At 47.3% G+C, this 111,677-nt stretch overlaps 1 protein-coding gene across 2 annotated transcripts; it reads left to right on the top strand.

Annotated features, from left to right (window-relative positions):
- The first annotated feature begins 48,850 nt into the window (after positions 1–48,850).
- PLEKHA2 (pleckstrin homology domain containing A2) lies at positions 48,851–110,098 on the top strand. 2 transcript variants are annotated; one of them, XM_068971319.1, is made up of 12 exons: positions 48,851–49,020; positions 62,388–62,551; positions 81,292–81,348; positions 88,157–88,205; positions 89,567–89,664; positions 96,742–96,882; positions 97,410–97,556; positions 97,888–97,956; positions 98,346–98,416; positions 102,476–102,539; positions 108,835–108,912; positions 109,350–110,098. In XM_068971319.1, the coding sequence occupies exons 2-12, from the start codon at positions 62,411–62,413 to the stop codon at positions 109,710–109,712; spliced, it is 1,278 nt and encodes a 425-aa protein (XP_068827420.1). In that variant the 5' UTR covers positions 48,851–49,020; positions 62,388–62,410; the 3' UTR covers positions 109,713–110,098. The 2 variants fall into 2 exon arrangements, with proteins under 2 accessions (XP_068827420.1, XP_068827418.1); XM_068971317.1 differs by lacking the exon at positions 48,851–49,020 and adding an exon at positions 49,301–49,377.
- Positions 110,099–111,677: the final 1,579 nt, after the last annotated feature.

Here is a 111,677-nt window from a genome sequence, read left to right as displayed (position 1 = left end):
ACACAGCATTGTAAAAAATTTTTTTTAATATATTTAAACTTTTAAAAAATTGTCTATGAAAAACTTATAGCTATTATTATGCTTAGTGGTAAAATATGGAATAGGAATAGGGTACAGATGTTCATTTTTATCATTTCTATTTATCCCTGAAAAGCAATGAGGCAAGAAAAATAAAAGATAGCTGAGAGGGTTCTAAAGAAGGACACAGGAAGCTAACAGGCAAGCATATGAAGAAGAAAATCCTCTGAACCTAAAACTGCTCTAAAAAATAAAGTATGTTAAAAAATAAATAAAAGCATAAGTCTCTTTTCCTTCCCCAAACCCCTCCTCCCCCTCTCTGGCAGTGGAGGGAGAGTTACTTGGGTTCAGAAGCCCCACTTCTGTTTTGCGATCACTGCTTTAAACCCACACCTGAAACCTCCTCTGTTATAGGGCCTTTCTTGGTGTCTCAGATGGTAAGGAATCTGCCTGCAATGCAGGAGACCTGGATTCAGTCCCTGGGTGGGGAAGATCTCCTGGAGAAGGGAATGGCTACCCACTTCTAGTATTCTTGCCTGGAGAGTCCCATGGACAGACGGGCCTGGTCTATAGTCCACGGGGTCGCTAAGACTCAAACACAACTTAGCAACTAAGCACACACTTCCTCTGTTATAGGCAAAAATTCTCCTCGATTGTACTTAACTCTCTTCTTACAGTTCAGTTCCAAATGATGAACATTTGTAGCTGCAGCCGCTGAGATCTGAGGTAAGTCTTCACAAGATGGGGGTGATTTTCTATGACCACATAAGCCATCCCTCACCCTGGTAACCACAAGCTGTTAATCCACGTGTCTGGGGTGAATGACTACGTCCCGAGGGGCCCATATATTTGCTAAAGGGTGATAAAGTTTGAAGTTGAATCTGAGCGTTTGAACTGAAGACATATGTGTAAGAAAAAAGCAGGAAGGTTCACCCCAATGTCAAGCGGGTGAGAATCAGAGAGTTCCAGAGGTTTTGGGAAAATAATTGGTCGGTTGGAATATTTGTTGAAATTGCTGCTGCTGCTAAGTCACTTCAGTCGTGTCTGACTCTGTGTGACCCCATGGACGGCCGCCCACCAGGCTCCCCTCTCCCTGGGATTCTCCAGGCAAGAATACTGGAGTGGGTTGCCATTTCCTTCTCCAATGCGTGAAAGTGAAAAGTGAAAGTGAAGTCGCTCAGAAGCTCAGTCGTGTCTGACTCTTTGCCACCCCATGGACTGCAGCCTACCAGGCTCCTATACCCATGGGATTTTCCAGGCAATAACTGCAGGCTTCCCTAACGGTTTTAAATTTATTTTGCAATAATTGCAGATGTACAGAAAAGTGGCAAGCCGAGGCTGCCTGCCTTTTTACAAGAATGATTGTACTCGTGTGGTGAGCTGCACAAATGGGCAAGGATGGACCACGAGCTCGTCGCCCCATCTTAGACACAAACATCACTGCAATTGTTGCTGGGTGGTAGTATCTTGGGTAATCTCTTTCCCAGTAAGATGCAGTACCTTAAATTAAAAAAAAATTTTTTTTTTAAAAATTATTTATGGCTGTGCTGGGTCTTCCTTGTCGCTCAGGGGCTTTCTCTCGTTGTGGCCATCGGGGGCCTCCAGCTGTGGTCCTCGGGCTTCTCATTGCAGTGGCTTCCCTTGGGAGTGGAGGGTCTAGGGCATGGGCCTCAGAAGTTGAGGCCACGGGCTTAGTGGCCCCGAGGCATGTGGGATCTTCCGAGAGCAGGGATCAGACCCATGTCCCCCTCATTTGCAAGCAGACACTCAACCACTAGACCATCAGAGAACTCCTACCTTAAATTTTTAAGTCGTTATGTGATAATTCATCTTAGATGAAAGAAAGGCCCCCTTTGTTCCCTGTCTGCATCTTCTATGCTAAGACCCAGAGTCAAGTGGAAAAAGAGAGCTTGGCTGAAGGCCTGGCCTGATCATGGGGCTTTGGACAGTCACTGTCTGGATCTCCTTCCTCACCGAGAAAATACCAGGAGTTGAGACTTGGTCTATGACTCTATGTTCTTTTTAAAACTGTAGAAGTGTTTAGGCATTCTATCATTTTAAACGTGTCTTTACAGAGGAAGGCAAATATCATATGTTATCACTTATCTGTGGAACCTACAAAAAATGATATGAATTCACTTATTTACAAAGCAGAAAGAGACTCACTGACAAATGCATGGTTACCAAAGGGGAAAAGGAGGAGGGATAAGTTAGGAGTTTGGGATTAACACACATATACTACTGTATAGCAAATAGATAAATAAGGGCCTACTTATTTAGTTCCCTGAATAGCCCAGGGAACTATATTCAATATCTTGTAATCACCTATAATGGAAAAGAATCTGAAAAAGAAAATGTTGTTGTTGTTGTTCAGTTGCTAAGTTATGAGACCCCAAGGACTGCAGCATGCCAGGCTTCCCTGTCCATCACTATCTCCTGGAGTTTGCTCAAACTCTTGTCCATTGAGTCAGTGATCTGATCTAATCATCTCCACCTCCACCACCCCTTTCTCCTTTTGCCTTCAATCTTTCCCAGCATCAGGGTCTTTTCTAATGAGTTGGGTCTTCCCATCAGGTGGCCAAAGTATTGGAGCTTCAACTTCAGCATCAGTCTTTCTAATGAACATTCAGGGTTGATTTCCTCTAGGACTGACTGGTTTGATCCCCTTGCAGTCCAAGGGACCCTCAAGAGTCTTCTCCAGCATCACAAATTGAAAGCATTAATTCTTCAGCACCCAGCCTTCTTTATAGTCTAACTCTCACATCCGTACATGACTACTGGAAAAACCATGGCTTTAAATAGAAACACATACAGACACATATATATAACTGAATTGCTTAGCTGTACACCTGAAACATTGCAAATCAACACTTCAATTTTTAATATTTTTAAATTTATTTTTTAATAAACACTTTTAAATTTAATTACCTTAAAAATAAATGTGTCTTTAAAGCTTGAGCTCTTTTCCAGTTTCTGTCCTGGTTTCCTTCATATTCCAGAGAGTTTCTCTGGACACAGCTGTTCTAATTGATCTGGTCATAGGTCTGGCTTAAGAAATATTGCTTTTTATGGGATTCCTGTTTGGAACCTCACCCTCCACAATAACCTTTGCCTGAGCCCTAAATGAAATTGGAGGCACAAAAAATGAAATGGAATTACAGTGGCTCAGACGGTAAAGAATCTGCCTGAGATGTGGGAGACTGAGTTTGATGCCTGGGTCGGGAAGATCCCCTGGAGAAGGACATAGCAACCCACTCCAGTATTCTTGCCTGGAGAATCCCACAGAGAGAGGAGTCTGGCGGGCTACAGCCCATGGGATCACGAAGAGTCGGACACGACTGAGCAACTAACACAACACAAAGCAAAAATACGGCTGTACCTTTGTGGTGGTGACTTCAGTGACAGTGTTCAGGGGCTGTGATCTTCAGGGAGGCTGGAGGCAAATGCTCCTGTTGGTCCAGGAGATGACACGGGGGAGGGGGTCGGAGAGGGAGGGGGCGAGAGGCACGGTCACCCGGAGGTGAAGCCTGCAGCCTCCGGAGCTCCCGCCGGAGCCTCTTGTCTCATAGGTGGATCACACTCATGGGCCTCTGTGTGTTTGGTCACTAAGATGCCAGTTTCCTAATTCTAGAAAATTCCCAATTCAGGTCTCTGAACCTGACCAGTGTCGATAGAATAAGTCCCACAGGTTTTCTAGCTTGTCTGGAGAAGGGATCCTGTAATGTGATTCAGGTCTCATTTTCTGACCAGCCTAGACTCTTCAGAATTATTTATAATTCCATTTTGTTCTGAAAAGGTTTCGAGGCAGCCGACAGGCAGGCTGTAAAAGCATCAGTGTCACTGAAGGTTTCAGTGAAGCGTGATGATGACAGAGACTTGGCTGACGCGCGTGGGACCACTCCTTCCCACCCACCCGCGGGCCAGGCCCTGGCCACGCTTGCATCCTCCTGTCAAACTACAGGGTGAATCTTTCTGAAACGATTCAGTAAGTTACTTCCCTAAAATGTCTCCCTTTTGCCTTTGTCCACGTGTTGCCTAATCCCACAAATATCTGAACATCTATTCCACTGGAAGGACTGGATGACAGGCTATAGGAAGAAGACAAAATTCTTGGCTTTGTAGGACCCAGCATCTAAGTCGGGGCTCAGCAAACCGTGGCCGATGGCCAACTCCGGCCTACTGCCTGTTTTTATACAGCCCTCAAGCTAAGAGTGGCTTTTACATGTTTAAATGGGTGGAAAAAAATCAGAAGATGAATAATATTTCATGTTGTGTAAAATTATATTAAATTCAAATTTCAGCATCCGTAACGTTTTACTGTAACAGCCGCCCCCATTCATTTATGTAACATCTGTGTGGCTTCCCCACCCGCACAGCAGAGTTAAGTCATTGGACAGAGACCGTGTGACCAGCAAAGTCTACGTTACTGTCTGGTCCATTATGAAAAAAATTTGCCAACCTCTGTTACACTATTCAACTAATCTGTTGGCTGTCTACCAGGTTCTTTCTTGGCTTTTGTTTTTATTGTTCTTTGGGCTACAGTTCCTATCCCAAAGGACCTTACATTGCAGAGGGAGATGGACATTAACAATTGTATCACAGGGTACTGAGCACTGTGGTCTAGATAATTACAACAATCAGTAATTCGTGGTGCTTCCCATGTGGCAAGCGCTACTAAGGATCATGTATGCATTAACCCACTTCATCTTCACAATAACCCTGTGAAGTATGAAAAGGATTTTTATAAAAGTCCTCCAAGAGGTGGCTTTGTTTTTATTTTGTTTTTTAATTAAAAAAAAAAAAATGATGGTTTGGATGTGCCCGGTCTTAGTCGTGGCATGTGGGATCTAGTTCCCTGACCAGGGATCGAGCCCAGGCCCCCTGCACTGGGAGTGCAGAGTCTTGGCCACTGGACCACCAGAGATGTCCCCCTGTCATTTTTTAACAGGTTAAAAACCAGTGCATTTTAGTAACATTTATTAAGTACATACATGTCTTCCCAGGTGGCACAGTGGTAAAGAGTTTGCATGTCAGTGCAGGAGACAGAGAGATTTGGGTTCGATTCCTGTGTCAGGACCATCCCCTGGAGTAGGAAATGGCAACCTGCTTCAGTATTCTTGCCTGAAAAATTCCACGGACAGAGGAGCCTGGCAGGCTACAGTCCACGGGGTCAAAAAAAGTTGGACGTGACTGAGTTACTGAGTGCACACACACATACAACTACATATACAGTCTAAATAAAGCTTTTTGAAATCCACTGTGTGATCCTCAATCAAAATACAGATAACAAGGATTCAAAAACCTTCTTGTTCTTCTGATATAAGGATCCGAGAACTGTGATTTCTATAGTTTCCAGAACCGAAGCTAATCATTTAGTAAACATGGACATAAACTAGTTTTATGATCTATACTTTTCTTGGCTAACCATGACTGTCATATGGATATATAAAATGAACGCATTTCAAAGATTTTATTGAACTCATTAATTAATGAGGGAAACAGTAAAATGTCACAAAAGGCTCAAAGGAGAACTTAAAGAGCCTAGACATAGAAAGAGAATAAAGAATTCTGCACTAAACTTAGGAATAGGTGCAAAGCAGGTGTAAGCACAAGGCAATAGTCAGTTGCATGACACAGACACGTTTCTATGGAAGGGGATCACTTTCATTAGTATCAGTTTTCAACAGGCTTTACAGAGTTGAAAGGAACTGGAGGGTGAACGGTGGAGATAACAGAGCTGGAGAGTGGATCGGAGCACTTGCGAACCTGTTTTTACCTGCTTACTCTTTCACAGTCTTGTTCTGACAGAACTCGGTATGACAGGGTATTTGCCTGGTGGTCCAGTAGCTGAGACTCCATTTTCCCAATGCAGAGGGCCCAGATTCGACCCCTCGTCAGCGCAGTAGACCCTCACGTGCCTCAACTAAAGCCCCCACACGCCTCAACAAAGACTGAAGACCCAGCACGGGCAAATTAACAAAGGTTTTTTTTAAAAGTCAGTACTACCATGTGTCCTTAACAATATATTTTTTATAGATTGAAGATGCCCTTGAGGACATCCATACATCTCCAGACTTGATGGATTATGATCATCTTTGTTTCCTAGATGAGGAATCTAAAGAAAGGCGTCCTGCCCCAGGATCCACGCCAGCCTGTGGCAGAGTCAGGGGTGGAACCCAGATGGGCTGGTGCAACATGTGAGCGCCACACCTGTGGAGAGCGATGCTGGTCTACACTGCCTGCTCCCTTGGACAGATCACCTGGGATTTGCACAGCCCCCACCCAGAGCACTTCCTTCTCTCCCACTGGAGGGATGACTTGATGCCTGACTTAGTTGTCACCTAAGTTGTCATCGACGCTGGTCGATGCTTTGAGCAGGATGGACTTCAGTCTCCAATCCCTGGGTAATAGAAAATCCAGTGTCCTCGCCAGACCACCAAGAACTCTACAGCAGTTTCCCTTCTTATGGTGAGCTTGGAGCTATCTTTCTTCCTCCAGGGAATCCTTTACTTTATTTTAATTGAAGTCCAGTTGATTTACAATGCTGTGTTAATTACTGCTGTATAGCAAAGTGATTCAGTTATTCGTACATATGCATTCTTTTTTTATATTCTTTTTGGTTGTGGTTTATCATAGAATATTGCATATAGTTTCCTGTGCTGTACAGTAGGACCTCACTGATTATCTGTTTTATATATAACAGCTTATATCTGCTAACCCCAACTTCCCACTCCATCCCTCCACCTTCCCCCTGCTCCTTGGCAACCACCAGTCCCTCCTCCAGTGAATTCTTAATCTTTAAATCTAATGACTGTTTCTATGTCTCTATCTTTGCATTGACTCAAATATGTACCTTAGCATCTTTTTTTGGAGGGGGTCCCACACTTCACTGCATGTGGAATCTTAATTCCCCAACCAGGGACTGAACCCATGAACCCTGCATTGGAAACATGGAGTCTTAACCACTGGATCACCAGGGAAGTCCTCTTTAAAATATTTTTAAAGCAATCATCAGCAAAGTAGTAATAGTGATACAATAATAATGACATAGAAATCCTGCGGATGTAGAACAGGTTCACATCACAGGAATGAAATGTCGTGGTCTGTGTGTGGGTTGGAAAAGAATTTCCAGACATGAGACAGAATGAGAGGGAATTAAACTTTATTAGAGTGGGAGACAGCAGGCCAGCTCAAGAGAGAACCAACGTTGAACAGGGGTCCTTAGTCCACTTTTATACCCAGGGTACAAAGAGTGGGATAGGGGTCTTGCAGGTCATTTGATGATTGGATGAGGCTGGGGGGAAGAGTAAGGCAAATACCTTCTCCCTATGGGGTAGAAGGGGAGACAGGTTATACTGCTCAGGAGGACCTGAAATCCAACAACATGGGGGAGGGAAGGATGGTAAGGGTCTGGTTTTTCCGTTCCTGCACTCCAACACCCTCCTTGGTTTTATCTGCTCTTTAGTTCTTGGGTCACCACATTAAATACGAATGTTAGACGTGCCTGCTACCTACTGAGTGCTTACATGCTAGATATACTCATGCATTTATATACACAGTAAACCCCTCCATAGGAGATACACAGAATCCAAAATTTTAAGTCCCTCAAATGCAGGATTTGGATACAGGATGCAGGAATACAAAAGCAATGCTGTAACAAATTCAATAAAGAGTTTTAAAATGGTCCCATCAAAAAAATCTTTTAAGAAATGGCTTAAATAGTAAATGTTATGTCACATATCTCATACCACAATTTATAAAAAAGAACCTTACCCCAAGCCTGGTTGAGAATGGGAGTTGGGCAGAGGATGAAGCCAAGTACCATTCTCTTACATCTAAATACATTAACCAATGAAATGACTGGGGTGAGCTTGTCCCACCCATTGGCCATGGTTCCCAAGGTCAAGTTGTGTCCTCTGATTTCATCTGATGACTGGGTACCATCCATTCACCCTGGCTTACCTGTGGATGGGGTCAATCACCCATCCTGGGGTTAGCTCATTCTCCAGGATGGAAGCAGCAACTTCAGGAACTTTCTAGTTAGATGGTACCAGGGAGACGGGCAGGGAGAACACAGGAGATGAAAGTGTCCTTCTGTCTTCTGAGATTGTATCAAACCTTCCCCCTGAGAAAATAAGAACCTGAGCCCAGCCCAGTGTGGAAGTACTCAACACTAGTGAACTGCCCACTTTAAAATGGTTACAATAAGGACTTCCCAGGTGGTCCAGTAGTTAAGACTTTGCCTTCCAAGGAAGGGGTGTGAATGCCTGGTTGAGGAGCTAAAATCCCACATGCCTTGTGGCCTAAAAACCAAAACACAAAACAGAAGCAAAGCTGTAACAAATTCAATAAAGATTTTTAAAATAGTCCCATCAAAATAATCTTTTTTAAAAAATGGTTAAAATAGTGAAACCTATGTTACATATATTTTACCACAATTAAAAAGAAAGAATCTTGGCCCAATCCTGGTTGAGCATGGGAGTTGGGTAGAGGATGGAACCCAAGTACCAATTCTCTTACATCTAAAGTTGCTTTATCACTAAACACATCACTGTGAGTTTCATAAACAATAGGCTCAGTGATCGAACTCTGGAGTCCCTACTTACAGCCATTTGCACAGACCACACACCACCATTCCACCTCTTGCTCTACCTATTTCCAACAACAAAAACAAACGAAACCACCCCATTCCTTCCTCTTTATTACGCACAATGATTCGATAATTCCTCCATTGATCTGTCTTTTCAGGGTCTGTCCCATCTTTTAAAACCTAAATGTCTCTTCAGAGTATTTTCCCAAGCAAAAACAATTCCCTCCTTCAGAGGGATTCCTGCAAAGGACTTTCAAAAAAAAAAATCTCTATATTGAAAGATGACCGCAAATATAATCTATATTTTCAAAACACTTTCAAAGTTTAGTGTTCTTAGTATTCGTTAGGAAGCAATTACTTGGAAAAGGTCAGTTTTCATTCCAATCCCAAAGAAAGGCAATGCCAAAGAATACTCAAACTACTGCACTGTTTCATGCAAAGATGGGCACAAGAAAGGCCAGAAATGGTATGGACATAACAGAAGCACAAGACATTAAGAAGAGGCGGCAAGAATACACAGAAGAACTGTACAAAAAAGATCTTCTCGACCCAGATAATCACAATGGTGTGATCACTCACTTAGAGCCAGACATCCTGGAATGCAAAGTCAAGTGGGCCCTAGGAAGCATCACTACAACAGACTGGTTCCAAATAGAAAAAGGAGTGTGTCAAGGCTGTATATTGTCACCTTGCTTATTTAACTTACATGCAGAGTACGTCATGAGAAACGCTGGGCTGGATAAAGTACCAGCTGTAATCAAGATTGCCAGAACAAATACCAATAACCTCAGATATGCAGATGAGACCACCCTTAGGGCAGAAAGTGAAGAGGAACTAAAGAGCCTCTTGATAAAAGTGAAAGAGGAGAGTGATAAAGTTGGCTTATACCTCAACATTCAGAAAACTAAGATCATGGCATCTGGTCCCATCCCTTCATGGCAAATAGATGGGGAAACAGTGGAAACTGTGGCAGACTTTATTTTTGGGGGCTCCAAAACCCCTGCAGACGGTGTTTGCAGCCATGAAGTTAAAAGACACTTGCTCCTTGGAAGAAAAGCTATGACCAACCTAGAAAGCATATTAAAAAGCAGAGACATTACTTTGCCAACAAAGGTCCATCTAGTCAAGGCTATGGTTTTTCCAGTAGTCACGTACAGATGTGAAAGTTGGACCAAAAAGAAAGCTGAGCGCCGAAGAATTGATGCTTTTGAACTGTAGTGTTGGAGAAGACTCTTGAGAGTCCCTTGGACTGCAAGGAGATCCAACCAGTCCATCCTAAAGGAGATCAGTCCTGGGTGTTCATTGGAGGGACTGATGTTGAAGCTGAAGCTCCAATACTTTGGCCACTTGATCCGAAGAACTGACTCATTGGAAAAGACCTTGATGCTGGAAAAGATTGAAGGCAGGAGGAGACAGGAATGACAGAGGATGAGATGGCTGGATGGCATCACCGACTCGATGGATGTGAGTTTGAGTGAACTCCAGGAGTTGGTGATGGACAGGGAAGCCTGGTGTACTGCAGTCCATGGGGTCGCAAAGAGTCAGACATGACTGAGCGACTGAACTGAACTGAACTGAACTGACTTAGAATATCATGCCCCCACCTCCCATTCCTGCTCCAGAAGTACTGTTTTAATTTTCTAATTCAGCACATGTGTTAAATTATAATCATTCTTGAGGTTCAGGAGTATTGTTTACAAATTGTCTCCTCACACCCTGACCTCCTGACAAATGCTAGTTGCTGCTAAGTCGCTTCAGTTGTGTCCGACTCTGAGCCATCTCATGGACTGCAGCCTACCAGGCTCCTCCATGCATGGGATTTTCCAGGCAAGAGTACTGGAGTGGGGTGCCATTGCCTTCTCCAGTTGGATGCAGTCAACTAAAGAGACTTGTCTCCTGAGCCCCCTTCCTGGAGCTTGGTATCACAGAGCAGCTCTGGAATTGCCAGCGTTTCTCCTCTGTCCTCTGTACTGGCTTCTGACTTCTGGTGGGAAAATGTTGGCCAAGTTGTGATTTGATAGAGAACAAAACCCAGGAGGAACCGTGATTCAGCCTTCACTGCCCCAAACTTAGAATGGATGCTTTATTTCCTAAACCTTCAAAGTTAACTGGTTAACCTTCTCGCTCCTTTTGTTTGCAAAAGTGAGACCCGAAGGGGCCACTGCTGCTATTGAATGTCAAAGGACCACCTCAGTTAACTCCTCAAATTAGTACCTCTGGTTTTAATGGCTCAGAAAAGATCCAAGCTCAGAAAAGCAAGGAAGAAAACTGACCTGGTGAGTCTGGATTCACTGGACTTCAAAATCCACAGTCTTGCAAAGAGAGTGCTGAATTCGGAACCGGACTGAACAACTTAAGATGCCAGTGTAACGTTGGAAGAAAATGACCAAGCAAAAATTCCCCGTCATAGAATTTATTGATCAAAGACATCTCACTTTCTGCTGATCAGAAGACATCATTGCCAGAGGGCAGAGCGCTTGGCGATGACCCAGTCCCTTTTCCGTTTTGCAGATGTGTGATCTGGACAACCAGGGGACTTGTCCAAGGCGTGTGGTGACTCTGTGACTGTGACAGGCTGTTGGCAATGATTGGTATTCTTTCCACTCACCAGCTTACCTAATGTATAGACGAAAAAGGAGAGATGATGTCTCTGAGTTTTGAAGAGAAGTTGCTTGGGTTTGTTGGTTGTTTGTTTAATTGAAATAATAGTTGATTTACAATACTGTGTTATTTTAGGAGAAGTGGCTTGCTATTTTATAATTATATATTGTAGTCTGTGTGAATGGCACCTCTGGAGTTGTGACCAGTCCCTGAGAGGTAGATGGGGCTTCCCTGCTGGTCCAGTGGCTGAAACTCTGCCCAGGGCTGGATGCTTGGGTTTGAGCCCTAGTCAGGGAACTAGATCCCAAATGCCACAACTATAAAGACCCTGAATGGTGCGAAGAAAATAGAAGATTCCACATGCCTTGAATGGGATTCTGTACAGCTTTATACACACACACACACACACACACACACACATATACGCACATATGTATATATATATATATATATATATATACACACACACACATAAATATACACACACACATATGTGTGTGTGTGTGTGACTCAGTCATGTCCGACTCTTTGAGACCCCATGGACTGTAGCCCACCAGGCTCCTCCGTCCATGGGATTTTCCAGGCAAGAATACTGGAGTGGGTTACCATGCCCTCCTCCAGGGGAATCTTCCCAACCCAGGGATCAAACTCAGGTCTTCTGCATTCCAGGCAGACTTTTTACTGTCTGAGCCACTAGGGAAGCCTTCATATTCGTGTATATATATATATATATATATATATATATATATATATATATATATGTAAACTGAGAGGCATCACCGACTCCTTGGACATGAATTTGAGCAAACTGCTGGAGTTGGTGATGGACAGGGAGGCGGGGCATGCTGCAGTCCACGGGGTCAGTTCAGGACTGACCTGAACTGAAACTGAGGGGTAGAGTCTATATAGGGAAAATTTCACCAAATTAGGCCAAACTGTCAACGGTGATGTTGGAAAACAAGACTGGAGGAGATGTTGCCCTTGTGGGCCTGTTTTGAAGAGCAATGGTGTTGGTGACTGAAGAACAGGTTGCGATTTGCCTGCTTTTCTGGTTGTGACTGCCAGCCTCCAGGCAGTCTCATAATTAGAAAGCTGCTCCCTGGTTGCATGGTCCTGGGGGTGGTCCTCCCTCTCACACTAAGCCTGTGCTGTAGGTCCCAAGGCCCCTTCTGAGGGCAGCTCTGGCCTCTGCAGACCAAATCTGCGTGAACAATGATGCTCCCCCTCCTTCCTGACCTGGGCTGGCATCACTGCTCCTAGTGGGTACAGCTTTGGCTGCGGCCCAGGAGAGATAACCCTGAGACATGGAAATTCCAGAAAGTGGGGGAAATATTCTCACCAATGGTAGAATTAGTCTGAGTTTGAGAAATGGGGAAGTGGGTGCGTGAGAGAGAGTTGAGCTGCGGGTAGCAAAGGGAACAGAGAGGAATCAGTCTGACTGGCCGCTTGAAAGAAGCTCCAAATGTGAAAATAATTTGCCGCGGAATGTTTACACAAAAACTAATCTAAAGAAGAAACAACTTACACACCAGAATCAAAATGTCACTTGTTCCCAGAGGGAATGAGCTCAGAAGTTAAAAGGAGTGGGGGAGCCTCTCCAACTATTACATGTATTTTTTTAAGGCTCCTCTGGGTTTACATTGGTTCCAGGAAGAACAGAGGCCTCCCGTCTCCTGGGAGGTATCTCTGTAGATGTGGAAAGGAGGCCTGAAAAGCTCTGTGTTCAGAACAGGGTGGCTGGTGCTGAAGGCAGAGAGGTCAGCCGGAGACATCCTGTCGATGGTGGTTTCAGCAGATAAATTCAGCCAGATTTTTGAGATCAAACATTTGGAGCTTGAGAAACTTCCTCCGGGGCTTCTTTTGTTTATCATACTTTCCTGGCCATTGGAGTTCGCAGAGAGTGATATCAGAGAGAGAACTTGCCAAGTAGATCCAAGTTTGCAAAGGCACAGTCTTAGGAATGGAGAAGAGCCATGGGGTCAGTGTGAAGGGGTCAGTGTGAAAGGGTCTCCCAGAAAGCAGAGTGGGCATTCTTCATAGGTGTGGCCTGAGCAGGGACAGAAGTTGAAAATACAGCTGCACCAATGCAGGCAGCTAGCTGGGCACCAGAAGAGAGAGGGGAACCAGGCCTCCTGGTCTTGTTCTTTTTTCTTTTATTATTATTGTATTATTATTTTATTATTATTTGGCTGCACTGGGTCTTTACTGCAGCTCAGGGGTTTCTCCAGTTGTGGCCTGCAGGCTTAGTTGTGTGTGAGACCTGAGTTCCCAGACCAGGAATTGAACCTGTGTCCCCTGCTTTGGGGGCTTCCCAGGTGGCGCTAGTGGTAAAGAACCCACCCGCCAATGCAGGAGACGTAAGAGATGTGGGTTCGATCCCTGGGTGGGGAAGATCCCCTGGAGGAGGGCATGGTAACTCACTCCAGTCTTCTTGCCTGGAGAATCCCATGGACAGAGGAGCCTGGTGGGCTACAGTCCACGGGGTCACGAAGAGTTGGACACGCCTGAGCAACAGAGCACAACACAGAGAACCCGAGCTTTGGAAGGCAGATTCTTAACCAGGGACCAGCAAGGAAGTCCCTGGTCTAGCTCTATTTTATAAGCTTCATCCTATGGCCTAGAAGTCAGCCCTAGAAGTATAAAGTTCAGTTCCATCACACAGTTGTGTCCAACTCTTTGTGACCCCATGGGTTGCAAGCATAAAAGTAGCTCCCAGAATGAAGTTGCTTCGTGTACTAACTGCAGAAAGAAACACCTGATGTCCCCAGACACTGCACAGAATCCAGACCTGGAAGCAACTTGTCACCATCTAAGGTCATCACATCAAAAGGGGATCAGGAAGATGCTGTTGCCCAGCCTGAGAGAAAAGGAGCCTGACACTGGGAGGTGTGAGCTAAGGGCCTGGGGAGGCCTTCTTACCGGTGCAGTAATTTCAGGAGGCTCCGACTTCCCCTTCTGCAAAACCTCTGACTTCCTCCCCCTCTAAGGCCAGGGCCTAAAGCTTTATTTGTTTGCTTCTGAACCCCCACCCCACTCGTCGCTGTGCTTTAGGTAAGCAAGTGAAAGTCTCTCAGTCGTGTCTGAATGTGTGTGACCCCATGGACTGTAGCCCACCAGGCTACTTTGTCCATGGAATTCTCCAGGCAAGAATCCTGGAGGCCATAGCCATTCTCTTCTCCAGGGGATCTTCCCGACCCAGGGATCGAACCCGGGTCTCCTGCATTGCAGGCAGATGCTTTGCTGTCTGAGCCACAATGGCTGGAGGAATTAATTTTACTGCAGGGGACTTAAAAGGAACACTGATAAGTCCTCCCATCTTCCTCTCTCTGGGTCTCCCCTCATCTTTACCTGCAAATGCACTTTCCTCCCCGACTTCCCCCTTGTTTGGTTGACGTTTTTCCCCTCCACTGTTTTGTATCAAAAAGTCTCCCAGGTAATTACTGAAGTCTGTGTGTGATCTGCCCTGAGGCCGCAGCAACTTCCATTCACTCAACAAACCTTCACCAAGGGGCTTCTGTGATTCAGGCGGTGTGCTAAGTGTTAGGGACTCAAAGGCCAGTCCTGGGGACTTATTTGGTGGCCAAGTGGTTAACACTTCACCTTCCAGTGCTGGGGGCATCTGTTTGATCCCTGGTCAGCGAGATAAGATCCCACATGCCTCACAGCCAAAAAACTGACACCTAAAACAGAAGCAATATGGTAACACTTTCAATAAAGACTTTAAAAATGACACACATCAAAAAAACAAACAAACAATCCAGTCTTGGTCCCTCCATAGCCAGGCGGGGTGAGTCAGAGAGTAAAGTATTAAGGACATCTTGTAACAAAGGACCCATGCCCAGGGGAGGGGGCTACACAGGAGGCTAGCTTTGTTGGAAATCTAGCAGGGGACAGCCCAGCAGGTAGGATGCTGGAGAGAGGGGACCAGAAATTTCACTCTGGGGAAGGATGGGGCTCGCAGATGTAAGCTTTTATAGAGAGAATGGATAAGCAACAAGGTCCTACAGTGAAGCACGGGGAACTATATTCAATATTCTATATTACGCCATAATGGAAAAAATATGATGGCTGTATCGCTGAATCAGTTTGCTGTACAGCAGTAATTATCACCACATTGTAAATCAACTGTACTTCAATTTAAAAAAATAATAATAAAAGAAAGTTCACTCTGAACCCAGCTAGTGCAGAGGAATGAGGTGAAAGAGATCATTTCTGGGGACAATGTCTGGCAATCAGGCATGTCCAAGTTGAAGGAGCAGGCAAGGGTCAAACTGTGAAGAGCTGGCCCACCAAGCTGCAGTTTGGGCTTTATGCTGGAAGAAATGGGGAGCTATCGAAGGTTTTTCTTTTACTTTTTGTTTTTCATTAATTTTTACTGGAGTGTATTTGCTTTATAGTGCTGTGTTAGTTTCTACCGTACAGCAAAGGGAATCAGCCATACGTATACACATATCTCTTTTTTGGATTTCCTTCCCGTTTAGGGCTTTCCTTGTGGCTGAGTTGGGAAAGAATCAGCCTGCAATGTGGGAGACCTGGGTTTGATCCCTGGGTTGGGAAGATCCCCTGGAAAAAGGAAAGGCTACCCACTCCAGTATCCTTGCCTGGAGAATTCCAGGGACTGTATAGTCTGTGGGGTCACAAAGAGTCGGACACGACTGAGCAACTGTCACTGGGTCACTGCAGAGCATGGAGTCGAGTCCTTGTGCTATACAGTAGGTTCTCATTAGCTATCTATTTTATGCATAGTAATGTATATACGTCAATTCCAATCTCCCAGTTCATTCACACATACCCCCGCTTCCTCCTTGGTACTCATGTTTGTTCTCTATGTCTGTGTCACTATTTCTGCTAGATGGACCTAGAGACTGTTACACAGACTGAAGTAAGTCAGAAAGAAAAACAAGTATCATACATTAACACATGTATGTGGAATCTAAACAAATGTTGTCAGTGATCTTATTTGCAAACCATTGAAGGTTTTTAAGCAGGAGACAGAGGCAATCGGATTTCTGATTTGGAGAATCACATTGGCTGGAGTGAGGAAAATTGGTTCGTGGAGAGGTGAAAGTGAAGTTGCTCAGTCATATCCGACTCTTTGTGAGCCCATGGACTGCAGCCTACCAGGCTCCTCCGTCCACAGGATTTTCCAGGCAAGAGCACTGGAGTGGGTTGCCATTCCTTCTCCAGGAGATCTTCCCAACCCAGGGATTGAGCCCCGGTCTCCCACATTGTAGGCAGACATTTTACTGTCTGAGCCACCAGGGAAGTCCCAGGTGGAGAGGTGAGCCTGCAGGCAAAGCAGATTGGGATCCCTGTGTGGTTTCTCGGCCACCTTTGTCCCACTTTGGCAAGTTCTAAGTTCTCAAGAAACTGACCCTTGTGCAGAGATGGGCAGTGATTCCCGGTGAAGCATTCTACAGAGGTCTCTCCCCACATGTAGCTGTGGACAATTTCCTTGGATTTTTTCTTCAGTCCTCAAGTTTCAGGAAAGAGAATCTGAGACATTCCTAACACACCCTTATGACAGTGGTTCTCAAAGTGTGGTCCCCAGACCAGCAGCAGTCACTATGAGAACCCTAGAAAAGCACATTTTTAAGCCTCACCCCATACCTATTCATCAGAAACACAAGCACCCCCTGGGCTAAAGCTTGAGGACCATTGCCCTGTGGTCTCACACAGGAGACGGGCTCCAAGGGAAAACTGAACACCAGCCTCAGACGATTCTCTTTTGGTTGTTGCTGTTTAAGACAGAGAGATAGAGAGAGAGAGAGAGCATCTGCTAAGCAGGATGAAAGTCCACGTGGCAGACATGGAGCTATAATAATCATCATTTATTTAATACAAACCTAGTAAATGATTTTGAAAGCCGACTATGTGCACAGTACTCACTGGGCAGAGGGAAGATAAAGATTTAAAAAGACAGAAGGAAGACTTCGCTGGTGGTCCAGTGGTTAAGACTCTGAGCTGCCAATGTGGTTGGGGGGAGGGGAGCATGGGTTTCATCCCTGGTCAGGGAACTGGGATCCTGTACGCTGTGCGGTGAGGTCAAAAATAAATAAATAAGTAAAAAAAAAAAAAAAAGGGCTTCCCTGGTGGCTCAGAGGTTAAAGCGTCTGCCTGCAATGCGGGAGACCTGGGTTCGATCCCTGGGTCGGAAAGTTCCCCTGGAGAAGGGAATGGCAACCCACTCCAGTATTCTTGCCTGGAGAATCTCAAGGACAGAGGAGCCTGGTGGGGTACAGTTCACGGGGTCGCAAAGAGTCGGACACAACTGAGCGACTTCACTCACTCACTAAATAAAAAATAAAAATTAAAAAAGATAAGTAAAAATGCACAGGGTTCCTGCCTTCCAGAGTATCCAGCTATCATCATCAACATCATCATCTACTAAAAACCTTTTTTAAAGCTAATGACGGTCACTTGTAATCCACACATGAGACCTCACAGGATTCACGCTGTGCCCTAAGGTTGCTGCCATCGGGTGGTTTACTGTGGAGCTGGTGCGGAACTTGAACACAGGAAGCTGTCTCGGTCACCCGAGGCACTGGATAATCACTTGCTAAACTGTGATGAGGCTACAACAAGCCTCATCTACTTGAGTCCTCCTCCAGCCTTGGTCACGTGGCCTCCGTTCTCACTCCTTCCCCAAAGTCCTGGGTTGTTGGTTTTTTTTCCTCTCTTTTTTTCTTAATCTAAATAATGACAATTTCATTCTCCACCACCTGCAAAGTCAGGCCTCCTTCCATCTTTCTTCCCTCTTCTAACAGCAGTTTTCTCATCGACTTTTCCAAGACCCCAAAGGAATTGTCAGGTCAAGCAGACCCCTGATGCTACCAGAGTTTCCCAGGAACTTGACTCACACTCTCCGAAGCCCTTGATCCCCGAGTCCCCAGGCAGGAGCACTGGCTGCTCCTTTGGGGCTGTGAGTGTGCAAGTTGTAATAATGCTCAGTGTTCAGCCAGCCCTGGGAGCTCAGGCCTCTTGAGTCTGCCCCACAGAGGTGGCAGGAGCAGTCCTTTGGTGCCCCAACCCTGAGAACTCTGGCCTTCGCCCTGGGATCTCTGGTTCTGCCCAGCACTGTTATCTATCTCCCGGCGTGGTTATTGAGGATAAGGCAACCTGCTGCCCTAACAGCCAACTTTAGGAAGGAGAGGAAAAGCCCAGTTCTATAAATAAATGGGCTGCTCCAGGATGAGGCGCTATCCACCCCTCTCCCATCCCCTCACCCTTGTGACTGGCCCGTTGCGGCAGCCTCATGCCAGGGATTAGTGTGATCACAAGATCACGGTAGATAGCTGGGTCCATAAATACTACTGGAGAGCGTTAGTCATTGAACAGGAGCCAGGAGGGGAAAGACCAAGGCGGGAGGGAGAGCTGGACGCCCGCTGGAGCCAGCTTAGAAATCAACTATAAAAAGAGCAAAAAAAAAAAAAAAGACACAGAGAGAGAGAGAAGCCTGGCTTTCCTCCAGAATGTGAAAATCCACGTACTCATTTTTTTAGGGGTTTAGCCTGAACCTCAGAACACGGTTCTGTCCCGTGAAGTTGGAAAAAGAAACTCAAGAGCTGATGCCGCTGGAAATTTCAGAATCTCTGGTAATAGCATCAAAATTGAGGAAAAGTTCAAAGAAACAATTTTTGGCACCTTTGCCAGGAGAGAATCTCAGAGAAGCAGGAAGAAACAGCAGGGCTCCTGGGCTGATACAGCTGGGGAAGAGATTACCACGCAGTCTCCTCGGATAAGCAAGGGCCACAGAACAAGCTGGTCACTGCCGGAGGGGCTGCTCTGTGGGTTCTGGGGACCCTTGGGATCCTGGGGTCCTCGCCCCCTTTAGGGTTCATGCTCTGGGAGGTACAGGCAGATAGAAATGGTGGAGAAATGTAATCAAGAGATGAAAAGCTCCATGTGGCAGCAAGTTGCCTAAGAGCATGTTATCTAAATAAAGGAAGCCATGCGGCACTGGAGACAGCGCCGTGGAACTGATATTCTGCATTTTCACCAGGCGAGGGGAGGGCAGAGGGTGCATCAGCTGCACTGTCACCAGTGGAGACAGCTTCCCGAGCAGCTTGGATGACTCATCTGGCACACACATGCTCAAAAAATGTTAAATATGGAAGGGGGGTGGGGAGATGTCTGCTAACAAAGGCTAGATTTGGGGCACATAATTTTGGGGTCCGCCATGTCTGTCTTCAATGACTGAGTCGTTTGGCCACTTTGAGATGAAGGTGACTTGGGGTGCCTTACCTAAAGACAGACCACCACGAAGCTTTCACGGTCAGAAGGCAAAGGCCCGAGTTACTTCGGGTGATGTGGTTAATTCAAGCAGCTAATCAAAAAACAAATTAGCTAACCGGGACATGGAAACACATTATGAATATCAAATGCTATTCATAGCTTTGTTTTCCTTTGGAAACCAAGCTCCAGAGTGAATTTGTGTTTACAGCTGATGTTCAGAGGAAAGGTCTGGAACATGGCCTGCCCTTCCCACACCTCCCTTGGAATCTGTGTTGGAGAAGGGGCATTGCGTTGGGTGCACAACAGATCTGATGCACAGTGCCAGCTCCGGTCCACAGAGAAGAGCCAGGGAATTCAATTTCTCCTTTGCCTTTAAGGACACAGGTTCTACTTCTGCAGAAAAATAGACGTCACAGAGAGACTGTGACCAAGCAACTGGGAATACAGGAAACTGTCTTAAGAGGTTCAGAGGTTAAAAGCTAGCCAACAATAGCTGTAAAACAGGGGTTCTCAACTTCTGGGATGCAATGGTTGATGATCTGAGGTGGAGCTGATGTAATAATAGAAATAATAATAGAAATACAGCATACATGTAATGCACTTGAATCATCCTGAAACCATCCCCTTTCCTCCTGGTCCATAGAAAAACTGTCTTCCATGAAACCGGTTTGTGGTGCCAAAAACGTTGGGGACCGATGTCATAAAGGATTTTGTGTGCCCTTGGAGCTAGGTGAACGTGGACTCTATTTGGTGATATTTAATCAACATGAAATGTCTTGCTGTGGTCTAAACATATTAGGCAAGTGGCAGATATTTAGAGTGTGTTTGTCATGGGCAATGAACTGCACGGGCCCCTGCTCTGAAAACACTGTGTCATGTATCACGTAGATGGATGAGTCAAGAAATAAATGTACAGAAAGCTAAGAAAGAATGAACTGAACTTTTGTACCATTAAATGAGTACACGGACTTGAACTTCACGAGGAGCGACACATGGCTTGCTGCTTGATTCCAAGTGAAGTCACCACACTTAGGATTTATGGAAGGAATGAGCCATCATAATTTGTAGTTTGATTTAAAGTTTTCAAGTCTTTCTTCGGGAGTCGGTAATGGTTACATCTCATCTGAGCTCTGGCCAGCCACCCTCTGCTCAGCCTGGCTCCGTGTGTGTCGGTGCAGACAATGATGTGTTCTTGGCAAAGCCTCTGGGTGAATCGCTGCAGCTGCAGCTGTTTGGGGAGCGGGAAGATTTACGACCGTTGGTCTTCCCCACGAGGAGCATATTTGCCTTTAGAGCATATTATGCCTTTAGCATATTTTCCCATCAAGACTTTTTTTCTTTCAGTGAGAACTCATAGAAAAGTTATTCGTGGACCACGGTTCTCCTGACCCCGGTCAGCTGAGCCCACGAACGGCACGGATCCCGTGTCCCGTGTCTGTTTCCCAGGACTCAACCACTTGGCTGCCTCCAAGCTCCTCCAGGTCGGGTTTTCCTCCCGTCCTTCTGAGATGCAGCTGCCGGAAAGGCAGGGGACATTTGGGATGCATTTCTCAGTACTCTGGCAAGCACTTCGAATAAATGGCGGAGAAACCGTGGGGAGCCCGCAGCAGAGCCGCTTTCTGACTGTCCTTTGGTTCATCCTCATTCAGGGTCCAGCCCATGATAAGCAGATATGAGCTGGCAGATTTCTAATTTTTCTCTATTTTAAATACACAATGGTTTTAAAACTTGCTGTATGTTAGTTTGCTCAAGTGGCCATAGCCAAGTACCATAGACTGTCTTAACCAACAGGAATTTTTTAAAACATTGACTTATTTATCTGGCCGTGCTGAGTCTTTAGCTGTGGCAGGAGGGATCTTTTTCAGTTGTGGCGTGAGAACCTTCAACTATGACATATGGGATCTAGTTCCCTGACCAAGGATCAAACCTGAGCCCCATGCAATGGGAGTGCAGAGTCTCCGCCACTAGACGACCAGGGAAGTCTCGGAAATTTATGTTCTCACAGTGCTGGAGGCTGGAGCTCCGGGGTTCCGGCGTGGGCAGGACTGGGCTCTCCTGAGGGCTCACTCCTCGCCTTGCAAACGAGCCCCTCCTTGCTGTGTCCTCGCGCGCATTTCCCTATCTGCCTGTGTATCCTAATCTCCTTTTCATACAAGGACATCGATCATACTGGATTAAGGCCCAGGCTAAGGGCTTCATTGTAACCTAGATCTTTAAAGAGCCCACGCCCAAACACAGCCACCTTCTGAGGGTATTAGAACTTCAGTGTGGGGGTTTGCGGGATGGGCGTCAGGGGACACAATGCAGCTTAGAGCACATTGGGTATAATTTTTTCTCACCTGCATTTTAGATTATTGCCTCTGGACTGATTCCTAGAGCACAGATCCCTAGGCAAAAAAAGTAAAAAAAAAATTAAATTGAATAAAGCTTTTGAAAATGGCTTTCCCAAAAGAATGTAACAATCAGTACTGTCACAGTCTACTTTAAAAAATATTTTTATAAAAAGTGGATGAATCAATGAAGAATTCTGTTCAGTTGTGTCTAGTAGAAACTCATCTCCAGTGACTTGACAGGGGTTTGTTCTGGGATTTACAGGGCAGTGTGGAAGCTGTTTAGAATTTGTGCAATGGCTTCAAGGCAGCACTGAGGGGGCTGGCTCGTCTGAGTTTCTGCCTGCTGCCTTCCCCATCTTCACCACGTGGCTTTCAGGCCTTTGCCCTGAGCCCTCTGCCTCTCCTCCCTGGATCTCCCCTGGCTGCTGCCTCACTGGCTTCAGACTTTTATTCCAATGTCATCTTCTCAACGACACATTTGGGTGTACATACACACTTCACTTCCTCTTTGTTTCCAAGTCTTTCTTCCATGTTTCATTTTTGCTTCTTAGCGTTTATTGTTATTTAGTGTGGTGGTGGGTTAGTTGCTAAGCCAAGTTCAACTCTTGCAACCCCATGAACTGTAGCCTGCCAGGCTCCTCTGTCCATGGGGATTCTCCAGGCAAGAATACTGGAGTGGGTTGCCATGCCCTCCTCCAGGGGATCTTCCCCACCCAGGAAGTGAACCCATGTCTCCTGTATTGCAGGCAGATTCTTCACTGACTGAGCTATGAGGGAATCCCCCATTATTTATTACGTATATTTTAATTTTTTTATTGTTTGTTTTCTCGTTCTTCTTCTAGGAAGTAAATGTCATAAAGACACATTTGTTCATTATGGTTTGCGTGTGCATGCATGTGCACACACACACACACACACACACACACACACAAACTCTTCCACTTTCAGGAAGGACTAAGCCCACACTGGTCTTTCTTTCTTTCCTTCTTTCCTCCCTTCATCCCTCTCTTCTTTCAGCTTGCTGAAGGTCACACAAAACATTAGTGACTAACCAGAAGAGTATGAACCCCAGTTTCCTCAATTTTTTGCCCTTGCCACCCTTCTTAAATAAGAATGTCCTCAACCATGAAGAAGTAGCCTAACAGGTTTATATTAATAGATATCGACTGCCCGTTGAATTTAGATTTCACAAAGCTTTTGAAACAAAGCATGGACTAAGGCCGTATTTTAAACTCAGTAGTATAGTATCTCCAATTACCGACATTTCTCAGCAGGTTCGATCGAGATGCTAAAGTATGTGTTTGTTCTGCCATAAATTCCTGATGAATGCTGAGTGCCCCTTTCCAAAAATCCTTATCAAGTAGAGAACACTGCATATAATATGTTAACATGTGTGTAAAACAAGAGGCTAAAAATGTATTAGGATGTTCTTACCAATGCACAAAATATCCCTGGAAAGACACATGAGTATCCGTCAACGATAATTGTGGGGAGGGGGCAATGGGTGGCTGGGGGCACAGGTGGGAGAGGTGACCTGTGTGAATGGTGATGTCACCATGAGACCCAAGGATACCTTTAAGTCGGTTACAAAAAGATAAAACAAACAAAAGACCCAAACTGTTCAGTCACTGGGTTGTCCCAGGCTTGGCTGGCTCACTGTGTTAGACGCGAAGCTACTGGGTCCCCAGGGTATGTGGCCCCCCAACAAGCATCTCCTACACTCCCCCTTGTACACTCGCTCCAGCAATAAGGGCCTGCAGCTGTTCCTTGAACAAGCGGATCTCGGGGCCACAGGGGCCTCTGACCTGCGTTCCCTTTGCCTGCAGCCCTCCTGCCCTGTCCTTTCGTGACTCCCTCCTTCACCTCTGTCGGGTCTCCCCTCCACCTTCCCTCTCCACCTCGGATCCCCGTTTCCCCCCACTCCTCCCATTCCGCTTACTCCGTCTTCCCCACACTTCTGTCACTTACTCGTAGGTTTCCTTGCTCCATGAGCTCCACGAGCCAGGGATTGTTTTCCTGAGCACCTAGAACAGGGCCTGGCCCAAAGGCGGCACTCCAGACAGCATACATATTTTCTGAATGCATTAACAAGTTCACGAATGAATCCTGTCGAGGAGCTTAATGCAAGGTAGTATTAAAAGCTGCCTAGTTCAGGAGGGGCAAGTAGGTTTCATTCATGGACTGGCTCTGGTTTCAGCTGCTTAGAAAGCTGTATTGAGACTCAGAGACTTTGACTTAGGCCATGAAAATGCTGCGGTCAGTTAACTAACGAGTGTCAACCATGGACCCAAGAGGGAAAAAAGAGCTCGTGTGTCCCATAACAGCAATCTGGTTGGCTTGGCCAATAGACGTGGCCAGATCAAGAGCATTGAGAGTGAAATTCATTTTGAATAATGACCTTGAAAAACTTAACTTTGTATGTCTAACAGCAAGAGAATTCACTTGTTTCATGTTCCACACGTTTGCCTGCCTGGCTGCTTCACTGCTAAGAGGTTCCCCGTTCAATAGTCTAAATCGAATGTTCCAAAAATCTTAAACATTAATTTATTTTTAAGCAAAATTTATTTGATTGGCTCCAAAATTGGTAGCAATTGCTTTTCAATTCATGGATTTCTGCCAGTTCTAGGAACTCAACTAGAGATTAAATTTTTCAGTTATCCAATAAATGGGAAAATCTGGATTTTTTTAAAAAGCCGATTAGATTTTGAGCATTATATGAGACTTTTGGTTACAAGTAGCAGAAACAACCCAATATAGCTTAAGGAAAAGGAAGGATTTGACGAGTGCCCTCTAGAATTTCACATGGGGTTTTTACTTCCCCAGGATTGAGGGGCCCAGCTGTTCAGTAGCCCCTACAACACTTAATATTTTGTTTTTTTCTAACCTGGGGGCTTCATTTTTCTCAGAGCAACTTTCTTTACCAGCCATTGATAATCAATCTCACATCCAACTTTGACACACACAAGAGGACCTGGATTTTTAAATTCAGCTCTAGACTTTGGCTCAGATGGTAAAGAATCTGCCTGAAATGTGGGAGACCCATGTTCGATCCCTGAGTCTGGAACACCCCCTGGAGAAGGGAATGGCTACCCACTCCAGTATTCTTCCCTGGAGAATTCCATGGAAAGAGGAGCCTGGCGGACTACAGTCCACGGGGTCCCAAAGAGTCGGACATGACCTGGTGACTAACACTAGACTCTCTTGGCCTTAGCACCGTCTTCTGAGAAACCTCCATGCCATGAGAGCCAAGTGGAGAAAGAAGCAAATACACAAGCTGAAGTGCAAAAGAAGAAAGACAAGGCAGAGGTCCAAGTGAACTTGTATGCCCATGGCAGCCGCAGGAGCAGAAACAGGGAAGCCTTGTTTCTAGGGACGCTGGGACCAATTTATGGACGACATGCCTACTGTCTAGAACTTGTCTCAATAGGTCTGGAACATCTGGGGCCATTCCGATGGGCTCGAACACCTTTGAGAGACCCACCTTGCTTGTATCAAAATGGTCTCCTTTGGGCCTTTGCCCTGGACCTGTGACCATCTGGACTAGTTCTGGTCTCAGCTGTGACTGAGTGTAACACGTGTACGAGAAATCATCTGTTGCTGTCGTAGCTGAAGAAAAAAAAATGAATTCAGCTCTGATTTGAAACATCCCAAATAAGTTGATGAATGGGCCAGACATGGGTCACAGACTCATCTATGGACCAATCAACTGAGCCACGTAGGTGGGACATGAGTTTGAGCGAAGTCCAGGAGATGGAGAGGGACAGAGGAGCCTGGCATGCTGCAGTCCAGTCCGTGGGGTCACAGAGTCGCACACGACGGAGCGGCTGAATAGCGCCCAAGGTGGGATAGGGGGACGGGTTCAAATTAAAGCAGGGATCCATCGGTGCCTGAGGAAGAACACGGAGACTCCTTCCCAGGAAGCAGAGAAGCTGGGGCTGGAGAAAGGGCATTCTTCAGGAGATCCAAGGTGTGGGGAGGGGAGGGGGGCTTCCTCAAACCTGAGACGTGTGGCCAAGTACACTGGGTGAGTAGACACTGGGGCCAGCTTTCCAGCTCTGCCTCCCTTCCCACTGCAAGCCCTCCCAGCCCTCACCCCAAACGCTCACTGGCTCTTGGCCCCACACAGTTAGCAGCGGTCCTCTTCCGAATCAGCAACGCTGACGGAAACGGTATTGTTACTGTTTTCTGAGGTGACCGAGCTCAGCACAGGCCGCTCTTGCCAAAGTCACCTGAAGCGATGTGGGTGGAGCTGCTTTTTTCCTCATGAATTATTCCACCTGCAGTTGACTCACGCTTTATTTTACTTCCCTTTTCACATCTGTTGCCCGGCTCGGCCCTCTGCCACCTGGTATGACTATTTTTCCCCTCTTCCTTCCATATTGAACAACCCCATCCTTTCCCCACTGTGGGGGCACAGTGCCCCAGCAGCCCTGGCAATGTGTCTGCTTCCTCATAAACAGTCAAGACGTGTGCAGTCTTAACATGAGAAGGGCCTGTAGCAATCAGCCGATCCAATGATTTATCTTCTCCAGGGAGAAAAATGAAGCTAAACTAATATATCGGAATTTCTGAAGGTTGCTCAGGACAGCAGGGGCACAGGATAGCTGAGGTCTTGCTTTCTAGTACCTAGCACAGTGATGTTGCCGGGAACTGGATGAAATGACCAGCCAAAAATAGAAACAGAAGGTGGTACAGGGAACCACTCAAGCAGTTCCTCGGGTCCTGTGACTAAAATCCCCCGCCGCCATCATGCTTTTCTTATTCTCTTTTAAAATGAACCTTTCCCCCTTTATGGACACATGCACCAAGACTCTCACCAAGGCAGGACGGGCAAATAGTAATCAAGCCACTGTCATGATCGGTGGGGAATGGGGAAAAAAAAAAAAATCAAACCAAAATTCTCAACCAAGCAAACAAAACACACATCAGTGATGGTCCCTAACCATGGACTTCCCTGGTGGCTCAGACGGTAAAGTGTCTGCCTCCACTACGGGAGACCTGGGTTCAATCCCTGGGTGGGGAAGATCCTCTGGAGAAGGAAATGGCAACCCACTCCGGTACTCTTGCCTGGAAAATCCCACGGACTGAGGAGCCTGGTAGGCTACAGTCCATGGGGTCGCAAAGAGTCAGACATGACTGAGCGACTTCACTAACCATGAGGAAGTTTTCAACCAGTTTGGGGAGAAAGGGCAAAAAATATTTGATCGGGTTTGGAGATCGGGATGTGATGTCATCAAACACATATGGAGACCAGGTTCCCAATACTGCCCTAGCTCTGCCTCTTATCTTTATCTCATGCAAAATAAAATGGAATAAAAACTTCCTCCAACCTCCATAAAAATGCCCCCAAACCTCTCCAGTTTACTCTCAGTTCAGTTCAGTCCAGTCGCTCAGTCGTGTCTGACTCTTTGCAACCCCATTAATTGCAGCACGCCAGGCCTCCCTGTCCATCACCAACTCCCGGAGTTTACTCAAATTCACGTCCATCGAGTCGGTGATGCCATCCAGCCATCTCATCCTCTGTCGTGGCCAAAGTATTGGAGTTTAAGCCTCAGCATCAGTCCTTCCAAAGAACACCCAGGACTGATCTCCTTTAGAATGGACTGGTTGGATCTCCTTGCAGTCCAACGGACTCTCAAGAGTCTTCTCCAACACCACAGTTCAAAAGCATCAATTCTTCAGTGCTCAGCTTTCTTCACAGTCCAACTCTCACATCCATACATGACCACTGGAAAAACCATAGCCTTGACTAGACGGAACTTTGTTGGCAAAGTAAGGCCTCTGCTTTTCAATATGCTATCTAGGTTGGTCATAAATTTCCTTCCAAGGAGTAAGTGTCTTTTAAATTTCATGGCTGCAGTCACCATCTGCAGTGATTTTGTGGCCCCCAAAAATAAAGTCTGACACTGTTTCCCCATCTATTTCCCATGAAGTGATGGGACCAGTTTACCCTAGAGGTTAAATAAACCTAATTATTATGGGAAAGGGATAAATTCCATGTCCTGGGAGCTCAGAGGATGAGAAGAGTATTTGGGGAGACTCCTCTCCAGGGCTCTGATTAACACCCCTCTTCTGACACCTTCAGCTCATCTGACGTACGAGAAACTGAAATTCTGTAACGGGGACGGGAAGAAGAGGACCTGAACTCAGATTGTCTGGTTTGTCAAGTTTCAAGCAATCATATGGAAGCCACAGAAGCGCTCAGTTTTTAAAACATGAAATAGCGCTACAAGGCTCATCACCAAAAACAGCCCCTTGCTTCAGCTGTCATCCTTATCTGGGAGGCAGTCACTTCCAACTCAGCTCTATCCGATGCTGTTCACTTTCCTAGAATTATATGTCATGCTTATGCAGCTAGTTCTTGATTTTTCCTTCTATGGCTATCTTACTCCAGAATGTGAGGTTCTAGCTTCCTTATTACTCTCCCTTCCAGTTACGTAACAATTTTTATCAAATCAACATTCTGTGTTTACGTCAGTAATGTAATAATGTGATGTTTACATTGACAATGCAAACATTGTTCAGAGAAGTGCCACATAGCACGTGATGATTACTCTTTTCCTTTCCATATAACTTTTTGTTTTTCCTGGAATTAATAATTGCCTCTTTGTTGTCGTTACTATTGTTTAATTGGTTTTCTATGTGTCTTTAATTCATCTTCTAACTGTAAATTATAAAATTATAACTTAAGCATTATAAAATTCTTAATATTATAAATACATAATTCTGTAACTAACAAGAACTATAAAATTCTTCCTAATACAGTCAAACATATCAGGCTCTTATTTTTTCCTTTGAATGTCTCTGAGATTCAGCAATCTTGGATTTCTCTGTCCTCCAGAAAGCAGATACAGACTGCTTTCCCCCTGGGTTTGCTACACAACTATGATTTGGAAAGTTTCCGTCATCTTCATTGCGGGAATCTTTCCACCTCTCTCCTGTCTTCGGCCTATTTTTCAGGGATCTTGGTTTGTCTCTTCCTTTGGTAGGGAGGAGTACATCTTCCAGGAGCTTTTTGAGAATAAGGGAATGGCAAGTGAATTTTTTGAGACAACAAATGCCTGAAAAATATCTTTATTCTGTTTTCATAATTGGTCTACACTATGGTTGGGTATAGAAGTCTAGGTTATAAATCGTTTTCTCCTTTCAGTGCCTTTGGAAGGCCTTGATCCCTTTGTCCTGCTGTTCAGAAGTCTGAAGCCATTCTGACTCCTCGACTTCTCCGAGTGTGATATACTTCTTTCTGGAAGTTTTGGGTCTTCTCTTGACCCCTGAATTTCTGAAGCCTCCCAGTGATGTGAGATGTGTCTTTGTGTGGGTTTGCTTTCACTCTTTGTGCTGGGCACTCATTGGCCATTTTTAAAAAAGTATTTATTTTAATTGGAGGATAATTACAGTACTGGGGTGGTTTTTGCCATACATCCACATAAGTCAGCCATAGGCACTCATGTGTCCGCTTTCCTCTGGGACCCCTCCCACCTCCCTCTCCACCCCATCCCTCCAATTGACATACTTCGGTTCCGGGACTCTATCTTCATTTAATTTCTCTGTTTTCTCTTTTCATAACTCTCGTTTAGCAGATATTGAGTCTCCTGAATTTATATCCTTTTTTTTTTTCATCTTTCTTACTTTCCAACTTTTTGTCTATTTCGCTTTTGGTAGATTCCCTCAACTTTACCTTTCAACCCTCCGAAAGAATTTCTTTCTCTATCATATTTGTAACCTCCGTGACTTCTTTCTTGTTTTCTGTACGCTCTCTCTCTCATTAAAAGGCATCCTGATATTTTTAGAAAATTACTATCGTTTTGAGAATGATATCTTTTTTTTTACCTCAGTGTTATATTAATAGTATTTTTTTCTCTCCCTGCATTGCCTTTGTTTCTTCAAAGTGCTCCCTTTCCCCCTCCGTTTGTTTTAGTCTACCTTTTACGTTGAAGGATTCCCCCAAATGTTCAATGCTTTTTTTTTTTTTTTTTTGGTGGCACTGTGTAACTTCTGGGATCGTAGTTTTCCAATCAGTGACAGCCTGGAGTCCTAACCACTGGACCTCCGGGGAGTTCCCTATTTGATGGTCCTCATTTTTTTATTCAGCTGCAGCATGCAGGATCTTTTAGTTGTGACACGTGAACCCCTAGCTGCGGGGTCTAGTTCCCTGGCCAGGGATTGAACATGGCCGCCTGCATTAGGGTGGCAGAGCCTTAGCCACTGGACCACCAGGGAGTTCCCTTCTCTACGGTCCTTGATGGTTGTTGACAGTTACCCATGAGGCACTAAAATCTACTTGAAACTGTTGAGCATAACTGTGGATTTGAAGACAGGTGGGCTGTGTCAAAGCCATTGAACCGGAGACAAATGCTTGATTTTGTAGCATTTTTCTCTTGAGCTGGACCGTTTCCCAGTGAGATTACTCCTCCACATTCTTGCTAGGGGTTAGGGGTGGAAATTGTGGAAATTTAAGCTTTCTTCAGCATTTTTTTCCAGCCAAATATAGATGGAGGCCGGGGCAAGTGGTGGCACTCTGTTCAGTACATGGGCTTTCGGTAACCACCCCTGGCTGTCATTCCACTCTCATTTCTGTCCTTGGTGGAGCCTAGATCCTAAGCCCCAAGGCTTCCGTGTTCACTCTTCTTCCTCCTCACGCAAGCTTTCAACCCATCTTCCTGTTTCCAGCCCCACCCTAACCACACCTCCTCCACCACCCAGTTCAGACGCTCCTGCTCCTTGAATTCTTGAGCCTGTCTGGGGCTTGGAGATGCTGAACTGCTGGTTTCTTGGTGCTTCCAGTCTTCACAGGTCTAAGTTTTTCTGATATAGTAGGTTAGTTTCCACTGATAATAGCTTTTGTGTTTTTTAAAAGGTTTAACATTTTTTGTTGGTTGTTGCTGTTTTCACATTCTTTGTCCTTGAGGATGTATGTTCCCTTCCTCCTTTGCTATCATTTTAGTGTAGGCTTAAGAGAGAGCAGAGATAAAATTACGTGTCCAGTAGACCATGCTTAACTGGGATTTCCATGTGCCTGTTTGAAAATCCACTGTTCCAGCTTTCTTTCCCTCCCTCCCTCCCGTCCTTTTTCTTTCTTCCTCATTCCTTCCCCTCTCTCTCTCTCTTAGAATGCTGTTCCTCCCTCTTTGAATGTGTTCGGAAGGCTGATGTCCTCTGCTCTTTAAAATATAATACTTTGAATATAAACAGCACCTTGGACTCTGGCTTTAATTGGGACACATCATGGTTCTGCAGTGGATTTAGAAATACCAGCAACCCACAGTCTGCGTTTCTGAATCTCTTGCCTCCTTGTGCTTGCTGAGAAAACTCTTCGGTATTTTTAGGAAGTGGAGTACTGGCATTTCATCCACTACAGGTCTGACAACCTTCGTTCAGAGTTTAAGTTTCAGAATGGTGGTCCAGAGAGCATAGGGAGAGAGGGCAAACAGGGCCAGGTGAGGATGGGACTGGGTATTAATTAGTTGATGAATTAATTTAAAAATATATATTGTCTACTATATTCCAGGCACTGTCATAGGTAGAGTGAGTATGTGCATGCTCAGTCATTCAGTCGTGTCTGACTCTGTTTGACCCCATGGACTGTAGCCCACCAGGCTCCTCTGTCCATGGGATTCTCCAGGCAAGAATACTGGAGTGGGTTGCCATTTCCTACTCCAGGGGATCTTCCCCACCCAGGGACTGAACCTTCATCTCCTGCATTGGCAGGCAGATTCTTTACCACTGAGCCACTTGGAAAGCCTGTCACAGATAGAGGAAATGAGTAAGACATTCAGAGTCCAGTGAGGGAAGACAAACAGCTAAGAAAACGCAACATAAGTGTAAATGTCCCTTATGCTCAACGAAATTAATTTAGCATCTACTGTACGTCTGGCACTGTACTACCATACTTACATTTTATTTATTCCTTACAGTAACACTGTGTGTGGGGCATTATCATTACCTATTTTGATATAAGGAAGCTGTCAAAATAGAGGAATATACAAGTTTGCCCTCCGTCTCTTCCTCCTTTCTTTCTTCCTTATTTTTTTCCCTTTTGTTTCTTTCCTCCTTTCCCAATTTCCCCCCTTCCTCCTTCTCTCTCATCTCTCTCTAGGGGAGAGGTGAGCCATCTCTCCTCCTTGGCCAGGCACCCAAGTGCCCACCATCCTGGGCTCAGCACCTACAGTCTCAGAGTCCACTGAGCCCGTGCTTTCTGCAGAACCGAAAGCAGGGGCTCTGGTTGGTGCCTGAAACTGGCTCTTCATCCCTGCACATCACCCCTCTCATCTCCTCCCTCCCAACTCCGAATCCGGGAAGAGCATCTTAGGTTGGACCAGAGAAAGAAAAGAACATCGCGCAGGTAACTAGCAGTGTATCTGAGTGCTGTCTTCAGCTTGGAAAAAAACAGGGGAGAAGAAACAAGTTATGGAAACATTGACTGAAAACTGTCCCAAACAACAAAAAAACTCATTCCTTTTTCTCTTTCTCATTCCACCCCTCGCCCCCTTTCCTTATTCTTGTAACAAAAATGTACCAGGGTATTGAGACACCAGCTAAGGAACGGCTGTGAGCACAGAGGGCCAGGGAGGGGATGGGGCTATATCTAGAGAGATTTTTTTTTTGACCACACCACACAGCGTGTGGGATCTTAGTTCCCCAATCAAGGATCAAACCCGTGCTCCCTGCAGTGGAAGCTGAAGTCTGAACTACTCAGCCACCAGGGAAGCCCCTAGAGAGGTTCTTTAGAAAAGAAGGTCAGCTGTCCCCCAGAGAAAGATCAAGGGGTCACGGGGGTGACTGGGGGAGAGGGAAACACATACACCCCCTCCTCTATGAATTTAGTCAGTTTTTCCATTTTTAAAACTGTCTCTGAAACAGGAAATTGCTTGGGTCTCCTGAACCAAGGGGCTCAGGTCTGGCCTTCCTCCTTATCGCTATCACCTTGTCCTTGGCCACGTGGAGGTGGCTTCCTACAGTTGATGAGAAGCTGGCTTTCTTGTGCAAAGAGCCTTGTTCTTCCCAAACCAGGGCAGGTAAGTGGAGGCCGGGGATTCCTGAGGGGCTCCTCTCACTAATGATGAAGTAGAGAAGGTTTGTGGCGGGGGGGTGTGGAGGTACCCGAACACCCCAAGTGTTGAGAATGGGAGGCGGGAGTGAGGTACGGACAGAGATTCTGCTAAATTCTGGATGCCACCACGTAGATCCAGACCAATTCTCAAGGGAGGCCAAAAAAAGGTTTGAAATTCAAATTATTTTTGGTGCTTGGGAGATGGGAGGGGAGTGAGAGAGGGCAGTGATAGCAAACAGAACAGAAGAGGAAAGAAAAAAAATGAAAGGCTTGATTGGTGTCTTTCCTAAGAAGCAGCTCAGGATGACGTGTGGCAAAGGTGATCAGACTTGCAGCTGGACTTGAATGATGTTTTCTGTTATGTATCCATGGGTTAGCCTGTGATGGGGAATATTTACAAATTTCATGTAGCTTTGGTGTCTGCCCTGAAAGCAGAGGCTTTTAATAAGCTCTCTCCTTTTTTTAGCTGCTGTTTTTGAGGTGACGGGGCAGAGATGCTTTGCCCACACTGTACCCACACGCTCTATGCTTCTCTTAAGACAGTTCCTGGTCTCAGTTTCCCCCGACAGCTTCCGTCCTTTCACGCATATCATAGCCTGTTTTGTTATTGTTGTTGTTTTTGCTCTGGGTAAGGAGGACAGGAACACTGTAGGAGGGACGGATAAACATGGGCCCTGTGATGAGAGGCGAGAAAACATGATCTCTATTTGGGAATTCGGTGGAGGGAGCAATAAACGATCCTTGTCACTTTGTTCTTTTCAGGACAGTTTCTCTCATCTCTGAAAATGGATGATCACGATGAGCAAGGGTTGCCAGGTAGACCGTAGATACTAGACATGCAGTTCGATTTGAATTTCAGACAAACAGCGAATACGTTACTAAAAGTCTGATGTTACAATTCTGTGTATTCGAGGTAGTTCTTAAGTCACCTTGGTGGCTCAGACGGTAAAGACTCTGCCTGCAATGTGGAGGACCTGGGTTTGATGCCTGGATGGGGAAGATCCCCTGAAGAAGGAAATGGCAACGCACTCCAGTATTCTTGGCTGGAAAATCCCATGGAGGGAGGAGCCTGGTGGGCTACAGTCCATGGGGTCACAAAGAGTCAGACATGACTGAGCAACACACTTAAGTCACCCCCCCTGGCTGGTGTTCTAGGTGGTGTTTAAAGGACGGGCCCCCACAGGACTCAGACTTAGGAGAATCAGTTTCTCCATCTCCCGTAGATGGACAGACAGCCAGGTCTCACGTCCGCCTGCCCATCTGTCTCTGCCCCCACATGCCCTTTCACACCAGCCTTCTCTCTCTTCTAAAAAAGGAAACAAAGGCATTGCCCTTTGTTGTAAAAACCTCCAGGGTGGAGACAGGGGGTGAATAAAAATATCTCTGTTTGCACTGCTGTATTTAAAACAGATGACCAATAAACAAATGAATTACTTTTGAAAAAACGTTAAAATAAAAATAGGGCGAGGGACTTCACTGGTGATGTAGTTGGTAAGACTTCCTGCTTCCACTGCAGGGGACACAGGTTCCATTCCTGGTTCGGAAACTAAGATCCCACATGCCGCTCTCCATGGTCAAAATAAACATCTGTGTTTGCATTGAGAAAGCAAAAGCCTTTTGTAACTGAGGTGCAAATCACTTGGCAAGGTAGGTGGCTTCCCGTGTATGATCTTCTGCAAAACTTGGAAGAAAAACACCTAACTGAGTTGACCACTGATAGATCATTATAGTAATTTTTAAAAAAGAAGACTTTATTTTTAAGAGCAGTTTCAGGTTTGCAGGAGAACTGAGCAGACAGTACAGAGTGTTCCCATATGCTTCCCCCAACCGCCCCCACAGAGTAATTTTTGAAGTGATGGCTGACCTACAGTTCGAAGGAGTTAAAAAAAATTGAGCAATGCTGCCAAATTCAGCTCTGCTGAAAAGCAGATTTCTTTTTGTTTTATTTTTTTTATAAACTTTTAATTTTATACTAGAGTTGTAGCCTATTAACAATGTTGTGATAGTTTCAGGTGGACAGCACAGGGACTCAGCCATACACATACATGTATTCTCCCCCAAAACTCCCCTCCCATCCAGGCTGCCACATAACGTTGAGCAGAGTTCTCTGTGCTATACAGTAGGTCCTTGTGAGTTTTCCATTTTAAATATAGCAATATGCCCGTGTCGATTCTAAACTCCCTGACTCTCCTTCCCACCTCCCCCTCCTTCCCATAAGCTTGTTCTCTAAGTCTGTGAGTCTTCTGCTTTGTATCATGTCTTTTTAAGATTCCACATATAAAAGATAAGTGAGTGAAGTCGCTCAGTCTTGTCATACAATATTTCTCCTTCTCTGTCTGATTTATTTCACTCTTATGACAATCTCTAAATCCATCCATATTGTTGCATGCGGCATTATTTCATGATTTTTAATGGTTGAGTGCACACATACAGTAAAATCCCATTGTATGTATGGACTACGTCTTCTTTATCCATTCCTCCGTTGGCGGACATTTAGGTGGCTTCTATCTCTTAGCTATTGTGAACAGTGCTGTGATGAACATGAAAAATAGATTTTAAATTCCCTAGCAAAGGTGAACTGGCTAGAAATCTTTGCACAGGGTTTGTGTTCACTCAGTCATAACAGACTCTGCTCGAAAAGCCTTTCTTCTGATTAACCCTAAACACTGCTGTAACAAAACTCCATACAGCCCCATCTATTTGTTCTGGTCAACAAGTTTCCTCAGTCCATGAAAATAAGAAATAGGGATCATATTGGTGCTATACCTGCTCATTCTTGCAGTAAGTAATATTAATTGATGAATATTTGAACTATTATATATATATGTAAATATATATAAATAACATTTTAAAATTCATCCTGATCCATCTCATTAAGAGAATAATTTCTAGTAAGATTTTATTGCTTCATGTTTAGTGATCAATGACATTTGTATTTATCTTGTTACAAATTATGGCAATGATGAATTAGTCTCCAAAAATATGTCTTCACACTTGGAGCCTGAAGGTTGCAGGATAGTTTTTAATTTCTAAATTGTAAAATCAATTTATAGAGGCATTTTTGTTTCAGAAAATGGGATGGGGTAATTGGTAAGAGATGTCCAAATAGTAGATGTTCAAGTAATAAAAGACGTCAAAAATATATGACATTTGGACAAACTTCTCTAGAAGTAGAATGAAAATAGAGTTTAAGGAGGAAAGGGAAAAATTTAACATCTCCGACTGTTAAAGAGCTACTTGTTCATTTCTAAAAAGGAATGGTGGTGTCAAGTTACTATGATACTTGATTTCTATTGGATACCTTTAAAAAGAGTGATATGACAGTTTCATTTAAAAATATCCTATGTTAATTAACGATTGGCAGAACACATTTTTTGCAGTCACTGAAACTTGTGATTAAAAGTTACAAATGTCAGTTTGAAAATGTGTGTAGAGATACATAGTTTTCCAGCATTTAAAAAATTAATGTTAACTTATTTACTTTATTTTTGGCTGTGCTGGGTCTTTTTGCTGTAAGCGGGTTTTCTCTAGTTGCAGTGAACAGGGGCGACTCTCCAGCTGCTGGGAGAGGGCTTCTCACTGCCGTGGCTTCTGTTGCTGTGGAGCACAGGCTATAGGCACAAGGGCTCAGTAGCTGCGGAGTCCTGGCCCAGCTGCCCCTTGACATGTGGCATCCTCTGGGACCAGAGATTGAACCTGTGTCTCCTGCAATGGCAGGTGGATTTGTAAACACTGGCCCACCAGGGAAGTCCTCCAGCAATTTTTAGCGGGTGTTAGTGAAGAAGTTTGAAGATCACTGTTCTATATCATTGCCTCCCTGCCATTTCTGCTCATAATACTTATATTTCTAGACACTTTATGACTTTGAACAACAAAACATGTCAGCGTCATTTTACTAAAATTTCAGAGGATTCCTGGTCCCAAGTTCTTGGTACCCCGTCACGCTGCCCTTCTACTCTGAACTGGGTGGTAGTTGCAGGGTCATGATACAAGGGCTTAAATTGGAGAAACCAAAAATAAACCAGCCCCTGGAGCTCACCACCAAACTATTTCAAGAACACGCAGTTACTTTTCATTGGCCATGGTTTGACTCATGGTGTACTCAGTAACATGCAATTACAAAGCTACATTCTAACAGACTTGACTTCTACTCTAACGCTTGCTTGTCACCTTCTGAGTATAGGGGAGCCACCGCAGTCCTGGATAGTAACTAACCGAAGTCATCTAACGGACCCTGATGCGAACCCCTCATAGGAGAGTGACTTTCTCGAATACCAGCTGAGGTTCTGGTGGATTTTCTTTTTAAGGGAGGCAAAAAAAAAAAAAAAAGAATGGAAGCAACCATATGCCCATATGGCAGAAGAAATCCACATGGAGAAGCTGGGTCACAGGGACTGTAGCAGTTGAAGTTGGGGAGAAATGAGGAACTAAAGAGCCTCTTGATAAGGGTGAAAGAGGAGACTGAAAAAGTTGACTTGAAACTCAGTGCTAAAAAACTAAGATCATGGCATCTGGTTCCATCACTTCATGGCAAATAAAAGGGAAAAAAATAGAAGCAGTTACTTTTCTTTTCTTTTCTTGGGCTCCAAAATCACCATGGATGGTGACTGCAGCCATGAAATTAAAAGATGCTGCTCTTGGAAGAAAAGCTATGACAAACCTAGACAGTGTATTAAAAAGCAGAGACACCACTTTGCTGACAAAGGTCCATCTAGTCAAAGCTATGGTTTCTTCAGTAGTCATGTACAGACGTAAGAGTTGGACCATAAAGAAGGCTGGGCAACAAAGAATTGATGCTTTCAAAGTGTGGTGCTAGAGAAGATTCCTGAGAGTCCCTTGGACTGCAAGGAGATCAAACCAGTCAATCCTAAAGCAAATCTACCCTGAACATTCATTGGAAGAGCTGTTGCTAAAGCTGAAGTGCCAATACTTTGGCCACCTCATGCAAAGAGCTGACTCATTGGAAAAGACCCTGATGCTGGGAAAGCCTGAGGGCGGGAGGAGAAGGGGCTACAGAGGATGAGATGGTTCGATAGCATCACTGACTCAATAGACATGAATTTGAGCAAACTCTGGGGGAGAGTGGAGGACAGAGGAGTCACAGTACATGGAATTGCAAAGAGTTGGACATGACTTAGCGACTGAACAACAACATAGTCATTTAACAATGTGATAGTTTCAAATTTGAGAAGCGCTGTTCTTCACATCAGAACAGAAAAGTAAATGATGGTTCTTTCTGTGATGTGCACATTGAGACCTACTCTTTTATTCACTTTCAAATATACAATGTGGTACAGTTAGCTATAGTTACCATGCTATACAATCCACCCCCAGAACTTATTTATCTTATAACTGGAAATTTGCACCTTTTGACCACCTTCTCTCCCCCTACATCAACCCCCAGCCCTAGCTCCCACCACTCGCCTCTGGCGACCACCAATCTGTTCTCTGTTTCTGTAAGTTCAGGGGTTTTTAGATTCCACATAAAAGTGAGATCATACAGAATTTGTTTTTCCTCTGTCTTACTTCACTTAGTATAATGCCTTCAAGATCCACCCATGTTGTTGCAAATGGCAGAATTTCCTTCTTCTTTATGGCTGAATAGTATTTCATTGAATATATGTCACGCTTTCCTTATCTATTCATTTGTCAGTGGGCACCTAGTTTGTTTCTATGTCTTGGCTATGGTGAATAATGCTGCAATGAATCTGGGAGTGCAGATATCTTTTTTGAGATAGTGATTTTGTTTCTTTCTGATATATACACAGAAGTGGAGCTGCTGGATCATACGATCGTTCTATTTTTAATTTTTTGAGGAACCTCCATACTGTTTTCCATAGTGGCTGCACCAATTTGCAGTCCAACAGGGCCCAAGGGTTCCCTTTTCTCCACATCCTTCCCGACTTGTCCTTCGCTGTCTTTTTGATAAAAGCCATCCATATTCATGTGAAGTGATACTCATTGTGGTTGTGACTTGCATTTCCCTACTGGTGAATGATGCTGAGCATCTCTTCATGTACCTGTCAGCTATTTGTATATCTTCTTTGGAAAAATGTCTATTCAACTCTTCTGCCTATTTGAAAAATCAGATTGTTGGGTTTTTCCTTGTTGTTGAGTTACATTAATTCTTTATATATTTTGGATATTAACCCCTTATCAGATATATGATTTGCAGCATTTTCTCCCATTCTGTAGGGTGCCTTTTCATCTTGTTGATGGTTTTCTTTCCTTTGCTTTCTTCCTGGGTAGAAGAATTTTAGTTTGGTGTAGCGCCATTTGTTTGTTTTTGCTTCTGTTGCCTTTTTTGGCTTTTGGTGTCAAATCCAACAAGAATAATTTCCAAGATCAATGTGAAGGAGCTTACCCATTATGTTTTCTTCTAGAGTTTTATGGTTTCAGGTCTTCCATATTTTAATTTGTACAATTTTCTTTTCATGTACTTTTACTTTAAAGTCTTTTGTAGGGGCATTAAATAATTTGAAAAAAGTATATTACTAAGCAAAAGAAACATAATGGACATGATATAATATTTTAAAAATATATAAGAGCATGAATGAATCCTGTCCTCTCTTAACCACCTCAGAAATGATCTCCTCGAGTTCGCCACTCTTACTAGCAAAACTGTATGAAACTTCTCACCTAAAATCAAGGCGCCCATCACAGTTCAACCACTTTTTCCTACCCCAAAGTCATCACCGAAAGTGATGCAGATTGTCTTGGGCACATATCACTTCGGGGAATGCTTATTAACTTTTCTCTCTCTCCTTTGTTGTTGTCAACTAATCCATTTACAGAGAGGAATCAACTGAATAAAGTCATTTTTCCCTCCCCCGGCCCTCTCCATCTCCAAAAGCTTTTCTATTTTCTTGGTTTCTAGTCCACTGAGGACTGGGAAACCACATAACTGGACCTTTTGAAATTAGATCTTCAGCCAGAATCAATAAGCAAGCCTAAAAAAGCATCTCCGTGAAGACACAGGGACTTGGCTACTCAGAGGCTCTTTCTCTCTTATCTTCTGGTTCAGAATTCTCGTCCAGAGATTGAAGTTGCCAGAAAGTGACCTCCAGGTCAAGACCATGTTCCTGATATGTCTGGCAGCCAGCCAGGACTGTGACATCTTCTGACATCAGATGCTGGAGGGAGCATTTGGCCACTTATCCAATTAGAACATCCAAACCATCAGTATGTATTAGGTGTAAGGATAAATTTAGCTTGTTATTGTTTAATTACTAAATGATGGAATGAAGCTGAACTGGGTTTAACTCTCCAGCCTAGTGTTACACTTAATTTTAACAAAGTTTGACAGAGATGTGGAGTCATTGTACAAATTATGATGAAATTTGAAAGAAGATTCCTTAGTAAATTACCTGTCTCCGGTGACTCACACTGAACTTCACAGGTCTCGAGGTTCAAACTGCCAGTCAGGTGTCACATATCTTTTCCAGTGGCAGGAGTTTTAATGTGAATGGATACAAAATTGGCTAAAATTTCTCGAAAAATATATCCATGGACTCACAAGTATTTTTAAGTTGAAGATAAAGTTAGTTCTTTTTTTATTTTAGTCACAGAGCAACTATAAGATGTCTGCGGTATTTTTAAATTAAAAGCTAGTTATTTGCCTAGCTTGGAAAGTTCAGAAATAGAAAAGACTTTTTAGAATAAAGTATTTGTTCATTCTTCCTCTTTTGTACCTTTTGAACTTTGTACTGTGTGCATGTATTTCCTAATAACAAAATAATGGAAGGACATAAATCCATCTGTCCAAATATCCTGTTTGATTTTCTTTGTTTTGTAATCACCAGCTTGTGTTGAGAATCACTGAGGTAATAGCCAATCCGGTTCACTGACCACCACAGGCATCTCTTGGAATAAACCGGACAGAGTTTATTCCAGCTACCAACTTTGACCACCTTCACCCCAGTATTTTCTAATTGTAGCCCTCATGTAGGCTCTGTGCTGAGGAAATGAATTATGAAACTAGTCTAAGAAAAAATATGTTAACTATAGTACCAAAGCACGGTCATGGATCCAAACCTTAGGTATTAATGTCTGTCTATTCATTCTCTCTCTCTCTGATTCCACAGACCCAGTTCTTTCCCTGTAATCACAGGGAATGCAGGAATCCCAGCCATGCACTGCCCTTATTCAAACTGACGGAAAAACAATACCATCGCATGAATCAATAGGAACGGTGCATTTGGCCAGGAGACTGTGATTTCTGGGGACTGGATGGGCGCTTCGTTTTGAAGTTTATATTAGCATCAGATTTAACAGTATGGCAATGTTTTCCAAACTTTGTCACTGGGAAGTAATTCTGGCATGTATCCGCATGCACTGTCTCTCTCTATATGTATGAGTATAAAAAGTACTATAGAGTGGGTGGCTTAAACAACAGAAATTTCTTTTCTCAGCATTCTAGGGGCTGGAGTCCAGGAGGGGGTTGCCAGCTAGGTTGGGCTCTGGGGAGAGCTCTCTTCTAGGATTGCAGATGGCTGCCCTCTTGTTGTGTGTTCACACGGCCTTGGAGACAGGGCGAGATCGCTTCCTCTTCTTATATGGCTATCAGTTCTGTTGGATTAGGACCTCACCCTTATGAGCTCAGTTAACCAACTCCTTCTTGAAAGGCTCTATCTCTAAATGCAGTCAGATTGTGAGTTAGGTCTTCAACATACATGTTTTATTTTGAGAGGCAGCGTAATTCACTATATAATATACACATATCAATATGTATATACTTGTGTATATAAAATTTGATTTTACATACACACTTCCAGGCATTTCATGGAAGTTTTCTCTTGATTTTCCTTTATTACCATCCCTTACCACTCTTTCCCTTATCCATAAACAGAAATTGCCAGTGTTCTTCTATCTTTTTCTGTTCTCAAAGCTGAGGATTGGAGCTAAGCAATAAAGCTGAGTGTTGAACCAAGACTCAGAATTCATGTCTGGCTCTGTGATTCCAAGAGTGTATCTCTCTCCTTAAAAACCTAAATTCTTCCACCTGTATAAAACAGGATTGATAATCTATAACCCTGTGAAAGTGTGAAGAAGGAACAGGTAATAATTTGCCGTGTAATGTGAGCTCTTTTTAGTAAAAGTTTCAAAATGAAATGCAAAGATTTTCATCCAAAGGTATGAAACTGTTAAAATTTAACTGACATTCTCAGCAATTACCATGTGCCCTAAGAACATTAACTCACTGAATCTCAACAACAGTGGTATGAGATAGGTTATGTGTTATCACCACCTTTTCTATTTTATAGAAACACAGGAAACCAGAGTATCTGGTGCATGACTACACAGCTCACTTGGGAGAGTCAGGAGTCACATCCCTGGTGGTAGCTTTGGTGTTAGAGACCAGGTGCCATGAAGCCACGAACTATGAAATTGCTGCTTTTTCACTTCTACTTGTGTGACTCCCTTGTTCAAAAACCTCCACTAGCTCTTTTTCTTTTTTTGATGTGGACAATTTTTTAAAGTCTATATTGAATTTGTTACAATGTTGCTTCTGTTTTCTGTTTTTTTGACTGAGAGGCACGTCAGATCTTAGCTCCCTGACCAGGCATCGAACCCACACCCGTTGCACTGGAAAGCAAAAATCTTAACCACTGGCCCGCCAGAGAAGTCCCTCCAGTGGCTCTCAAAGCCTAAAGTAATATGTATAACTCATTTGCTTAACAATAAATACCCTCCGGCAACCTTTCTTTCCTGTTTTGCTCCCCATGAAAATCCTTCCTTCATTCTTCCTGGTCCCCCTGTACTCCAGCTGAAATGGACCAATCCCTTTATCTGAATCCACCTATTCTAACACCTGTCTCCACCTTCTATATTTTACACCATTCACATCTTCAAGGTCCCTCCAAAATGCAGTCTCTTCCTACATTTTCTCCTGCACCTCTCAACCCTAGCTGGCTGTTTTTTCTTTCCCACAGAATTTTCTCTCTCTTCTCTGCATGTATTAATATGAGCTTCTGGCTTTTATGATATTTCTTTCTGTATGCTATATTCCCTCCCAACTAAATGATGGGATCCTTGAGGGCTGCAATATGCTTTCCCGGAGCTCTTTAACACTTTTCATTAAAATTTTAAATCATTATTTTTTGGTAACCAAATGTATGCAGATTTATTGGAAAAAATAAAACATTACAGAAATACATCTCTTAAAAACTGAGATCTATCATTAGAACCCTTCCTCTTCCGCCCAAAGAGAACTGTGGTTAACAGTTTGCAATGCAGTCTTTTAAACTTTTTTTTTTCACTTAATAAACATACAATTTTTATGTACACAAATGGGATTCTACTATATAGGCAAATTTGTACCTCCCTCCCACTTAATTAATATTTTTCATATAAAGAGGTATCTCATTTTTTTTTTAACAGCCACTCAGTATAATACTAAATGAAATCAACTCTGAATATTCACTGGAAGGACTGGTGTGGAAGCTGAAGCTCCAATACTTTGGCCACCTGATGCAAAGAGCCAACTCATAGGAAAAGACCCTAATGCTGGGAAAGATTGAGGGCAGTAGGAGATGGGGGCAACAGAGGATGAGTTGGTTGGATGGTTTCACTGAGTCAGTGAGCATGAGTTTGAGCTAACTCCAGCAGATAGTGAAGGACAGAGAAGCCTGGCGTGCTGCAGTTTATGTGGTTGCAAAGAGTCAGGCATGACTTAGCGACTGAACAAAAACAACATAGTATAAAATTATGTGGCTGTAACAGTACTTACCTGTTCAGTCCCTCGTTGAGGAATATGACAGTGATTTCCAAATTTCACTATTATGAGCAATGCTGAAGCGAATGTATTATTCGATATATATACTCTTCGTTGTTCTGATTCACCCACCACTTTGAGGGGAACTTGAAAGACTGAGAAAGCTGGACAGATCACCAAGAAGCTGCCTGGGCCTGAACCAATGTGCTTCTTGTCATAAAGGAGGGCACTGGAAGCAGGAATGTCCTCAGCACTCTACTGGGGGACGCCAGAGAGGCAACCCTGACCAGCCCCAGTTCTTTGTGAATAAGTTGGATGAGAGAGCCCACACACCGAAGGATGTAGCCCGAGGGCCTGCCTGGCTATGGATCCCACTTGATCCACTCTCATTATCCCAGCGGAGCCTTGGGTCACCCTTAATGTGGCAGGTAAAACTGAATTTCTTGTAGACACTGGCTCTGCCTGCTCTGCTCTGACTCGGCCAGCCGGCCCCCTCTCCATCTGTTGACCACACTGTGACAGGAGTTGGTAGACAGCCCAAGGGAGAGTGATTTGCATCTCTCCTTGGCTTCCCAGGTGGCACAGTGGTAAAGAATCTGCCTGCAATGCAGGAGACACAGGAGACTTGGGTTCAATCCCAGGGTTGGGAAGATCCCCTGGAGAAGGAAATGGCAACCCACTCCAGTATTCTTGCCTGGAAAATTCCATGGACGAGAAACCTGGTGGGCTACAGTCCATGGGATCACAAAGAGTCGGCCACGACTGAGCACATACTCTTTACATACACAGAAACATACATTCCATATATGTTATTTGTATCTACAGATGACTTTCTGTAGGACAAATCTTCTGGACATGAAATTGCTAGCCAAAATGGAATGGGTATTCTAAATGATGATAATTATCGAATATGTGTAGGGAAAATATCTTGTTTTATGTCTTCCTGTATGTATCCTTCACAACCTCCGTGGTTAAGGGGGCTGGCTCTGGCATCCAACTGGACAGGTTTGTGACTGGGCTTGGTCCCTATGTTTTAGTCACCTCATCTATAAAATGGGGAAATAGTTGTACCTTACTCCTTGTGTTGTAAGACTTAAATAAAACAATACATGTAAAGCAATTAGCATTTAGTAAGTACCTGGAAAATAAGTAAGTGCAAGATATATGGGAGGCTTCCCTGATGGCTCACTGGGTAAAGAACCTGCCTGCAATGCAGGAACTGCAGGAGACAATGGGTTTGATCCCTGGGTCTTGAAGATCCCCTGGAGGAGGAAACGGCAACCCACTCCAGTATTCTCGCCTGGGAAATCCCATGGACAGAGCAACCTGGTGGGCTACAGCCTAAAGGGTCACAAGGTGTTGGATGTGACTGAGCACAAGATATATGGGAGGAAAACATGGTTAATAGGTTCAGATAACTGTTCGCTGAGTGAATAGGACTGAACAGAACAATAGTAGTTTGAGTAATCTTTCGAGAAATGGATGGTATGTGGCTACTGAAACCAATAGCAACTCTACAAAATGACCAGCTAGCATTAGAAGTGCAATGGCTTTGGAACAATTTAACTTTGTGCAAAATGAACCGGTCTGAACCAGGATCAACCACTGACCTTGGCCTCTTCAGTCCCACACTTTCCCCAACAGAACTCACTGGCCCCAGCTGCAACCTGGTACCTTATATAATGCGTGTCTCTAAGGACAGAGAACAATGCGGTTCCCTGGAGGGAGCCCTGGCTCAGCACTGAAGGTTGTTAGGGCACCTGGTAAACCAGCTGTGAACACTGAAAATGAATAGAAAGTGCATAAATGGCTGGAGTATAAGACTCTCTGTTTAAACTCTTAGGTTTTGCCTAGTCTCCATTGTCATGGGAAGGTTCCTGTATCAATACTAAGATTCTCCACCCTGGGTTCCAGAAACATCTCTGCCACTAACCAGCTGCAAAACCTTGAGCAAATTGTTGAAACTCATTTGCACTGACACAACAGGGGAGTGAAATAGCTGCTGTGGAAGGCCCTTTTTGACATTCCTTTCCCCACAGGCAGAGTCACATTTTTGACGTCTGGGCTGTCTATTGCACTGAAAAAAAAAACCCGCATAAACTCAGTCAATGGAAATATTTTCAAAATGTGTCAGAGATGGTCAATGGACCACAGCAGGGCTCAGACTCAATTGACCATCTTTGTCTCTATGGTAGAAGGTGATGGGGGTCTTCTGAGGAAGCACCAGAAATACAGAAGTCGGACTGGGGCTAGGTCCTGGCCAGGGACAAGTCTGGCAGTAAACGGGGCTTCCCAGTGAAGGATAAGCATCACTGGAAGTGTACCAGTGACCCTTCTCCTAGCCTAACATCAGAGTCGAACTGCACCGGTCTTCTCAGGCCTATTTCTTTTTTTTTTTAAATATAAATTTATTTATTTTAGTCGGAGGCTAATTACTTTACAATATTGTATTGGTTTTGCCATACATTGACATGAATCCTCCATGGGTGTACATGTGTCTCCCATCCTGAACCCCCCTCCCACCTCCCTCCCCATCCCATCCCTCAGGGTCATCCCAGTGCACCAGCCCCGAGCACCCTGTCTCATGCACTGAACCTGGACTAGCGATTCATTTAACATATGGTAATATACATGTTTCAATGCCATTCTCCCAAACCATCCCACCCTCCCCCTCTCCCACAGAGTCCAAAAGACTGTTCTATACATCTGTGTCTCGCATACAGGGTTATTGTTACCATCTTTCTAAATTCCATACATATGCGTTAGTATACTGTATTGGTGTTTTTCTTTCTGGCTTACTTCACTCTGTATAATTGGCTCCAGTTTCATCCACCTCAGTAGAACTGATTCAAATGTATTCCTTTTAATGGCTGAGTAATACTCCATTGTGTATATGTACCACAGCTTTCTTATCCATTCGTCTGCCAGTGGACATCTAGGTTGCTTCCATGTCCTGGCTATTACAAACGGTGCTGTGATGAACACTGGGGTACACGTGTCTCTTTCAGTTCTGGTTTCCTCGGTGTGTATGCCCAGCAGTGGGATTGCTGGGTCATCTGGCAGTTCTATTTCCAGTTTTTTAAGCAATCTCCACACTGTTCTCCATAGTGGCTGTACTAGTTTGCATTCCCACCAACAGTGTAGGAGGGTTCCCTTTTCTCCACACCCTCTCCAGCATTCATTGCTTGTAGACTTTTGGATCGCAGTTCTTAGGCCTATTTCAAAATCCACCTCCTTCCAAGGACCCCCTCCCAAACGAACCAGCACATGCGGTGGCACTTTCTCACCGTGTGCCACTTTCACGACCCTTCCAGGAGGGATACAGGCTGCCTCTGAGTGACACTTGCATCCTTTCAGGGAGCTTTGCCTCCCAGGCATCCAATACAGTAGTGCTCAGGAAATATTTGCAGCTCTGTGAATGAGTGACTCAGGCAAGCTCCCCGGGGGACTACAGTTTTATGGGTTTTAATATGAACCATACCATGGAACCTGAGACTTTTCCCTCATTGCTCCCACTGGAAACTGTCCGTTCCAGTCGGATTTGCTGGCAGTTGGATGGAATTTTGTTCCTTTTCACGCTGAAAACCATAATCTAATTTTTAAATTAAAAAAAAAAAACATTTTCGTAGCACCTACCTCACGTTCTGCAGTAATCCAAACATTCTACAAATGTTAATTCATTTATTCTTTGCAAGCACCCAGATGTAGAAAATAAGACCAGGAAAGGTTGTCACTTTGTTCTGAGATCAAAGCTAATAAGCTCCAGAGCTGGTGTTCAAACCCAGGCCATCTGGTTGTGGAGTATACGCTCTGCCTGAAATGTATGTGAGTAGCAAAAATCTTCATGAGCAGGAAAAAAAAAAAGATGTTGATGTATTTATTTCAAAGGAAATGCTCTTTCTCTTGTGTCCCCCTTTCCTTCCTCATTCAAAGCAAAATGTTCTAAAGCAAACAGTCTTTTTTCACACCTGAGAGAGCGAGGAGGCTCGTTTTTGGTTTGGCAATCAAAATGGAAGAGGAAATGTGTGTGGTTTCATCACCGGTGTTTTCGGGGCGTGTGCTCTGCCTGGTCCTGCCTGCCTCCCGGCTCATCTCGCTGGGGACCCCCTTTCTCCAAGCTTTGCTGCCTCAGGTCGCAGACTTTTAACAGTCTGTCTTTCCCCTGCATCTCTGGGTCACGGACCAGCCTTTCCTGCAATCCCGCCCAGCCAGACTTTGAGCCTCGACGTCTTCTTAGGCCCTCCCCTCAGTCAAAGCCTTGCAATTAGGACTCCGACCTCATCAACTGCAACTGCATCCGAATCCCCAGAAACCGCAGCTCCAGGTCCTCCATCCTGGGGTGAATCCACTGCGTTTCTGGGTTTCGAATGTTAGGCGCTTGACTACACGTACATTTCAATTATCTGTCTTCTCGGTGCGAGTCTGGCGTCAGAACCCGACAGACCTGCCGTTGGTAGCCGTGGGACCCAGGGCAAGTTACCTAACGTCTCTGACTCTCGGTTTCCTCATCGTGGAGGGGATTGATACCCATAGGGTGGCCGCGTGGATCGAACGAGATAAGGCAGAGGCTGCGCCGGCACCCTTGGGTTCTCTTCGGTCCCTCTCGGCAATAGGACGTCATACCTGCTTGTCGGTTTCCCATTTTTTCCCCCAGAGCACCCTCCAGCTCCGAGGGCTGGAGGGCGTCTTGGCGCCACGCTCGGAAAAAAGCCCCTAGGCACCCTTAGAAAGTGAGACCCCTCCCCGGGCTCCTGGGGCTCATTCGTGACAACCCGGGAGAGCTGAGATAACTTGCTTCGACCCTAACCCTAAACCTCAGCCCCGCGGTCCCAGATGGCTAAAGACTCGGGGTCCGACGGAGGACCGCCTGAAGTCTCTGGAGGAGAGGGTTGGGGAAGAAGAAATGGAGTCAAGAGTGAGCCCGCGCTCCGGCTTGCCTCCCTCCCCCAAGGATGCTCTCATCCCGGGGCCCCCTTCCCACTCGGACACCTGCTGCCCGGCGTCCGAGGCAGGGCCTCTCTCCGCCAGGCTGGCTTCCCGGCCCGCGTCCCACCTGCTCGGCCGCCCCCCGCGGGCGAGGGCGAGGGTTGGGGGGGGGGGTGATCCCGGCACCCAGCCTTGGGGGCCGCCGCCGGGCTTCCCGCCCCCGCGAGGTCCGCGCCCCCGGCCGCCCCGGCACCCCTCTCCTCCCCCGGCGGGCTCGGCGGAGCTTTGTACTCACATCCGGGGCTGGGTTTTGCTTTAATGCGAAACGTAATTAACCCGGAAAAAAGGGCCGAGAGACAAGAGAGAAGGAGGGAGTGAGGGCTCGGGGGCAGAAGAGCAGGAGGAGCCAGAGGCCCCCGAGAGTTTGGCGGCGACAGAGACCACCTCCCGTCCCCTCCGTCCCCCCGAGAGCGACGGCCCGGAGGGCCCGAGAGGCGCTTCCAGCCGGATGTAACGCGCGCACCCTGCCCGAGCCCCGGCCGTGCGCGGCGGGGTAAGTGGGGTGCCCGCGCCGGCCGGGGCGCGCGCCGCCGGGGCCGGCAGGGAGGCAAGGCGGCGGGTGGGAGGGTGCCCACCTGGGGACCCAGGACCCCGGGGCGGGTCGCCACCGCCTCCGGCCGCCTCCGATGGCCCCCGGGGAGCCCGCAGGGTAGCCCCCCCTTCGGCCCTCGGGAGCGTCCGGGGTGGCCAAGGTCGCCGCCGCCAGGGGTCGGGCTGCGGGGGTGGGGCCGCCGACTGGGTGGGGGCGGGTGTTCTGCCGAGCTGCGATTTCTCACGTTTGCAGCGGCGAAACTTCTCGGCGGGTTCTGGCGCTGGGGTAGCCGCCCTGCAACGACTGCCCGGGCTGCAGGTAGGGGAGGCAAGCGGACGACGTCCAGGCAAGTCCCCCGGGGCACGGATGGGGCCTCGGAGACGCATCTTTCTCTTCCCGTGTTAGCCTTATTCCGTGGCAGGCCTAGAACGCTCTCCAGGGAGATCCCGCCCCTGCCCAGTGGGCCCAGCCCGAGCGCCCTCGGGCTTCTGGACCTGCGGGCTCTGGGCTGACTTGCAGGAAACGGCCCTAAAATGCCGGTGGGGTGCTAGATTGGGGAAAGCAGGCAAGGGGATCTGGCTGGCTGTCTCATCAACTTCTTCCCCTCCACCTTACACGCTTCCCTCTTCTGCTCCAGTTCTAAAGACTATTAATGCATCGATTTAAAAAAAATAAAAAAAGAGGAAAGGGAAAAGAGAGGCAGTGTAGGAACGAAAAGTGTGCAGACACGTCCAGAGAGGAGGCGCGGCCGGGCCATCTCCCCCGAGGCGGTCACATCTCCTCCCCAGGCCAGCCCTGCCCCCAGCCCCTCGCGGGGAGGTTTCCTTCCTACTTGGTGCATCTTCCCCTTCTAACTCCTCTCGCGCCCCTCCCACCCCTCTGTCTTTCTTTCGGACTCCAAATGGGGATTTTCGGAGGAGAGCAAACAGCGGAGCAGGGGGAGGGGACGGGCCTTCTACCCGGACGCCAGCTGTGGCTCCTGGCGGAAGGGGGAGGGGGCGCCTCGGGCCGCCGAGGGGTGGGTGCGCTTGGGCTGAAGTTCCAACACTGTACTCCTGTTGTGTTCAATGTATCTAAGTCAGCCACCCCTCCCCCGCGCCGCACCCCACCCCCCCTCTTTCCTCCTTTCTGAAGCTTCATCATCTTTCTTTCTTGGGGAGCAGAGCCTTCCGAAACAGTAAGGCCAAAGATCTGGGAAGAGTAGTGTTTGTTTTCTGTTTCAGTTACATTCAATGGGTATTTTTTGGGTAATTAAGACGCCGAAGACGGTGCTGAACGAAAGATAGCCTCTGTCTTCAGGGGGCTTACCACCTGAGGAGGCCAGAGGAGATCCACCGGTATTTAAAACAGTGCAGATTGTGAAAATGGAGATCCAGCATGCTTTGAGAAGCCAGAGGCTTTAAATTTTTTTAAATTAATTACTTAATTTTTAGAATTAATGTTTGCCTGTGCTAGGTCTTCCTTGCTTCCAGGGCTTTCCTCCAGTTGCGGCAATGGGGGAGGTTGGCGGGGGGACTGCTCTTCTAGTGGGCTTCCCGTTTCGGTGGCCCCTCTCCTTGGGGAGTCCTGGCTCTAGGGTGCAGGGGCTTCAGTAGTTGTGGTTCCCGGGCTCTAGAGGAGAGGATCAGTGGTTGTGGTGCAGGGTCTTACTTGCCCCATGCCATGTGGGATCTTCCTCAACCAGGGATCGAACCCATGTCTCCTGTACTGGCAGGCAGATTCTTTACTACTGAGCAACCAGGGAAGCCCAAGAAGCCAGAGGCTTTTTAAAAAAAACCCAACTTCATCCTTTTTCAGACATTTGCCTTCTCTGTTGTGTCCCACTTGAATGCAGGTGACTTTGGCCCTAGCTTGTAGTCTAGACTCTGTGCCAGCCTGGTGGTGTATGACATCTGCTAGGTTCTAAGTAAATGTTTGTTGAATGAATGAGTGACCGACTGCAAGCACAGGAATTGTGTGCCCCGTCCAAATGGGAGAGTGCAGTGTGAAAGTGCCTCGGACTGGTTCAAGCGGGTTTGTGAGGATTTATCTCTGATGTTGCCTTTGGACCTAAGTGCCCTTTGCCCTCTTTGTAAGCCCTGCTTTTTTTTTTTTTTATTAAATTAAGTCTCATATTGACAATATATAGCTGATACTTTATTTTTAAAATATTTTATTTATTTTTGGCTGCACTGGGTTGCTGGGTGTGGGCTTTGTCGAGTTGCGGGGGCCGGGGGTTACCCTTTGTTGTGGTGCAGGGCTTCTCATTGTGGTGACTTTCCTTCTTGTGGAGCATCTAGAGCCCAGGCTCAGTAGTTGCAGTGTGCGGTTGGCCCACAGCTTGTGGGATCTTCCAGGACCAGGGATCGAACCCGTGTCCCCTGCATTGGCAGGTGGATTCTTAACCTCTGGACCCCCAGGGAAGTCCTAAGCCCCGCTTTTGACAAGTGTGTGTGGCACTCCTACTGCTGGGAGACTTGCTCACTTCACAGGTGGGTGGGTGATCACCTGGGTGTGGATCAAGAAGCCACCTGCCCTTTGGTGGAGAGTCTGCAACCCTTTTCTTTTGCCATTGGCGCTTGCTTCTCTCTTCTGTATAAGGAAGTGGGGCCTGCAAATCCCGTCATGTCATCATAGTGTGCTGAACTGTTCTCAGCTCAGTATTTCCCCCCGAGGTTAAAATAAATACTGGAGATATGCTGCTTTTGGTTGGTGCGTGCTTGTGGAGCAATTCTGCAAAAAATGAAAAGGGCGAAGCTTCAGCGCTATCACCCAAGCCCCTCTGAACAGCCTGCCTGCTGGCTTGCCTGATATTTGCTGTAAGTGCTGGGTCACTAAGGAGCCCAGATCAGCAGGGGGATGGTTTTCGGATGTGCATTCAGCTGGCGCTTTGTGGATCTCTGGTCTTCTTCGTGGGGCAGGTAGACAGGTGATGTTACTGTAACATCACTGTAACATCACATTAGATGTTACTGTGGCCCCAGTGCAGTAAATATCTCTTTGGTTTCCCTGAAACTGTGGCGTTGCTTATTCCGGCTGACATAGTCCTGGCATTTGGAAAAGATGGTCTGGGTGCTGGGATGCTGCTTTTCCCTGCCTCTTTCCTCCTCCACCACGAGCAGCTGTTGTTGTTCAGTTGCTCAGTCGTGTCTGACTCTTTGCAGCCCCATGGACTGCAGCACACCAGGCTTCCCTGTCCTTTACTGTCTCCCAGAGTTTGCTCAAACTCATGTTCATCAAGTCAGTGATGTCATCCAACCACCTCATCCTCTGTCATCCCCTTCACCTCCTGCCCTCAATCTTTTCTGGCATCAGGGTCTTTTCCAGTGAGTCGGCTCTTTGCATCAGGTGGCCAAAGTGTTGGAGCTTCAGCGTCAGCATGAGTGAGCACTTGGGGCCGCCTTACTTTCAGTTTTCCGTGCATCTTGGTGAGCTGGAGAGGACTCCGGTGGTCCCATCTGTTAGGCTTTGGAAAGGAAGAGAGCAGAGCAAATATTGTAGTGCGACAGCAAGAGAAGACTGCTAGCTCTGTTTGATACAAGCTCATCACTGAGCCAGGGAATTGGCCATGGTGGGGCGATGGGGTAGGAGGGATGGGTCTCCACAGGCTGGTGGCTGGTGCGGTGGGGCAGTAACTGGAAGACTCCATTGACCTTTACTCTGAATCTTGGGTTGCTCTGCTCTCCCCTCCCCTGGTCCCTGCTGGTAAAACCATCCACCCTTTTGGGCTTTATAACTTCTCTCTCTCCTGGAAGCCTTTTCTTTACCCTTGACCCCCATTGATTAAATTGATGTGCAGAAGATTAAAGACTGAATTGGGCTCTTTCTTCCGGGGAGGTGGGGGAGATCCACGCCTGCTGGGACAGGAGCTTCCAACATTGCCCAGGGCGGCAGGAGGCTTTCAGGTCTGGACCTTTGTGCCAGTAGAGGCCGGCCAGCTGAGATAAGGAGGGTGGGAAGTGAGGTCCCCTTCTCCTTGAGACACACGATAGTTAAAGGGCAAAGGTGAGGGCTTGCTCTCCCATCAGTGCAGACTCCATTTGGCCGTCCACTTGCAGAGAGCATCTATGATACCTCCCTCCTCACCCCCACCCCCACCCTCCCACCACACCCCCCCTCACCAACCCGGGCTGAGCAAGAGGTGGCTCCAGAGTCCCTTTCCTGGCACCTGATTGCAGGCCTGGGTCTGTGAACCTGTTGGGTGACCTGGCCCACATGAATCCCATGGATCTCTTGCACTTTTTTCAATAACTTCTTGGAGAAATTTATAGGTGAGAAATATGATGGTTCTCCGAGGAGAACATTCAAATGAGACAGCTCGTTTGAATCCTTGTGAAAGATTCCAGCATCACTGCTTTCTCAGTGGGATTTGCTTACTGATATTGGAGAGTCAGTCTGGCAGCTGTCCGCCCTGTTTAAACTAGCGATGGGAGTCATATACTACTTGTTAGGCACTCCACACCTACCCAACCACACACACACACACACACACACACACACACACACACACACACACACACATTTACCCAGTGCTTCGACTTTACCAGACCTCCTGTTAAGCACTTTTCACACATTATTTTGTTTAATCCACACGGCAGCCTTTGAAGTCGGTACAGCAGTTCTCTCCATTTTGCACACGAGGAAACAGACCCCGGAAAGTTAAGTCTCATCTGTCTGGCTCTGAGACCCACGGTCTTTCCCTTTACCCCAGCACGTCGGTGAAGTCAGCACGCCCTCTTCTTGCAAGAGTTTCATCAGATGCACTCTAACCGACTCATCGCTGTCATCTGCACATCCTCTGGGCCACACCCAGCTCTTCCTACTTCCCTGCTTCCCGGGATGGAGCCCAAGGCATTTAGACTAGCAGGCTTAGGCTGTTTATACTCTCCAAGCACCTTGCAAAAGGCTAGTACCTGGGGGAAATAAGGATGCTCTCTTTGCTGCTACCATTAGGAAGCCCTACAGCGAAAATGAACCGTTGAATCTTCTAACTGAGGGACTGTCACATTCTGAAAGTGGAAAATCTCAGTTTCTATAGGCTATTTATAGCCCCCGCCCCCCCACCCCTATCCCCTTGGCTGCTTCCAGTGCTGTGAATTCCCTGGGGTTAGGAACCTTGAGTCAAAGGCAGACCTTTGCTTCCTGCCAGCTCCATCCAGCAACCACATTTTCTCTGAACAGAGATGAGGCTGTTCAGAGAGATCATGAGTATGTAAAATATTTTGTCATTTTCAGTATCAGTATTCAGTCATTTCTGCGTTTCTCCAGCATTCCCCCCCCTCCCCGAAAACTTTCCTTGAGTGTTTCTTGCCTCCATTCAGGGTTCTCGGGTCCACTGGGGACTGGGCACCTTTTCCTCCCCTCCCCATTCCTGTGGATGTCTGCATTCCTCAGCCTGTTCTTCCGCTGGGAATGTGTTCTCAGGACATTCCCTTCTCTCGCACATTATTCTCCAGCCTCAGACTATTTGGAATGTGCTCTTACGACAGTTTCAGAATGCAGTGATATTATAGCCATAGGAAATAGATGTTCCCACACTTTCAAAGTTGGACTCTTTGGCCCAGTCTCAGGGCTGGGTTGCCAAATAGATGTTGCTTGTGTTGTTGTTATTATTGCTGTTGTGTTTTTACTGGGTCCCTGAGTGTTGCTGGGCCCTCCACAATGCACCCTAATGTAGGCTGGAGTATTGAAACACAGGCGACCTCTCTGATCGTCTGGCCCAGCGTTTTCTAACTCCACAGCCCAGTTCCTGTCTGCTCATTACAGCCCTTGCTGAGACCTCTGATGTCATTTCCTGATTCACTTTCTCCTGTAGAAGTTTAGCAATTTCCTGCGGTGTCCCTCTCGCTCACCACCGATGCTGCCGTCCCCAGCTCTATCCTGGAGGGTGACAAGACAGCACAAGAAACACCTTCCTGACTTTTTTTCTGAAGCAGAAACCTTGGAATTCCCTGTCCTGCTAACACCAAGTCACATGAAAGAAAAATCTCCAAATGTACAAATGGATGAATGTATTTTTTTTTTTTTTTTTCAGTTCTGAACTGCAGGAGATTATAGTGGATTATTTCATCCTGGGACCAGTACCGTTTAAGGCTTTATCTCTGTTATCACTTCTGTCGTTTGTATTTATCTCAGAAGTATCAGACCAATCAGGCAGATGACTATCCCTTATTTCCCTCTATTTTTTTTTTTTTTCTGTATCTTCAAACCCATGATCTTAAAAATAAGACATCCAGTACACTAAGCCGGAGCTTTCATGACTTAATAGCTCTTTAGCTTTTCTTTAAAAACTCTGTTTATCCACCTTTTCATTCATTTGTCTAAACATTTAGCTTAAACATGTCAGTCTCATCTCCCAGAGTTCAAGAAGGAAAATTCCACTGGGTCGGGGGGGGGGTGGTCTTTGTTGGGGGTCCTTGCTTCCCTTCCCCAGAGCACTTGGTGGGCTGTGTCGCAGAGGTCACAGAGGCTGTATCACAGAGGCTGTGTCGCAGAGGGTGTAGCAGCAGCAGGAGCGAGGCACTGACTTGGCTGTGAATCTTCAGCTGACCCCCAGGACAGGGGCTCCTTTTATGAAGACCAGAGAGCAAAGAACCAAACCCACAAGGGAAAGAAAGAGCCTCTCTTAGAGGAGGTTGCAATAGGAAGTAAGAAACCCAACTAGGTTGGAGGGCGCCAAAGCCCTCTGGGTAGGTACCAAGCTTTTAAGCAGTTGTGATGGGTAGAATAGGGCTTTATTAGAGTTAAGACTTTGAAACACCAAGAAGTCCCAAGAGAGCTATAATTTAAGTACGGTTTTGCTTCTTTATGGACTCTGGAGAATTGAGAAATTTTTCTCAGCTTCAAAACTTCTACACTGGGGATGGGGGTATGTGTGAAGTTAAATAGCTTTCCTCCCTGCTAAATAAAGTAACATGTACTTCCTGTATAAAAATTTGGAAAATATGAAAAACATACAGATATAGATAAAATTTGCCCATGACCTATGGATAATAGCTGCTAATATTTTAGTGTCTGGATGTCAGTCTTTTTCTATCCAAATACAGAAATATAAAAACAATATTTAGAGGCCTTGGGTTCATATTCAAAGTTGTGTTATTGTATCTTAAAGCTTATGGTGAGTTTTTCCCTAATTTATTTAAAATTATGTGAAAACATAGTTTTTTAACGATTGTGCAGCATTTCCTTATGTGAATATCCGGTCACTTCTTATTACCTAATCATTGGAATGTTCAGGGTATTTCCAACTTTTTTGTCACTATAATTTCAGTTGTAGTTGCCATCTTTAATTTTAATCTGTATTTGCATCTTTGTTTATTTACTTGGATGGAATGCTGGAAGTAGAATTATTGGGTCAGAGGATATAAACTGTGCATTTTTGTTTCAAATTGCCCTCTTGTTTCATATTGCCAAGTTTCTTTCCAGAAAGGTTGCTACTCCTGTCCCGGGTGTGTGAAAATTCTAGGCAGTGTCCTCAAGTAGATGTCATGTGTTTCCGGCTTCAGCCCTCTTACTTTTCTTCCCCACTGGTGCATCAGTCTTCTGCTGGGACATGTTCTACTTTCTTGGGGTCTTGGTCCCAGTGATCTATTATATATATATATTTTAAATTAAAAAATATTTATTTATTTGGCCGTGCCAGGCCTTAGTTGCAGTGCCTGTCCTCTGGTTTCCTGATTAGGGATTGAACCCAGGACTCCTGCGTTGGGAGTGTGGAGTCTGGACCACCAGGGAAGTCCTAGTTATCTGTTAGATATTAATGAGCCTGATGAAGATGTCAGTTGCCTCAGTTCCTAGGGGACGATTTTATTGGCTTGAATCTCCTCCTGTGACGGAGCCAAATGCCCTGGAAGGAGCAGTGGAGCGACGTTTGGGACAGGGGTGTTGCCCGATGCGCTCATCTCGATGAAAGGTGGGCAGCCATTGACTACTTCTCCTGACCTTTATCTCATCAGCGGGCAAGTGTTGGCCAGGAATTCCGGGTTAGGCCAGGTTGGCATTTAACTCATTTTCTGCTGCTGATCAGCAGGCAAACTCCACGCAAAGTCCCTTTCTTTCTAAAAGTTTCACTTTTATCATGAATTAAATATTTAACATATTTTCACCTGCAGCACATACTTGGAAACTTACAAGATTATGTAAAACTTGTCTCTTTTACTTTTCATTATGAACCAGTGTTTTCTTACTTGGATTATGTGAAGCCATGTTTTGGTTTTGTTTGACGTGTGTGTGTGTGTGTGTGTGTCTGTGTGAAAGGGAGAGAGAGGAAGAAAAATGGATTGTGTGCACACATAATTTTGATTTTCATTAAACAAAGTCTAGGAAGGAAGATGAAGCAGGAAGCGAACATGAGAAAATGTTCTGCCTCCCTGGCGTCGTTATATATTTAAACTAGCCACAGTTGAAAATAAGAACATTCAGTGTATGTAGGATTATAGCAGTGTAACAATATGTTGCTGGCTGCAATGTAAACAGATGAAATAATTTTAGAAAGCAATTTTGTAATGGGTGTCAAGAGTTATAAAAGATCATAACCTATGATCTAGTCTTATTATGACTTAGAATTTATGTGGTATCCAAGTGCAAAAGAAGAAACAACGTATAAAAACATGAATTTTAGCATTAGAAAAATTGGACATCATCTAACTGTCTAATCATGGAGACATGGTTTAAGTAAATTATAGTAAGTCCAGTCCAGTGATGTTATGCAACCATTAGAAACACTGATTATAAAGACAGGGTAGGAACATGGAACATGTTTATGACATAATTGAAAGTTTTAAGAAGGTTGATTATGTGGATAGGGGCATGAAAAAGCATGCAAAAGTGTAAACGATTGGCTGGAGTGATTTTTTTTAATGCCAGCATTGTTATATGGTGAGTTTTGCACGAACAGAAAACACTAGGGAGGGTGGCGTGCTTTGGAAGGAGAGGGTGCTGAAGGGGGTGTACTGAGGGCCCTTCCTGCACACAGTTTGCCCTCCGTGCGTTGAGCTCCTTGCTAGGTGGTCTTGGCATTGCAGGTGGAGGGGCTGGCCTGAGCGAATGCTGCCTGGTGGTCTGACCCGACAATGAGAACACTTGCCATGTTGTCCCAAGAGATGGGACCAGAGTCATTGTCTGGTTGAGGGTCCCAGGATACGGAGTGTGTGTGGGGGGCAACTTCTGGGACGTATCCCCCAGTGTTGCCATTTACCTTTTATTTTTACTTTGGGGAACTTGGTTAAAATGAAGAGTTTACAGGACAGGCTAGACTGTTACACCTGAGGAGTGTCATGAGAGCTGGGAAGGACGTTTTGAAGGGGTGAGAGTATGTGCGTGTTTCATCAAGGTGTCCTTCCCCCTTACGGACTGGGGGCTCTTTGTCCCCTCCAGGCCAGATGGTTGGGGCTGGGCCAGGGGCGTGGGGGGCTGGAGGCAGAGTGAATTGTCTTTGAGGAGCCTCTGCGGGAAAAAGGGGAGCAGCCCCCGGAGACTTGGTTGATGATGGAGGCAGGCTGAAGAGGTAGGGAGAGGGGATTTGGAGTCAGGGGCGGCTGGCGCCCTGTACCAAATCTTAGCAGCTGCTGGGACGAGGATGCGCTGCCAGAAGACCGGGCTCAGGACCTCAGGTTTGCGTGTCACTCCTGTGTGGGTTGATCTAACCACATTTCTGTGTGATGCTTCGTTCTCCTGCCGCTCATTCTGTGTCCCCCCACCCCTCCCACCTCCCACAGGATGATGAGCTCTGTGACTCAGCTGCTTCTTAGGACATCTGAGCAGCTTTTTTTCGCTCCCCCGCCCCGCCTCCCCGGGCTAGAACCACACTCAGGAGATACGTAACCAAAATTCTTCTTTTTATTGTCTTGCCTTTTGATCCCTGTGAGTCCTCTCCCTCCCTTGAAAAAAGTGAAAGTGAATTGCTCAGTGATGCTGGACTGTGCGACCCCATGGACTGTAGCTTGCCAGGCTCCTCTATGCATGGGGATTCTCCAGGCAAGAATACTGGAGTGAGTTGCCATGCCCTTCTCCAGGGAATCTTCCCGACCTAAGGATCAAACCTGGGTTTCCTGCATTGCAGGCAGATTCTTTACCAGCTGAGCCACCTGGAAAGCCCACCCTTGGATCCATGCAGATAGGCAGCCCCCTGTTCACAAATGTTGATGGTGGAAAGAGTTTCTTCTCTGGCCTCTGACTTCGGTAAAAGACACTGATTAATCCTGTGGGCTAAAGAGAGGATATTGGAAAGGAAGCGTGAAGACAGATGCCAGTATTTTGGTCGACTGTGTTATCCGCTGCAGTTTATACCCTTCCTCTTAGAGATGTCCCAGGAGTGATGACAGCCCCGAAGCCCCTGGAACCTCTGTCGCTGTGGCCGGGCTGGCATCATGAGAATTTGCTGAGCTTTCCTGGGGGATGGGTGTACACTTACTGCAGGGCTGACCCAGCCTTTCTGCCCAGGACTCCTGATTTCCCCTGATTCCCTGGGGGAAGCTGCATCCTTTCTCAGGGATCCATCCACTTCCTCTCCAACCAGCCTCTGACCTCTCTCCCCCCATCTTTGACCTGGCATCTGCAAGACTTGAAGTCCCTCCCGTGGCATTCGTTTCTTAACCATTGGCTTAAAAAGCCCATCTCATCTCCCTTTCCTGAACTCACTGCCGGGCCAGTTGTGAGACTAGAGCTGGGATGGAGGCTTAGTTTGGGAAGCTGCCCACAGGGACCTCAGACCACATGATGCACTGTGTGCGGGGAAGCGGGGTGTCTCCCCCACCCCCACTCTTGGGGTCCCTCTGCCATCTTCTAAAACCTCTTCTTTCCACTTTCTCTCCCTTTCTCATCGCTTCTTTTACTCTCTCTTTCTAGCTGTGCTGTTTCATCTTTGTCCTGTTTCTCTGGCCCGCTATATTTTTTGTACCCCATCATTACTTAGTGAGTTACCACCAGATCCCTGACCTGTCTGCCTCCTGCCTGAATCGTCTGCCCCACGGCCCAATTTCTGCCTGACCTTACCTAGAATCTGGGATTTGCTCTTCCCTGGCATCTTGGTGTGTGAGCAGAGTATTTTTTTCCCTTGGGACAGCCTCTCAGCTGCGCAGGGCCCCTTAGAGAGTCCATCACGGCATCATCAACATCTTTAGAATCCGCCTCACCTTTTGGGAATGCGTGTCTCTGCCTGTGGGACTTTCCTCCTGGCCTGGAGGCCTGCGGGTGTGGCATCTCCGCTCACAGGCTAACCCAGGGTCTGCAGGGCATGGCCCGAAGCCAGCCATCTCTCTGAGCTTAGTCATAGGCTCGGGGCCATGGCGGGTTTGTGTCACTGTGAATTTTGCTTTCTTGGAGCCAATGCCATTCTCTCAATTCATCCCACCCTCTCCTTCCCCCACTGTGTCCACAGGTCTGTTTCCTGTGTCTATTCAAGTGGGACCACGGGTGGGTGCCGTCTGTCCCCAAGGGTCTGACAGTCGCGTGGGGTTTTCTAACCCCCGGGCATTGCATCCCACTTCTGCAGTGTACTGTGCTCTCAGCTGGGACGTGCCTGCCTGTTGGAGGGCACTTATCCTCGTGGGGAAGAGAACGGGGCTTTTACATCGGCTAATCAGACCGGAGGAAACCAGAATTGGGGAGGCCCAGGGTGTGGCTTGTCTCAAATCGCTGGACCCTGTTCTGCAATCAGGGGAGCTGTTTGCAGATGGATGTTCTTCTGCTCTCTCACTCTTCCAATGACAAATGGCTTCTGGGAAATAGTGAAGTGAAGGAAGTGAGGCCGGGGCTGAGGCCTCTGGGGGCTGCTCTCTGCACCTGAATTCCCAGCAGAGTTTATCCAAGTGTTTGTACTGGAGCTTAAGTCCTTTCTGGACTTCCCTGGTGGCTCCGTGGTAAAGAAGCCATCTGCTTTGCAAGAGATTCCGGAGACATGGGTTTGATACCTGGGTCGGGAAGATCCCTTGGAGAAGGGCATGGCAACCCACTCCAGTTTTCTTGCTTGGAGAATCCCATGGACAGAGGAGCCTGGCGGGCTACAGTCCACAGGGTTGGAAAGAGTTGGACACAACTGAAGCAACTGAGCAGTAATTCTTTCTGTGATATTTTCTTTACATGTAAAGTTGGGTTATGACCTACTTTACAAGGCTTTTCTGAAAAGTGATAATAATGCTTAGTGTTTATCAGTGCTTCATGTCTGCCAAGCATTTCAGTTCAGTTCAGTCTCTCACCTGTGTCTGACTGTTTGCAGCACCATGGACTGTAGCACACCAGGCTTCCCTGTCCATCACCAACTCCTGGAGCTTACTCAGACTCATGCTCATCAAGTCGGTGATGCCATCCAACCATCTCATCCTCTGTCATGCCCTTCTCCTCCTGCCTTCAATCTTTCCCAGCATCAGGGTCTTTTCAAATAAATCAGTTCATCGCATCAGGTGGCTGAACTATTGGAGCTTCAACATCAGTCCTTTCAATGAACACCCAGGGCTGATCTCCTTTAGAATGGACTGATTGGATCTCCTTGCAGTCCAAGGGACTCTCAAGAGTCTTCTCCAACACCACAGTTCAAAAGCATCAATTCTTCGGCACTCAGCTTTCTTCACAGTCCAACTCTCACATCCATACATGACCACTGGAAAAACCATAGCCTTGACTAGACGGACCTTTGTTGGCAAAGTAATGTCTCTGCTTTTCAATATGCTATCTAGGTTGGTCATAACTTTTCTTCCAAGGAGTAAGCGTCTTTTAATTTCATGGCTGCAGTCAGCATCTGCAGTGATTTTGGAGCCCCCCAAAATAAAGTCTGACACTGTTTCCACTGTTTCCCCATCTATTTCCCATGAAGTGATGGGACCAGATGCCATGATCTTCGTTTTCTGAATGTTGAGCTTTAAGCCAACTTTTTCACTCTCCTCTTTCACTTTCATCAAGAGGCTTTTTAGTTCCTCCTCACTTTCTGCCATAAGGGTCCCATTACTCTCCCCATTTTACAGAGGCAAAAACTGAGGCCTGGAAAGGTTAGACAGTTTGTGGCCACACAGTCAGTAAGGGGCCAGAACTGGGAATAGAACTCAGGCCCCTGACCCAGAGTCTGGGCTTACATTCTCCGTGAGTGTGAAGATGCTTCGCACTCTGCCTGGCACATAGTGGAGCCTCAGGGAAGTTAGCTGAATACACGTTAATGGATTTTGGTGACCATTTGTGGAACAGAGTTGGTGGACGTTTCCGGAGTCTGATTGGGGTGGGATGTCTGGGGCCCTGGGGAAGAAGGATGCCTGTGGGAGAGGGTGCCGGCCTCCCTGCTGGCAGAGGTGAGTCAGCCAGAGCGAGGCACCCGCTTCGCCCTTCTTCTCACAGCCTCTCCCTTCCACCCTCCCGCCATGCAGGGTGATGTGAGCAGAGCCCAGGAATGCCTTATGTGGATCGGCAGAACCGAATCTGTGGGTTTCTGGACATCGAGGAGAATGAGAACAGCGGCAAGTTTCTGCGGAGGTACTTTATTCTGGACACGCAGGCCAACTGCCTGCTCTGGTACATGGACAACCCCCAGGTGAGAGATGGCATGGGAGGGCACAGGTGGCATGGGAGGGCACAGGTGGCTGCCCGGTCATCACTGGGGGGGTCCTCTCTCTTGGGTAGTACAGCCTACTGGTCAGAAGGGAGGGGAAAAATCCCACAACACACACACAGACACCACACACACATATAACACACACACACACAATGCAACATACACATATAACACACACAATGCACATACAACACAACGCACACAACACACAAACACAACACACAACACACATGTAACACACAACACACATGTAACACAACATACAAATACAACACACATAACACAACACAACACACAACATATAAATACAACACACACAACATACACATATAACACACAATACACACAATGTAACACATGCAACATATACACAACACATACAACATACAAATACAACACACCGCACACACCACACAATACACACTACACATGTAACACAACACACCACTCACAACACATACAATGTACACACACACCACAAGCAACACACACACACAACACATGCAATGTACGCACACAACACATACAGTACACACACATCACATATATCACACAACACACACATGCAACACACAACATACACACAACACACTCCACACAAACACACAAATACAATACACACAACACACACAACACACAACATACACAACACACGCAACATACATATGCAACACACAGAACACACACACAACACACTCCACACACACAATACGCACACACACATATACATGCACAAGAAGCCACCCCAGAATGTAGAAAAGGAAGCTCGTCTCTCCTGCCCCGTGGGGATCTGGTGTCTTTTCTCACCATCAGTAATTTTTTAAAATTTCAATATATTTTATTTAATTATAACTCTATATAGTTTAGTTATTAATGATGGCTATCATTACAACTGGCTTGCAGATTTCCCGTGAGCCAGTGTGAACTGACTCTGTCACAACTATGAAGTAGGTATTGTTATCATCTGTTTTACAGATGAGAAGATAGAGCTTCAGAGAGATTATCTGCTCTTTTTAAAAAATTAGTCTCTATTAGAGTATAGCTGCTTTACAACGTTTCTCAGTTTCTGTTGTACAGCAAAGTGAATGAGCCATACATATACCTGTGTCCCCTCTTTCTTGGATTTCCTTCCCATTTAGGTCACCACAGAGCATTGAGTTGTGGTCCAGTGGTTGAAACTCCGAGCTACCAATGCCGGGGGGTGCAGGTTCAATCCCAGCTGGGGAACTAGGATCTAGCATGCTGTGCAGTACAGCCAAAAGATTAAAATTTTTTTAAATTAACTTAAATTAACATTTGAAAAAGAGAAAGGATGCAGGAATTTCACCCTTGCAGAAGTCCAGCAGAGGCTGGCAGGGCTGGATGCTGGCTCTGGGCAGCGCTTCCTCTTTCCTCTCGGCAGGGCTGAGTCTCGTGGCCACTCTCGCTCTTCTAGTCTGGGGCCCCGCCCCAGCAGAGAATGTGACCTGGCTCCCTGAACTGGACAAAGGTTGGACCTGTTTGGATCCTGGGTGGGAGGTGACTCTAGGGGCCACCCAGTTTGCCACAGATGAGAAACAGAGGCTCACATTGGGACTGCCTTTGGCAAGCACACAGTGGAACTGGGTGCCTGGCTCGGGGTTCTGTGGGGGTCAGGCACCGAGATGGCGCCTGAGGCTCTTTAGTGCTGTGCCCGGAATCCCTTGAGTCATCACTAGTCTGGGAAAAAGTTCCCCTGCTCCTGACTGGGGATCTCAGGTCTTTTTTTTCTGGCCCCGTGAGTGCTCTTGGCTCTTTCCTTCCTGCTGCCCTGGATGGGATGGGGCCCCAGAGCCTGGCATGGCCCCTGGACCCGGCAAGGTCATGGGTCACGGCCGTGTTGGGGTTGGGGGCTGGCATGTGGCTGAGGGTCGGCTCTCGTTCAGAGATTTGGGAAGAAGAGAGGCTGAGTGTTAGGGGAAGGCTTTGTGCCATAAGATGTGAAAGTGCAAAATATCCGGGGGCTCACCCACTAGAGACCTTTGGCATGTGTCCTGTGGATCCGATGGCTGAGAGAAAATGCTATAGATACGGACAGCCTACTCAGGTCACTGCCACCAGCTGCCTTTTCCCGGAAAGTTATTGTTGCTCAGTCACTCAGTCGTGTCCGACTCTTTTGCAGCCCCATGGACTGTAACCTGCGAGGGTCCTCTGCCCATGGGACTTCCTAGGCAGAATACTGGAGTGGGTTGCCATTTCCTCCTCCAGAGGATCTTCTTGACCCAGGCATCAAACCCGTGTCTTCTGGCCTTGGCAGGCGGATTCTTAACCGCTGAGCCACCTGGGAAGCCCCTTTCAGGGAAAGACTTAAATAGAAGCCTCGTGGTTCACCCACATCCCTGGTAGCCCTTCTGTGGGCGTCTTTCACTTAAAATGCTGAGCTTGCAGAGTGAAACCCACACACAGTCTCTCCCATTCTGGGTGGATCGGGAATGCTGGCCTCCTAGGATGTGTTGGTCTTGGGTTTGCCTTCGGGCTCTGGTGCACCATTTTCCCCGCATTGCTCTGCACGGGTGCCCACGGCTGGGGCAATATGTCCGCTGGGAAAGGAAGTAGCATTTAAGGTGCTGCCTCCCCACCATGAGAGGGATTGCAATCAAGTCTTGGATGCCAGTAGACTTGGCTTCTGACGGGCCAGGCCTGAGCCGTGGGCTGGGGTCTCTGGGTCTTATCCTTCCCCTTTTCTCTCTTTGTGTACCTTCTGCTCACCTGTCTTATTAGCTTAGGGGATTAGCTCTTGCTTTCTACTAGGACTGTTTTTAACCCGAATTCATGTGCTTGGGTGGGGTGGGAGGGAGGCTCAAGAGGGAGGGGCTATATGTATGCTTATAGCTGATTCATGTTGTTGTATGGCGGAAACCAACACACCATTGTAAAGCAATTATCCTCCAATTAAAAACAAATGAAAAAAAAAATTCAGGTGCTGGGGGAATCCTGCCCAGCTCTCTTCCCCTGAGATGTCTCAGATCTGGACTGTTGCCAGTGCTCAAGAGTTCCCTGGCTCTGTGCTGCCCTCTGATCGGCTGTCTGTGGTTCTGGAACCTGCAATTCCCTGGGATGCTATGCCTCGGGCCTCCTTGCCAGGGTCTCTGGGGTCCACCTCTGAGGCTCTTCCCACCCTGCCCAGGGCAGCCTCCTGAGCCTCTCTGACCCCCTGCACTGTCAGGATGCTCTCTGTGCTACAGCCTTCTTGGAGTCTGGATTACAAATAGAGCTTGTGGTCCCTGCTCGGGATTCTTTACATTTTCCGTGGAAGCAGAGGTTTCAGCTGGCTGGCAGATGCCTAAAAAAGGAGAGACTTGCTGTGACATAGCAATAGTTCAGAACATTGTACTTCAGTTGTTAGCTTTAGCCCTTCATTTGTGTTAATGGCCAGACAGTTATCCTCTCTAAAAGCTAGATCTTTCTGTAAGCTGTAAAATGGTAGAGTGAGCATTTATTGCTATGTGCCAGGCACTATTCTAAAGCCTTCTTTGGGTTTTTTTTTTTTCCTTTGAGTATATGCGTGATTTTTGGCTTCCCTGGTGGCTCGGACGTAAAGAATCCATCTGTAATACAGGAGACCTAGGTTTGATCCCTGGGTTGAGAAGATGCTCTGGAGAAGGGAATGGCTACCCACTCCAGTATTCTTGCCTGGAGAATTCCATTGACAAAGGAGCATGGCAGGCTACATGTAGACCATGGGGTCACAAAGGGTCAGACACAACTGAGCAACCGACATGTAAATACATGATTTTATTGCATAATAGTTTGTAGACATTTTGGATACAAGTACTCTAGGACCTTTTCCAACAGTAATATTTAGAAAAATGTTTTTATTGTCTTTGCCTCACTCTCAGACTTATACTTTTATTTTTTAAATTTTATTGGTGTATAATTGATTTATAATGTTGTGTTAGTTTCAGGTATATAGCAAAGCGAGTCAGTTTTATATATATATACACATGTATCCAGTCTTTTTTAAGATTCTTCTTCCATACAGGGTCGTTGGGTTTTCATTTCATTCTGACAGGTCTAGTTGGCAGGCCTCACTGTCCTCATTCTAAAGGTGGGGTGGGTGAGGCAGAGAGGGGAGGAAGTTTGCCCGTGGTTATGTCATAAGAAAGTGGCTGAGCCGGGATCCTAACCCCGGCTATCTGACACCAGCTCCCCTGCTATTATGGCCGAGGCAGTCACCTTAGTGTTGCTTGGGAGGAAGGAGAGCTCGCAAATGTGAGTCTCTGATTGAGATAAAGAAGGCCAGGACACTCTCAGGGCTGGGAGGTCCTAGAGAGCATGTGCTTGTCTGGCTTTTGATCCCCAGTGTCCAGTATTTGATAAATGTGAGCTCATTGAATGAATGAATGAATGAACGAGGCTGTTAAAGAGATGCCTTTGTGAATGAAATGGAGAGTGTCCAACACTGCTCTCCTGGGCCTGGGACAAGAGCCTGTAACAAGCGAAAGCTCTGCAGAGTGAGGTGAAGCAGAGAGCAGGGGGTCAGAGAGAGGGGTGGAAGGTGATCCCCAAGAGCAAACCTGGGTAAGGTTGGTCCTTCCCTGTGGAGAGGGACACTGGGGAACGTGTGTCGTCACTGAACGTCTTAAGTTTATAGGGAAAAGGAGACACCTACTATAATGGTTTCGGTATTTAATAAGCTGGTTCTTTTTTTTTTCTGAACCCAAGTCTCTGATCTATGCCTGTTTAAACCCCTTGGAAGTCTCTGGGAGCCTGTTTTTACTACCGCTGCTACCAGTATCACTAGCTGCAGTTATATCCACTGAGTGGGTGTTGTATACCAGCCATTGTGCAAAATGCTTTGCATGTTGTCTCGTTAAGGTCCTCTCAGTAATCCTGGGACCTGGGAAATCCAGCATTTCCTCTTCAAGGTGCAGAGATGGTCAGCAGCTTTGTTCAAGGTCATGCAGGTGGTAAACACAGAGCCAGGTCTGTCTCACTCCAGTGTCTACCCTCTTCACCTTCTTAAACAATATTAATTTGGCTGCATGAGATCTTTCAGTTGTGGCATGCAGGCTCTGAGTTGTGGCATGCAGGATCTAGTTCCCTGCCCAGGGATAGAACCCAGGCTCTCTGCGTTGGGAGCTCAGAGTTTTAACCACTGGACCACCAAGGACCACCACTGGTCTCTGTATTCTTCAACTTTGTCCGCCTCTTTCCTCCTGATACATGTGCTCAACCCCATGTTGATGTGGAGGAGATGACGTGGAGGGGAATTCTGAGAGGTCTTTGCCACCAGAAAACTTCAGATTTTGTTGGGAAAATGAAAACAGCATACATAAAACTACAGTGGTAAAAATGCCAATCCGTCTTTACAACAAGGTAGCATGTCATCGGACTTCCCTGGTGACTCAGACAGTAAAGAATCTGCCTGCAATGAAAGAGACCTAGGTTCCATCGCTGGGTTAGAAAGATCCCCTGGAGAAGGGAATGGCAACCCACTCCAATATTCTTGCCTGGAGAATTCCATGGACAGAGAAGCCTGGCGAGCTATATAGTCCATGGAGTTGCAAAGAGTCGGACACAACTGAGTTACACACACACACACACACACACACCCCATGTCGTTAAAGTGAACAGCCCAGATGCCACTAGTTTGGGTGCAGGAGAAGGAGCTGCAGTTTTCCTCTGTGCTGCTGGTCCAGGGAAGATGGAGGGCCTGGAGGTGGAGTCTCGGATGGATGGGCCTGGGAGATGAGAGATCAAGGATCAGGTTCTGACTCTGGCCCTGAGGTGTTTTGTATGTTAGGCAAGTCATCGTGGGCCCTTTGGGTGATCCTTAACCCGGCCTTTCACCCTTCCATTTCCTAAGGGACTGAGACTAGAGCGGGATCTTTGAAATTCAGCATCATTATTATCACATATTTGCTAAATATGCCCCATATGCCAGGCACCAGCCTAGATGCTGACGCTGCAACTGTGCCTAAGACAGAGTCTGGGCCTTTTGTGCAGCTTGCACTGTAGGTGAGGAGACAGAGGATTAGATGAAATTGAGGCAGGGAGAAAACTGCTGGGCCCCCCTTCATGGAGGGGTGGCTTAGATCCAGGTCTGCAAGGATGAGTGAGGTTAGAGTCGTAATTGCTACAGGTGATGCACATTTTTTGTGCATTTTGCAGGTTGAAGTGTTTTCACTTAACGGTAGCCTGGAGCGCTGCAGTCCATGGGGTCGCAAAGAGTCAGACACAACTTAGCGACTGAACAGCAACAATATCGTTTGATTGCTGTGCACCCTGTCTGGAGCAGAGCCGAAGTGGATAAGGAAACAAGGGGACAAGGAAACAGTGCCACTATAGAGCAGGGGTGGCACCCAGGAGGAAAGGCGAGCTTGCCTGCCTCAAGGGTGTTCAGGGTTCTGAGTTCCCCAGAAGACCAGGACTCACCGAAGCTAGGATTCGTAGCAAGCTCTTTATTAAGAAGAGAGCTGGCAACAGGACAGGGAATGGGAGGGAGCAGATAGGGCCAGCGCTCCTGCAGAAGTTGGCAAACGATGGGCTTAGCCTTATGCTCTGGGGGACTCGAAGTTGTCCCAAGGGGGCTGGCTTCCCCATCCCCCAGGGTGGACTGTCAGGGTTCCGGCCCTCTGCAGGTGGACAGAATGGATCCAGTAGCTGAGGACAGCCCTCAGATGCAAAACAGAGATAGGAGGCCATCGCCACATCTGCTGGGGAGGGTTGGTCGTGGGTGTGTGTTCGGCGGGTATGTGTGCCAGACCAGGTACAGCCTTGAGTGCCTGATAAAGAGTCTAGAATCTGTGTGCTGAAGTATGCAATCAAGTTGCTTTTAACTCCAGACAGAGGTGGCACCAAACAGGTAGAGGATGAAACCCATTAGCTCTAAAGGACCCTATAAATGGAACGTTTCAATATTATTGATTATGGCCCCTGACTTGGTTCATGCATTTAAAAATCAATCTGCTGACAACATCAAGGACACAGATAATGCCTGAATAGGGACAGACATTGGCTGGATTTCCTGTCAAACATTACAGTGAAGTCATGGCAGGTGTATTTTACTTTAACGTTGATCCCTATCATGACAGAAAAGGAGAAGTTCCTTCGCTAGGCTGCTCTGTTCTTACCGACTGAGTAACCAGCTCTGTTTCAGTTGCGTGGCAACACTTACATTCCGCTCTTGTGATGCCCATTTGGATAAGTAATTGGGAGACTAAATTATATGGCCCCAAACAAAGGATAAATTGAAGCATGAAAACAGTATTATTGCACTTAGACAGTTGTTCTTGTCAGATTTACTCCATAGATTGTGTTTTCTCTCTTTTGCCAAAAAATAGGCAGATGCTTTTATTTTCCAAAGGCCATGATGTGAATTGTGGATCACCATAGTATCCAAAAAGATGACATCTCTCCTGGTAACTCTTGGACCCTGATAAAAGCCCTTTGCTTTTTTATTTTTTTGAAGCTGAAAGCAGTTCTTTCCTTTGAAAGGGACGGAGAGCTTTAGCTGTATTGACATAAAGATGGATATTTGGCAGCATTTTAGTAGAAAGAATATGAAAGAGTGGTAGAAAATGATATTAACATGTACTATGGCATGAACAATAATTTTGTCTTAAAGGCTAGGCAAAATTGCCATGTTTAAAAACTTGTGCTTTCTGTATCAGAATCCTCCTTGAGCAAAATTTCGCTGAAATCCAACAATATTAAAAAGATTTTGGGGGAGTATACTATTTTATTAACATTTAATTTCTTTACCGAGAGTTCAAGTATGTACTCACCTTATGTTCAGATTTTTGAAATGAACGTAAAATGGAGCAACAGCTTTAAGGTTGCGGTGTATTGAACGCCGCATAGCCTACTCACCAAGGACGCAATCTAGGGGAGTGCTATAACTATGCACTTAGGAGCCCAAGGTCAGGGAACAGCCCTGGAATCTGAGGAAAAATCCACCATTCAAGACTGAACAGAGGCCCTTGGTTGCTAACAGAGTCTCTCCTTGACTTCAGACTTGACACAAACCGAGGGAGTCTGTCAGGGTACAAAGCCCACCGGATTCAGGATGAGCAGTAACAGGACAGATTGGTTCATGCCAGTTCGGATTGAGGGGGTGGCTGGAGGCTGGGAAACGTTGCCGTTCAAGGCCGGGAATGGTAGATGGGAACAGCCGTTCTTCTGAGCGTTGCTGATTTCAAACAAGTTCAAACAATGTTTAAAAGATTTTGGGGAAATTCGCTGGCTGTCCAGTGGTTAGGACTCAGTGCTTTCACTGCTGCGGGCCCGGGTTTGATCCCTCGTAGGGGAACTAGGGTCCCTCCAGGGATTTTATGTGGCTTGGCCAAAGACTTTTGCATGATATGCTGAACCTATGAAAATGCCGAGAACCAGGAAGATAACTTGCTTTTAAAAATGGTCAGTACACACACATGGTATATAATTCAAAATCTGGGAGAACTGATTTAGTGACCAGTTTCTCCCTCCCACTCCTGGCCCCCAGTCACGTGTCCCGCTCACCAGAGGCGGCCAGTGTTTCCACGTTCTTGTGTGTCTGTCTAGAAATATTCTCAGCATATAACTTTTGTGGTGTAACTTTCACATCTGCAGAAATTTGGGGGACAGAGTGTTTTTAATGCATGAATTTTATGTAATTGGTATATTAACTATCCATGTAAACACATGATTTCAAGGGTTAAGTGGAATTTCTGGCATGCTTTTGTCCATGCTGGGTTAGAGTAAGAATGCAGAATTCCTTTGGGGAAAAAAAAAAAATTCCCCAAAGAAGATTTCAAGCAACAGATCTCGCTTTTTTTTCCCCACCAAAAAGCAAATTCTGCTTAGGGTAAATTATTAAGAGGTTGGTGCTTTAAGAATTAAAATAGTGAAGGGACATTTTGAGACTTAGCATAGAATACTGTAAGTGCTCTGTGTGCTTTCTTTGTTAATGTTAGTCATTTAGAAAGCTTCTTGTTTTTATAACAAGATGTGCTTTGTTTAAATTAAAAAGAAGTAAAAGCTAAGAAGCACTTTGGGATAATCGTGTTAGTCGTTTGCATTCAATTCAGTTCAGTCGCTCAGTTGTGTCCAACTCTTTGCAACCCCATGGACTGCAGCACACCAGGCTTCCCTGGTCACCAATTCCCGAAGCCAGCTAAAACTCATGCCCATCCAGTCAGTGATGTCATCCAACCATCTCATCCTCTGTCATCCCCTTCTCCTCCCGCCCTCAATCTTTCCCAGCATCAGGGTCTGTTCGAAAGAGTCAGCTTTTTGCATCAGGTGGCCAAAGTATTGGAGTTTCAGCTTCAACATCAGTCCTTCCAACGAATATTCAGGACTGATTTCCTTTAGGATGGACTGGTTGGATCTCTTTGCTGTCCAAGGGACTCTCAAGAGTCTTCTCCAACACCACAGTTCAAAAGCATCAATTCTTCAGTGCTCATCTTTCTTTATAGTCCAACTCTCATGTCCATACATGACTACTGGAAAAAGCATAGCTTTGACTAGATGGACCTTTGTTGGCAAAGTAATGTCTTTGCTTTTTAATATGCTGTCTAGGTTGGTCATAACTTTTCTTCCAAGGAGCAGGCATCTTTTAATTTCGTGGCTGCAGCCACCATCTGCAGTGATTTTGGAGCCCCCCAAAATAAAGTCTGTCACTGTTTCCATGGTTTCCCCATCTGTTTGCCATGAAGTGATGGGACCGGATGCCATGATCTTAGTTTTCTGAATGTTGAGCTTTAGGCCAACTTTTTCACTCTTTTCTTTCACTTTCATCAAGAGGTTCTTTAGTTCTTTGCTTTCTGCCATAAGGGTGGTGTCATCTATATATCTGAGGTTATTAATATTTCTCCCTGCAATCTTGATTCCAGCCTGTGCTTTGTCCAGCCCAGCATTTTGCATGATATGCTCTGCCTATAAGTTAAATAAGCAGGGTGACAATATACAGCCAATATATTCCTTTCCCTATTTAGAACCAGTCTGTTGTTCCATGTCCAGTTCTAACTGTTGCTTCTTTACCTGCATACAGATTTCTCAGGAGGCAGGTCAGGTGGTCTGGTATTCCCATCTCTTTAAGAATTTTCCACAGTTTGTTGTGATCCACCCAGTCAAAGGCTTTGGCCTGGCCAATAAAGCAGAAGTAGATGTTTTCCTGGAACTCTCTTGCATTTTCGATGATCCAACGGATATTGGCAGTTTGATCTCTGGTTCCAAAGAATGTTCAAACTACTGCACAATTGCGCTCATCTCACATGCTAGCAAAGTAGTTTGCATTTAGCAACTGAAGAGACAGAAGCTATGAAGCTTAACAGAGGTTTTACAATGTAGAACCGTGGTGATGACTGTTCTTAGTTTTCTTAAAATTTGTTTTTGGTTATATTGTTGTCAGGTTTTGCTTTAGATTGCTTTAGATTCAGCATTTGTTTAGTGTATCTGTTGTATACATCTGTTGTTTTGATAGTATGTTTATTTATATACAAACAAATTATATTTTTTATTATTTTTTAAAATGCCTCTAACACAAAGCAGGTGATTTCGCCTTTGTGAGAAGTGCTGCATATCAGATTTTGCTTCAGAATCCATTGTGTTAGTTACATCAGCCAAGCACAGGACAACTTGATGAACTCATTAAGCTGTGTGTTAGGAAAAAAACATCCCCTTTTCTGAGCCTCTGTTACCTCTAGCTCTGACATTGTTGCTGTGAAGATAAATGAATAGGAGAGTGCTCCGACAAACTCTAAAGCGCTACTTTAGAGATGCTGCTTGTTCAAGTTCGTTCTGCCAGTGATGTCAGGATGTACAGGGAAGTGGGAGGGCCTGGGATTGAGGATAACAGTGAGGAATTTGTCCCAAACCTTCCCGCGGTGTCTGAAGGGGGTGGTGTAGGGGGAACAGAGAGGAGGGGTCAGATCTGAAGGCTGTCTGAAGCAAGTCGGTGGCAAGCTTGGTGACTGACCCAAGGGTGAAGTAGAACTGTCAGCGGTATGTTACCCAGTTGAGTGGGGGAGAATGTGGAGTGGCTGATGGATGTGAGGAAGCTGGGAAGAGAACCATTTAGAGGGAGAGGGGATGTGATGATGGAGTTTGAGGCAAATGGGCTGGAGGCTGAGTTGAGCAAAGGGACAAGGAGACGGCATGTCGAGTTGAAGGTTTTGGCCCCATGTCCGTGGCCATCAGTTGGCGTCTTGCAGCTTGAACGTGTCCAGGGGATTAAATAGAACCCAGGCCTTCGACCAAGTCTGAGGTCACTATGACCAGCCTTGGAAGAGGGAAGTGAGGAGCTGGGGGTTCTGGTGGCCAAGAGACTGACACTTCGTGACGTCCATCCTGGCTGAACCGGGGCTGGCGTGTGTCCACTAGAAAGAGACAGCCAGATGAGAGCATGAAAGCCTTGCCCCAGTGCAGCCATTTACGACACATGATTGACTTTTTAGTTTATTTTTTACTATTTTTTAAAATTCAAATTTACTTATTTTTAAATGGAGGATAATTGCTTTACAATATTGTGTTGGTTTCTGCCATATATCAACATGAATCAGCCATTGGTGTGCATATGTCCCCTCCCTTTAGGATTGACTCTTTAAAAAATGCTTATTTGGTTGCACTGGGTCTCAGCTATGACATGTGGGATCTAGTTCCCTGACCAGGGATCAAACCTGGGCCTCCTGCATTGGGAGCTCCCAATCTTAGCCCCTGGACTACCGGGGAAGTTCCAGGAGTGTCTTTTCTTGAAGGGAAAGATTGAATGCATATTTGACCTGGAGAATGGAGAGAGTAGCTTTTCACCTTTCCTCACAGCGTTCTCGTTTGGGCTTCCCTGGTGGCTCAAACGGTAAAGAATCCGCCTGCAAGCCAAGAGATGCAGGTTCGGTCCCTGGGTCGGGAAGATCCCCTGGAGGAGGGTGTGGCAACCCACTCCAGTATTCTTGCCTGGAGAATCCCATGGACAGAGGAGCCTGGTGGGCTATAGTCCATGCGGTTGCAAAGAATCGGACAGGACTGAGTATCTAAGTCAAATTGGTACCAGCAGCTGGAACTCCCGAGTGAGGGGAAGACATGTGTTGGTCTCAGAGCATCTGGTGGAGCATCTGGTAAAGCATCGCCCACCCACCTACCCACCCAGAGCTTGGGAGTATCTTGCTTACTTGCCTTTGGGTCATTCTCATGCCAGGCCAAGGCTGGGATGTGGACAGAGGGGATTAGGGTCTCCCCTCCCTCTGTTCCCATCACACCACCCTGCTTACTTAGCAAGTCTTGCTGTTCCAAGTGTCTGTGTCTGGCCTTGGCTGCTGGTGTTTCGAGTTGCGGTTTCAGTCCGTGGGCGGCCTTGGTGGCTCGTGCCCCGGCTGTGGAATTCCATGTCCACCCCTTCCTCCTCCCTAGGTAACCTTGGGCCAGCTGGTCCTGTCTGCCAGGCACCCGGGAAGCACAGAAGAGAAGGCGAGACTGGCTAGCATCTCTCCTTCCTTTTGCTCACTCTCTGAGTCCAGGTCTTTTGGAGTTTGGCATCCAGGAGCCAGTTTGACTAGTTCCTGCCCTGCCTAGTTTGGGCAGCTGTTTAGGGCCTCTTGGTGTAACCCTGCTGGTCCTGCTCTTGTGTTTACCTTTCGGTGATAATCAACTTGTAGATGCTGAGCAGGTCCTGGTCGATGTGAAGAACTGTCTCATGGGAGGTGACCTGGTATAAAAGATGGTGGATGGGATTTGAGAACCAGGCAGGGTTGGGTTGGGATCTACACGAGACTTCTGTGGGACCTGGTTAGCAACTTGCTTCACCTGCTCCATCCTGAGTTTCCTCATCTGTGAAATGGGATTGTCAGGGTGAAGTGAAGTGACCTCGCGCAGCAAGCCTGGTGCATAACAGACTCAAAATATTTGTCAGTTTCGCCTTCCTTTCTCTGGCTGTGCTTGACCCCAGGAGTAAGGGGCTCTGTCTGTTTTTCTTCACTTGACTCCTTGGGGAAGTCATTTCCCCAAGGTGAGGCTTGGAGGGCTCCTGGTGAATGACCAGGCAGCCACAGAACCTTCTAGCGCTGACATTCCCTGAATTTAGAAATCTGGAGATGGATCTTCTGGTTATTTCTGTGTTCCCGTTACTCTCACTAGAGGATGGGGACATTTTTCTCTTTTGAGAAGAATCAGCATTGTTTCTAGAAAAAAGGCTCCCCTGGGAGGTACGCCCCATCTCTGTGGGCACCTCCATTCCTTCCTTGGTGTTCAGCCTCCCGCTTCCCACTCTTGGTAGTGGGCGCTCCCTTTGGGACCTTGGTGGCAGGAGAACCCTTAAGCAGAGAGCAAGGGTTAGCGGAGTCTTCATGAAACGATCTGGCTTCAATAGGAATGTGCCCTGTGCCCTACATTGTTCCAGAAAATTCAGAAGCCCCAGAAATGTACAAGCTGCTTCTGACTCCTAGACACCCAGCGGGGCCCTGGGATCTACCCCCAACCCCACTCTGCCTGCGGCCTCCGCTTCTTCCTCTTCCCTCTTGGTGCTGCTGCAGCCACAGGGTGACTCTCTGGGCCAGCTGGGTGTGGCTTCTCTCCTCAGCTGCCTGGGCTCCAGTGCAGAGTCAGCAGGCTGGGTGGCGTCTGCAGCAGGGGTAGGGGTGGGGAGGAGGAGGGGGTACTTAGACCTGGCCTTGCCGTGGGATCTCCTGCGAGCTTAGAAACCTGTCGCTACCAGGGCCCCTACCCTTTATGTTAAAACCCTGGGAGGAAGCACAGGCATTGAAGTGAAAGTTGCTTGGTCATGTCCGATTCTTTGTGACCCCCTGGACTATGCAGTCCATGGGATTCTCCAGGCCTGAATACCAGAGTGGGTAGCCTTACCCTTCTCCAGGGGATCTTCCCAACCCAGGGATTGAACCCAGGTCTCCCACATGGCAGGCGGATTCTTTGCCAGCTGAGCCACAAGCACGGGCATTACTTGTGGACAGATCTCCCCAGCTGATCCACACAGGCAGCCTCCCCATCAGCCTCTGTCTTTACTCCTGTCTGCTCAGAGGCCCCTGGTCCCCTCCCTAGTTCCTTCCTCAGCTCCTTCCCCCAGGTCCTTGACCCCCTCCTACTCCAGGCTGTCTCCTTCATACCTCCTGCACCCAGTTCCTATCCACAGGAACCACCCCCCTGCCCCCCGCCCAGGACAGGGGAACTGTAGACTCAAGTGACAGCCAAGTTCGAACTTTAATGTGTCTTCCCAAGGACACAGTGTTTCCCAGTGAAGAGAAGGTGTTCAGGTCATCTAGTGTCATATGAGTGTGTGCATGCGTGCTCAGTCGCTTGGTTGTGTCTGACTCTTTGCGACTCCATGGACTGTAGCCCACCAGGCTCCTTTGTCCCTGGGATTCTCCAGGCAGGAATACAGGAGTGCCATTTCCTCCTCCAGGGGATCTTCCCAACTTAAGGGCTGGTTTGGGAACTTAACCACCATGCAAATTGTGTTTTCATTTAAAAATCAAAGAGTCTCCTGGGTAGAGGAAGAAGATACTACTCTTGTCCTCAGTGTGCTTAAAATCTAGCAAGAAGAGACTTAAAGGCATAGTAAAATACCCTCCAGTATAAAACTCAGGGCTGGGGGATTCCCTGGTGGGCTGGTGGTTAATTCGGTGCGTCCACTGCCAGGGGCACAGGTTCTATCTCTGATTGAGGAACTAAGATCCCTCAAGCCACCAGGCATAGCCAAAAAAAAAAAAAAAATCCAGGGCTAGATTTTGTCCTGTAAACCAATTGTTCTCAAACTTGGGCCCATTGAGGGATCACTTGGGGACATTTAAAAAATGTGCATGTTCTGGGAATTCCTTTGGTGGTCTAGTGGGCTGTCACTGCTGAGGGCCTGGGGTTGAGTTCCTGGTTGGGGAACCAAAATCCAACAAGCCATGTGGCAAACAACTCTAGCACGTTCTGACTGCTTTCCAGTTGATTCTGATTCAGTGTTTTTCGGGTGGGTCTTTTAAAACAAGCTCCCCAGGAGAGGGTGATGTGCATGAGTTCAGGGAGGGGGCAGGCAGGCTGCTGTCAGATGATGCTGGGATGCGCTGCAATGTGGCTTCGTGAAGGCGGGGCCTCCCGAACATCCCCTGGAGGAGACGGTGCGTCCGCAGGTGGGCTCTGACACCCGGCCCTCCCCAGGTGCAGGCTCCCAGCGTTCCTGCCCTGACATCTGGCTGCTCGGCTCAGGCAGCTGGCACAGTCCTCCTGGACCTGGAAGTGTCTGGCCTGGAGCTGCCACTCTGGCAGCGAGCTGTCACCGTTCATCTCTGAGGTCCAGCGATCGGAGCAGACACTGCGCCGTCAGTCTGGATCAAGCCTCGGTGATCCTGGGTGATCCTGTTTTCCCCCCGTCACTCACTTCCCCCTGGGTGAGGAGCACAGTTGGGGGCGGAGCAGGGGGGGAACTGCGTTCTCAGACATGCGTCAGATTTTCCTGGCCTCTGGTGGTGCAGGGAGGTGCCTGTGATCCGAGGAGCAGGCAGGCAGAGGGAGGACCGTGGTGAGGGGCTGGGGACACCTCCACCCTGGGCTCACTGGGCTGAGAGAATGACTGTGTCCTCTTCAAAGCCAGAGAGCTGAGGGCAGCCGGGGCTGAGGGTGGACTGCCCTCCCTCTGGAGGGAGATGAAGTCGTTGCAGTGGGATGGGTTCATATCTGGCAGGACGTGTGGGTTTGTGTCTTGAGTGGCTCCCTCAAATCCCACTTGATCGCTCATAATTCCAGCTAGGGCCCTGGAGGCCTCCGGCTGTGGTCTGGGGTGAGGAGACTGAGTTGGGCAAGAACAGCTCCGAGACTTGGCGTCTGCGTCTGGTAATTAGCGCCGCTGGTCGGGGATGGAAGCTGCCCTGGGCCGGACTCCTTATGTAACTCTCACAACCAGCCCAGGAAACAGGGCTGATGAGCCCCGTCTTCTAGGTAGAGGAACTTGCCTGCGGGCCTAGGACAGTGATGTCTCAGCTAGAATTCCAGCCACTTAAGTTAGAAACGGCAGTGTGCTGCTTCTAGGGCTTTGGGGTGAAGTCAGGAGAAGCCGAGCCAGGTGTGTGACCTCGGGCAGATCCCCTCAACACACGACTCACTTCCCTCAAGTACACAACAGGGGCTGGGGGTGGGCCAGGCAGCCAGTGTCCACAGTGGCTGGTGGCGGGGTGTGTCCCCAGGGCTGTACAGATGCAGCCAGCTGTGGGCAGCCTCTCTCTGCAGAGCTGTCTGCCTTGGGTGGCTCACAGCCTTCTCAGAGGCACTGTCAGCTGCTCACTGGCCTTTTGGGGTGCTGTGTTTCCTTTTTGGAATCAGATTTAGGGGGTATAGATTTCCCTGGTGGCTCAGACGGTAAAGAATCTGCCTGCAATGTGGGAGATCTGGGTTTGATCCCTGGGTGGGGAAGATCCCTTGGAGGAGGGCACAGCTATCCACTCCAGTGTTCTTGCCTGGAGAATCCCATGGACAGAGGAACCTGGAGAGGCTACAGTCCATGGTGTTGCAAAGAGTCAGACATGACTGAGTGACTAACACTTAGAGGTACTAGGCCTATCTGTTGTTACCCAATAGAGAGTTTTCTTTAAAAAAAAAACAACAACAAAACAATGCAGTCATTATGTAGTTTAAAAAATGTGTAAATCCAGTCGTCCATATTCAAAATGCTGATTCAGATACTCAAGGGCAGCTTTTAGACTTATGGCCTCATTTGCAAAAGAGAGATGTCCTTTCTGGATCTCTTTCTCTAAATTTCTAGGGCTCTGAGAATCCTTTTATCGCGGTTTTATCTCCATCCATTTTCTTATGAATAGGAAGCTTCACACACTGCCTTACTTCAGGTGATGCCTGTGAATTTAGGTTGTTGGACTTGGAAGGACTCTTCCCTGCTATCTAAGATATTTCTTAAGGGCAGTCTCCTGGAATGACAAGTCATCCCACTGTTGACCCTTTAGGAAATTTACTAGATAGTGAAGGACCGGGAAGCCTGGCGTGCTGCTGTCTATGGGGTCGCAAAGAGTCGGACATGACTGAGTGACTGAACAGAGATCTGCCAACCATTATCCTAGATTTGCCTTTGTTTATTGCTTTGAGATGACCCCAGGTCTTCAAAATAGGGGCTCCCAGGTTATTCTTTGAGGCTTACGGCAATAGTTTCAGAGGTCACCAGGAGCTGAGGTCCCGTGCGAGTGGATTCGCCAAGTTATATGTGAGAAACTCCATAGCTGTGATTTCTAACGATGGCTGTTTCTTTGGTACGCTCCCACCCCTGTGTTTGCATCCCTTCATTTCTGACAGTGGAGAAGTTAGAGAGCCAAGAGACTGTGTCAGGGTAGAATGTTGCCAGACAAGGTGCCTGTTTTAATAATGCATTTATTTTTTTATGCTCTACAGATATCATTCCATTTTAGTACTTAAAACTGCCCTTTGAAATAGACTGAAGAACTATGTTTTTCTCCCCGCCCCCCCATATTGTGTTACTCTGTACCATATTTATTAAGAAGAGAATTTGAAGTGTCATCAAATAAGATAAAGCCAACAGGGATATCAGAGCAGTGAGGACAATATATATTTTATTTTATATATATATATATATATATATATATATATAACTAGCTAACACTTGTTCAGAGTCACATAGATGACTGTATAACTCTAAACAGAGACAATTCTAAGTGTCTTTTTAAAAGTATTTATTTACTTTATTTCTTGGGCTGTGCCAGGTCTTAGTTGTGGCACGAGAGATCTTTAGTTGTGGCACGCAGGCTCTTTTTCTTCTTTAGTTGTGGCACGTGGGATCAGTTTCCTGACCAGGGCTCGAAAGACTCCTGCATTGGGAGCATGGAGTCTTAGCCACCAGGGAAGTTCCCGCAAGTGGTCTTAAGTCTATTAACTCATCCTTAGAACTGTCTGGTGAGGTAGGTACTATTATGATCCCTGTTTTTACAGAAGGGAAAACTGAGGCTTAGAGATGAAGGAACTTATTCACAGAGTGGTGGATCCCCCACTTTTAACCACTGTCCTAGAATACCGCTCTAAAATAAATGAGGCTAAGGGAAATGTTAAGTCCACATACCGTGGCAAGAATGATCACTGTGGTGAGGTGAAGAAAGGTAAGTGACTAGAGAACACACTTAGGGGGAGATGGTGGGGAGGAATAGTTAGGGAGTTTGGGAAGGACATGTACACACTGCTGTATTTAAAATGGATAACCAACAAGGACCTACTGTATAGCACAGGAAATTCTGCTCAATATTCTGTAACAACTTCATTGGGAAAAGAATTTGAAAGAATTTGAAAAAGAATAGATACATGTATTTGTACAATTGAAAGGCTTAGGGCTTCCCAGGTGATCCTAGTGGTAAAGAACCTGCCTACCAGTGCAGGAGATGGTAAGAGATACAGGTTTGATCCCTGGGTCGAGAAGATCCCCTGGAGTAGGAAATGGCAACTCACTCCAGTATTCCTGCCTGGAGAATCCCATGGTCAGAGGAGCCTGGCAGGCTACAGCCCTTGGGGTTGCAAAGAGTTGGACACGACTGAAGTGGCAGCACGCACGCCTGTGTAACTGAATCACTTTGTTGTACACCTGAAACTAATACAACATTGTTCATCAGCTGTACTCCAAAATAAAATCCAAAGCTAAAAAAAAAAAAAAAGTAAGTGACTAGTCAAGATTGCAAAGCCAGAAAGTGGCATCAACAGAATGAGACTCTCAGCCTTCTTTAGTCCTATATCCACTGCCTCGCATAGCATCCTTCTTCAAACGCAAAACCCATGTCTTTCAGAACCTGGCAATTGGGGCAGGAGCTGTTGGATCTTTGCAGCTGACCTACATCTCGAAGGTAATGTCGGCCTGGAGCTTTGGGACTTCATAGTCTGTAAGTAGGTTTAGTATCTAAACTAGAGGAACACACACCTCGGGCATCGGCTCCTGGGGGTGTTGCTGGGCTGTGATGTGCTCCCCATCTGCCTGTGGAAGCGTGTAACTGACCAGGGCCGGGTGGCCTGTGGTTAGCAGGTTCTTGGAGGGCGGTCTTGCAGCCTCTCACTTCTGGGACCCATTAGTCAGTGCCACCTCCTGCAAAGGTGGGATGGGAGGTGGGTGGGCAAAGACTGGGACATGATCTTTTTTTAAATTGGGACCAAAAGGAACACAAACACAACAGCAAAAAACCCAGTGACTGCAAAGGATTCTCCCAAAGTGTATGGTTTGACTGGCATGGCTCAGAAAGCGTTGGGGCAGCACTGAAAGCTTATCCATGGGCTGGACCGGATCACTGTGGAGGGGAGCCTGGGAGGGCCCTAACCACTCAGCAGCCAGAGAACAGCTGGAGGGGCTGGCAGGCCAGCCGACAGCCCATCCCCTTGTCCAGTCCGCACAGAAGAGGCGAGAGCAACCCCTCTTTTGGGCTGAGACCTGGATGGGGCCTGGGGGGCTCCAAGTGGATGGTGCCCACTCGTAGCTGCTGAATTCAGCTTTGTGTAGTGGCTCCTCCCTGGAGCAGGCACTGGTGCTGACCTGTGATACAGCAGTGATAAAAAAAAAAAAAAAAAGAAGGCCGGGGGATTTGGAGCCTTGCTAGAAAGAGGAACTGTTCATCCAGCGAGGAGAGCCAGGTGGCCCTAGCCAGCACCGAGGTTCTGGAAGGCTCTCACTCAGGCCTCTTGGGGACCTCAGCTTCCTTGTCCACGTTCTCCCCTCCTCAGGGCATGGGACTCCGATCTGAGTGGCTCCTGGCTCCATCTCATAATAAGCTTTGGGGGTCCTTGGGCAGCCCTCCCATCTCAGCTGGGCCAGAGGGGAAGGCAGCTGCAGGGGTTGCAGGCGGGAGTCCAGCAGAGATGACTGGGTACAGGGCAGTGTTTGGGCGCCTTAGAGCGAGGAGGGAAGGATGGGGAGAGGGGAAGGGCTTAGGAAAGCAGGCCATTTGCACACTTTGTGGTCAGAATGTGGCTGCTTGGCTGCCCGGCCAGGGGCCTGGGCCCCTGCCTCTCCTGTCCGGTCCTGTCCTGTCTTGCTGTGAGCTCATTAGGTCATTTCATTAGGAGGTTGGAAGAGAGAGAATTCAGAGAGAGGGGAGCAGAGACCCTCAAGATTAATGAAACTCCAACCATCTCCCGTTTGAGAGGGTTTTTTTTTTTCCTCCTTCCTGATGGGAGAAGAGGGAGTACAGTCTCGCAGAATTGTGATTTATAAATGCAGCTCGGATGAGGGTTTCTCAAATTCTCGGCTTGGGAGGCTGCTTCCTTTAGCAGGAGGGACCTGCCTTTTACCTTCCGTGGAGGGGAGAGGCAGGCAGGGATGGGTTTTGCAAAACCCACAGCTGCCAGTGGGTCAGGTTTCACCGAGAGGAGAGCCTTGAACTGCTTGCTGCCTGACCCAGTACCAGAAAGCCGGGGTTTTCCCAGAAAAAAAAAAAAGATTTAGCCTGTGCTGGTATCAAATTAGGCATTCCAGGTTATTTCTTGTTAATCCCTAGGTGTCCCCTCCCCAAGGAACGTGTTGCATCAGCAGCAGCAGCCTGGCCGTGGTGCGTGTGCCCTCCGCTAAGGGTGCTCGTCCTTGTGGGCTGGTGTTGGGAACATCCATCTTCAGAGGAAGGTTCTGAAATTGATGTCGTCACAGCAGCAGGGCCAGTTCTCAGGCCAACCAGAAAAAGATGGATACTGGCCTTTGACTCCACCCACCTCCCCGCTTTGATTGCGGGTCCTCTTCCGCGCAGCCAGCTCCACCTCTGTTAATGCGAATCCTGGCCTGACCCGTGAGGCCAACCAAACTGAAATGTGGGAGTCAGGAGCAGACAAAGCTTTACTGCAAGGCCATGCAAGGAGATGAGGTGGCTCACGGCCTTCAGGAGTCTTAAGCTCCCTGAAGGGTTTCAGGAAAGCATTTTTAAGGGCAGATGAGAGGGTTGAGGGTCTCAGGGTGCACGTTTCTCTGACAGGTTGATGGTGAGACAGCTGGGCGGTGTCATGGGAGTTCATGTTAGCGGTCCTCGGGCTCCAGGAGACATGGGACCATGTACTCGAGGTCATCTAGTCCTTCCTCCGTTTGCTGCTGGTTGTTGGGGGGGTGGGGTTCACATCTGCAAAACAACTCAGGAAATTTGCATCAGATACTATTATCTGAATACCTCAGAGGGGAGCTCAAGCAGAGGATACGGAGAAGGCTTTGTCTGTGGAAGGCCCCATAGGGTCCTGTTCTCTTACACTTCCAGCTTGTGGCCTGGCTCTCTGTTAACTGCAACAAAGACCTTCCTGGAACAGGGCTCACTCCTGGCTTTTGATGGGTAGGGGTGGGCGGGGTCAGGGATCCTTAGGAAATTCTGATGAGAAGCGTGGATTGATGTCCTGGGTAAATCATGTGTGCGTGCACATACCCTGATTTTGCCTGTGCCTCCAGGGGTCACTGACCCCTGGAAGCTGGTTCAGAGGCTCCGGCTTCAAGCCTGCTATGACTCTGGGTGGCTGACTGCCTCTTCCCTGGCTCCTGATGCTGCCTCGTGGGGAGGGTCTCCCTGGGCAGCACCGAGGCTCCAAGGCCTTGGGCTGCTGCTGCTGCTGCTGCTGCTGGAGGGGCCCCAGGCCCACTTCCGGCCCAGGGGGGCCAGGGTGGGGCGGGCTCGAAGTGCCCCGGTGCCCCATGGCTTTGCTGCTCCTGTGGTCTGTGCATGATCTGATAAGAGCGAGTTCCTGAGAGTCTGTCGGGCTGGGGGGGCGGGGGGAGGCAGGGGGTGGCCTCGCCTGTGTCACTCTGCGGGTGACCTGTGCCCCGTCTCTGCCTCACCTCCCCTGCCCCCCGACCTCTCCCTGCCTCCTCACCCAGGACCCACTGGTCAACCACTGCTGTGCAGTGACTTACTTGTGGCCAGAGTCAGCCCATCCACCACGCCACTTCTTCAGGAGCCTCTCTGCTCCTTTACTACGTGTGAAGGAGCTGCTTGGGCTGGCCTGGTCAGCAGCAGGTGGTGCAGTGGGGCAGTGGTGCTACCCTCCCAGGAGGCAGGGGTCCTGCCCCCCATCAACGGGATCTGGGGGGAGGCCAGAGCTATACTCCTCCAGAGTGAGTGAGACCGCCTCTTAGCCCCCACCTTGGCCTTTCTTTTTGAGGGCATAGCAGCCAATAGATGGGACTTGCTATGTTGTGTTTTTTTTTGGCCACACCAAGGTATGTGGGATCTTAGTTCCCCAATGAGGGATCAAACCCATGCCCCTGTATTGAAAGCCTGGAGTCTTAACCACTGGACCACCAGGGAAGTCCCTTTATTTTCTTCGTCATTCCAGGACTGTAAGAAGGGGTGTAGTTGCTTCTCCTCTGGCTTTGCCAATCTGGGGGCTGATCAGAGATGTTGAGGGTCTTACCCTTGCTAAACAACCCATCAGGGTTGACCTAGAACTGGCGTCCTGTTAATTCAGCAAGAGCTGCTTGGCCAGGTAATCCTTCTGTGGTCACCACAAAGCAGATTACAGGTGTGCAGGCCTGTAATCACACATACTCCCAACTGAACACTGGATAAACACGTAAAAGCAAATGGAAAGCCAAGTGATCTCTTTGAAAGCTTTGACTTCCGGTAATAAGCACATTTTCCCTCTGCTGGTTGGTAATGAGTTGTGGTCAGAGTGGACCGTTTGTCACCCAGCCAGGGTGAAAGTGTCCAGAAGGCCTGGATGGCCAAGGTAGTTCTGCGATGGTCAGGGTCATACAGGAACCAAGGGCGGAGCGCACAGGAGCTCTGAGCTTGAGGACCTGCAGGAACACAGGTGCTGAGGGAGGAAGCCCATGAGTCACCGACAGATCAGAACACCAGATGCAAACAGGACACAGTGTGGCTCAGGTTGAATTCTGGGGTCTGAATCCCAGGAGAACAAGATGGCATGGGGGCCAGGGCTTGTTCGCAGGGCTCCAGCGCACAGATGCTAAAGAGGCAATGGGATTTTCATCCTCTTTGAAGGCAGATATGCGGGCTCACCGTTGTCTAAATCTTCATCATCTGGGAGATGATTTTTCTTAGGCCCTCTAGCATACACCTCACATCATGGTAAACATCAGAATGACTCCACTTTCCTCATTGACTGTAATTGTCTGGCTGTGAGATATTTGAAAGTATTTTCATCATTTTTCTTTTTGAAATGATTTGACTCTGAGTAACTCAATTTATGATTGGCTCTAATTTCTCAGCTATCGTCTTGCACATCCAGGGATTCTCGTGAACCAAGAAAATCAAAGCTGCTAATTATTTTTGAATGTTGTGCAGTTTTTGTGAATGTTTAATTAGAATGTGAATGAAATTAGCTTAATGCGACATCTTATAGGCATTTAGTTAAATACTTGCCGATGAGGTTGGTGTAACGTCATATAGACGTTCAGTTGAATAGTTATTACTGTTGAGTGTGCCATATTCATTTTGTGTGTTGGAGGCCAGGTCTCATACATGTTTTGCTGCCTGGAGAAGCTCACAAGGCCCTTAGCATTTTGTCCGTCATGCCAGGCATGAAAAGTGAAAGTTAGTCACACAGTCATGTCTGACTCTTTGCAATCTCATGGACTGTAGCCCACCGGGCTCCTCCGTCCATGGGATTCTCCAGGCAAGAGTACTGGAGTGGGTTGCCATTTCTTTCTTCAGGGAATCTTACCGACCCAGGGATCAATCCCAGGTCTCCTGCATTGCAGGTGGATTCTTTACCATCTGAGCTACTAGTGAAACCCCTCATGCCCAGCATAGCATGGCTTGTATTGGTACGTGGAATGGGTGTAAACAGCCCCTCCTTGGTTGAGCAGCTTCTGCATGATAAGGTGGGTTAAGTGCTTCACCTGCACGGTCACATTTAATCCTCACCATGGCCCTGTGAGAGCATGATTTATTATTACTGTTTGATGGACTAGGAAATGGTGAGACAGCTGGGACGCCTGGGATGGGGGCCTGGCGCTCTGGCACCAAAGCCCAGGCTGTGCCGCCTGTCCTTCCTTTGATCTTTTATAGGCTGCCGCTTCGGTTCCCATCTTGAGTGTTCTGAGCAGTATTAATTTGGGTTGTTGAGAAATCTGGGCCAGGTCTGTAGAAAGAACTTAGAGCCAGGAGGGAGAATCCAGTCACCCTGGTGTGTCAGCTTGGTGTGTCAGTCATGATCAGATCTTGAGCCACTGTGAGCCATGATGAGACCTTAATTTTTTTTTTTAATGTTGGAGCTTTCCCTCTTGTTTTTATTTTATTTTATTTTATTTGCCTGCACTTGGGTCCTTTAGTTGTGGCAGGGCAGGATTTTTTCCAGGTGGCTCGGTGGTCAGGAATCCACCTGCCAACGCAGGAGACACAGGAGACATGGGAAAGATCCCTGGGTTGGGAAGATCCCCTGGAAGAGGAAATGGCAACCCACTCCAGTATTCTTGCCTGGGAAATCGCATGGACAGAGGAGCCTGGCGGGCTACAGTCCATGGGGTCAAAAAGAGTCGGACACGACTGGGCACACATACACTATAGGAACTCTCAGTTGTGGCATTTGGGATCTAGTTCCCCGACCAGGGATGGAACCTGGGTCCCATGTGTCAGGAGCACAGGGTCTTAGCTACTGGATCACCAGGGAAGTCCTGAAACCTTAATTTTGACCCCAAAGTTTTCTTTAGCTCTTGGCTTCTAATGAGCCTCCTGTTAAAGCTAGAATGACTCCAGGAGCCCCTGGGCGAGAGCAAGTTGGACAATGCCCCTGACCAGAAATGCAGGAATGGTGTGCATGAGTGGATGATAGCCACGTGTGAACAGTGGTTCCCAGCCTCGGTCCTGGGGGAAGGGGCTGCCCCCTTAGAAATCCCAGGTCCAGTGGGGGAGGCCTGCTCCAGGAACGTTCAGCCTTCATCAAGGGCAGTCATCTAATTCCATATGATGGAATGTGCTTTCCTTTCCTTGTTCAGAGTATTTGAACTCAAACGAGAGGGGCTCTCAACAGGCACAGAATCAGAACGTACATGTGGGGGCAGGCTTGAAAAGGCAGGATGACACAGCAGGACGTAGAAAAAGTCCTGCTTTCTTATGCCTTTGTCTTCAATATGGGATGTGCCCTGATCCCTTCAGCTATTCTCTGGGCAGGTGGGAAGCGCTTATTTTCATGGTGAAGCAGTCACGGTAAAGCTAAGGGAAATTGATCTGTGTGTCTCAGTGAGTGACTCACCTTTCTGTGGGCTCTGTTTGAAATCTGTGTATTTGTGACAATTCCACCTCTAATTCACAGAACTGTTTAGCAGAGGAGGTTGGTGGTTGGGAGAGGAGTAGGGTCTCGCTAATGTGAAAGGTACGTATCTTTGTGGTTCAAAGAGAATTTTCTCAGGACTCAGTGGCTTGTGAGCGTTTTTGCAGATTCAACACAGACATCAAGATAGCGGTTATCTCTGAGGGGTGGGGCCAGGATTCTATCTACCAGGGAGGGGCACAGAGGACCTCTAAGAAATAGGATCGATAGTGGGTGATTTCTTAATCTGGATGATGCGTGCAAGGCTTCCACTCAGTCATTAGTTTTTAAAATGTTCTCATATGTTTTTGTATACTCTTCTTTTTGTATCAAGTCTCCTAATGTATTAAGTTTTGAAGGAAGAAAAAGCACAACTTCACAACACTGTGGGAAACACTCACATTTCTTTTCTTTTTTCATCTGATTTAGGTGAGCATAGCCACCCCAAAGCAGAAACCCAAAACTCCGTTTTGCTTCGGTAAGTCCTGAGCAGAGGGTGGGTTTTCTGAACACTCTTACAGCAGCTTCCTCTTTTGCATGGAGACGGTCCTGTGATCGATCACATGTGACTTGTACCGTGTGTGTGTGAGGGACCGCTGTCCCAGCCGTATCCCTGGGTCTCACATGATCGTCCTTTCCCTGGTCTCCCTGTGAAGATTGTTAATAACATAAGACGGAGGCACAGGCGCCCATGATGTCTCAGTTCTCCTGGCTCTGTAGGGCAGGGTGCCAGGTATCTACCGGAAGTCTTAAAGAAGCTTTAACTCAGAGCAGAGGAATGGTATGGAGATTTGAGGGAACTAGGGAATGTTCTACTGAAAGTCTTACTGCCAGTGAGTGATGGCTGGGGGTGCCCCAGGAAGCAGAGCCGCTCAGTGGATGCAGGTCATTGAAGCATCAGTATTGAACTGGCTTCTACTGCCTTCTCAGTGCTGTACTAAGTGCTATGAGCAGATGCTAACAGATAGCTTCTGTTTTATGTCAGGGTTGTAAGCTCCACGAAGGTAGGGATGCTCCCCGGCTTTGTCATTGGTGTATCCCCAGCACTTAGCGTGTGCTTCCTGGCACAAAGCGGTTGCTCAGTAGATATTCGCTGAAGGAATGAGGGAATGAACTAAGGGGTTGTCTACCCCCCGATGCTCACCTCCTCCAGTTCTAGCTTATTTTTGCCAGGAGAGTAACATGGTCCTTTAAACTGTCCTCTTTTCCCATCAGGTTGGTTCAAACTTCTTTTGCACTTTCTCCCACTTCCTTCAACTACCATTGCCAAGCTCAAAAATCTGACTCTCAGATTTTGTGGTCAGCAGATCTATAAAGAGAGAAAAAAATATAAAGAACCCAGAAGTGAATTGTTGACCTCATGGAGTGCTGAGGAAGGACCAGGTTGAAAATGGGGTCTCAAGGTCACAGACTTGAACCCAGGCAACCTTAGTTCCATGTCTCAACCACAGACAAGACCCCTAACCCGGGTCAGTTGTGCTAGTGGAAACCAGGAGCATGGGGGCCAAACTTACATGTGTATTATCATGACCGTCCAGCATTTGGCGCCTTGGAAAAGCTGTCTGGGCGTGTGTCTGGTGGACGGTGAATGAGCCGCCTTTCTGCACAGCAGCACACGAAGGCCATTAGTGTTGTCTTGTGGCCAATGGAATAATAATCCACATTTTTTTTTGAGATTGAGAGCGCTCTGCTTCCCAGTTATTCCCAGGTGACTTTGCACCATGGGGAACATCTTGGTCTCCCCGGTGGGAATCCTCTGCCCTGCTACGTCAAGCACCTTAGTTTTGGCGTGTGAGTTCTGACCTGGATTCTTCTCTCTTCATCCCATGCCTTTTGCAGTCATCAACGCCCTCTCGCAGAGGTATTTTCTTCAAGCCAATGACCAGAAAGATCTGAAGGACTGGGTGGAAGCCTTGAACCAAGCCAGCAAGATCACTGTACGTATGATCTTTCTCCTTTCTGGTGAGAGTCTCTCTGCAGTCGGCGCGTTTCGGGTGGGGAGTGGCCCAGGTGGCGACGGGGACTTCCTCAGGACCCGTTCCAGACCGGTTCCCCTACCTCTTCATACCTTGGCCGACTAGCCGCAAGTTGAACTGAGAGTCTGAGTCTGAATCAGGTTCGAGGGGAAGTTTATGGAGTGTCCCGCTGTGCTTCCTGGGAGGGCTCCCAGGCGGTCGTGGTTTGGGTCATTCTGGGATGCTGATTCAGAATGTGGTGGGATTGGAAAATGGAGTGCTGACTCTGAGAAACAGAGTGGAGGAAACTCACATGAGGGGGGAAGTCGGAACTTTTTCCTGACTTGCGGAGAGACTCTTCTGACTTTAAGAGGCCACCTGGGGACCAGTCCAGGCCGTCCACTGACCTGTCCTGGGAAAGCCTAACATTTATAAGCACCAGCTTGCTGGCTGTTCTATGAGGACTCTTGTTTTCCTTGACTTGGCTAACGAAGAACTTTCTTCCTCCTTAGAAATACAGAAAAAGAAAGGGAGATGGGTATGAATAAGGAGAGGGGAAAACTGTTTCAGGGAAAAAAACTAGACCTTTAACCAATAATATAGGCCGACCTCTGGCATGTAAGCCACACTTTGCTGAAAAGCTTGATTTTCTGTGCCATATCTTCAGAAGTGCTAACATTCTAGTGACTTCCAGTAAAAACCAGTATGTGCTGGGGCAGATTATTCTCCCCAACACCTCAGGGTTCCCGTGAACAATTTCATAGAAGAAACCTGTACAGTTATCCAGCACGTGTGATGCTGCCTCTGAGCAGAGTACATCGATGTGGTTTTGCTTGTCGGCTCGTTATTCTGATAAACCTTGGTAAGGCAGTGAAAAGAGAGGGAAATGGTGGGGGTCTGTGAAGGGGGGTAGCTGCTAACTCAAGCACGTCTGCTACCCGCACGCTTGTGTGTGTCTGCAGAATGCTGACGTTATTAAAGGTTTCCTTCGTTCATGTTGGAGTCTTCACCCTTCTGGGTCTTCCACACTGTGGGGAGTTTCTTTCAGTGAATACTTTCTTCTCATTCAGTGTTATCTCTTTTTTTTTTTTTTTTTAAGTTTTTTGTTTTTTTGATGTGGATGATTTTTAAAAGTCTGTATTGAATTTGTTACAGTAATGTTCCTGTCTTATGTTTTGGTTGCTTGGCTGCAAGGCCTGTGGGATCTTAGCTTGGGAAGCTAAGATCCAGTCATATCCTCTGCACTGGAAGGTGAGGTCTTAAGCACTGGACCACCAGGGAAGACCCCAGGGTGTCCTATCTTGGACCTGCCTGGTGAACTGGACTACACAGACTGTGAGGCAGCGGGGGCCTCTTTGTCCTGCTTTTGTGCCTTGAGCGAGGAGTTGCTCCAAGCGGCCAGTTCCACGCCCTCTTTCTGCCTGCTGGGATGTCCCAGCCTCTGCAGGGGCGCCATAACCTCTAGGGTCCCCCTGACTTTCCTCTCTCTGCTCTATTTAAGCGTCTCTTTACTCCTCCTGCCAAAGATCCTGTGGGACAGAAGGAAGAGGAGGGGCACCTGACTTCCTCATTGCGGGCAGATTTCTCTTAGTGTACCTTATGTGCAAAGTGAAGCATCTTGGGGGCAGGGGATGCAGAGATGAAGGATACAGACCATGTATCCAGGTGGGCTTTCTCACCGGCCACATTGCTCACCCTTCACATCACTCCTGTGAGGCGGGTGCTTTCGCTGCCATTTTTATGATGAGGAAAACGGAAATTAGAGTCTTGCCCTAAGTCTGCGAAGTCACTTCAGTCGTATTTGACTCTGTGCGACCCCACAGATGGCAGCCCACCAGGCTCTCCCGTCCCTGGGATTCTCCAGGCAAGAACACTGGAGTGGGTTGCCATTGCCTTCTCCAATGCGTGAAAGTGAAAAGTGAAAGTGAAGTCGCTCAGTCGTGGCCGACTCCAGGCAAGAGTACTGGAGTGGGGTGCCATTGCTCTAAGTCTGGAGTTTGGTAAATGACAGAGCTGAGATTCAAGCCTGGGACCTTCTGACTTCTGAGACCTGGAAGGGTTTATAAAAATATGAAAAACAAGCAGCAGACGTACAAGAAGTTAGATGACATACCACTTTCACTTTCATGGCTTCTTGTTAGCCTCATGAAAACCTCAACTAGGGAGGGCGGGAGTGATCATCTGGTTTATAAACGAGGCAGTGGAAATGCCTGGAGATCAGAGTGACCCGCCCAGGTTCAGGAGCCAGTAACCACAGATCCCTGGTCGTTGAGTGCTGGGTCACAGAGTCCTTATGATTGAAGATAATGGTGAGTGTATGGTATTCAGCCAGAAGTGCAGACGCCAAGCGGGAGAGGGGTGGGGTGAACTGGGAGCCTGGGATTGACATATGTACACTACCATGTATAAAATGGATAGCTAACGAGCACCTACTGTATAGCACAGGGGGCTCTATTCAGTGCCCTGCAGTGACCTAAATGGGGAGGGAATCCAATAAAGAGGAGATATCTGTGTACAGATAGCTGACTCACTTTGCTGTACAGCGGAAACTAACACAACATTGTAAAGCAGCCATATACCCCAATAAACATTTTTTAAAAAAATAAAGAATTGGGTTTGCTCAGAGTAGTAGTATTCCTGTATCAGTTTCCTAAGGGCTGTTGTGAAAGGTGGATGGCTTAGAGTAACAGAAATGTATTCTCCCACAGTCCTGAGAAGTCTGACATCAGAGTGTCGGCAAGGCCCTCCATGTACCCACTGAAGGCTCAAGGGGAGAATACTTCCTTGCCGTTTCTAGCTCTCAGAGGCTTCCCTGGTTTGTCCTGCATCCCTCCACTTCTGCCTCCGTCATTGTACAGCCTGTGTGTCTGTATGACCCCTCCTCTTAGGAAGACATGAGTCATTGCACTTAAGTGAAGTGAAGTCGCTCAGTCGTGTCGGACTCTTTGCGACCCCAAGAACTGTAGCCCACCAGGCTCTTCCATCCATGGAATTTTCTAGGGAAGAGTACTGGAGTGGGTTGCCATTTCCTTCTCCAGGGAATCTTCCCGACCCATTGTACTTAGGACCCACCCTAAACCAGCATCAGTTCAGTTCAGTCGCTCAGTCACGTCCGACTCTGCAACCCCATGGACTGCAGCACGCCAGGCCTCCCTGTCCATCACCAACTCCCAGAGTTCACTCAAACTCAAGTCCATTGAGTCGGTGATGCCATCCAGCCATCTCATCCTCTGTTGTCCCCTTCTCCTCCCACCCTCAATCTTTCTCAGCATCAGGGGCTTTTCAAATGAGTCAGCTCTTATCATCAGGTGGCCAAAGTATTGGAGTTTCAGCTTCAACATCCTTCTTTCCAATGAACACCCTGAACTGATCTTTAGGATGGACTGGTTGGATTTCCTTGCAGTCTAAACCAGCATGGCTTCATCTTAATTTAATATCTCTGCAAGAACCCTATTTCCAAATAAAGTCACATCTGAGGTTATGGGTGGACATCTTGGGGAGACATTATTCAACTCACTACATTTTTTCGAAAGGGTTAAAAATTGGACAGTGAAATTATAGCATACTTTCCCCTATCACAGTTAGACTATTCCTCATAGTCTTGCCCTGCCTGTGGCAAGAGAGTCCTTGCAAATTTCATTTCCTGTTGGAAATGGAACCCTGTGGATCTCCTCCATCAGGGCACCCTTCACCAGGGAGGGGACAGGGTGGTGGAAGAGGGCCCTGTTTCACTGGGATCTTGGGAGACGGATAAGCCAAGAGGATGTCCTTATTTTCAAGACCTGGCGCATGGTTATTGGTAAGTTTGTTCTCTGCAGGCTGATTCACTGTCTCAGGAAGTATAAGCTGTTTTGGAGATCCAGGCCATTGGTCAGAGGGAGCCGATGATGCAGGGGTATGAGCAGTGATGACCAGCAGTTCTCTGGGTGGGCTGATGGGTCGAGAGGCAACATGACAAACAAGCTACCAGGGGTCCTTTCCCGGCCGTCGTGAACTCTGAAAGGTTACTCCCCTCCTCCTTTGCTGGGTTTCAGGAATTTATTTGGGTCACTAGGGGGCAGGTGTGCTGTTCAACCCTGGACATATCACTGGACACCCCAGCACTCACCCACATCCCAAAAGGATTCCACGCACTGGAGCCAAACACAGAGGAACTGGCAAGGGTGGTCCCAGTAGGTGGTAGGTAGTGGTGTTTAGCAGTGGCGCCGACTTTTAACGAACTTTGGTTTACCTAATGTATGAAATAGAGAAACGGATGCCTGCCTGGTAAAGTGGCCTGAGATGAGTAGTAATGCAGGAAGAGACGAGTACTTCCTCCGCCTGGCACTGAGCAGAGGCCCAAAGCAACTGTTGTCTGAGAAGGAAAGGAGAGGGAGGGTTTCTGGCCTCATCTGGAGAGGTGGGGGGCAGAGGTCGCCCTTGACTATCTAAGTTGAGTGCACAGGCCAGGAAGAAGGGTCCTGTCCTCTTTCTGGGGCCCCAGTGTTGATCACGATGGTCTTACTCCTTTGAATTAGATGCATAGGGGTGTGGTCCTTCATTCTCATCCTTAGCAGGCAGAGTTAGTTCTCCTATGGCCCTGAGCTGTGAACTCCCCCCACCCCACTTCCTGGCTTACAGTAGCTTTTGAAAATTAATTAAGCTGCTCCAGGTCATGTATGGATGTGAGAGTTGGACTATAAAGAAAGCTGAGTGCTGAAAAATTGATGCTTTTGAACTGTGGTGTTGGGGAAGACTCTTGAGAGTCCCTTGGACTGCAAGGAGATCCAACCAGTTCATCCTAAGGGAGATCAGTCATGAGTATTCATTGGAAGGACTGATGATGAACCTGAAACTCCAATACTTTGGCCACCTGATGCGAAGAGCTGACTCATTTGAAAAGACCCTGGTGCTGGGAAAGATTGAAGAAAGGAGGAGAAGGGGATGACAGGATGAGATGGTTGGATGGCATCACCGACTCAATGGACATAAATTTTAGTAAACTCTGGTAGTTGGTGATGGACAGGGAGGCCTGGCATGCTGCAGTCCATGGGATCGCAAAGAGTCGTACATTACTGATTGACTGAACTGATTGAGATCTTAGTTGCAGCATGTGGGATCTAGTTTCCTGACCAGGGATCGAATCCAGGCCTCCCGCATTGGGAGTGTGGAATCTTAGCCACTGGAGCACCAGGGAAGTCTTGCAATAGTGTTTTTGTTTTTCTTTTTTAAACCTGTTTTTTTACAGTTTTTAAGGGTTACTTTCCATTTAAATGATTACAAAATATTGGCTATATTTCCCATGTTGTATAATATATCCTTGAGCTGTGAGCTCTTGAAAGATCTGGATTCTTAGGTCTTTCTAGCTTCCAAGGCTGTAGAAGAAGTGAAACAGGATGTTAGGTTTTCTTCTGGGGTCTGCAGTTACTTTCCTGGCAGACTCACATGGGGTCTTGGGTCCTTGTGAAGGACAGGCTTTGTGGTGTGGTGGGGACTGAACCAGCAGAGTTCAGGGACTTGGTCTCTGCTTAGGTGTTAATATTAATCACAGCTTTGGGCATATGATTGGACTGTTCTGGGCCTCTCTGATGATGAAAGATTTTCCAGTATAAATGAGAAATGGACAAGGAGGATGAAAAGTGGCAACATGAATGAGGATAAATGACCTCGGGTTGGGAGAATGGTCAGGACTGGGGCAAACTGAAGAATCTGTTCCCCATCCAAAGACTGAACTGCTGCTTTGCTGGAAAACAAGATTGTTTTGTATGAAATATTTCAGATTTTAATTGCAGGTTGAAAAACATACTGGATAGGACAGACGAGACACAGTTGGGGCAAGTCTGCCTTTGGACCACCAGTTTGCAACCTGTGGTCTCAAATGTGCCCTAAAAATTCTGTGACTCTTTGATCAGCTGGAGAGGATCAAAGATAAATCATTTTGCAGAAGGGCGATATTTGTAAGTGCTAGTACCATTAATAAAAAGTTATTTAGAGAGACTCCCCTGTGGTCCAGTGGTTAAGAGTCCACCTGCCAATGCAGGAGATACAGGTTTGATCCCTGGTCCTGGAAGATCCCATGTGCCACAGGGCAGCTAAGCCAGTGCGTCACAACTATTGAGCCCAAGCGCTGTAGCTTTTGAACTCGCATGTTGCAAATACTGAAGCCCACACACCTAGATCCCAAGCTCTGCAACAAGTGAAGCCACCGCGATAAGAAACCCAAGCACCATAACGAAGCATAGGGCTGGCTCACTGCAACTAGAGAAAGCCTGTGCAACAGCGAAGACTCAGCACGGCCAAAAATACATAAATTAATTAATTTTAAAAAAGTTTACTTAGAATATCTTAATTAAAATACTTTTGTATTTTTATTCATATTTTAAGTGTTTGAATTTATATCCTCTCATCGTTTGATGACCATGATAACTCTATGACGGTGTCACTCATTTAGTGACAGGTCAGAGGTTACACCCCGAGCCCTGGGACATGCTCCCCATCCTGCACCATATACCACAGGCGTCTCACCTACTGCTGAGCATCCTTTCTCCCGTCTTTATGTTCCTGGCTCCTTTTCATCCTCCAGGTCACTGTTTGAGCATCTCTTTCCCCTGGAGACTTACACCAACCATGCCCACAATTTTCTGCTGTCGGTCTCAGCTCCTGTTTATTGTCTTCAAGGCAGTCACCACGATTTGTGATTATTCTGGTTGTTCGTCTTGCTGTATGCTTGTGATCAGTCTCCCTGATCAGCATGGACGTGGAGTGAGGGCAGGACGTGTGTCTGTGTGTGCTGGTTTATCTTTGGTCTCTAGCCAGTCAGGGGCTGACTCACTCAGAGTAGGTGCTCAGCACATTTGTTGAGTAAGTGTGTGCCTCTGTGTGTGTGTGTGTGTTTGTATGGTGGGAGTGGTTTGCTGAATTCCTCATGTCCAGGTTTGGATGGATGGAAGGACATGGGGGGAAGGGGTTTCTCACTATAACTTGGCACACTGACTTTCTTCTTCCTCCCGCCGTCCTTGGTCACCTCCCTGCTTTTTCTGGGCTTTCTTTCCTGGTTAACCGCGCTGTCGTTCTTCCCAGGTACCCAAAGCTGGGAACCTGCCCCTGACGACAGAAGTTCTCAAGAGCCTAGCAACTCCTTTGGCCTTAGAGAAGAAGCCACAGGTGGCCTACAAGACAGAGATCATCGGAGGGGTGGTGGTACACACGCCCATCAACCAGGTGCTGGGGCCTGGGGCTGCCAGGCTGGGGCACGGGGGCGAGGAGGGGGGGTGTCCAGGGGTGTCCATGGTGTGTCAGTGACATGACAGGAGGGCAGGACCAAGGAAAGGGCAGGGGTGGGGAAGCCCGTGTACGTGGGCTGATGGAGAATACCGACAGTGCAGAGACTGCGGCGGCTGCATCTGGAGCTCTGTGGCCAGGACAGCTCTGCATCACCCGCGGGGACTGGCACCTGTGGAGCCCGTGGGAAGCGGGCGGAGGGTGGCTGGCAGCAAGCTCACTGTGCCTCTGCCTCGTCTGGTTTGCTTTGGCAGCCCTTCTCTTTCTCCTGGGTCTCCCGGCCCTCCCCAGCCTTGTTCTGTGAAAGCACCCTGTACAGTGCCTGCCCAAGACAAAAGTTTACTTTCTGGTTTATTTCTTATTTGACTGCCCTCGTGGGCCAAGAGGAAGAGGTGACCGGCCAGGGCGGGTGGGGCCGTGTCAGGAGCAGGGAGGTGCTAACCCTGCCCCGCCCCGTTTCCATGCAGAACGGTGGGGATGGGCAGGAAGTGGGTGAGCTCGGCCCCCACGCCATCCTTCGGAGGTCTCAGAGTTACATCCCCACGACCGGCTGCCGGGGTCCCACCGGGCCGCCCCTCATCAAGAGCGGCTACTGTGTGAAGCAAGGGAACGTGGTGAGTGTCCGCGAGGGGAGCTGAAGGGGGTTCTGGGGACCCCAGGAGCCAGTGGGTGTGGGCGAGCCCGAGGGGAGGGCAGATTGCTGGGAGGAGGTTGGAGCCGGCCACGCCCACATCGGCTGATTCGCGGAGGGGTTCAAAGGAAACGTGCGCCCTGCTGTCCGAGGTGCTCCCAGGCGTTTCCGCAGAGGAAGAAATCCTTGGCTCCTCACTCTGGTCCCCCAGGCTGGGAGCCTGGCCTTTGCGGGGCGAGGTCCCCAGAAGCTTAGGACCAGAATGCACCCCCGGGGACCTCTTCTAACATTCTGCTCTCTACCCTCTATTGCAGCGCAAGAGCTGGAAGCGGCGCTTCTTTGCGCTGGATGACTTTACCATCTGCTACTTCAAGTGTGAGCAGGTTTGTCGTGGCTCTGGGGCCCTCAAGAGACCGAGGGGTCTCACACATGTGTGTGTGTGCATACACGCGCATGTGTGTGAGCAGAGATGTGGGCACACAGACTCATCTGTGTGCTGGGAGTGTGTGGCATCTTAGCTCCGTCCACCTGGTGTGGGCAGCTTCGCCATAATATTAAAGTGGCCTTGACGAACTCCCTCCCTGTGTGTGCTGAGAACTGCAGAGCATCTTCTTAGATTGTTTTTTTTCCTCCTCTCTTGATTGTTTCGGGACCTTGTCTTGTTTGCGACCTGGTTTCAGCCAGTCATGTCTGATGATAATGGCCGGCTGGTCCCAGCGGTGGCCTTGGGCAGACGGCCTCATTCACTCTATCTCCCCGTTTCCTCCCCCAGGACCGAGAACCACTTCGTACCATATACCTCAAGGATGTTCTCAAGACCCACGAGTGTCTGGTCAAGTCTGGGTAATTGTCTCTGCTTCTTCTTCTGTGGTCAGAACCCCGTGTGCCATCTTAGCTCTCCTGATACTCCCTGTCTGAGGCTCTGTTCCAGAGCCTGCCTTTAAGAGCAGGAGGACTTCGTCTCCCTGACATCTGTGGCTGCCTGTCCCCATCCAGGTGGTCACAGTGGCAAGACGGTGCGCTTGGCCAACCTACCCACTTCCCAGCCCTTTACTCTCACTCCTCAGATGAGCCTGTGTAACACTGTTCTCATGGAAGAAAAGAAAGAATATGGAACAGAGGAGAGAGAGGTCCTTCTCAGGTGTTGGATGCTCATTGCCCAGGACTGACCTTCAGGGGAGGGGGCCACTGTACCCTTAGTCTCTCACTTTTTAGCACATTTGCTCAGAGCCTTGTTTGTGCCAGTTCCTCTGACCTGAATTGTTATGCCTTTTCTCTTCTCTTCCTTTTGACAAAGTCCCTGATACCTTCTTTAAAAATATATATATATATTTTTGGCCGTGCTGGGTCTTTGTTGCTGTGTGTGGGCTTTTCTCTAGTCGTGGCCAGCACGGGCTACCCTGTGGTTGTGGAGCGCACACCGGCTTTTCATTCTGGTGGCTTCTGTTGTTGTGGAGCACAGGCTGTACCACATGCAGGCGTCAGTAATTAGGCTCGTGGGCTCAGTAGTTCTGGTTCCTGGGCTCCAGAGCACAGGCTCACTCGTTACGGTGCACGGGCTTAGTTGCTCCACGGCATGTGGGATCTTTCCAGATCAGGGGTCGTCTCCTGCATGTGTAGGCAGATTCTTTACCACTGAGCCATCAGGGAGGTCCCCCGATGTCTTCGTAACATAGGGCTGATTCATGGCAATGCTGTCGGGCAGGAAGAAGAAATATTTTTTAAGATGTTCTTCTTTCCACCAGGAAATGGTTACCTTTCCAGGGCCGCGGAGGGCAGGACAAATTTGGGACCTGGGGCCCATTCAATGGCTCTCCCATATCCGGCACCCATACCAGTGCCCTTGGAGCCAAGCTTTAGAGACCGGGGGCATCTGGGCACCTGGCGGTCCTCGCTCGGCCCTCCGTCAGCAGTCTGCAGGGGCAGTTTGCTGTATCTCCCTCCCACGGACTGTGCGTGCAGAGCCAGTGTCACCAGGGGAGCTGTTGACAGCTGGCTGACTGTTCTCACATGAAGGTGTGGGAGGGTCTTGCATGAAAGCGAGGTGCGCTGTGGCCCATGGAAGCGGGGACTGTCGTGAGCCTTGCAAACAGCAGTTGCAGAGTTTAGAAGATAAGGAAAGTTCCCACTGACAGATTATCACTTGTGAGAGCAGCTACAGATGGAAGTTCCAGAAGCGCAGCTCTGGAGCTGACCATGGGTGGAGGAGAGATGGGACTTGTTCCCAACCCTGGAGGCCTGTGCAGGTCAACAGGCGGGCTGGGGTGACTTAGAGAACCCAGATAATGTTCGGTCCTGAGAGTGCTTCACACTTCACCTTGAGCCGCTCACCGGCAGAGTCAGACTGAACTGTGGGAAAGAGAACTGAGAGACAGGCAGATCCCTGGGGAAGGAAGCTCCCAGACTCTGCAGGTTCCAGGCCTGTGAGACTAGGCTTCTCCCCAGCCCAGTCAAGGGGATTCTGGGCATCTGGATAGTCAGTTAATGTTTTGTTGAATTGAATTGAATTAAAAGGCTTCATAGGTGAAGGAAATGGCAACCAACTCCAGTATACTTGCCTGGAGAATCCCATGGACAGAGGAGCCTGGCGGGCTTTACAGTCTATGGGGTTGCAAAGAGTCGGACATGACTGAAGCACCTGAGCACAAAAGGCTTCATGCAGCCTGAGAAATGGATGCAAAAACGGTGGGGATTTCCTCCTGGTTTTGCTTTTTCCTCCCCAGCAGTTGATTACATGACTGTATGTACGTGCATGAATAGTTTGAAAGGTTAAACCACTTTAGCCAGAAGGAAGTGCCATCTCCTCTCAGATACTCAGAAAGGGACGACAATAGCTAATGACATGCATTTCAGATGAGCACCGTGTGGCTTTCTCGTTGCACCAGATGCCGTGTATAACTTATAACTGATGTTTGTGGTGATAAGCTTGATAGAGACGGGCTTCTGATTTCCATTGTACAGCTGGAGTGCAAAGGCTCACAAAGTTTTAAACATATTCCTGAAATACCATTTCCTAGTGGAGTCAGGATCAGGCCCTAAGTCTATCTGACCCCCCCACCCCCACCCCATAGCTGTACCCTCCCCTGGGGGTCTTTAATCTCATGCTTCTCTTTTGCCCACATGCCCCTGTCACTGGCCACGCATCTGCCATTTCCTTTGAAGCCTTGATTCCTGAAGCCAGCCTTGTCTGTGATCAGTCCTGTCTTTTCTTTCTTCCATTAAAACAAAAAATTTTTGGCCGTGCCGCTCGGCATGTGGGATCTTAGCTCCTGGACCAGGGATGGAATCCGTATGTCCTGTAGTGGAAGCGCAGTCTTAACCGCTGGACCGCCAGGGACGTCCACCTGTAGTTAGTCCTTTCTTGGAATCATTCTAACTCTTGGCATGTAACACACACTTCAGGGTCTGACTCTATAGTTTAGCTTTTTAATGTTCTTTTATGGGGAAGGAGGTGGATCTCCTGCTCCTGTTTGTTCCCCTAGAGACTGGATACACCAGGCAGGCGTTTCACCCTGGAAATTTCAGCCGTTTGGAGGCTTGTGGCTAAGCATCAGCTACTTCTAGCCTTCTTCCTTGCGGAAGTCAAAGCCCTCTTACAAACCTCACCCCCAGTTTGAAGCACCTTTAAGTGGTCCACACTCTCCTTCCCTTTCTCCTCCTTCGCATCTAGCCCCCTTCTGAGAGCTGGGATTTGGTGAAACGGATATGGTTGCTGTGTGGATGGAGAAAGACTTTGGAAATGAGAGATTTGGGTCCCTGAGGAGAGGCCTGGTGGTGGAGTAATTAAGAGTGTAGGCTCTGGAATGCCGTGGACCAGTCACAGAACCTCTTTGAGCCCGGGTTTACCCCAGTGGGGAAAGTCTTACTGCCTCATTGAATGGTGGTGAAGATTGGATGAAATAGCGCATCTCAAAACACAAGGACAGGGATTTCCGTGTGGTTCAGTGGTTAATACTCTGAACTGCCAACGCAGGGGGCATGAGTTTAATCCTAGTTGGGGAACCAAGGTCCCACGTGCCATATGGCTTGGCCAAAAGATTTTTTAAAAAGCACAAATAACAGATTGGTGGTTACCAGAGGTGGATGGTTGGGGGTAACCAAAATGGATGGAGGGAGTTGAGTGGTACAGACCTCCAGTTATAAATAAGTCCTGGGAATGGAGTATATAACATGGTGACTGTGGTTAAGCTTACTGTATGTGAACGTTGCCAAAAGAGTTGATCTTAAAAGTTATCATCTTATCACAAGAAAACAAATTGTAACTATGTAGTGTGGTGAGTGTTGCCTAGACAGTGATCATTTGCAATATATCCAAATATCGAATCATGTTGTACACCAGAAACAAATTTACTGCTCTTTTTTATGAATATACTGTTGTATGTCTGTTATCTCTCTATAATACATACAAATAAATATATGTATATAATATATATATTTAGTGTAGATATAATGGATATATAACAGCTTGTGTGTTTACATGTGTGTGTTTGTATCCAATAAGACTTTTATTACTTGACCCTAAAATAAAACCCCTCAAAATGGTACCTCTCACAAAGCACTTGATACATCTTGGCCACTAAAGAAACACAACTGTAGGCATTGTGGGGGTGTGGTGCATATGAGGCAAGAGGTCTTAGAAGCAAAGGAGCTGTGTCTTGTGAGAACTGATGGCGGTGTGTATTGGGGAGGGGGTGTCCCTGGGGATGGTTAAACCACTGGAGATCCTCCAGGAAGTGAAGCTGAAGGAAACATGGCAATGCTTTCTGAGGCAAGGTCTGCAGGAGGAAGGGCCTGTGAACCCCCTTTTTACGGTAGGCGGCACAGGTACCCGTCTTAGCTTGAATCAGGTTCCCAGTGGGTGACCAGCATACCTGGTAATGTTCTTTCCCTCTCTCTGTCTAGCGATCTGCTGATGAGGGACAACCTGTTTGAAATAATAACCAGCTCCAGGACCTTCTACGTGCAGGTAAAAAGCTCCTCCCCCACCCCGAGAAGACGGGGACTTTCCTTCTCTGTGGCGAATATACTTGCAGGGCTACCTTTCCCTCTGCTTTCTCTTTTATTTTGTTCGAAATTTCTCGGCGGTAAATTTAGGCCCCTGATAGTCAGTCCAGGTCCCATTTCATTCTAAACAGGATGTTTGCCCCAAGCTTCCCAACCATAAAATAATGAGTGGCCCGAGCCATCTCACTGGGGACTGTGAGCTTGTACCAGCTGCTCTCAGCTGCCAGGCGCCAGCTAAGCAGAGAAAAGGAGAACTGGTCAGTGGTTTCACTTCTCCCTTGGAGGGTATTTATAAGCCCCGTCTGTGTGTGGACAGCGCTGCGTGCGGAAGGACCAAAGCACAGAGGGCCCTGTGCGGGGACCAGGTGCATAGCCAGCTGCACAGAGAAAGCCATTGTGTGGGCACCGACCGTTCAGCTCTCAGAAGCGTCTCCCCTCCGCCCACGGCTCTGGAGTTCTCCCAGCTCCTCCTCAGATCATGGGAGCTGGAAAGGCAGATTTCCAGCCTCTAGCGCGGCCTAGACTTTCAAGGCCTAGTCCCCACCCCGGGCCGCCTAGCGGTCAGTCCACAGACGGCATCCCCCCTGACTCCCCCGCCTTGCGATGACGCTGCCTTTCTAGTGCCGGGGCTGCTGTGGGGTGTGTTGGTTGAAATTTGGGGCCTCCCTGCACAGTTTCTCAGGGCTCCCTGCATGCTCCTCACTAAATGCCCTTCCTTTCGAGAGGTCACCTCCCAGCCATTTCGTGAGCAGCCGCGCCCTCTGAGCCGGTTCCCCTGGCTGAGCCCAGCAGACCTGTTGGCAGCCGGAGGCATCTGTGGGTTCCATTCATTCAGATGAACACCCGGGAAGAGCCCTGGAAAGTGCTGGGGCCTTCGGGCAGCCTCTGTGCTGTTGGGGGCCAAAGTCTGAGCTGTAGGTACAAGAACTTCCAGTTCCTAGATTTGACAGATATTTGCAGATTCTTCTCAGAGAGCAGGGTGTTGCCTCGTCCTGGGGACCCGACGTTCAACAGAACAGATCCTGAACCAGAGAGGGAGACAATCAAGAAAACTGGCAATTAGAACAGTGTGATGAGGTGGGGGTCAGCGTGTTGGGGAGATGAACACAGGTGACCTTTTAGGGCAGTGTAACTATTCCGCGGGCTTCCATGGTGGTGCTAGTGGTAAAGAGCACCCATCTGCCAATGCAGGAGACATAAGAGATGGGTTTGATCCCTGGGTCAGTAAAACCCTGGAGGAGGGCATGGAAACCCACTCCAGTACTCTTGCCTGGAGAATTCCCATGGACAGAGGAGGTTGGCAGGCTATAGTCCATAGGGGTCACAAAGATTCGGCCGCGACTGAAGCGACTTAGCACGCAGGCACGGGTTCTGTATGATACTGTAGTGGAAGATGTGTGAAATTGAATTTTACAGCACAGAGTGTTAACTTTTAATATATGCAAATTAAAAAAATAATTTAGACGGTTGGGTGATCCCATTATGGCATGCAGAATATGATCAAAGAACCTACATGTGTTATAGTATGAAGCAACCTCACTCATGGAGGTGGGGTTGGGGGGGAAGAAAGTGTGAGAAGGGCTACCCTTAGAGTAAGTAGTGGTTGCTATGGGAACTCCTAAGAAGGGTACCGCCCCTAGTCTCAGGGAGTTAAGAGAAGTTTCCTGAAGGAAGATGGAGGAAAAGTGGCCCAGAGAGTTGTTCAGTCGCTAAGTCATGTCTGACTCTCTGTGACCCCATGGACTGCAGCCCGCCAGGCTTCCCTGTCCTCCACTATCTCCTAGAGTCTGCTCAAGTTCCATGTCCATTGAGTCAGTGAAGGTATCTAATCATCTCATCCTCTGTTGTTCCCTTCTCCTCCTGCCCTCAATGTTTCCCAGCATCAGGGTCTTTTCTAATGAGTTGGCTGTTCGCATCAGGTGGCCAAAGTATTGGCCCAGGGAGAGGGAACAGCAAGCAGCATGTGAAAAAAAATGCCTAGAGGTGAAAGAGGCTCAGGTGCTGGAAAGCTGATATAGAGGGTCCTTGTTAAAAAGCTGTATTTTATCCTGGGGGTTAGGCCCTTGGAGGTCAAGCTGGGGCAGTGACCCGATCAGATCCGCCTCTTAAAAATCCCATTTGCACAAATGGCATAAGTTTCAGAGCCTTGTTTTCCTCATTTGTAAAGGGGAGATGGTAGTCCTTGATCCTGGCCACTTCGATGGGACGTTGGACCCTGGTAATGAATGTCCTAGCTGGTGCGGTGTAGTGGCTTGGCAGTGTAGGGGACAGATAAGAAAAGGGTGAGACAGGAGCCAGCAGAGCAGTTGGGAGGCTATTTATTGTCATGGTTTCAGTGACAAGGGAGAGATAAGGAAGCCTGATATCGGATGGGTGAAGAGTGGAGAAATTTGAAGAGTCCTTTCCAGGACTTTAAAGTTGATTGGATGTGGGATGAAGGGAGAGACGGGAGGTGAAGACCCTGCCCAGATGTCTGGCTGGAGCCTCAGGGTGACTGATGGCAGCCGTCACTGCAGAGGACGAACACACGGAAGGAGGGGTTGTCGAGGGCAAAGGGAAGCCTTGCTCAGGTGGTTGTGGTTCCTGCAAGATGTCCAAGGTGACCTGTTAGGACAGCCCCAGATGGATGGTGCCTGACACGGTGGTGGTGCTGAGTAAACATATGCCAGGTGAACGATGATGCCAGGTGAGGGTCTAGGACGGAGCTTTGGGTGGAGATAGTGACTTGGGAAACATGAACGCAGGCAAAAAGTGTTCAGAAGACACTGCGTCATTGACAAGAGTGTCTGCAATTAACCAGAGCCTTATCATCACTTCTGTCCTCCTTTTCCATCTGCTGTCGCATTTCTAGGGTAAAAGAACCCTCACATGGCCCTGAATAAATAAATGAGGGGCTGGGCAAATCTGGGTATAGCAGCACACTCAGAAAGTTGGACAAGAGTAGAGATGAAAACTCTTTAAGAATATGTATTTATTCATTTAAAAACAACCACCATAAACTCATTTATGTTATCACAAGTAACATTTCATGAAAAATAACTCTGTTTCTAAAACAGGGGAGCAACAGGAGTAGCATCTTTTTTTTTTTTTTTGTATTTTTGCAAATCTCTTTAATGGCTGGCTTATTGGAAGACAGCAGGGTTCTCAGATCTGCTTCTGCATTCAGTCTGGGGCCATATGTTGTTTTGATAGAAGAGTGTGAAGAAAATCTGGCCCCGCAGAGACATGTATTTGGGAAAAGGGGACATTTTAATCTCTCAGATGATTGTGGTCAGTTTGTCCCTTTGAATGGATCATACGTGGCAGAGATGTATCTGAAGGTGGGATTTGCTCCTGGGGAGAGGGTAGGGGTTATTAGCTGTTGGGAATAGAATTAAGAAGGGCTGCCTAAAAATTCTGGGCAGTTGCAACAGAAGTAACCAGTAATATACATTGGAAGTCTCTTATTTTTTATTTTTGACTGCGGCATGAGGACCTTAGGTCCCTGACCTGGGGATTGAACCTGTGCCCCCTGCAGTGGAAACCACTGGACCACCAAAGGAGGTTCTAGAAGCCTTTTATTGATGACCTGTTAGAATTCAGTGCTTAAAACCGTTGCATCTGTTACGACGCTGATAGCAGATCCTCAACCAGAGCTCATTGGACTGCAATAAAAATCACAGTCTGCAGTGATTCATTTAATACCCTTTGTTCCTCTCACCTCAAAAACTGCACTCAAGGACAGAAACCCTACTTTTTCTTTTGAACCAAGCACCAGAAGCATAGCACACCCTTAAGCAGACCTGTAAGAGGTGAAGGTATAAGCTTGGCACTTCCCTTCTTGTTCTGCTGAGTTTTTTCAGCCTTTTTTTGTTCAGTCTCTTAGTAATTCACCGTAGGGTGGGTGGATTTCAGCTCTGGTTTTTACCTCTGGTTCATGAAACTACCTTTGTGATGTGGTTTTAAGATACTTTTGAGTTTCTGATAAAAGCTAAGCACAGGCTTTCCATAAGAGATAGATATACACATATATTGTAATCTTCACATATAGTTTTGGAGGTTTCACTGAATTTCTGTCGCCCGTGGAGTCCAGTTCTTAAAACTACTAATAGAGATTTTAACTGTGAGCTCAATAACATAATATCCTATTTCTTCTCATGTGGGATCAATATCTGCCTTTTTATTTGAAAAATATTTTAAGCACTAGAATAATGTTTATCCAGAGAAAAGCAATATCTCAAATGCGAGTTGAAATATAAGACAATTTTACTTTAAATGTCCAAACTATAGAAATAGAGGTGAGCATTTATGAATAACGTTATTTATACTAGAAATAATGATCAATATCTTTTCAAACAACCCAAGGAGTCTGAGAGACCTCAAGAAATATAGAAATATGTACAGAAATCCTTAGGAAGGCTGAAAAGAATACCACAGGAAACAGGTAGGCAGTGAAGACCTGGTCAGCTTCCCGTCTGTAAACCATTTTATGGAGCTGATAAATGAGCGTATTAAGAAAAAGTATGTTATTTGATCCCAACAGTTTGATCCCTTTAGAATTATATGCAGTTTGAATGTGAAGAAAATGAAAAAAAAGTTGTAGGGGAGAAAGCCACGAAATATATTTATAATATTGGAATTTAGGGCTTCATTTGAGTCCCTTATATAACAATAATAACAACTGCGATAACTAATATGAAGCCCTTTCTGTGTATCAGGCACTTTCAAACTGCTTTGGCTAAATGAGTTCATCTAATATTTCCTAGTAGTTCTACTTGTGAAACAAGTCAGCTAGCCCTGCTGTACGTAAAATGCCTTCTGGAAGAATCTTGGAGACTGTCCTGGTTCTCTTTTTGGACTGGGGATGGGTTTCTTTTTCAGGTTGTCCAGTAACTGGGAAAAGTCCCAGGGAAAGAGGGAGCAGGTGGATTTGCGTGAGAAAGTCCTTCCACTGGGGCGCCCTTGCTGCCTCTCTTTGGCCCAGGGCGCTGGGGTGTGAAACTGCTCCCCTTGTAAACGTCCTGCACACATCTAACCAGGGAGGTTGGTTTGGCGTGACAGGAAGGGGTAGGCGGGCAAGTTTGAGGGTTTAAAAAAAATTAGTTGTGTATTACCTTGGTGTGTAATGCAAAGAGAAAGAAACCTTTTAGGGGTGGGGAGAGTGAGGGGTGTATGTGGAAACTTTTGCAGGGCCAGCCTGTGATTGCACTCACGTGTGCCCAGGCACGCAAGTGCACACTGGTAATTTGGGGTGACTCTACCTGAGGAAAGTGCAGGGAGACAGAGAGGTGAACAAATGTAAGTTTCTGGATGTCAGGCCTTCAGTCTTGGTCCCAACTCTGTGCCTGATACCTTTTGCCACGTGCCACACTGGATAAGGCTTCAGTAAACGTTTGCCAGGATCACTTGAGCTCAACCTGGTAAAGTGGGAAGGCACTGAGAATTCCTGGGGCTCCAACCTGCTGTGTCGCAGCCTGGGACTCTCCTTTCTTCACAGAGCCGCTGCTGCCCCCTTCTGGCATTGCTTGGTATTTCTCGGGGGGAGTCCTTGGGCTACACTGAGCATTTTGCAGGATTTCAATTCCCCAACCAGGGATTGAACACTCACCCTCAGCAGTGGAAGTGCGGAGTCCTAACCACTGGACCACCAGGGAATGCCCAGGGCAAGAACTTTCTAAGGGCTCAGCAGTGCGGTACACATTGGTGAAGCCAAGTGCTGCAAGTCTAGCAACTGTGGAGGCCTGGGTGGGACTCAGGACAGACCCAGATCGTTTGTTTTTTGAGAGAGGCCCTGTTCTAGAGAAGCTGCCTCTCTGGGAGATTTTGCAGAGGATTTGGTTTCAGTGGGATTGGAGCTGGAAGTGGGATTGTTTGTTCTGATGGCTATAGTAAAACAGAAAGATGACTGCTTTGGGTATCTGGGGAGTGGAATCAAAACCAGCCCTAAACTTTGGGCTCTGGTTTTCTGAACCTCATTTTTACTTTTCTGTGAAACAGGAGGTGAGGCCAGGTTGATCTTCTTCCACAGGGGGTGAGGGACTTCACCTCTAAGCTCTCCCTCTCTCACGACCACTGTCCACTTTATTGATAAGGTGGCAGAGACAACTTTGCTGGGGGAAAACAGATATCCTCAGAGGTCTGAAAGCCACTTGGATGATCTCTGAGATCCCCTCCCGCTCCAATGGTGTGGTTTTCTGAACTTAAAATTGAGTTACAGACATGGAAGCTGAAGTCACAGTGCTGTTCGTGGCTCTGTAAGTGCCTTGGGTGTTTTGCAGGCGGACAGTCCGGCAGACATGCACAGCTGGATTAAGGAGATCGGGGCAGCTGTCCAGGCCCTCAAGTGCCACCCCAGAGTAAGTCACTTCCTTCCTGCTCACAGTCACTGTCAGCCTTGCGATGAGTTGTCCCGAGTGGGCGGGTTTTGGTGATGTAGGCAAGCAGCCCGGAGCCCAGATGCAGCAGAAGCTCCAAGCTGTCTTGTTTGTTTTTCTCTTTCCACTGATCTGGGTACAAATTTTTATTTCTGTTCAGTCATTGGAGGAGGTGAGGTAGAGTTGGATAGAGAACCAGGGCTTCTGATGTGTTCTACAGGTCTCCCTGCCAGGCAGTGCTTGACACCTGCGGAGTGAATGCTGCCGCTGGACATAGTTGATCCCTGTAGACATGTATCTCTGGGCCTGTGAGGAGGTGATCCTGGGTGGAGGGCCTCTTCTTGGGCCTTTGGGACAAATATTGTCAGGAAACCCTTTACTTTTCTTTTTTTTCCCCCTCCCTCTTTTATTTTCCACAGGAGATGTCCTTTTCTCGGTCCATTTCTTTGACTCGCCCCGGAAGCTCCAGCCTCTCAGGGGGGCCCAACTCTATCTTGTGCAGAGGGCGAGTGCCCGGGGAGGAGAGAAAGACCCTCTGCAAAGCCCCCTCCCTGGCCTCCTCCTGGCAGCCCTGGACACCCGTCCCCCAGGCCGGGGAAAAGCTGCTTCCCACCGAAGAGACTGCTGAGGACTCTTTGTTCACGCCTCGACTTGGGGAGAGCAGTACGTCTGGGGTGCTGCCCAGCTCCCGGATAAGACACCGATCGGAACCCCAGCACCCCAAGGAGAAGCCATTTGTGTTCAACCTCGATGACGAAAATATACGGACCTCTGATGTGTGATGAGGCGCGGTGCCTGGGAGGGAGGGGGTGGGCTCAGACAAGGGGCTGTGACTCAGTGTCTCCATCCGATGCAGGACAATCAGACACCTTCCCGGCACTCGCATCCCTGTGGAGTGGGAATCCAGCTGACTTTTTAAAGAAAATGAATGCAGTGTTTTTCATTTGGGAAGGTCACTAGGTTAGACCTGTAGGCTTGCTCAGTGTGCCTCTTGCTCGACTCTTCCACAGTCCACCTGGTGAGCGGAGGTTGGAAGTCCAGTTTCATTCCTAACCAATTTTTAGTTCTTTGTCTTTGTCTTAGCTTCTTCCCTTTGTTTTCAGGCCAGGCACAGAACCTTGAGGCCAGTCATCTGGTCTTATCCTATTCTTATACATTGGCGGAAGTTTGACTGTGAAGTGGGAGAGTGGTAACTAACCCAACTGAAAGGGTAGAGGGGGTGGTGGTGGTTAGGGGGGCGGGGGATCCAGGCTCCAGCTTGGTCAGGATACATTCTAAGGGACGGTGTTAAAATCTGGGGGCGTGTGGGAGGCCCCAAATGTCAACCAGGGAGATTCCCCCCCTCCAGGGGACTGCCATAAGGGAAGAAATAGGGGCCTTTTGAAGGTATGGGGAAATAATTCAACCTGAGTGGATCAGCCAATTTTGAGAATTACTCTGTTCTCTTTGAGATGTTCTTTGACCCCGAATACTGCCACCATGAAAGACGGACCTCCCCGCCCCATTTCTGTGTCAGACCCTTAGGATGGGCTTATCAGTGTTCAGTGTTGAGAACGAAACAGACATTGCCCTTGATATGGTGTTAACTGAAATGTGTGGAAGGTTGATGAGCGTATGGTAATTCACTTGTGTGATCCATCAGATCTCTATCTTAGAGTTTGAGAGTTGCTGTAAAGCAGGTGCCAGGAAGAGACGGAGTTTAGTTCACCCAGCTAAAATGTTTTGATTCATGTTTTCCTGACAGAGGAAAAAGTCTCTTTTAGCAAAGACAGATTATCTCGGGTCCTTGCCTCTCAACTCTTCTTTCATGGGGTGATACTAGTCTAGTTTTCAGTGTTGTACATGGTATACCTGGCAGATTTGATTTCTTTCTGTTCTTTGTGTCGCCTTTTGGATGATGCCTTGTGTCTGTACTTGCATGATGATACCTCATCGTCTGATGAGGTTCTGTGTGCTTAACACCGAGGAGATAACAAAGATAGCCTTAAGAGATATTTATATTTTTAACAAAAGTAGAAACTGTGCATAGAAACATTGATTTAGAGGCTCTGCATTGCTGGCTAGAGATTTCCCAGGTAGAAGAGCATAGATTGTATTTCCCATCCTGTATTTTAGGATGTACCTTTGTCCATTTGTCAAGAGATACTATTTCCAGATCCCTAGAAGAATCTGTCTGTCCAGCTTATGTGGTGAACTGCTACCAGGGTTCCCTAAAGGGAGGGAATTTGACTCATTTCTGTCTATAACTTTGTATCAGCTAGATCAGTTAATTTTTGTCTTTAAATTAAAACTTAACAAATAGATCAGGAGACTAAGAGAAGCATTTTTACCTAAGTCAGTCCCTTCCCCTCCTGATGTTCACATCCAATGGCAGCAAAAAACATGTGGTCAGAATATCCTTAGTGGCGTGAGGGAAATCTGTTTCTTTCAGGCAGGGTAGTTTCCTTCTCAGGTTGTGAACTTTTCTTGACTGAACTGCTTTAGAGATAAGCTTCACTTAAATTGTTTGGCCCACTGGTCCTGGTTTGAAAAAGGAAATCTACCCTGAATTTTACTCTTTTTCTCTTTTCTTTATTCTGCAGCCTCTTGTATACTTTTGTCTTAAAAATCCCTTGTTTGGGGATTATTTATTTATGAGTAATCAGGTGACAACATATTTCAAGTCACCTGATTTCAAGAAGCCATTCCCAATTCTTCAAGTTCTTTGTCTCAGGTTTCATCTTCAAAGTTCCCGCAAGAAAATTCTT

This window comes from Capricornis sumatraensis, chromosome 4 (assembly GCF_032405125.1).
Source record: "Capricornis sumatraensis isolate serow.1 chromosome 4, serow.2, whole genome shotgun sequence".
Taxonomy (NCBI): domain Eukaryota; kingdom Metazoa; phylum Chordata; class Mammalia; order Artiodactyla; family Bovidae; genus Capricornis; species Capricornis sumatraensis.
This window is presented reverse-complemented; position numbering and strand designations above follow the sequence as displayed.

Coding starts and splice junctions, on each gene's coding strand:
- PLEKHA2 (XM_068971319.1), top strand. CDS start 62,411: ATGCCTTATGTGGATCGGCAGAACCGAATCTGTGGGTTTCTGGACATC. Junction 81,349..88,156: donor AGCTGACCTACATCTCGAAG/GTAATGTCGGCC, acceptor CATCTGATTTAG/GTGAGCATAGCCACCCCAAA. Junction 97,557..97,887: donor GTGTGAAGCAAGGGAACGTG/GTGAGTGTCCGC, acceptor CCTCTATTGCAG/CGCAAGAGCTGGAAGCGGCG.